The 127,357-nt window shown below is 39.7% G+C and overlaps 1 protein-coding gene across 1 annotated transcript; it reads right to left on the bottom strand.

Moving 5' to 3' along the window:
* Positions 1-46,507: 46,507 nt before the first annotated feature.
* Positions 46,508-120,402, bottom strand: LOC104688874 (tubulin polymerization promoting protein). The gene is made up of 5 exons (XM_039571524.1): positions 120,295-120,402; positions 107,214-107,444; positions 77,323-77,476; positions 64,830-65,020; positions 46,508-46,640 (listed from the first exon to the last, which is right to left on the bottom strand). The coding sequence occupies exons 2-5, from the start codon at positions 107,438-107,440 to the stop codon at positions 46,625-46,627; spliced, it is 588 nt and encodes a 195-aa protein (XP_039427458.1). The 5' UTR covers positions 107,441-107,444; positions 120,295-120,402; the 3' UTR covers positions 46,508-46,624.
* Positions 120,403-127,357: the final 6,955 nt, after the last annotated feature.

Here is a 127,357-nt window from a genome sequence, read left to right as displayed (position 1 = left end):
TATCAGCAATCATTTGTGGATGCTAAAAGCACTGATGAAAATATTAAAGAAGAAGAGCTGCTCCTCTTTTGGCCTTCTTTCAGCCTGATGCTCTCTCTGCTTTTTCAATAGTCCTTGTCCCCACAGATCCTTGCAGTCTACAAAAAATAACTTAGCACCTTGACAAGATGAACACTGAGCATGTGGTGCTCCTGCATTAAGTTGAGGTAAATATTCACATGTCCTAAGCATATTCCCTGCAAGAGTGGAAACCAGGATCATACTTGGGCATCACCAAAATTCTACTTTTCCCTATGCCTCCTGTCTCATAAATGTCTTGCTTTAATTTTTCCTTCTCTGAGTCCTAGAGCTCTTGAGTGTCTATAAAAGCAAGCATCAAGAATTATTTTAGAGATCCAGATAAATTTATAGACTTACTGTTCTTGATATTAATATGAATATTAAGACAGAGTAGGAAACAGTGCATAACTAAGCTTTTCATTTTTACTTCTGCTTATTTATATTTCACTTAACTTTTACTGTGAAAAGAGGAATCAATGAGAAGTAAAGCTAACATGTTCCTTATTGAGATTCAGTAAAATGATTTTAAAACACTTGAAACTATGATCTCAATATGCTTTACTTATTTCTCCTCTTAAACAAATATAAAATTGCCTTAATCTATTTTTACGTGTCCAGATTTACTTTCTTTTATAACTACTTGTTTGAGAGAGGCAGAGAGACAGGGAGAAGAGAGATACATTTTTATCTCACACTACTTACATTTTGGTGTCTGTGTTATTTAATTAATTTGGATTAATTATTAGTGATAAAACATAGTGCATAAGGGCACTGCATCTTTCATTACTATAGGCTGATCATCAAATCTAAAGATGAATCAAATTGCTTTAGTTATTCTGGTATATATAGTCTTTAGATAAGATTGAATACTCTGGATTATCAATGGTGGTAGTTCTACAAGAAATATTAGTAAACATCTGTGTTTCTTATTTTTCTCTTGAGCAAATGTGTTTTCTTTCTCTCACATAATGAATTATGGTAGATTAAATTTTGGTCTCTTTATAAAAAAATAGGTTTATCATAATTTAGCTTATGGTATTAATATGGGGCACTATTCCTAAAATCATATTTACTTTTCAGTTATATCAATGGAAGTATGTTTATAATGATTTGTAGGCTGTGGGAGAGAGGAAAGAGGAAGAGGCCCAAATGTATTTCAGCGGAAGTAAGTAATTGAAATTCCTTTATTATTCTCTAGCTGCAAGCTACGGAGAAAGAAGTCAATCCCAGTTAACTGCTACCAAAGCACCTTCAAAACCTGCAGGCTGCTCAAAATTGTAATAGGAAGTGGAAAACAACATTCAAACAAAACTCCAGGAATAAACACACAGTTTCCTTCCAACAAGAAGTACCAGGGGCATACTCATCCTGCTCTTGAACTCCTTACTAAGCAACAGGTACTTGCCACTGTAAGAGAACTAGGTGACTGGTTTGAATCAGGGTGACCTTTCTTATATTCTTCTGTTCATATCTCATTTAGCTGTAGCAGTGGTGCTTATCAGTAACACTTAATGTGAAGCTTCATGACCTAGAAAATAATCTAACAAAGGAAAAAGAAGCTGAACAGTGTCAGTTTCTCATTATAGGGGAGGTTTCTGAAAGGTCAGAAAGTTTCTGAAATAGAAAGCAGTGGTGTATGAGCAATACAGCTTAAAAAAATTAAAACCATCAGCAGGAGTTGAGTCTAGACAATATTTTGAATGTTGAGGTTTTATATAAGCAAGAGACATTTTTAATAAAATTAGGAGACTAGAGCATTCAGTGATTTTATTATTTACTTGAAATAATGTGACTCATGCCCACAAGAATTGACTAAGCTCTTTACCACTCCTACCTCTAATTATTAGGATTGTAGTCATGGACTGAGTGATTTTTCTCCTGTTCATGAGTTTTATTATCCTACAATTTCACAGAATATTTCCTTGTTCCTGTTATTGATAGGAAGAACAAAAGATTCCACCATCTTGTTTCTTGTGTTATTTTACCATATGCATTTAGCACACTGTTACTCACTTTTCTCTTAAACCATGTAATGTTTTGAACCTTTTCTTTAGATGTAAGAATTTTTGCCATGCTTCCCAGATTCATCAGTGTGGCTTCATTCTGAATTACTACTTCAAAATTTTGGAGTTGGATACAAGTTAATTTAACCTTACATGATATACCTCACTAAAGTTAGGACCGTACTCACTTCAGCATTCCCTAATCAATGGAAAGACACAGGCAGTCCATAGGGAAACTCAGGATATTCCAAAATAAAAATTAACTTCTTTCTGGACATGCCTCTTAATGTTAAAAATAGGGTTAAGTGGTCTATTTACAGAATTCAGCTATCTCAATGATACTCCTATCAAGTGAGAAGAATGTGGACTGAAGTTACAGTGAACAAAATATTCCAAATAAGATTGTAATTTCTTTTTTTCTTTTCCTTTTCCTATTTTTTAAGTAATTCTAATTTCCGTTATATGCTTGCCAGGGTTGTTTGATTTGTTGGTTTGGGGGGGTTTTCTTGAGTTGCCAAAAAATGACTACATACAACCTGTCCAGAAGATGGTAAGATTTACTTCCAAATTTTCTGAGTGGTTCCTCACAGTTATGTGAGTGAACCTAGTGGTTCCTGACTAGTTTCTGTAACATAATGTCACTTGGATATTTTTAAGTGTAGTAAATTGGAGGCTACTACAATTTAAGTATATTTGAACTTAAAGCATCTTTAACCAAGGAATTATTGATTTCAATAGGCTTGATTTCTACTGTTTCAAAAGTTCTTAATCAATTGCTACAAAGAAAACCATATCATCTGAACACATGTTTTCAGAAGCACTATTTGAAAGCTAAAATCCCTTTGCATTTTCATAGTTATATAAAAATGACTTGTATTTTCTTTTGAACTGATGAGAGTATGATCCTATTATAGATCAAATAAGACATCACTTTAGTTTGCAAACTGAACTGTAGTCCTCAGTAAACTCAAATTTTGGCAATGTAACAAATGCAACAACAACAAAGCCACTTCTACATGTTGTTCTTCCTTGCAGCTTTGAGTAACTTCCCATACATCAAACAAAAAGGCTAATATAATCTTGGTCATTCTTCTCCCTCTTGGGGGCCTTTGTAAATTGTATTGCTTTAGGAAATTGAATACAGTGACCACCCCACCAAAGATATCACAGACAAGTGGGGAATACACACTAAGCAAAAAGATCTGTTTACTTGTAGGACTTCTTTTTCCTCCTACATGTTACCCTTTCAAAGCTATATTGTTATCTAGCATATTTGAAATGTTTTAGCAGAAACTGAAAGATTCCATTCAAAAGAAAAAACAGAATTTACTGTTACATCTTTTCCTCGGAAAACTTGCTTTATTGCACTTAATTTTGTTCTGCATATATATGCACACACATACATTCCATCATGACCATTAAAATACTTTTTATAGAAAATACATTTGAAAGCAGATTGATAGCTCACGGCAGGAAAGCAAATGGCTATTCTGCACCTGGGACTCTGTGAAGGCAGGCAGAAGTATTTTTGCTTGTAGAACTTGGTAATCTTTTGCCTGGGATCATAAGTGTATCTAGAAACAAGGGCTCTTCTCTTGTGGCTACCTTTGAATTTCCATTAAAAAATAATTCATGTCATTTTTAACTATAAATAACAAAGATGGAAATGGTCAGCAAGTATACAGTAATCATTCTCTTGATTTGCCCTAAAAAAATTTGGAAAACAGAATTAATTGGTTTTTATTCTTTTCCTGCCATGAGTGCTAGCTTTTTGGTATCTATCTATTAATAAGGCAGATTCTGATTACAAACTTATACCTGAGTAGAACCCAGAGTCCATTTCAGTTTTCACCAGCTGTTTGTAAACATTGTGGGATAACTTGATCTGAAGCTGATTGCTCTGTACTGAGTTCGTTTTTGGCAATTAAAATTGATTAAGAATTAAAGTGTTCCAGTATTATTCCACTGGACATAGGGACATAGTAGAAAATGAACTTTTCCTGTTATTGACTGTAATACACAGGAAAAGAAATGAAATTGCACTGATCAATAGGAACGGTAATATTTGGAAAACAAATTTCTATTATACTAATTCCGAATGTTGATCTCCCAACACATATCGCATAAATCTTCCAATTTACAGTAGGTCTCTCATTAAGTACAATTTGTTATTCTGGTACAGTACTGTGTGAAGAAATAAGTGAGCTAAGATTTAGTGTAATAGAGAACGAGTTAATGTCAAAGTGTTTCTGCCCAGACTATGTCTAAAACACAGTCTATTCTGAAGCAGATGTGAAGTACAAGGAGTTGTCAAGTTCCCTGAAAAGCAGTTTGCTTACTCTTGTTTACATTTGGCTGGAAAAGGTCTGACATTCTCTTCTGTTATTTGTATGCCCAGAACCTGAAGCTGTAAGGAAAGTGCCCCAGGTGCCTTGCAGCTGCTCAAGGAATTTAAAGTTCACTAGCTATCAGTATTCTTCTAACAAATTAATAATCAGAATTGACAGGAACAACAATTTCTCTGGGAAACCTGTGTGGGCATCAAAACCTGTCCTCGGGGTAGATCCGATCTGCAGGCTGCCCAGAAGCCACAGACCCATGAAATCTACACTAATACTTCATGACCCCCAAAGTGTAGAGGGAGATTAGACTCCCAGGACTTTCAGTGCCAAAGAAGAAAAAGCCAATTGATGTTCTGCATAAAGAAGTCAGTATTTTTCGACAAATTTTTGTTTCACTTAAAGGTTTATTACTAACTGTAGTATGAAGAAGACTTGCCAGTGAGTGAGAACTGTCTATGAAACTTCCTCAAGAGATCCCAGGAAAAGAGAACACTGCATATTCCTCTCTACTTGTAGTGGTTTGGTCCAAAATACTCATTACTTGCTAACCTATGACACTACTAAGGGAAGTTGAGGTGTAAGCTTACTCTTCTTTTGCATCTCCTCACACACTGAAAAACCACAGAGCATCACCAATGAATAGTGAAATATCTCAGTGAGATACGGATGCAGAAATGATCACAGTGTCATTATTTAACAATTAAATAACTATACGGTATAGTAAGAGCTGGCAAGGCTTTGCTGGCATTTCAGGTTTTGTCAGCCTGGATATATGGGACTAACTGTGAATATAATTATTCTCACTTTCACACATCCCAGGTTTTAGGGATAGCTCTCAGCGTGAATGACTCCAGCTTTTGCTGTCAAGATGTAGCCACAGGACATTCATCTACAAAACTTCTGAGAGGAGATACAAATGAGAGAAAGTCAGAAACCTGGTTTTCAGGTATTAAGGGAAGGCACAGTAAAAGCAGTGTGAGTGGTGAAGAAAATTGGAAAAACCTGAGATGAAAAACAGGGACATGATGAACACGGGGCAAAAGAAAAGCACAGTGAAACTTTACTTGGGACAGCAAGAAAATGCCCTGAAATAGAAAGAGGTGTGTGTGGTGGCCTAGGGACCATGGTTCTGGCAGACACTTCATGTCTTGATGACTGTCCATAATTTGATCTCACTGGGAAGAAGCTTTACACCGATTTTTGTATTTGGAATGGATCTCTTGCCTCTCAGTAGGTCATGGATGGTGGATTTTGAAATGCTAGAGACTGAAGCTGAGAACAGAGGCAGGCACAACAGGAAGAAATGGTTTTTGCCATTCCCTCCGTATCACTGTAAGATTTGTGATACTGTTGTCCAGTTATTACAGTTCTGCAGCTGAAGGAGCATATAACATTATCAGACTTTGATGGGGGAGAGAAGTAACAAAAAATCTCTTTTTTTGATCGATATTTACTTTCTCATGAATGTAAATGAGGAGGTGAATATCTTGGCAGGTTTGATGAAGCATGCTATCCATGCAAACTCTCTTCAGACCCAAGAAATCATACTTTTAAAGGCACAAGCAGGATTCAGTAATACAGAACTAGTCTTCTATTAAGAAAAGTTGCATACTACTTCTGATATTCTACAGGAAGGAAAGTTTTCTTCAAAAGTCAATACATACATCTTTGATTCTTTCTTTTTTATATTAATTTAAGCTTACTGTAACTTCATTATTTTCAAGAGGGTGGATGAACATGTTGTTGTATGTTACAGGAAAATGGCTTCTTACTGAATTTCCCAGTCCTTGAGTTCTTACCAGCAATAGCTGATACCATTTCCATCCCATCTTTCTCCTCTATTTAATATCCTCCTGAATTGCTTCTGTTTGCGTTAGACAAGTAGGCTTTGCTCACTGTTTTTTCTACAGCTGTGGTTCATATCTAAGGTAGCTCAGGAGCCCATTAAGAGCAGCTATTAATTAAAGCAAGATAATTCAGCCATCCCATTCACACACTTCTTTGAATTTTGTGAACGGTCTACTTGCATTTGGGATTTCTCATCTGGTTTACTCATAGCCATGAGGACTTGTCTTTAGCAAGCATTGTTGTTCAAACTCCTTTTAGCTGCCACTCCCAAATTCAAATTGCATGCCTGAGTATCACAGCTATCCCAACAATCTGGTCTTGTTTTTCTGGACAGAAAAAAATTACATGAGTAAGCCATTTCTAGTCAAGAACAAAACAAAACGAAAACAGGACAGCATCAATTATAAAGGGATCAAGACAATGAATGGATGAATTTTATATGATTATTAAAAACTGTGAAACTGAAAATTGCAATGAGAACAAAACATTAGAAAATTAAAATTATTTTTCTTCTACTACTCACTGATCAAATAAAAAGGGGTCTTACATTATAAACAATACTAAGTACAGATATTTGCTAGTCACTGTTCACCCATCCATTTCAGTCTAATGGCTTTTCTTCTTAAAACTAGCTTAAATTTCCATAGGCAAAGCCTGCAGTATGTTTTTGCTTTTCCAGAAGCAAACTTTGTTACTCCTGAGACTCCTCCTATTCATCTGACATCTCCTATTCATCATAGTCAAGTCAGAATTTTGAAAAATAGCAGTAGATAAAGAAATTACTGCCACTGAAGGAAGAGGGATGTGTACATGGTCTGCTACAAGAGAAATGAAATAGCACGAAGAACCATTCACTTAAACCTTTTTCAGTGGTAATGATTCCCACCTGTTGCTTTAACAGATTAAGAGCTCAAATAACCACAATCTAAGTAAATCTATCTCTTAAAACAACTTTAGATGGATATTATGGACATACTCTAATCAGACTGAGATTTTGAGTGAATTACTTCAAGTCTTTTGGCTCCAAGAAGCCCAGACAAATTGAAGCACACTGATGTTGGTATTCATGTACACTCAAACCTTTACCTTAAAATAATGTGTAAAAGTGTCTTGACATATGTAGATGTGCTGGGGGAGTCTGCAACTGAGAAGGAGAAACATTTTCTCAAACTGCAGCACAGAGACACAGAAATACTGATGAGTGCTTTTACATTTGCCAAAAGAAAAAGGAAAAAATAGTTTCTTTCTGGCTTCCAAGGCCAAACAAACTGGATGAGCTAATGCTGTTCAGAACTCTCACTGTATCCCTGCACTGTGCCGCTTAACATATCTGCTTCCAGCAATGTGGGCTGCAGACAGCAGAACTGCACTCTGGCACAAGCAGAGTCTGTCTATTTGGGTCCTGTATTATATTTCATCTCTAGTGCCCATGTGTCCTACTCCCGTGAACCATTCATTAACAAACAAGTGGGAATTACTTGTACAGAACATTTATGGTTGTCTTTATACTGTGCCCAGGAGGAAAACACTTCAGTGCATTACTTCTACAGGAACAAAAGTACACATAAACCAGACAAAACACATTACTGCATTTCTTAAAGTTAGTACCCAGACCCTTGGATAAAGATGGGCACATGCAATGTGTTCCTTCAGTACTCATTAGTAACTGGTTAGTAACTCACCAGAGGACATTAAACCATAGTGTCTTTGTTGTTAAACTACATTTAGCTGTTATGAAGGCTCTTGTGGAGTGGGGCACTTCTAAAAATTACTCTCATTTTGTAGACACATACACATTCTTCCTCATGACAGGATTGTTAACAGACAATTTACAGTTTCTTTTTGTCTGGGCCTCTGCTGGTATTTTAGCAAATCCGCACAAACTGGTACAAGATAAACATATTTGTCATTCAGTCCTACCCTTTTATATTCGTGGGCAGACTTCCTATAAAGGCCATTTCCCAAATGGGGGTATTTAGTTGTTTAATAATTATTTTGACATCAAAGTGAGACAAAAGAATAGGAAATTGCCCTCCAGCTGCTGTAAAAGACCAGTGCATGGATATTCCCATTAGGAACATGTCTCTGTGCATTATCACCTACCACTGCGCAGAGTTGTTTACCACTTCATTACTTTCTATATTTCAGGACACTGGAATATTAATGTTGTCAATGAATCAGGGAGTTCTATTGGCCATAGCCTATCATTAACCAGGGAGAGCAAAGGGCCATTTTATGACCTTTGGCTCCTATCTGGGAATCTCTCTCTGAATAAACTAACTGAAGTAATACATGTGGAGGCTTAATAATGACTTTCGGGAAGTTCTGGGATGCTCATTTTCATATTGATTATATCTATTTGTGTCCTGTAAGTTCCTTTATTGATTATTTTCTTTGTGTCCTGTAAGTTCCTTAATTGCTAGTATTAGAAGACATGACATTATGTGAAATCCTCTCCAGCCTACTTCTCAAGAAAAATATTTACTATGTGCTCAAAGCTTAACAACTACGCCTGGTAGACATGTGCAAACTGAAAAAATACAGGGTAGGCAGTCCACTGCTTTCAGTGACCATCAGCTTAGGACGTCCAGCAAATTGCCAGTGATACTGCAGTTATTAAGATGTAGGACTTCCTAATGCCTGCCCTAAGCTATACAGTAGCTTTGAAATACAGAATAAGCAGGACAAAACAAGTGCTGAAGCAAGTCAGAAGCCTATATATGCTTCCTAGTTTCAGGCAGACATATATTACACAGTAAAACTCCTATAATGTAGAAATGTTCCACAGAAACCTTGCAGAAAATTATGGCAAAGAAGAAATTATTACTGAATACTCTAAGTAACAAATAGCATGGGTAGAATGCATTCACATTATTTTTCAGCTTTATTTGGCCATATAAATAATCAATCAAAAATTCCTAGAACCATTGCCCCCATATGCGATGTATTAATTAACTGCACTATATAATGGCACTAAGATATACTACAACATCCACATTGGCAGCCAAATTAAAATCTGAGAAAATATGGGAGAAGTCAAGATGCTAAATTATGTTTAGCCTCCACAACCACATACATATAGGAAGCAGAGCAGAATTGAAAGCCCATTGCCTGAATCATGAATGCTTTAATGAATATACAATCCTTTAGAAAATGCGTCTTATAAACAGAAAGTATTCTGCAGCCCAGGCTACCACCATCATTTTGCATCAGTTATATGCCTCTTCAACATTCAAAGCTCAGCCCACCTCTGGGAAAGCCAAAGCAGCCAAAAAAATATGCCGTGAAACTAAATGTCATCTGCATCTTTATGAAACTAGAGCTCCAGAAGCCACAACATTTCACCTACAACCAGGTACAATGATGCAAAATTGATTCAAGAATATCTGAATACTGGTCAGGCTTTGCTTTGCACCCTTACAGTAGAAGACAGGGCCACCACCCCATTTCTTGGCTGACTGCATACAGCTAAGAGCAGAAATAAAAGCCTGAATTTGCTTCCAAAAGATACTCTTGGGCACAGCCCTAAGCAAAGGTTGGTGTTTAACCTTCCAGTGGGAGTCACGGGAGGTAATGTGTCCCAGAGCCACACCTCAGGGGCCAAACTTAAATACGTTGTTTCCTCATTGCTTCAAGGGGGTAATAATTTACTACTCAATCAGTAGCATTTCCCATCACTTTGTGGCATGTCTGATGTGAGGCTTAGGCTGCTTTTCTTCCATGTTTTCTGCCGGTCTCCATGCTCTGAAAGGGTTGTGAATGTTACCATGGAAGGTTGCCTGCACACAGAAAGAAATGAAATTGTGCATGAGAAAGTCTTTCTTCCACAATTACTTTTGTAAGTGCCTAGTCCAGATAAGTCACCAAGGAACTGAATCTCCAATTGAATTTATGTAGACATTATCCACAAGACCTGGCACTTTCCTTATGGTACTTATTCATCTTTTCTACATAATTTAGATTTACTGCTTCTTTGTAATTCCTTATTTTACCTGATTGAGGCAAAGAAACAGAAGGCAGTATTTACATCCTGGAAAACAGTGATCAAATAAGGCTTGGAGGGAAGAAAAGCATACTTGCTCTGCTCCTGTTATTTATTTCATATAAATAACCTCAAAAGAATTTATATGCTGGACTTTATTTTATTATATGTACAAATAGTCAAAAAATAGTTTGCAAAATCTTAGGAAGAAATAATTATTGAAAAATAAAAGAGAAAGCTTATAAAAGGTTGTAGACTCCACTAGAACCCATGAAATAGTTGGAATCCTAAAAGTATTGATATAACTAAGTTTTTTCCAAACCTAGCCATATACCTTAGCATAGAAAAATTTGCCTTACTTTTTGTTTTGTTGGTTCCTTGCTTGGTTTTCACTTTGAAACTCATCAACCCATAAAAATTCTCCTGCCATGAAGAAAAATTTGCTTCTCTGTTACCAGAAAGACAGTGTAGGTGCTTCAATTCTTTTTCTATAAAATCTGAATTACTTTGTTGTTTGGGTTTTGTTTGTTTGTTTTGCTTTTGGTTTTTTGTTTGTTTGGTTGGTTTGGTTTTGGTTGTTGCGGTTTTTTTTATTATTTGCAGTAGTCCACATGCATTATCATTTTTAGGGTAAAGGATTAAACTAATTTGAAGAATGGAAAGTAAAACTATTCAATAAAGTTTTAGGGCAAAAAGTCTTACAGACATACACCAAGTTCCCATTTCCTTTAAGAAAAAGCTGACTTTAGACTCCCTTTCTATCATGTTTTACTGATGAACAAACTAAGCTAAAGAACTGGCTTCTCTGACTCGTTCCTATTAAAATAAGTTTTGTTAGAACTCAACACCTGCCACTAGTTTTAGAGTTTCTCATTATCCTGAACTGCAATTCCTTTACAGACCTGCAGAATGAGTTCCTGGGCAAAAATTGGCCCAAAGAGCAAAAATTGGCCCAAATACAACAGGATTCATTACTGGCATTGCTTCTAGTCTCTTGTGATAGCCCACTTGGAGTACTGCCTTCAGCTCTGGGGCCCTCAGAAGACAAAAGACATGGATATATTTGAGTGGGTCCAGAGGAGGGCCACAAAGATTATCACGGGGACAGAACACTTCTCCAATGAAGATGGAGAGAAAGGCTGAGAGAATTTGAGCCCTTCAGCCTTTAGAAGAGAAGGCTTCAGGAAGAGCTTGTGGCAGCCTCCCAGTGCCTCAACAGGGCCTACAAGAAATCTGGAAAGGGACTTTTTTACAAGGGGATAATTACAGGACATGGGGTGATGGCTTTGAACTGAATGAAGGTAGATTTGGACTGGATATTAGGAAGAAATTCTTTGCTGTGAGGGGTGGTAAAATACTGGAAGAGGTTGCCCAGAGAAATTGCAAATGCCTTATCCCTGGAAGTATTCAAGGCAACCTGGTTTAGTGGAAGGTGTCCCTGTCCATGGGAATTTGGAACTAGATGATTCCCAAGGTCACTTCCAACCCAAATTATTCCACAATTCTATGATTCCTTTTAAAACCCAAGTAATTTCTGAAATTTTGGAATACTGATCTTGTCCCATCTAGGTGTGGCTCCCTTCAAGATGCACTGTGTTCATTCACTCTTACAATTACATGTAAGGATTTAGGCCTTCCTTGTTCTTTCTGTTGATCCTTTTCATTCTCTTCCTTATCTTGTTCTTATCCTTTGAAATTTGAAAATAGTTGATGAGCCAAATAATGAAGACGGAATATGAAGTCTCAAGTACAATATGGCAGGATGTGTTAAAGTTTTAACTTAACAATACATGGAAAAATATATGGTCTGATATTACAATTTACCTTCCTTCTAAATCTGTAAAAGGAACAGAATTAACTGGTATGAATAAATCTGGCATAGTTTAGTCATATACATGTTCATATTTGCACCAGAACAAAATATACTTTAGACTGCTGTCCTACCCATCACACAGACTTCATGGCAACTGGATAACCAGTACAATTATGGCATTGCATAGTTATGGAAAGTTATATATGTGTAATAGTTATGAAAGTGATTTGTAACCAATAGGTGAGGACAGGCTTTATAATTAGGCAATTTAAAATACACTAATTTTTATTTCATTTTTCTGTAGACAGCTGATCTCCATCAACAACAATCAAGGAAGGACACCTTTTGTTATTTATTTTCAAGAGTTTACCAACTTAGCTGAAGTGGGAGAACCTGTAAGCCTGGGCATATCTGGAGTAGGACCATTCTTAAGAAATGCACCTTCAATTCATCCAGTTCTGAAACTTTTGAATTTCTGAAGTAAAACATGGGCATATGACCCCTTTCTGAATGCAAAATGTATACAATACATTACTATTGTAATTTGTGTGCAATATAGAATCATAGAATGGTTTGGGTTGGAAGGGACCTTAAAATCACCTTGTTCCAACCCCCCTGCCATGGGCAGGGACACCTTTCACTAGACCAGATTGCTCAGAGCCCCATCCAACCTGACCTTGAACACTGCCAGGGATGGGGCAACCAGAGTTTCTCTGGGCAACATATTCCAGTGCCTCACCATCCTCACAGGAAATAGTTTTTTTCTAATATGGGGAAAAAGTCACTCTCCAACTTTCTTGTAGCCTCCTTTACATAATGAAAGGCTGATCTAAGCTCTCTCTGGAGATTTCTCTTCTCAGGGCTGAACAACCCCATTTCTCTCAGCCTGTTTTTTAGGAGAGCTGCTCCAGGCCCCTGATCATCTTCTTGGCCCTTATCTGGACTCACTAACACTACTTTTATCATGCTCATATCAATGACCAGAAAAAAAAGTACAAAATAGTCTTTATTTTGGTGTCTAACTCACGCCAGGGATAAATCTAAGTACCAAAAGTACATCTGGATGTCCGGAATGTTCTTCCATTTATTTGTCTTTCTACAAGCACATAAATTCTTTCCCCATACCAGACTTGGTGCATGACAGGAAGTAGTATATTAAACTTTGCCTGATCTGATAGCACACAATGGACTGGTAACCTTGAAACCAAGATTCTTCCATTAGGTAAATCATCATATCCCTGTTCAAATTCCAGTAAGACAGAATTTTCTTTATTTATTTGCCATCTTGAGACGAGCAAAAGTCAAATTCCAACCATTATTGTTCTGCTTTAAAGCTTCTCTCTTATAGAGGTGTATAAGGGAAAACATATTGTCAAACTCTACCATTTTTTGGGTGGGGGGTTTTAAGTTTAAATACCTGAAGTACATAAGTTTGGATAATGATAATAATAATAATTCAACACTGAGTACTCTGAATTTACAGAATATAGTGCTTTGGGGAAGCTATAGCTACACTTACGCTATGAAAAATGACTTGAAGAGGCTAGGCCAGAGGGACAAAAAGACTGAATAAAATTATAAATATCAGCTTGTATTTTATGCTGAATGTATATATTAGGTTGTCTGCAACAATTAACGTGCTGTATTGCTGACAGTTGTCACACTGCAGGCAAGATGATGTCTCCATGAAGGACTATGCTTGAGAAGCAATGGGATGGCAAATTAAAGTGGTGATAAAGAAAAGTCTTGCTGGCAAGAGATCTTTTTCTGATCTAACATACTGAGAATCTGGGCTCACACAGAAAATGAAATCAGATTAGGATGAGGTTATTGTTTTAAAGATAAGATCACTTGAAAAAATTCTTTGCTAAATTTATATTTCTGATTTTCCAGAGATGCTGTCCCTAAAGGGATTTACCTAGAAGTACTGGAATTTGACCTGTAATTCCACTGATGGAAACAACAGTGTTCCATATATTCTTACCTGGCTATCTGCCCTACAGGGCACAATGTCACACCAGTACACAGTAGGACTTGGTCAGGCTCAAACAGATCTGTCCAGCACATTTCAACCTAAATTTCCATCCCTCTGCAACATCTGCCCGCTCCTCACTTGCTAGCAATTTTTCTAAAGTAAGGCCAAATGTCCCAGAGTTCTTAGCTCATCTGTCACTGTCTGTCTGGATCTCTCACATGTATGGGAAAATGTACTCTGTAAAACAAACCTTATGAGTTCATCATGAAAGAAAACTAATAAACATGACAAACAAGGGCTCAATCCCATTTGTGTAGAACAGTATTAACATAGGAATTCACTAATTCATTATTTAATTAATGAGGTTTCTAACTCAGATGGTCTCTAGATCATAACCTGCAACTCATGCACCTATGAACAAAGTAGTTACCTAGCTGATGGTGAGAATGTTTATCCTTCCTCCTTCCCCATGATGCAGGCACTCCCTGTATACCACCAAGAAGCATGAAAATTTTGGGAGTCCAGCTGCTCAATCAATCCACCTCAAATTTTGGGGGGCTAAGCTGATGTATTTATACCTTCCAATTTGGAAATCTGGTCTATTTCCATCCATTTTTACTGGATTCTGGGGAAACATCCAGACAACTGCTAATGCAAGGATTCTGCAGGAGATCACTAGCTGTGGGTGACAGTGACTGCACAACGACCTTTAGCCATTTCTGCCCAATCATACCCTGCCTACATGTTGCCCTCATTTTGAGCTAATGGCAGCGCTCCCAGCATGGCCTTAGCATGAGCTGTGTGACAGCCAAAATTTGAGCAAGGTTTGACTGAACAGTCACACTCTATTTAGACAGAATTTTCTGATCATTATTCTGCTGTCAGTGGTAGGGCTACTCAAAGAAAGGTCTACATATTTCTCTACTTCAGACATGAAAATATTTTGTGAAAAAAAAATTAAAAAGAAAAGTTCTGGAGATCATTTTTAGAAATGGGACTCCAGCATACATTCTTCCTTTTTTTCTGGCAAACTGTATTTACTCTTTAGTAACAGAGTTTAGCAATATGCAGCCTAATGGTATTTAATTCATGCCTATTTTCATTACCAGTTGGTGCTGGTGAGTGCAATATTTGCATTGCTATATAGATTAGATGTAGATAAAAATAAAGGATTTTAACCTTAATAACTGAACAGTTATGTGTAACTTTCCTCCAGAAGAAGAGTTGTGTTCAAGCTGGCCTCTTCTTAATAATGATTGCGCCATTCTGCAAATTTGTTTTATAAATTCTCAAGCATGCAAGTTAAAGAAATGAGAAACACACATTAGAACATGCTCTCTATTGTCTCTGTAGAATAATCACTGTGCTTGTGTTGGGGTTTTAGGAGCTCTCCTGGTTTTTTGGGGGTTTTTTTGGTCTGTTTGTTTTTTTCCTGTTAAAGGAATTTTCCCCATACATGCTGCTAGGGGGAAAAATTGCTGGGTACTTCAGAAAAACAAAAGAGCTACCCACTGAGGGTGGGGTGCATCTGGCTACTCTTTTGTTTCACCTGGGTGTGTGGACAGTCAGTCGCCGGCATTTGGACAGAGAGAGAGGCTGCTTCTTCGGCTGCTTTTTCCTTCTACCAGAGAAACCCCAGGATCCCAAGCCCGCCTTCCCTGCCCCGCTGGGAGCCGGGCCACGGCTGCCCTGCCCCCACCATTGCTTCGAGCCTTCATTACATTGTAGTCGTGCTCGCCCTGTCTGCCCAGACCTCCAGGGGGTTCCCACCACAGCTCTGCAGTTTGGATACATCTCGTCTGCCACCCAGGATTTGTGCTCGTCCCTGCCGTTCCAGCCTGCTGTTCCTGAGGATCCGGCCGGACACTGGCATCGGCTGCCCAGGGGTTTGTGAAGCCTTTGTCCCATCCCTTCCCGGGATCCCAGGCCACCGGTGCCGCGTGCTCCCCGAGCTCGCTCCGGAGCGCCCCCTGCAGCCGCGGGGGAACCATCGCACCTGCCCTGCTCACCGGGAGCCGCCAGCGCCCCTGCCGGCTGCGAGCGGAACTGCACCCGAGGGGAAAAGGGCCTGACAGCTGAGAAGGCTGGGACTGGGTTTGTGATTGTTTGCTGTTACTGCCATAGTTATTGTTGTTTGTTTGACTGGTTATATATATAATAGTAAAGAACTGTTATTCCTATTTCCCACATCTTTGCCTAAAAGCCCCTTGATTTCAAAATTATAATAACTCGGAGGGAAGGCGGGTCACATCTGCCATTCCAAGGGAGGCTCCTGCCTTCCTTAGCAGACACCTGTCTTTCAAACCAAGATAGATCTTGGCGCCCAATATGAGGCCTGAGGGCATTAAGAGAAAGGGGTGAAAAAGGAATAACAGTTCCTGGATAACTTAATTTTGTGTGCTGAATATAGGAACCTTGTTAGGCAGCACTATGTGGTCTACTTTACCCTGGTTTGGGTGGCAGGTGGTCGTGGTTATATTCTTCCCCTTTCCAGCTCCTTACCTAAACATGGGTCCTCTGACTAAGGCTACCATTGCTGCTATCCAGTTTGCACTATGGGTCGAGAAGGTGAGGAATTCATGGGCTTTTAACTTCCTCCGGAATATGGGCACGTGGATAAAGGGCTATCACACACTGAGTGCATGTTTTTGGGGCTATGTTAAAAATGGTACCTTCTGTGAGGAAATGACACCAGGGGAAGTTTTCTCCCAACACCTCAACCAGTTCTTTGGGCCCACCCCACCAATTTTCTAAGGGTTTATATTTCCTCTGGGTACTAACCAACTGGTACTGATAGGCCTACTCTATTTAGCATTCAGGAATAAGTTGAGATTGGTTTGGATAACTACCTAGACATCGGCCCCAGAGACTAGAGATCCTACCCCAGAGCCTGATCCTGCCCCAGAACCTGACACAGCCCCAGACACTAGAGATCCTATCCCAGAGACTGATCCAGCCCCATAGCCTGACACAGCCCCAGACACTAGAGACCCTGCCCCACAGAATGATACTGCCCAGCAGCCCACCTCAGAAATGGACTACCCGAACTGGGTGGGGGTACTGGTGAACAGGATGCAGGGAATATGCCAGGAGATGGGCCAGGTGCGCCAGGGGATATGTCAATTGCTAAGGGAATACACCTCCTCAGCTAGTGAAAAACCCTCTCCCTGCCCCAAAGAGGGTGAGTCCGATGGTGCAGCAGTGCAACCCACGGATGTTACAACTGTCCAGGTTTCAGCTGAACCACAAGGACAACCACAGCCAGCAGCAGTCGCCCCTGTGCAAAGGAGGAGGTATAAAACCAAATCAGTATGACCAGTTAATGATGATGGGGAACCAGGGCCCTCGCAACCAGCAGGAGAGTCAGAGCCAGAAATCATCACCGAGTCCCTGTCGTACGACAGTCTCCGTAGTATGTAAAAAAACATTGTGCGAAGGGGACGTGAGCCTTATACAAGCTGGCTGCTTCAGGTTTGGGACCTTATGGGCATAGGTGTGCAACTGGATAGTGGTGAGGAAAGGTATCTGGGATCGTTGACCCAGGACCCAGGTGTGGACCAGATATTTGTGAGGGAGCCAGGGCCCCTTTCTCTCTGGGACCCCGATAAGGTCAGGTGCACAGGACAGATGATGTGGAACCTAGCAAAGATAGGGCCACCGCAATACACCACCTTCATTGCAACGACTGAAGCCGAGAACAACTGAGAAACAGTGGGCTCTGTCGCCAACAGGCTCAGGAATTATGAGAGTATGGTCAATGGCCCGCTGAAAGCTCATGTCTCTGCTGTGGTTAAGGACCTCAAAGAGGAGATGAAGGAGATGAGGGAGATGAGGGAGGAGATGAGGAAGATCAGTGTGGCACCAGTGCAAGTCACAGGCCCCCAAGTCAGAGCCTGTCGTCCCCCTGCTAGAGAGAGAGGGTACACCCCACGAGCTGAGCTGTGGTTTTTTCTGTGCGAGCATGGGGAAGACATGAGAAGGTGGGATGGGAAACCCACTTCTGTCCTGGCAGCGCGGGTGCGTGAACTCAGGGAGGGAGGCACTAACTGAGGGGGTTCCGCTAAGGTGAAAGTATCCTCAGCCTCCCGTGACCGAGCTGCCAGGTATTACAGAAGAGAGGATGATATGTCAGATCCCCTTGAAGGGACCTCTAGTATGTACGCCCAGAGAAAGAATGATAACCAAGGCTAGAGGGGCCCTGCCTCTAGCCAGGAAGAGGCACAGGAGAACCGGGTTTTCTGGACAGTGTGGATCCGATGGCCTGGCACATCAGAGCCACAAGAATATGATGTGTTGGTTGATACTGGGGCACAGTGTACTTTAATGCCATCGGGACATGTGGGGGCAGAACCTGTCTCCATTGCTGGGGTGACAAGGGGATCACAGCAGTTGACCCTGTAGGAAGCTGAGGTGAGCCTGACTGGGAAAGAGTGGCAAAAGCATCCGATTGTGACCGGCCCAGAGGCCCCGTGTATTTTGGGCATAGACTTCCTCCGGAATGGCTATTAAAAAGACCCGGAAGGACTCAGGTGGGTGTTTGGGATTGCTGCTGTAGAGGCAGAGGGCATTAGGCAATTAACACCCTGCCTGGACTATCAGAGAATCCTTCTGCAGTTGGGCTCCTGAAAGTGGAGGAGCAACGAGTGCCAATTGCCACCTCGACAGTGCACCGCCGGCAGTATTGGACAAATCGAGATGCTGTGATCCCCATCCACAAGATGATCCGTGAGCTGGAGAGCCAAGGAGTGGTCAGTAAGACCCACTCACCCTTCAACAGCCCCATCTGGCCTGTGCACAAGTCTGATGGGGAACGGAGATTGACTATGGACTATCGTGCTTTGAATGAAGTGACACCACCACTGAGCGCTGCTGTGCCGGACACGTTGGAGCTCCAGTACAAGCTGAAGTCCAAAGCAGTGAAGTGGTACGCCACTATTGACATTGCTAATGCATTTTTCTCCATTCCTGTGGCAGCAGAGTGCAGGCCTCAGTTTGCCTTCACCTGGAGGGGCGTGCAGTACACCTGGAATCGACTGCCCCAGGGGTGGAAACACAGTCCCACCATCTGCCATGGACTGATCCAGGCTGCACTGGAAAAGGGTGAGGCCTCAGAACATCTGCAGTACATTGATGACATCATTGTGTGGGGGAACACGGCATCGGAGGTACTTGAGAAAGGAGAGAGAATCATCCAAATTCTCCTGGAAGCTGGTTTCACCATCAAGAAGAGCAAAGTCAAGGAACCTGCCCGAGAGATCCAGTTCCTGGGAGTAAAGTGGCAAGATGGATGACGTCAGATTCCCACTGAGGTCATCAATAAGATCACAGCAATGTCTCCACCAACCAACAAGAAGGAAACACAAGCTTTCCTAGGTGCCATAGGTTTCTGGAGAATGCACATTCCTGAGTACAGCCAGATCGTGAGTCCTCTCTACCTGGTTACCCACAAGAAGAACGATTTCCACCGGGGCCCAGAACAGCAGCAAGCCTTCGCCCAGATCAAGCAGGAAATCGCTCATGCTGTAGCCCTTGGCCCAGTCAGGACAGGACCAGAGGTGAAGAACGTGCTCTACTCTGCAGCCGAGAACAATGGTCTGTCCTGGAGCCTCTGGCAGAAGGTGCCTGGTGAGACTTGGGGCCGACCACTGGGATTCTGGAGCCAAAGCTATAGAGGGTCCGAAGCCAAGTACACTCCCACAGAGAAAGAAATCTTGGCAGCTTATGAAGGAGTCCAGGCTGCCTCAGAAGTAATCGGCACAGAGGCACAACTCCTCCTGGCACCCCGACTACCGGTGCTGGGGTGGATGTTCAAAGCAAAGGTTCCTTCCATGCATCACGCCACCGACGCTACTTGGAGCAAATGGATCGCCCTCATCACGCAGCGCGCCCGAATTGGAAACCCAAGTCGCCCTGGGATCTTGGAAATAATTTCGAACTGGCCAGAAGGTGAGACTTTTGGGTTATCTTCTGAAGAAGAAGAGGAGCAGGTGACACGTGCTGAAGAAGCCCCACCATATAACGAGCTACCAGAGAGTGAAAGACAATACGCCCTCTTCACTGATGGTTCCTGCTGAATTGTAGGCGCTAGCCGGAAATGGAAAGCCGCTGTATGGAGCCCCACACGACAAGTTGCACAGGCTACTGAAGGAGAAGGTGGATCGAGCCAATTTGCTGAACTCAAAGCTGTTCAATTAGCTCTGGACATAGCTGAAAGAGAGAAGTGACCAAAGCTCTACCTCTACACTGATTCATGGATGGTAGCCAATGCTCCATGGGGTTGGCTGGAAAGGTGGAAGAAGGCAAACTGGCAGCACAGAGGAAAACCAATCTGGGCTGCTGAGGAGTGGAATGGCATTGCCACTCGGGTAGAGAAGCTATCCGTGAAGGTCCGTCATGTAGATGCTCACATCCCCAAGAGCTGGGCTAATGAAGAACATCATAACAACAAACAGGTAGATCAGGCTGTGAAAATAGAGGTGTCCCAGATAGACTTGGATTGGCAACATAAAGGAAAGTTGTTCCTAGCTCGATGGGCCCATGATGCCTCAGGCCATCAGGGCAGAGATGCCACCTACAGGTGGGCACAAGATTGAGGGGTGGATCTAACCATGGACAGTATCTCCCAGGTGATCCATGATTGTGAGACATGCGCTGCGATCAAGCAGGCCAAGCGGGTGAAGCCCCTGTGGTATGGTGGGCGATGGTCCAAATACAAGTATGGGGAGGCCTGGCAGATTGATTACATCACACTGCCTCAAACCCGCCAAGGCAAGCGCTATGTGCTCACAATGGTAGAAGCCACCACTGGATGGCTGGAGACCTACCCTGTGCCTCACACTACTGCCCGGAACACCATCCTGGGCCTTGAAAAGCAAGTCCTTTGGAGGCATGGCACCCCTGAGAGAATCGAGTCTGACAATGGGACTCATTTCAAGAACAGCCTTATAAACACCTGGGCTAGAGAACATGGCATTGAGTGGGTGTACCACATCCCTTACCATGCACCAGCAGCTGGGAAGGTTGAGCAGTGTAATGGACTGCTTAAAACCACCCTGAAGGCACTGGGTGGGGGGACTTTCAAAAACTGGGAGGCGCATTTAGCAAGAGCCACCTGGTTAGTTAACACTCGAGGTTCCACCAGCCGAGCAGGCCCTGCCCAATCCAAACCTCTACAAACAACAGATGGGGATAAGGTTCCAGTGGTACACCTAAGACATATGCTTGGAAAAACTGTTTGGGTTAATTCTGCCTCGAGCAAAGACAAACCAATCCCTGGGGTTGTCTTCGCTCAGGGACCAGCTTGCACCTGGTGGGTGATGCAAAAAGATGGAGAGACCTGATGCATACCTCAAGGGGACCTTTTTTTAGGGTGAACTACCCATGGCTCTGTACTTGTATCAGTATCTGCATGTATATATGTATATAATTCGGGTGATGCATGTATTTATATGGTTAAAAGGGTTACGTTTCATGTAACATGTTAGTATGGGAAAAATTCAGGGTGGATAATGTTGGGGTTTTAGGAGCTCTCCTGGTGGGGTTTTTTTGTTTTTTGTTTTGGTTTTTCTTTTTCTGTTAAAGGAATTTTCCCCATACAGGCTGCTAGGGGGAAAAATTGCTGGGTACTTCAGAAAAACAAAAGAGCTACCCACTGAGGGTGGGGTGCATCTGGCTACTCTTTTGTTTCACCTGGGTGTGTGGACAGTCGGTCGCCGGCATTTGGACAGAGAGAGAGGCTGCTTCTTCGGCTGCTTTTTCCTTCTACCAGAGAAACCCCAGGATCCCAAGCCCGCCTTCCCTGCCCCGCTGGGAGCCGGGCTGTGGCCGCCCTGCCCCCACCATTGCTTCGAGCCTTCATTACGTTGTAGCCGTGCTCGCCCTGTCTGCCCAGACCTCCAGGGGGTTCCCACCACAGCTCTGCAGTTTGGATACATCTCGTCTGCCACCCAGGATTTGTGCTCGTCCCTGCCGTTCCAGCCTGCTGTTCCTGAGGATCCGGCCGGACACTGGCATCGGCTGCCCAGGGGTTGATGAAGCCTTTGTCCCATCCCTTCCCGGGATCCCAGGCCACCGGTGCCGCGTGCTCCCTGAGCTCGCTCCGGAGCGCCCCCTGCAGCCGCAGGGGAACCATCGCACCTGCCCTGCTCACCGGGAGCCGCCAGCGCCCCTGCCGGCTGCGACTGGAACTGCACCCGAGGGGAAAAGGGCCTGACAGCCGAGAAGGCTGGGACTGGGTTTGTGATTGTTTGCTGTTACTGCCATAGTTGTTATTGTTTGTTTGACTGGTTATACACATATAGATATATAATAGTAAAGAACTGTTATTCCTATTTCCCACATCTTTGCCTAAAAGCCCCTTGATTTCAAAATTATAATAACTCGGAGGGAAGGCGGGTCACATCTGCCATTCCAAGGGAGGCTCCTGCCTTCCTTAGCAGACACCTGTCTTTCAAACCAAGACAACTTGCAGTTTACTTGTATAGCTAAATATGGGTTTTTATTACGGGGAGCCAAATTAATATTTTTTCAGCACTCAAAAAGAGAGATCCCACTTCCTCTTTCCTCCATCTTCCTTGTCTAATCAAACACTGTTTTCACCTTCTGTTAACTCTGGCACTTGTTTGCTTGCATTGTGAACTTACTCAAGCTAAACACACAGATATTTTTGCTCGATTAGTGAATTGAGTCATCTTAGCATGTGACCAAAGAAGTAGTGCCAAAAGCTGGGAAAAGGCAACTACACAATTGAGAGTACCGAGACAGAGATCTCAGCTGCAAGGTGACACCAATTTACACACACACATATACTCACACTCTCTCCACAAAACCTTACTATTACTGAACTTTTTATTGTAGGCAAAGTTATTACTGGAGCGAGGCACTGTGTTGCTGTTGATTTTATTATCACACATTATGGCTACATAGTTTTTGTATTAAAAAAATCTTGTCTAGATTTGGATAGAATTTGTTTAGTTTTATTTTATCGCAAGTGATAACAGCATGCAAGTCAATCATTGCCGGTTTATTTTTAAATACACTTCATGTAATCCAGGACTGTATTGGTAACTTTTTCCTGAAAAATGGGAAAAAACTTGCAGTCATTTGTGCTGACTATAAAGAGCTTAGGTGAGAAAAAGCAGAGGGAAAGAGGTTTTATTGTTAATGGGAGACACTGTCAAAATAAATATTCAATACAGAGAAGCAGAGTTACACAAAACCATCAAAGCACCCATCGGCTCCCTTGGCTTATTAAATAAAATACGCACATAAAATACAACAGTTAGAAAGATATTCAGTAAGTGTGTCTCTTGAAATATTGATAAAAAATTTTCAAAAATAAGATAATGGGAAAAAATTCTTCTTTTACCTTCCCCTTAGGTGACTTCTTAAAGCTCAATTCCCTCTAAGGGCTTGAGGTCAAGGTCAACCCTTTATATCTTTTAAGTGCTATATATGTCAGAGTATAGCACAACTACAGTACTGTTTTCAGGGCAAAGAGCAGAGAACAGACCTGTGCTGAGCACTGACGAGATAGCAGGTTGCAACCTTAATAAAATTAAGCCAGGCTCCGCCCTTTCAGGATTGTGATACCTACTCCATGCTGTTTCTGGGGAAGAAGAATAATTACTTATTTATCAGCACTGAAATGAAGCAGCATGCTCCTTAAGAGACGCATTCCAGGAAATATTTGAAGTCTGAAATTACAAGCAGATTTGGATTAGTTAGGGAAGTTTTACACTTTTATCCCAAATCCTTCTATGCTCAAAAATCCAAGATGATACAATATATGAGCATTGCAGTATAAAATACCTCTCTGCAGCACAGGGCACAGACTTTCCAAGATATTTATTCTAACTGAAAACCAGCTAGCCAAGGGTCAGCATTGTGGCTACCTCAGTGCAAAGCTCTGTTGTTGTGCAGTTATTCTAACTGGGAAGCAGGGTATGCTACTGAAAGTTAAGTCTGAGCTGGTGTCAGTCAAGGTTCATATTTTCGTATGGCACTGAGCTGCCCTCTGTAGACACACCAGCTTACTCAGAACTAGCTCCAGTTTTATGTGTAAAGCTGCCCTCTGTGATGGAGACATATCCAAAGTTTCAGGCTTTGGACAGAAGGATCTGCTTTACAGTCCAAGTAAGGTTCCATTGTCCTGCACCATTATCTGGGTGAGTCTATTGCTCATGTAATGAGCCATTTATTAATCACACCATGGAAAGCACCATGTTGCAAGTTCATCACTGTTTGCTGTTTGAAGCAGTATAACCCAAGCACTTAAGAGAGTCCCAAGGGAGTCAGGGACTCTGAAGCCGTGAGAGAGGTCATGTTGCACGTATTTACTGGTAGTACCCAATTATTCAGTCAGCATTAACTTACTCATAATTGAGATAAAGCAGATAAGTGGATGGGCACAGCATTTCAAAGGAGTTCTAACAGTCCACTAGCTCAGCACATTATTTGGTTTTGGTAAAATACATGAACCATCAGTCCAGTGGAAATACGAGAGATATGGACTATAATCAAGAAACTGATAAACAGAGAAGCAAAAGGAGAAAGGTGATTTTAAAGCAGCCACGCTACCATTAAAGCTCACAGAATTGTTAAATAAAATCTTAAAAAAGGGACCCACTGCTCATTGAAAAAAACACTTGGAAGCTTTGATAGAATATCTAGCAAAGGATATTTCACTGTGTCCAACTGGAGAGAAATCTTGATAATCCGTGGTGCACAAAAGCATAATGTACAGGATACAAAACTCACAACAAGTTGAAAACAGAGATACTGTTATTACTTTTACTGCATGTTAAACGTGTATTAGCAGGAATTAGTAGGAACACTAAGAACTTTCAAAATGTATGCATAGAACAGGTAGCTAACCCCAATACCTATTTTATTTCTTTTCAGAAGGCATTATCCTATGAAGTCCTATAACGTGGACTTTCAGGTCTATGGAATTCCAGTCCATCAATATCATCATATTCAGATGTGTAAAGTGACTTGTAGGGTTTTAAACACCTGATAACAGAATACTTCCATGTGAAATCATCAAGTTAATACAGGTTTACATCTCTTCACTACTGTTTAGTATTGTTGCAAACTTTGTGATGAAGAATTGAAAAGACAACAGAAACACCAGGAAAACCACACCAGACCCAGATTTTGGGTCTATCAAGCACACTTAGGGGATGCTACACAAGAGGAAAAATAATGTGTCAGAAACAACAGACCTGATTCAAAATCAGTTAAGACGTACTCAAACCCCCATATCAAAAAGGATCAAATAAAAAAATCAGAAAGGAAATCCATCAACAAAGGAAGAATGCTTGTCAAGCACTAACACACAAGCAAAGACATAACTCAGCAGCAGCATTTACTATGCTATTGGTTTATGCAGAAGAAATAATGTATATTATGTTCAATGTATTTTAAATACCATCTCTCAGAAGGATGTTTTTCACTCATAACTGAACTGAACTACAAGCAAAAGACATGGGTCATCTTTACACATTTGCTGCCCAGCTACTTCTTTGGACTTTCCTAGAAAGTACATGAGTTACCTTCTAGTAAGAACCAATAGTTTAGAAAGTTTTTAAGATCACTTTCCATTTTCCTAGATGAATTGCACAATACTGCTCACCAACACATGAATGAACAAGAATCTGAAGTTCTGTTTCATGATTCAGGTTCTAACACTACACATATAATTACTGGCAATAAATAATTTTTTTAAATTTGAACAAATTATTTCTTGCAAGGTTATATGTATGCCATGACTTGTAAATGTTCTTGTATAAATGATAAGCTCTTCTGAATAGAAGCATTTTCCCATTCATCATCTGTACACATCACATCATCTTTTAGCCAAATTCACATTACAATCCAATTAAAAATAAAAATTTTAAAAAGTGATCAATAAAGAATCTAGGTGTCTGAGTGATATGTTTCTGTCTCTACCTATGTGTATATTTTATTTAACATAAAGTCCCTGGGATAAAAAATGTCTGTAATTGCCATGAGGAGGCTACTTAGATTCTGGGTTTTTATAAAAAGAGAAACTGAACAACATTCTTACAATAATTCTTACACAGAATTTTTTAATATGCTGTGGAAATAGGTCTAAATCATTATCATTTGCAAATCAAGATACAATGACATAAAGAAGATTGCCTAAATTCACTGGCTACATCAAAAACCGAGCTGAGAGCAGACCAGCCCTGCTCCCTGTCCCCGACATTTCTTATGAAACTACAGGTCCTAAGGAGGGATGGCTGCAATCAGGCTGTGTCTGTGGTCTTAAGCAATGTGCTACCAATGCAGAAGCATTTCCCTGTCATTTAACTTAATGCAGGACATGTGACAGGAAACCCTGTCACCAAATGCAAGTGAAACCACATCCCTCTGCCATTACTATGCACCTTAGCAAAGCAAGCCAGGGTATTTTGGTAAAGTTATATCAGCTAAAACAGGAAATTGTTTTTTACTTTTTCTATATAAATGCAGTGCTTCAGCCAGCTTTAAGAACTGGATGAATCCTTTGAAGTCTGACCTAAAGTATGGAAGCAGAGGTGCTCTGTTACAGTACACACAACTGGGAAAAGCTAAACTATCTAAGTGACCTAGTGACAGCAGAGCTGTGGGACCTCTAACAATTCCAAGAGATAAAAAGAATTTTTAAAAAGCCACCATTGTTCTCAGTTTGCATGATGTAAACACAAAAATTCCCATCTGTAAACACAGAGAAAGGATTTCCCGCAAGTTAGGTGGGGTATTCAAAGCTTGTATCTGAAACAAATTGAGCCAAAAATGCAAGAATTCTTAGGACATTTAAACTCTTATACAAGGGGATGTGCCTGTGTCTGTATGTGCACATGTGAGTAAATCCTAAGTGCTTCCTATCTCTTAATTGTTGCAGAGGTTATAACAGTGTTTGTACAACAGCAGTTTCCTTCTACTAATATTTATGTATTTTCTTTTTGAAAGTATTAAACTCTGGAGCAGGGACAATCTTGGTTTTGCTGTCTGAATCACTGAATGTGCTGTCAATTGTCTTACTAGACATCAGTAAACTGTATTTCTGATACTAGAATGTAAGAACATATTCGTTTTAATATTTTAATCAACATACACTGTGATCTCAAGAGAATATCCTGTAACAATTCATGCAGCTTGCAATGAAACCCTCAGATCGGCAGGAGCTGGTCTGTGCAGACTTGGCAATGATTAGATGCAGTTCATATGGAAGTTTAAAAATGCATTATTTTTCCAGCTAGCTAAACACATTTTAAATGGAACTGAATTATGTACTGACCAACAAATCTCCAGCACTGCGATTAATCAAATCTCATTGTGGGTGAAATGTTTCCATTAGGATCCCAAGTTTCTACAAGGAGAGATGTCTGGATCTCTTCTGCTCAGAGTACCAAATCAAGAAGATCTGATTCAAAACCAGACATCTGACACAAAGAAATGCTCATAAGGCTTTGCCTCTTGTTGAAGGATGGAAAAATATAGGTCAAAATCTCAAGTTCTCATGAAAAACTCTGATACCAGCTTTGTTCAGCATTTCTGTAATTATGATCTTGCTAAAAAAAAATATTTTGCTAAACAAAGATCTTTGGTTACACCAAACTAAAAATATTACATTTCACATCCACATAGAGATGGAGAGAGACTGTCATTAAACTCTAATGTAGTTCCAGTCAGTGTTGCACCATTGTGAACATGTCAATCTTACAATTAAAGAAAAGCCCTAGTTTATTGCTCAAGCAGAAGTCCTTGGCTGCTTTTTGATTTCACAAACTAAGTGAATTAGTCAACTAGTTGAGTTGAACACTGGTTCAATGGGTTTTTTTCCTTTTAAATAAAATAACTTTTTGCTATACTGGTGAAAAAACAAAAGCAGGAATTTTCCTTAACTCCTGAAAGGATACAAGTTAGTGACTTGTCTACATACCTGAAAAATCTATTTTTTCAAGAGTCAGCATTTGCCTGAAACTTATCTCAGTTTTTTCTTTGCTGACAAAAGACCATACCCTCACAGTTATGTTAGCTGATTAGTGAAATACATTTTTTAACTGAGGCAAATGCTCCTTTTTCCCACCTGTCATTTCATTAAGTCTGCAACTGCTGTCAGCTGAGCTGTTTTCACTTGTTTAGCACCTGCTGAATCTGCATTCAAATTGAATGGCACAGTCCCGAAAGATGATGATCTCTCAACGATCCCAAGTGAATTTTCTGTGGTCAAGAAAAAAATGTGATTAGATAGGCTCCAGATCCATTTGCAAGGACTACAGGAACAAAACAGCTACTCTGCCTTAGAAATTATCAGTTTCCTGGCCCAACCTCAAGCACCTCCAGAGTTCATGACAATGAAGGCGGAACAATACCATCTTAATTACTCTTCACGCTGGTCCCAATGTGTCTGACTGGGTTTTTAAAGAACTGTGTGACAGTAAATAGCACAATTAACACATATATGGTGTTCAATACTGAGTGCTTCCATCTACTGAGACATGCTATAGCAGGGAGCAGCAGACTACAGTGAGAATCTGGGTTCATCACAGGACCCTTGTCCTCCTCACAATCACTCACAGATCACAAATATTTGCTAGTTATGCTCCATAGCACTCTGGTATGTTCATGACCTTTCCTCATCTTAAAATACATTAAAGAAAAACGCTGTAAAGACTTTTGCTGCTAGAGCTGTTCATGTTTCCACACCTTGGGGCTAGGTGGATACACAGAATGACAGAAATAACTTAGAATCATAATGACAGAATACGCTGAGTTGGAAGGGAACCATCAGGGTCATTGAGTCCAACTCCTGGCCCATGTTGAAGACAGAGGCAAAGAACGCATTATACACTTCTGTTTCTCTCTATCCTTGTTTGTGAGATGACCATCCTCATTCTGTAATGGGCTTTAACTGTCTTTTGCCATTAACTTTTTTGAAAAAACTCTTTCTATTGCCCCTCCACAGTTCTTGCCAGCTTCACCTCTAACCAAGCCTTGGCCACACTAATTTTCTCCCTACACTGGCAAATAATATCTCTGTATTCTTCCCATGTCACCTGACCTTGCTTCCATTGGACATAACCTTCCTTTTCTGTCCTTTTTCCAAGATCCACATACAGCCAAGCTGTCCTTCTGCCTTGTCTGCCTGACTTGGGACATTTAGGAATAACCCTTCTTTTTATAGCATAAAACTACTCAGAGATGCCAAAAAATGAATTTTTTTTTGAGAGCAAAGAAAAAGAACCAGAATTAATTCTTCAAATTACTGTATAATGAAATACTTTTATGGCACTTCTGCATTTACACCATTCCTGCACTAAGGCAGAATTTTTAATTCTGATTCAAACTAAGTGATCTTTATCACACAGCCAGTCTTTGGAAAATAAGAAATTCTGTTTTCCCTGGAGCAGTACGTTTGTTCATATACTCCACATTGAGTGTAAAGCTCACAGTAAAACAAGCTCAGATGGGATCAGGATAAAAAGTATGAATGAAAAGAATAGGGAGTGTTCATGCAAACAGCTCTGTAAATAGATTTTAGAGGCTGTAAATAGCAACAGGAGCTAGCTGACCACTAGGAGCCAACTATTCCTGCTTTGGAGTAGTAACCTACTTGCTTATCTCAGCAGCTAAGTGACTTACACATAAATCATGGATTTATACACCTAGAGAAATGCTATCATCTCCAGAACAAGCAGTACATTCCAACAAAGTTTACATGTATTCTAAATACTCCTTCCAGGAAATCAAGACGTGTATGCACATGAGATAAACACTTACCTAGAGTGGGAAAGGTCAGTCTGTTGTGGCAGTGGATAACTTCTTGGTGTCTGCCAAAGTTTAAGTTTTCTTTGTGTTTCAGGAACTTGACACTACCAGTGTCAGGAAGGTCAGACAGCCAACTGTAGAATTTGTGTGAAAGAGCTAGTCTAGAAGCCAATGACCTGTCATATTTTTAGTCCAACAACAAGTTGATAGATACAGTGTTCACTAGAAATATGTCATTGACACTGCAATATTCATCCAGACTGGCCAGTTGCACAGGACCTGGTACTGATTGAGTTGTCACAGAGCAGGGTCACAGCAAATCATTTTGACATCTTGGGCAGCTTGCCAGGTCTTGCCTAGGAGAACTTTTGCTTTCTTTGTTTTGAGCAGGTGAGAGGAGAGTTTGAGGTGAGGCCAGCACAATTTTTCTACCTCCTCTCTCTCCACTCAGAGAAGCAAATCTTCAACAGTGTGCCTGAAATAGTAGGAGTGATCCATGTTTTCTGGGGATGTGAAAGATGCTTATGAGAGTGGGATAGCTGGTCACTGCTCAGGAGTCAAAGGTATCTAACTGGTCCAAGGCCAGACTTTGTCCACATGGAAATGACCTATTACAGGATGCTGCTCATCAGTGACCACCTTGCCTCTATCGTACTTACCACAGCAGATGGAGCACACTGTGTGATAGGTCTGTGACCATTGTGCTGGACTATACTCATTTTTTGTTGTCTGACTTGGTTTATACAAAGCTTGTTTATCACACAGCCAATCTCACTGCCCAGCAGGCCCAACCAACTCCTACAAATTCATTCAACCTTGAAGCTCCTCTGTCATTAGCGAAGTTTCCCTTCTATTGGTCTTATTGCCATCTTGGTTCTATTACCCTATCTCATTTTCATAGTGAAGTCAGGCAGTCAGGAGCAAATTATGATGAACACAGGTAGTTGTTGCAAACATATACAAAACTGGAGAGAAACTTGTGAATCAGGATGATCCGCAAAGGAAGGGAGTAGCTTCAGGCTCAATAAAAACCAAATCATTTTACAGAGCTGACATTCTCTAAATCAAAGAAGTCTATTGATTGTCAAAATGTTTGGGTTTTTTTTTTAACTCTATACGCCAAGGTTCATAAACAGAGAAAAATCTTCCTCTGTGGTATACCAGTGTTTAGTCTGCATATGCAAAAATTCACCTACAGTAATGAGATAGATAGCAAAAACCAAGACATAATACAGTGCCACAGCTACAAGACTGAAAGACCAAGATTCCAGAAGTGAAAAAAAAACCCAAACATGTTCCCTTTGATTGCTGCTGGATGAGTTTTGCAGAAGCTCAGGAGGGCAAGTAAGAAGGGAGTGCAAAGGGAGTAGGAGAAAAGCAAGCTTGGTAAGTCAGAAAGGAAGAACTCAGTAAAATGAGACAAAATCAAACAATGAGGAATGTTTTGTACTCACTGATACTAATTTCAGCTTTTCCTCAGTATACATTTTTTTCATAGAAGACGTTTTAGAAATGCTACATGTCTTCTTAGCTCAGTGTAGTTTATCATAGTTTAATCAGATTTGATAAGTGTTACCACATTCAGTGTTACTTTTCTGCACATTCATGCATAGTTTGCAATACAGATCTTGTAACAAAGTTGAAGTTCCCATGTTATTTCACAGTCTTTGAATATGTTACGATGATGAAATAAAAGGAGGATCAATGATCCAAAACAGTGAGAAGAAAATGTCAAGTCTTTTATTCGTGAGAAAGCAATACCAAAAAATTACCTTATCTTATAAAAATCTTGTCCTAGGCTTTCATAGCACTATGCAGATTCAAGTGACTACTTTGGTATGTATGTTAAGAAGTTGTTTGCCTTCTCATCACCATTCATTAGCCCTTCCCTCTCCCCATCCTTTCTTTTTCACGGCATTAGAGCTATAAGGCAAAAAGGAGAAAATGTTACCTTCCTCACATGCATAGCTACTCCCCAGATGGGATATGAAGCTTCGCAGTAAAAACTGGTTGCCCTGCCAACCCAGAGAAATGAACGACCACTGATAAACTGGATGTTCCTGTGAATATTGTAAAGACACATATTGACAGTGTATTAGTGAAAAGCTGAGAGTTATGTGTGCTCTTTGATCCTCTCAAAGATATCACTCACCCTTCCCTGTACATCTGTCTTCAAAACTGTCACCTGAATAACACCCTTCTCAGAGAATCAGAGTCAGCTTGGCAGAAAGGAAGAGATGATGCACCATGATCCCAGACAGAGTGGGACACTGTGCTTACAGGTGGTGTGCAGGACAGCTGAACAGAAGCCAGGATGCAGGCAAGGTAGTAGGAAAGGCAGTTAATCCACAAAACAAAAAAGGCTCGAAAAATGTGTTTGTGCCATTAAGCTATTTAAACCTCCCTACCCTCCTACACTGAAGTTGAATACCACTGTATCAATTTCTATTTACTGGATTTGGCCCTATGCATTCATTTTGTCCTCTGCTTGTGGTTCAGGTCGATTCTTCAGTGTTTTCCAGGGTCTTCTAGTTCCCCATTTCTCTTTAGGGGTTTCTGACATCCAGTGTGTCTGACATTCTTGTGTTTGTGTTACTGAGACTGCCAAAGCCCACTTAGCAAGGTATCATCAAACTTTCTGAAAAAAACACCAGATCACTGTAATTCTTATCCAAAATCTACTTAGGAGATATTTGGCAAAACCAGATTTAATCCCAGGTATTCCTTCATCTGTATAATGGTGACTGTTTATACAACTGCAGATCAGTTAAAATAACACAGGTCACTCTGGTGAAAAAAAGTCTTCTTTCCAAGCTTCTCAGAATATGACTCCATCCACCATCATATATGGCAGATGAAGCACCAAGAGCTTTGGTTTGTGAACTCCTTATGAATTAGGCACAAACACTTAAAAGTCTTCAGATCAGCATTTAAACAGCACAGTAACAATTTCTGTACCATGCCTTGAGGACAGAAAAGGCTACATGGATGGACAGAAAGCCTAGAAGCAGCAAAACAAAATAGAAAAACAGTGGTAGGTTTTGAAAGTCTTGCAACATGACATGTTTCGCAATGCAGAATAACCCATACTGATTTTGGCACATGAAAACCTGTAATATTATTTAAGTAAAATTTCAATCACAAAAGCACAATTTAATGTCAGATAATTTACAATAAAGCATTTTAATCTGAATGTAAGACATTGTAAAATTCATCAACTCAGAGTAACCCACAACAGTTTTCAGGTGTATGCATACTCGAATGACCTCAGAACTATGCATGCTTTGAGATATATTTGTCCTTAACCCTTAGTAGCGTTCTAACAGCTTTATTAGTTTTACACTATCAGATATTTCTAAGCAAACCAACAGACTCAAAAGGAAAATATTCAGAAAAGATTTCATGCTCAGTTATGTCAAAGAGGTGACACACTTGTAACAGACACAATTACAGATTGGTTGTGTATTAAGTACTTACATAGGAACATATTTGGATTTTACTGTTGTATGTTCATATAATGCACTCTGATGGTGTTATTTTATCAGCCAATAAGTGGCTACTGCCATCTACTGGAAAAATTATTAAAATACAGAAATTACATTATACTGCCAGCAAGGGACCTGGAGTACAATATCCTTTCTGGAAATAAATTCTCAATAGTTTATCAGATATAAAAACTGCTACAAGAATATTATCAGGGGCTGTTAGCTTAGATACAGATACATTGCAGATATGAAAGTATAAGTGAAAGAAATTTAGCTTAGCTCCATTTCAGAACTGCTGTTAAAAGTTTGCTTCTAAAATTCCAAGTGATTGTAACTGCTTTCATGCTCATACTCTGCACCACACAGCTCTGCTGACTGCTACTCTGTTGCCTTTCATCCCTGTTTCCACTTGACCTGTGATACTCAGAATCTAAATTCATACACTAAATGCTGCAGTATCTCAAGTATCTCATGTTACAGTATTCCCACGGAAATCAAGTTCTTAATTTACAGGTTGCATGACACTCATAAATTGGTTTCTTTTTTGGCTTTAAGTGGAAATTTTCCAGCTGTCAGTCTTACGCATAAGGATCTAACTTTTAAAATTATTTTTAAATTTTTGTTTCAAGATACACTTTCCATTCTCTGATCAGATTTTTAACCAGGACCTTGGTTTTGCTTGAGGAAAAAAACCAGCAACCAAGTGTCCTGACATGGCACTGTCTGATAACTAACTGGAACAGAAGAGCAGCATCTGCTGAGTAACCACCTCTGCTCGCTACAACATTTAAGGATGTTTGGAGATTTCCTCACAAAGGTCCAATCCTGCCTGATCTTTATTCATTATCCCAATAAACCAAAAACACCATAAGGTTAAATGCACTGGTATGAAATGATTTCATTTGCAAAACAAAAGACACTGAACTCAGCATGCCACTCAGAGTTCAGATTACAGATTTAATGCTGCACAGCTTCAGTTAAGGCAGTGCTGACAGGCAAAGTGTATTAACACTTCTGGTAATGATGTCAACACTGAGCTAAACATGGTGTTTTGTCGGCTTGGATGTGAGCACACGACTTGAGCAGATGTCAGAAAAACACCTCTCTCACATGGATGATGAGACTGTCACTACTCCCAAATCACTGTATCTGTGTTCACTGGTTGGTAGGCGCAGCAGTTCTGCAGGGTAGAATGGTGAAACTTGCATGAAGAAACAGAAATGACAAACATTTATTTGTACCTACTTTGGATTCTTGATTGTTGCACACCACAGGATACCTGTAAAACTATTACTGAGAATTAAGAAATAAAAGAACAGATGTGACTTTACTTTTCAAATGCCACAATTTTTCTAAAGAAGAATAGTGGTCATCAAGTCCAGATTCCTACATTTGCAACAGAAAATCCTTGCCACAAGGACCACATGATGCAAGCATTTTTATGGTAACTGATTCTAGGGTGACACCTGTTTCTAACCACCTATTTCGCAATTTCAGTAAGAAATACTTTTCCTTCCCATTGTATTTTGAAGCAATATGGGACAACATGTTTTATGACCTGCTTTAGTTTCTTATAAATAGCCTTAATCTGCCTACAGCTTCTGTCAAATAACTTCAAAAAGGGAGTAAAAACTGTGGTATGCTGCTCATTTGGATAACCAGCCCCTTTGAGCTTTTATCTACTAGAAATATTTAGAAAAAACATGTTAAAATACTCCAGTTATACCACTGCTTTTTGGTTATTTACACTTCACTCTTCAAAATGTATTCAGTCCTTTAATCAATTTAATCAATTCTGACTTCATATTCATCAAAGTATATAGAATTTCATTAGTTATCAAAGCAAAGTATTATCTCTGGTAGACAATTGAAATTACCAAATAATTCAAAAGAGAAAATAACAATTAAAAAATATAACAGTTTTATTGATTTATATTTATGTACATCTACACATAAAGTATATATATGTACATACTAGAACTGAAGTCAGATTTAAATGGAAATTGGTGAGTACTAATTTACTGTACAATTTCAATCATGAAATTCAGATTTTTAAGAGCTTTTTAGAGGAATTGGGCACACAAAATTTACAGAAATTAAAAAAAAAAAATTAGAAAAAGAAAGGAAAAAAAAACCCAACTTTGATTTTTGACTCATTCTTCACCACAATAGAGAATACAGATCTGAACTGAGAATTAGTCCCCAACATTCCAGATTTATTTTCTCTCTAGACACCAAACACAACACAGTAAGCTATACACTTGGCTTTGCAACTGGAAGAAGATTACAGAATTCTGAAAAAACTTCTCAAGTCTCTAAATTATTTTTGGTACTGTATCATTGACCTGCAAAACCATCCTTTTTTATTGAAATGAAGGCTTGTATCGGTTGAGTCAGGGAAATATATTGATACTTAAATGAGGAAGGACCAAGAGGGTTGGGGTTTAGTTTAGTAGAGAAGGCTCAAAGGTGATCTTGTCAAGTGTTTATGTTATCTGAATGTTGTATACAATTACAGAATCACAGAATGGTTTGGGTTGCCTGGGACCTCAAAGATCACCTGGTTCCACTCCCCCTTCCCGCCATGGGCAGGGATACCACCCACTAGATCAGGTTTCACAGGGCCCCACCCAATCTGGCCTCAAACACTTCCAGCAATGGGGCATTCACAACTTCTGTGAGCAACCTACTCTAGTGTTTTACCACTCTTTGAGTAAAGAATTTCTTCCTAACATCTAGTCTAACATCTAAACCTGCCCTCTTTCAGTCTAAAGCCATTGCCCCTTGTCCTGTTACTGCCTGCCTGTTTAGAACCACAGAACCATAAAGTGATTTGGGTTGAATGGAACCTTCAGAGATCCAACACCACCCTGCCAATGGAAGGGTCTCTCACCAGATCTGGTTGCTCAAAGTCTTGTCTTTCTCTATCTTTCTCATTAGCCCCCTTTATACATTGAAAGGCTACAATAAGGTTTCCCTGGAGCGTTTTCTTCTGCAAGCTGAGCAACTTCTTTCAGCCCTTTTTTTTTTCCACAGGAGAGGTGTTCCATCCTCACTCTGATAATTTTCATGCCCTCTTCTGGACCTGCTCAAACAGATCCATGTCTTTCCTGTATTGAGGGCTCCAGAAGTGGGTGCCGTACTCAAGTGCGGTCTTATGAGACCAGAGCAGAGGGGCAGAATCACCCCCTCAACCTGCTGGCCATGCTGCTTTTGATGCAGACAAAGATATGGTTGGCTTTCTGGCCTGCAAGTGCACATTGCTGGGTCATGTCTGATTTTTCATCTACCAGTATCTATCCTCAAATCCTTCTCCACAGACCGGCTCTCAATCCCTTCATTCTCCAGTCTGTATGGATACTGGGGAATGCCCACACCAAGTCGTAGGACTTGGCCTTGTTGAATTTCATGAGGTTCACACAGTCCCACTGCTCAAGCCTGTCAGGATACCTTTGGATGGCATCCCTTCCCTGCTGCATCAACTGCGCCACTCAGCTTGGTGCCATCTGCAAACCTGGTGAGTGAGAATCCCACTGTATAAAGATGCAGTCAGGCTCTTCTCAGTGGTATCCAGTGGATGGACAACAGGCAAAAGGCATAAACTGAAATTCAGGAAATACCATTTAAACATAAGAAGAAAAAACCATTGTTATGGTAAGGTCAAACACTGGATCTGGTTGCATAGAGAGGCTACAGAGTTTCCATCCTTGGAGATGTTCAGAAATTACCAGACAAGGTATTAAGGAACTTGCTTTAGCCAACCATGCCTTGAACTGGTGGGGGATGGGGATTGGGCACATGGCCTCAAGAGATCCCTTCCATGACATCCAAGAAACAGCCTCACACAGAGCAACAACTGGCTCCTAGTCTGGTATGGCAAACCTCAGAAATAGACACAAGAGTGAATTCTATTCACTTACACAATCCTCAAAGTTGTTACCCTTTGTAGCATGATTTTATGATTATGTAGTGTCAGATATTTTTAGGTGTCCTTAATCTTTCTGCCTTTCTTTTTGCAACCCATACTGGTAATTGTTTACTGGAACATGGAAAGTCTGATCAAAAATATTTTAATGAGTTTGAAACTGAGGTAACACATTTATAGCTGTTTTAATGCCAGTATTTTCAATCCACAGATTTTTTCAAAAACATTTTGTAGACTTTTTAACCTTACCCAATATCTTCCAATTCTCTCTTTTTCACCTGGCCAATAAATCTGGGGTTAGGATCTTCTTAATTTTCCCCCTAAATTAGACTCTTAAGAGAAATCTAGATAAAAGATAATCTTTTATCTTGAACACAATGTATCCTTCTAGCTTTACTATCACTGCATTCGGAATCGTTTTCTTGTAGGTCTTGCACAGGAAGAAATTCTCTGGGGCACATTTTTCAAAGGCAAAAACAGCAGGTAAGAAATCAATCATCAAGAAAAAATATTGTCCATTGAGTCCCACTTTCCAGCAATGCCTTTTGAAATCTCCTTGCATACACTTGAATGAGAGCTGCAAATGAATGTTAGAATAACAGACAGAGATTAATTTTTAATAGTTATGCATCATTCTTGACAGCTGAACAAAAACTTAAGCACACAGGAAATTAGCGCTTCATAAACAGCAGCTGCCCTGAGCAGAGGGAACGTGAGCACAACCAACAGCCAGTTGTTTTGGGGTGAAGATACCTGGCATTAGAATGAGATGTTCAGATGGTGAAAATTCTGGTACCTAGTACTGTGTTTGAGTCTCTTCATTGGCAATATTATGAATCTGTTCCTTTTTTTGCCTTACTTTATTTTAAGTAGATAATATGTTGACTGCAATAAAAATTTCTGAGACAAACTGTCTATACTGCTCTGAAAAATCCAGCATTTAGCACCTGGTTCAGAACTGTGTATGCTTGCAAAAACACATCTCCACTATGAAAAAATAACCTTCCCAATGCACAGAAATACTTGACAATATCTGTTTTAACATAATGAGTTCTCCTTGGCTGGTATGTATTTGTTGGAGAAATCCTACTAAAGATAATATAAACAGTTCCAGACATTATCATCTTAAAACCAGAATTAAAGAGAAACTTTTGAACACTGGCAGAACATCAAAATACTTTCTCCTCTGCTTCCTTCACAGAATAACAATAATTAATTTCTTTTAAAATCTGCATTATTTGTACAACTATGATTAATGGAAAAAATCCACTGAACAGAACATGGATTAGCCACATTAACCCTTCAGCGTATGAGCAGAATGCAATTTCTACACAAATGCAGGAGACTTATTTTTCTGAGTCAAACAAAAAAAAAAACAAACCCTGCATAAACCCACTTTCTTTTCTTGTGAATCTTGTTTTTTCTAACTGCAACTTTCAACAGCTACTCAAAATCCTCTTTTGACTGTTTTATTGCAGGGACTTCTTGGCAGCTTTATATGGAGTCGGGTTTGTTTTTAATAGGAATGTAAAGGATTTGGATGCCAAAAAGATTTGGGGACAGTAACATTTCGTTTTCCCCTGGTTAATGTCCAGTTGAAGGCACTCTGGGAACTAACTACACTATTTTAAACTTGTGAGAGTAGTTTTTGTTTCAACAAACTTGTATTGCAAAATTCTGTAATGGTAGACGTAAGTTATTATTCTCTCTATGTCTAAACAATATTAATTTTTAAAATATTAATGATCTGCAAATTTCTTAGTCTTCATATCCATTAATACGATGAACCATGGAAACATTGAACATGAAAAAAAATTATTGGATTAGCATTTCCACTGATGAAAAATAGTCCAGATGGGCTACATTACATGATCAAGCACTGCTGAAAATCAGGAGATCTGCAGAGGAAAATGGTACTGAATACCATATTCAATATACTTGGTATATTCACTTATAGTCATTACCTTATAGAACCTTTTCCTCTCATTCCTGTCAAAATTCATATGGTTAGAATAAAATGGGAACAAAATACACCTGAATTTAGGGTGAATGAGTAATGTACATAGTAAATACACTCTCTCTATTTTATCCACTTTAATACTTACAGAACTTGACTTGAGAATAGCATTAGACTAAAATCTGAACAAAACTTTGATAGATCTATGCCAAAAGCCTCCTGCCTGGCTTAGGTGGGATAGAGAGTGGTCTAAAACTGTCATCCAATCTCTGAAAGTTTTCCCTGGCCATAAGAAAAAAGAAGAAATCCTTCCCAGACTTACTAGCAAAAAAGTGTCGGATTGGTTGCTTTGAAGATGGTAACATGAAAAAAACCTGACTCTACTTTTAGAAGTTATTTTAAAGGCAATTATATTTATTTGACCCTGCTGCTTTTCAAGTTTCACTTTTGAGCTTTTGTCTTGCACCCTACTGTAAATAAAGACATTACATGTTAATCTCAAAGTAACTGATAATGGCTTTAATAGATTGATGAGTGTATTCTGTTAGCAATAAAATACTATCCAATTTCCAAAAACTGAAAAAGAATTTTAAAAAGCTTACATGGACAATCAGCCATATATTGTAATGGTGACAAAATTAGGCCCTAAACAGCTAACATAAAGAATGGCAGGTAGCCTAAAGTAGATCAAATTGAAAAGGTAAGATGTTTGAGCTAAAAAAAGTCTAATATTATAGGGAACAAGTATGTTTACTATAAAAAATTAAATTAAGGAAAAAATCTTTAAAAAACATCTCCTACTAAGCAGAAAGAACACTAGGAAACTGAGACAGGATGCGAGGAAATGGCATAAAGCTCTGTCAGTGGACACAGATCGGGTATTAGAAAAGAGATTGTCACTGCAAGAGTGGCCAAGCAGCGGCACAGGCTCCCCAGGGAAGTGGTCATGGGCCCAAGCCTGTCAGTGCTCAACAAGGGTTTGGACAGCACCCTGACATGCTGTTCAACTTTTAGGCTGCTCTGTGTGGAGTCGGGAGCTGGACTTGACGATCATTGTGGGTTCCTTCCAACTCAAGATATCCAGTGATTCTGTGGGTTTGGATTCACTATACAGGTATTTCAAGTGACATGAGTATAATCTAAATAAAGGTGCTATCTAATGTATAGGAATTAAGAGAAAAAAAGCACACAAGTCAGATGTTTAACACAATGATAGATACGAATGTCGCAACTACTTTGCCCTTTGAGTCTCTTTTCTTCCTTCTCCCTAACATCCCTTAAACCACAAACAGCCAAAGATACACTATATAACCTGCACTTCAAGTTACAGAGGAATATAGTAACAACCCATCTGCACATTAACATAACTACATACGTCCTGGCCCTCTGTCCCAATTCACAGTACCTGCACAGATTTTATACTTACCAGCTCTTAAGGCAGGAGATAATGTGAGAAGATCAGATCTTGTGAGGAGATTTGGTTTCTTTTCTCTTTAAGAAATTCACCACTACTCAGAATCAGGCTTTTTATCTGTTCTGTATCATTAATCCAGTTCCCTTGAAACCAACAAAAAGACTCCCTATTAATACTGAAAGGAAATACATCAGATTCATAGTAAACATAATGTAAATATTCTGGGAAGATCAACAGAAATAAAACCAGTTAGACAATCAGTGCTCAAGAGAGTTTGTCTTTATATCAGTTTTTTAAAAAGCTGGCAGTACAGGCAGGAAAAAAGACAAGACACTTTCAAGGCTGAAGACTAAAATGCGACATGGTAACAGTTCAAAGGACTTTAAGGACTAGTTCACTAAACCTGAGTATAAGTTTGCTGTTTTAAACTGAAACTTGGTAAAAACTGATCGGCTGCATTCACAGACCATACACATATTACAGCTCAGAATGTCCCCACAGCAGTTTAAAAAATTCAGGAAAGCCATCATGTTAAAACGTATTTTATTTTCTGTCATAATGCAATTTTACACGAGAATACGATTACTTTCTCATCACCAATGAATAAAATATTTCAAGTGAACAGTTGACGAGGGGTAGCAGTGCTGCACGTACATGTGCCGAAGGGGGCCAGGTGCAGGGATTCCGCACCGGCTGGCAGCCGGCCGCAGTTGCTGGCGGGCCCGGCAGCCCCAAGGCCGCTGCTCCCAAGGCGCAGCCCGGATCGGTGACGTTTCCCGCCCGCTCTCCCGCCCGGCCCGGCCCCGGCCCCGCACTCCCCCCGGAGCACACAGGCTTCCCCCGCCCCGCACGGAGCAGAAGCCCCGCCGCCAGCCCGGAGAGCGGTAGGAGAGGAGCCCGCTCAGCGCCGCGGCTCCCGGGGACCGCGGAGGGCGGATGCGCGCAGGGCTGGGCGGTGTCTCCGGCCGGGAGCGCCCGGGGAGTGGGCGGGACGGGGAGGCAGGGAAGGAAGGACCGGCCGCGGCTGATCGTGCCCCGCCCGTAGCCCCTCGCAGCGGGCGGAGTCAGAGACGAGTACGTGCTACCCCCAGTGCTCCCTCGGCTCTCCATCGCTGCAAACCTGAGCGATCGCAGTTACTGTAACACGGGAAAATTTAACTGGTGTCGCTTTTCCCCGACCAACAATTCATGCATTGATAAAATGACACCGCAGTGGTTCATGTCAGCAGACCATTTAACCCAGGATTGGGGTTTGGCACCACAGATAACTGTCCTCTCTGAATATTTAATCATAAGCACTGTTCTGTGTTTTGCCTACGAATGCAGCCAGTAAAAAAACCCAACCACACCATAAGAACACACTGATTTTTAGTTGCTGTGTACAAAATACACCAGAATAGCTATAGTGTTTCATTAAGTCCCTTGTCATCTTGCATTTTAGGTCGTAGTTTGCTTTCTGTGTTCAAGGGATGTAAATCTCTGCAAAATCAGAATGTGTAACTTCTTATTCAGATGTCTGTATATCACATAAAAGTACTGGAAGAGAGAAACATCCTCTTAAATTTGATTTCTTAATACAGTAATTAATAAGTAGTTGATTTTTGGGGGTGTTTTGTTTTTGTTGTCTTTCCTCACTGCTCTTCTTTCTCTTTTCCTCATTTGTAGTGCTATATCTTTCTACTTTGCACCATCTCTGGTGTTTATTATGTTGTGCAGTACAACAATTCAACTTGGTAACCCAGCAAAAAGTTCTTGCATAATTCTGGTTTTGTTATCTGTTATTCCATGAAAGTTCATTAAATTACTACCAGAGTCAATGCAGAATAAAGCATCAGGAGAACATATCTGGAAGGAAGGTCAATATGGGAGGAGTGGGACCTAAATGTTTTCCAGCTTTAGGCAGTGGGTAAAAAACCCTCATGTTGCCTTATCTTTCTTCTTAAATTTGGCAGAAGGCTTGGAATTCCTGCATAAGAATTTCTATTGTTTCCCATCCCCTTTTAATCTGTTTCCAGGTACTGGCAGCAGCTGTTATTATTGGTTTCGGCTGAGCTGACATTAGTAACCCTTTACTTCTATTAGTAGATTATGGATCACAGAATCGTCATCGTTTGGCCTCTAAAGGATGACCTTTAAAGCTCATCTAGTCCTATCCCCCCACAATGAACAATGAACATCTTCAACTTTAGCAGGTTGCTCTGAGCCCTGCCCAACCTGGCCTTGAATATTATCAGGGATGGGACATCTACCACCTTTCTGGGCAACCTATTCCAGTGTTTTGCCACCCTCATGATAAAAAATTTCTTGCTTGTATGTAGTCTGAACCTACCCTCTTTTAGTTTAAAACTGTCCCCCCTTCCCTATCACAGAAGGCCCTGCTAAAAAGTCTGTCCCCATTTTTCTTATGAGCCCCCTTTAAGTACAGAAAGGCCACAAAAAACTCTCCCCAGAGCCTTCTCTTCTCCAGTTGAACAACCCCAACTCTCAGTATTTCTTCAGAGGAGAGATGTTCCAACCCTCTAATAATTTTTATGGCCTTTCTCTGGAATCACTCCCACAGGTCCATGTCTGTTCGTTGCTGGGGACCCCAGAGCTGGATGCAGCACTTCAGGTGGGATCTCACCAGAGCAAAGCATGTGAATCACTCCCCTTTACCTGCTGGCCATGCCGCTTTTGATGCAGCCCAGGATGCAGCTGGCTTTAAGAGCTAACTTAATTTAGATGTGCCATTGACATACTTCAGTCAATTTTTAATTGTTTCTTGAACTTTGAGTAATGTGAAATACAAAGGGTTTTTCATAATTCAATGCTTGAAAACCAAAAGTTTTCGAAAATGATGTAATGCTCTAACATCCCAGGGTACTTGGAAATAGCATTCCTAGATACGGAAACAAAGCTCATTAAGGCTTATAAATCCTTCACAAAAGAATATGTTACATGTGGAGTTAAATCATGGGAGGGGTAAAGGTCATGCCCGATACACAGACTGAGAGTAGGAGTTCCCAGTTTAGAAATATATACTTTGTTTCTTGTATCCTGGCTAGATTTTACTCTGAAAGCCTCCTGCACTGCATTAATACCCTTTCTTCACAGTTGTTCCTACAGAAATACTGTCATAGAGTTCAGCAGAGATAGGCCCAAGACTACCACAAAACTCAGGGAACACACAATCCACCTTCTCTCTCATAAACTACCTCTACATTAAAAAAAAAAAGAAATTGTATTTATGACTCATATGACACATGTTCTTTGTGGACAAAACCCTCATATATTTAGAAACTGAGTTTTTATTGTTCTGTAGCTTCTTTCCTAAGGAAGATCAAGCACAGGTCTGTGTACCTGATGTGTGTTTTCCTTGTACATGAGAGTGATTTGCATAATATGCACCTGCTATAAATACTTGTTTTCAAGGAAAAGTTGGAAGCATAGAGGTTATTTTATCCTGGAGAGTGGGTATGCAGGGTATTGAGCAAGTGTTGGCTTTATATTAAGTAGCATTTGAAAGACGTAATAGCTCTTTCTAGCATCTTTTTGCAATGGTTACCATATTATTAGTATTACCAGCTCTACCATTAAAAAAACACCAAAAAGCCCCTCAAACAGCAGCAAGAAATTAAAGCCTCCTATTTTTGTTTAATACTGAAAATGTTGTCCAAATTTTTGACATTCTGTAGAATAGTTTCATCATGCATTTTGTATTAGCCCTATTAAGCATTAAAATATGTAGAAGATGTTACCTGCCTTTCTTATAAATATGCTGAGGTTATGGATGTTCCCAGTCATGCCCCCACCCTGCCTGCCCTTTTTCTCTGAAGTAGGTGATGTGCCATCCTTGCTCCTTTCTGACAGGAGAAAATTACTCCTTTTTGAAATTCTCTGAAAAAAATAGTCACCTGAAATCCCTAGATCTCTCTCATAATGCAGTGGTTATTCTGGAGGTAAGAACTTTGGTTGGTTGGTTGGTTGGTTGGTTGGTTGATTGGAGTTTTCTTAACAACTAAGGTTAAGAAAGATGTAACCAATACCCACAAAATCTTAAAAGCCTATAAAAGACAAGGTTCCAACAGTGTCAGCTGTGCAGAGCAACATTGCAACAGTTACATTTGTGAAATGAGGGACTTTCAGTGCCTAAGTCAGTTGCAACATACCACTGTAAATAAGGCGGTGATTCCTGAGACATGTATCCTAAGAAGTGGGTAGGTTGCATGCAGAGGTGGTAACTTTACTTCTGCACTTGATCATCAGCATCTAAAACATATTTTCCTGAAGCTATTCAAAAGACCCTTTAGAAAGCATGCATGGATTTAGTCTATTTCAAAGTGAGCACTCGGAACAAACCAACCTTTGGCAGTGACCTGAGTGAAGTAGACTTAGAGCTTGGAAAAGCATTTCAAACTTCTTGTCTTTCACAAAGACTACATTACACCAGTGGGTGAGTATGTAGAAGAACATATTGCCTCTGCATGTTGAACTGACAACACTTGAAGGAACTTCTCTTTAATAGCAACTGATTTCACAGGAACTCACAAACACAGCAAATCGCAGAACTCTTGGCAGCATCATGGGAATCCAAGGTGCTTCACATGGGGATCCTGAATAGTTGTTTCTGTTCCAGAGGTACTTTAGCTACTTACAGTTTTTTATTGAAAAATGGCATCAGTATATTATTACTTTTGAAGTTTTTCTGACTCAGGTGGGATAGCAATTAAGTCTATATGTGAACTGAAGCTGAGCAGTAGTGTTGCTGAAACAAATGTATATCTGCTGCTTCCTATCACAAACACTAAGACGTTTTGTATGGCCGAATGTCGAAATAAATCTAAAAAAACTTATATATATATTTGAACACTAAAAAATACCCCAGTTGGTAATCTTTCAGCTGGATCAGCTTCCCAGTTTGGTTAACTGTAGAGATTTAACACCTGTTATATTCAAAAGATACAATGTAGAAAATGGTGTGAGAACTTGAAAAAGTGACTGTAAGTGGCAAAGGAGAAATAGCGCTTAGGTTTCACATGCTGCTTTAAAAGCTGGTTGTCATGCATTACACTAAGATTTTTTTGGGGGGGGTAATTAAAATGAAATTTGTGAGTTTTACTTTTTGTAACTTTTTGCGATGGTAATACAAAAATAAAATCACTATTTTTCCAGGTTTGTAACCAAGAGAGTATTTTCATGAAAAAAAAATTTGAGTGAATGAATGCCTTGCTGATGCAGCAAGGCTTTTGTTCCTGTATCCTTCCTTGTCATGGCAGAGATCCTAACTCACTCCTTGGTCCATGGCTCCTGGCCACTTAGTCCTGCACATTCCTTTGCTTTCCCTCTGGCACTCATCAGACAACTCTTCAAGTTCATTAATCTAGCAAAGAAGAGAGTCTTCTTTTTCCTGAAAGACTTGTTTTTTGGCAAGTTGACATATGAGCTCACAGAGGAATCCAGAGAACACAAGAGTTTGTGCACGGTAAAAAGTATGTGCATTGGCAACTCCTGATAGGAAGCATGGAGAATGAAAAAAACGGGAAAAGGACTGTCATCTCCCTCTCTTTCAGGGTACGTGAGCTTTTACATCAGGTCATCTTGACATGTAACAATCCCAGGTTGATGAATGCCAAGATTAAAGAGCAGAATTTGTAATTCAGTCTTGTTTATTTTCTAACTTTATGCTCATCTAAATTAAAAGGTTCTTTTGGACTACTCTGGCTTCTGTAAAATATCAAATTTCTATCAGTCTGGAAATATAAAATTATTTCCGACTAAGGTTGTTTTGAAGTAGGGATCAAAGTAAAACCCAGGAAATACAAAACAGTACTGTATTTTGTATTTAAGCTTTTATATTACTGTCCTATCAGGATATGACATGATTCATTTTCAGATATTCACAGGTATTCACAAACCCCACTTAGAAATTGACGATACACACAAATGTTTTTGCCAAGATAGCTTTATTTCCTTTTCCTTGGAAATGTTGTCTTATCTTGTGCTCACAGTAGCATCAGGGAAGAAAACTAGATTCTGTTTCCCCTGGGAAGCTGTGCTGTTTCTAATTGCCTTTGGAGCTGCAAAACAAATCGCCATATTATTGCTTTGTAAACTTCCATCTGTCATGCATATTGTAGTTTATTGCTTTACCACTGATACAAAGGCCACAGTGAAGATAGCTACTTCTATTAATAGTTACTAGTGTAACTAACACTATTAACTGATTAGTTAACACTGTTAACTAACTAGCAAGAGGTATACTGGGAGTGGAAGTTAACTGTGAGACCTTCCTATGTTTTCTGTGACTTTTGTAGAGTTATTTCTGTACTATTTTTTGCAAGTAAAGTTATTTTTTCAATTTTCCCTGCTACCAAATTTCAAAGCAGACAGTTTGCATGCTTACCTTTGTGTGATTGAAATCACATAGTTTCATGTGTAAGACTAAGTTAAAGAATAGTCATCATATTCAAACAAAGTATTCGGAAGCTTTCCTAGTTGTACATGAAGTCCCAATGCTACTGACATCAGTCATCAACTTCGGCCCCAGAACCTATTGCCAAAAATTCTCATTGTTCAATACCAACCTGAATTTTCTACATGTCTTGCTCTTGCATGTTGCTGCTCTATATTTGTCATGCTTTCTTTATATTTCTAGATATTCTAAAAGTATCATCAAAATAAAGTCAGCAAGTTTGCTCCTAATGCTTCCTTTATAGCTCTAACATATGCTGTCAATGGGAGATGAATTTCAGCAACTTACATAATAAAATAGATTTTTCAAAATGACCATCACAAAGCAATCTTTTCCTGACATATGAGTTTAAAAAAATTAAAATATTCTTTTCTCTGAAAAATGGCTAAATTTACATGACTTATCAAGGTTTTGTGTACAGTTACTATGTCGGCATCAATGTCGTGTCCTACAATGCTATCTTGAGTGCACTTACTTTTATCAACAACATTTTTTACCCACCTCAGTATAGATTCATGACATTACTGAAATAAAAGTTCATCAATCAAATCTGAAAGATTTCGTGGCATTGCTCAAACTTCCTGACTTAAACACTTGTACAAGTTCTAATTAAATCAATTCCTTTTGTAGATGATTGTCCAGTGAGTGATAAGTGAGTGAAATGCACCTCTGGTGCAATTTAGTACAGATAATGCATTAAAATTAGGTCTTCCTCAGCAACAGAATTGAACAATCAAAGGAACAAATGCATTAATTGAATTGTGATATTGCAATGCTGTCACACAAGTTTGAGCTTCATTCGAAAGTGAATAGTACAGTTAGATGAGATCAGGAAAAAAATGTAGGGAAACACGTAAAAAAACCTACAAGACTTCACTCACCATTTAAATTTTGCCTAAGTATTAGGAAGGATAATTACACATATAGTACTGCAGCCTCGCAGTGTGGTGAACTGGTTACATACAGCTTCATGGTTCAGCGCCTGGAATGTTTCTGGTACATCACATGTCTCATTTAAAAATAGCTGTCTTGCAGCACACTCAGCAGCACAGATGCAGCAGAGACATCTAACAAGTCTTGTCAGTTTCTTGTGCATTAATTCACTTTTGAAGGCACCTTTTCAGTTGGCATCCCATGTAATCAATTAGTCTCTTGACATTCATACATCGTTTGTGGACTCATTAAGACATTAATTTTCAACACTAGCATCCTATGTTCCTGCTAGCTTGTTTCTAAATCTGGAATGGGTTTGCAAGCATTTTGGGAACTGAGTATCACTAGTTAGCATAGGGGAAAAAGAATTTCTGATGTGCTCAGAATGGGTTTGCTGTTTTGAAATACCTGGTTTGTGTGTGGTTTGGCTGCATTTAAATTTCCATTCTGTTGGTTCTTTGTGTTTATATAACTGCATATTGTGCCTTTAAGTACCCCTCTGGCAATAAAAAACAAATTTATGTTTTGAATGCTAGCTTTGGCTCTATTATTTTGTTATGCCCAGATATAGTATTAGAATATAGTAATTACAATTAATTTTAGTATTCTGTTTTTAATATATTTCTGTGAATTTTTTTTATAACTTTCTATTTTTTTATATGTATGCTCACATAAATAGAGGCACAATATAATTTTTAGCTTGCCCAGTGTTTTCCAGTTCAGCAGTACTCCATTGTCTCCTCCTTACCTAGAAGATTGCGGCCTTCTGAGCTGCTCTCAGGCAAACCACCCTGCCATTAACTGGTCTAAATTAGCAGACTTATTTTAGCCATCTGATTTTAATTGTGGAGATTGTTAACTCATCAGGCTTTTAGTCCTACATTTTAAAAGCTCTCACAATGATTTACTTGTAAATAAAATAAAGGCTTTACATCATTTTTACCAGACCTATCACTGTCTGGAACACTTTTATAAGTCTCCTTTCTGTAAAGCTATGGGTAGCATGTAGAAGGTTAAGCAATATAAACTTCTAACAAGAAGTTGTGTTGTCTAGTTTCTATTCAGCTGAAATGACTCTGCAGCATGTGTTGTCTGTAGAACTTGCTCACATGGAGAATCCATACACTCTAGTATCTCTATTCTTGCTCCTCTTAACTTGTTTTATTTACATAACTTCCTTGGCATGCTCAAACTTAGGTGTCTAAGGTGGACCCATCAACTTATATTCAGGGCCGTCACCTTCAGTTATAACTGCTTTTTTTATATGAGCATGTGATTCTATAGGTATCTTTAAAAAGGTGAGTCAATAGAGCAAGTTATTCTGAATAAATGTATTCTGGGTAAACTTACATTACTTTTCCTATTCCCACCCAAAAGCAACAAGATAATTTCTAAATTACATTAAGTTTCATGTTTACAAATGTATAGCAAAGAGCAAACTAGACTTGGTTTACTGTTAAGAAGGAACTTAACCAAGCTTGAGAAGTTGGCAGACATAACTGAGTTCTGCAAAGACAAATGCAATGTGTGGTACCTTGGGTAGAACAAACCCCTGCATCAGGTACAGGATCTGGCAGGTTATGTACCAGCTCTGCAGAAAATTTGGGTTTTTTCCAGGTACTGAGCTGAACGTGACTGCAATGCAAGTTGGGCTTTATTAATGAGAGCAGATTAAGAGAATAAATTATTTCTGTCTACTCAACACTTATGAGGCAGTGCTGTATCCCACTTTGGGGTTCCCCACGTAAAAAAGAGGTTATAAAACATAAGAGTCCAGAGAAAATGGTATAGGCTGGAACATACACTAGGAACAGGCTGAGAGATACAGTTTTGTTTACCCTGGAGGAAAATTGGGGAAAAGGGAGCAGGACGAGAATCTTAAATGCTATCTTCCACATGGGGGCATATGGAGAAGATTAAGCCAGATTTTCACAAATACACACAGTAAAATGACAAGAGGCAGCTAACATTTCCATGGCAACAAAGACAATTCCAGCTGGATGTAAAAGGATTTTTTCCACTGGTCAAGCACCTAGGATGACTTTTGAAATAAGACTCAACAGAACACCATGCAGCAGCTTTGTTGACATTGAAGTTAGAGAGCTCAGTTAAGCAAAAGTTGGACAATTGAGAACATGGAGAGGTCCCTTACAGCCTGAGTGATTTTATGATTCTAATTAAGATACAAGTAAGTTACATACAACATAGCATTTTAGATTTGATTTCTTCTCTAAAGATGGTGCTGGAAAATTTTCAAATTCATAACTGTCTTTCACTGAAACCCTGTTCTGAAGCTGTAATGTGAATTAGTGGAGTCACATGCAGAAATGTGGTGAAAAATTACACAGACAGTAAGTCAGAAAAAATTATGATTGACATCTCCATTTTATAAAATGGAAGTTGGAACACAGAGGAGATGACCAACACAAGAAAAGTCATAGAAATTTCTGATAGTGTCTTTACTGAAGAAAAGGCTGCAGTCTTTAGTCATTTGTGTATACCTGTGGTGGGTGGCTGGCTGAGTTTTGTGTACTCTGGCCAAAAATTGCCTCTTGCTTATTAGCAGGCAGTGTGTGTGAGAGTGCTTCAGGGGCACAGGGAGGTAACGGCTTAGGTAAACATAAGGGAATTCGGCTAACAACTGGAGGTAGTGCTGTGGAGGAAGACATGCACATGGGCTGTACTGAAGAGTTTCTTGAGCTAACACTGGACATAATGGACACATATCCTGCAGTGGAAATGACAGGGGACTGATCCACAAGCCCTTGTGCTTCCATCCTCCTGCGTGATAGGAGAAATGGATGTGACCTTTGGGTTTCAGATCAAGGTCATGCACTAGGTATGGTTCACAGTCGCCCTGCTCTACTCTAGCAATATCATATTGTGCAGGCTTTGGGACAAAAGGTTTTGTCTTTTTAGCAGTAAGATCTGGTTTTTTTCCAGATGTAGTCATTGAATCTGCATAGAAGTGCAAGGAGACTTTCATTGGCAAAGTTAAATTTGCTTGTATCCTGGACTTCTCATTGAGGTGTTTCATCAATGATTTTCAACTTTGATTTTTAAGTTACTTTTAATTCTTTGTGATGACTTCTTTTTTTAATTGAAAACAGTTTCCAGGTGGCAGTTAGATCTCCTGAGCACTGCCCGTCTCCCCTAAGCCTTGTGCACCACCTACTGGATTCTTTTTAATATCCTGCCGAAGATTTAGCCTTTCACAGGTCCATGAAATACAGGATTTACTTGTTTCCAAAAGGAAAGTCACAACCCCATTACTTTGGTGAAAAAATATGTCTTAATTCATCACAAATATGGCTTAATTCATGCCTTCTGCTCAACATCCAGTTGTATTTAGCAACATCATAAAGTGTTCTTACTTTAACATTTGGCATCAATAATCATAATTAATGGCATTCTGTTTGGCGCAAAATATCTGAGGGAAACAGCCACTTATTTAATAATTAAAATGGGACTTGTTATATGGTCTGCCTTCTGAGAGAAGTAAAACTTTAGGTTAAAATGAAATTTTAAAGACAATCTCATAGTACTTCTAAAAAGAATTAGAAACGCCACTTGGTCCAAAATTATCTCAGGCAATGTTCAAATGAGATCAAGCTATAGCCCAAGAGTATGTAGAAGCCCAGACAGTAAGGGGCTAATGTGTACGTCTCAAACACGAATAACCAGACAGCCATGGAGCCAGCCAAGGGGGTTTGTCCAAGAACAAGATTTGATTGGAGAAGAGGATCATGTGGAGGTAGAGCAGGGACAAACATCATTGTTCTAGTCCCTGGAGGCACAATAAACAAAAGACAGCATCAGTGAAGAAACAGGCACGAACTGTGAACCAAGGGCCAATCCAGCAGGAGGATATGAGACCACCCAAGACCCCTGTGACCCTCCAACCCATGTCCAGACAGGTCTGGAAAAACGGACTGCAAATGGTAACTAATTTGCATAGAAAGCAAGAAACCTGTCCTCAGGGCAGGCAAAACTGATCTGTAAAAAGGTACTCCCATCAAGCCCAGGCATGCACTCCCAGGACTCTGCACATCCCATCGGCCAGACAGATGATGTCTCTCTTTCTCTTCCCCTCTTTAATTCATCTCTTCCTTTCTTCTCTTCCTTCTGATCCTACCCCTTTACCCAAAAGCCACTGCTGGCTTACAGCGTAGGTCAGGGACTAACATACCAATTTCCATGCTAAGTGTGTAATTTACTAATAGAACTTTGTGGGGCCTCTAACTTTTGTCATTCCTTTCGACCACGAGCCATTTACAAATCTTGGGTGCTTCCTTCCCCATAGGGTGGGACAGACAAGAAACTGAGAAGAGCAGAACGAGACACAGCTCAGCATGAAAGCCATTGTCAAGTGCTGTTTATGAGGATAATGAGAATGAGAAGGCGGTAACAAGCAAAGATTGCACATAGGACAAAATGATGTCATGCTGCTTTAAGGCAGGCAAGATTTACTTAAGTAAAAGAAGATTACATCCTTCAGGATGTCTGTGTCACGGCAATTAGCTAAAGCAGGATCCCAAAATCAACATACAATATCACTTCACACTGGTGACAGTGCCTAGGAACAGAGATGGAATTTCAAATAATGGGAAACATTTTATACCAATTATATATATATATATAGGTATGTTTTACATATAAAGATACAAGAAATTTTAATCTTATTGACACTGAACCATGCCATAAATCAAATCCCTCCTGATGGGAGAGAATTTTCTAGAAGTCCTTGCAAGGAGTTTCAAAGATAAACCGAGACTTTTCCTTGAGTTTCAATGCTTCCAGATAGTTGTTTATTAAGTCTTATCAGAGGAACAGAGCCACTAGCGTGACCCAGGTACAGCATAGAGCACAGAAAGCAGGACTGAAGTCTCCAATTAACACGATTTACACAGCCTTTTAAACATAATGTAACAATGGTTACTAAAAACGTACATTATTTTCACTTTCCTACCAATTATTCAGTAACACAGGCAGGAACTGCAGAATTCTCTATCCAATCATTCCAAACTACTTTTACTGCAGAACATGGAGTAGTAGAAGAAGGAGAAGAAGGTTTAGAGAACAACAACAATCCTCCATTTTTATATTTTTTACTCTTATCTATTTACTACAAAGAGAAGCCCAAAACCTCTAAATTTTTCACCCTGTGACAATCTTACATAGTAATCTATCACCTAATTCACACCACTGTATTTTCTAGTTCCTGTCTGATCGTTGGTAATTTTTTCCAAGGTTGGAGGTCAAAACTGTTGTTCAGGGGGGTAAGAACCCTTAAAAACAGGCAGAGAAATATTCTCAGCACTCTGGGTTTCTACACTTATATTTAAAAAACTGTATTTATACTTTTCATATTTTATACTCCATCTGGTCCAGTGACGTCAACACATGAAACCTACTCTCACTGAATAAATGTCAGTGTATAACTACAAGAATTTTTTCCATTAAGAAACTTATAAGAAATGTTCCTTTAAAGAGTTTGCTTTGCAGTACAAGTTCAAATTAGTAGTACTAAAATAGAATAAACCCACCAAAATACTACTGAAAGGAAACATTTAAAAAATAATTTAAATTAGCTGGGGAAATGAACAAAATTGGTTGCCTGAATTGTTTAATGTAAAGAACTTTAATTTCTATCAAGAATTAGCAGACATGCACATGCCTTGAGACTCATTTCGAGCAGTTTAACGGGAGCTATTATCAGTTAAGAAACACAACAAATCAACGTTTTTGTAACAATACAGACAACAACAGATGTTAGTACCATTGCAAAGAAGGCAAAGTTGTTTCATGATGGTAGTGTTGGTGGACACAGCGAGAAATCTTCCAAATCTAAAAAAACAAAGCCAGCACCACCAACAAAACCAAAATCAGTTCCAACAACCTGTCTATGGCTGACCAGGATGAAGGGCTGCTATTAGGAAACATGCATATATTTAATGTGATACCCTGCAAGACAGCCTATCCAATGTCCAGTGCCTGGATCCCTATTTTCCCCTGCTGCTGGAATCTGGACATGCAAGTCTGTGAAGATCACAGCTATACTTCATCTGCTGGGACAGTCCCATGTCATCATTCCCTTCCCACCCAATGCAGACCAACACATACTGGATCCCTTGACTAACTGGGATGAGATGTGCAGCCAGCTGAGTAACTATCCTGCAGATTCTATCATCTCCTGCGTAGAGAGACACACCATCAGACCTTGTAGCCTCCCCAGCAGCTGTTACAGACTGCCTGGTCCCTTTGGTATGTGCTTCCAGCTGTCTCAGAGACATACATGTATCTGGCCCAGTCTTATGAATGCTTTGCTAACTGATGCTAAAGCCCCTGCTTGCAGTCTAGGTTCAGCTCAGTATCTGCTGGCAGCCAAATGGTGCTAGACAAGCCCTCATCTGGCCCAGCTGCTGGCACCACAAGCACATGGGTTCCTGTCACCCACAGCCTCCACTCTAGTTACTGGCACCACAGGTAACACTGGCTATTGTGACCCACGGTATGACTCCAGCTGGTAGCAATTAGACTTCCATAAGCACATACGTACACAGAACAGATAATCCCCTCACCCAAGAAAACAGTTAGAAATTAAATGTAATAAGACAGGGCAGCTGGCACTGAGGAGGCCCAGGGCATCACCAAATAACTGCATGGACCAGGGACTACCCCCTTATCCCTCTATTTTCCTGTGCTTGTTCCTCCCCAGACCACCTACATCCCTGCCTTTGGTTCCTTCCATATATATTCACTATTGCTGTGGAGAAGAGATCACTGAGAGGGGATCTAATGAATAATTATCAATAAGTACGTGAACTTTCAATTTGCTTGTGTTAGTTTACATTATTAGTAAATCAGTGCAGTGAGTTAAATAGAAAGCTGAGTAAATTAAAAAAAACGCTAACTAGAAGACCAGGTTAAGTCCCCTGAAGACTCAGATTTGGCAGAGGTAGCCTTTGCCTCCACACTTTCCTCTGTGCAGTCCTGGTTGTGGTAGAACAGCTGACAGAAGCAGGAAAGATCAGCTTGCACAGCACATACGGACAGGAGAGCAGGAGTGCATAGTTATTGCAACAGTAGCTACACAGACTGAAAACTAGCCCAAATAATTGTATTCCTGGAGTAAAGAGAACACATCCTTGCAGAGGGGGGTTATTTTTCATTTTAAAGTCATGACGTGTAAGTGGTGTGTAGGGGTGAATGGGCATTTCTAGAGGCCCGACAGGAAAATAATAAAAAATCCCTAACTCTTTTGAAAATACAGATCTTCATGTCTTACATTCTCATAGGGCAGAAGAGTACTATCTTCCCCTATCTTAAAGGCTTTTTGAATGGTAAAGAAAAATACTGATTTTTCTACAGGGTCTGCTTCACTATGTTTTTTACAGTTTTTCAGTAACCATACCTACTAAGAGTTAAAAGGAGTACAGGAGGGGGCAGTCCACGGTCTCGATGCAGGAAGAAAAGCTATATCAGGACACAGCTGTATTAGATTTCACTTAAAAGGCAGTTCTAAAGAAGGTTGTCTAGTGTGTGAGAACAAGGAATACCATTTCCAGTTTGAGAACAACTGGAGAAGAGACAGGGTAGCTGTAAACTGTTTAGTTATGTTTCCTTGCAGTTGCTCATCACTGGATTAGCAACTGACTGCTCATTTTGTTGATTAACAATTGATAAATTGTCAATTGACTGCTGCATTTCTAGAGCAGCACTGTGACTTGGTTTTTTATTGTCACATTATTAATTATGCTGTTACAATGTTCTGAATTAAATTAAATACTTCAGTCTTCCGCTTCTTGAATAAAATCATGGTATTTTTGCTACTGGAAAGCTGAGTAATATTGTTATTTATAAACAAAAGGTCCACATTTCCTTTTGGATGTAACATCATTAAAACAATGCTCTATGTAGTAAATTACTTTCCTTACAAGTAAAGTGTTTTCAACACCACTTAAAGAAGGTGAGAGCAGTAACTCAGGCTTTTGCACTGAGGATCAAGCTATCTTAGGTAGCTAGTCAAGAACAAATGGCTTAATCCCTGTCAGATCTCATTTGGTGGATCACCATTATCATGGCTATTCAAGCATCATATTAGAATTCTCAAAATATTAATGGTCAGCTTTAGTCATTATTCAAACTGTGAAAATAAATGGTAAAGAAGAAATAGATTCTGCTCAGAACCAGACAGCTGGATGTTCAGAGAGTATTTTGATGTAATTTATAAATTCATCAGCAATTAAATTAACATATAAACTGTAAAATAACTGTTGCTTACAAAGTTTATCAGCAAATACGATTTACTTCAATAAATCCCAGAACTGACATAGTAATACATTTATTGATCACTTTACCAACTAAAAATACAATTTTATACAGTCAGTCACAACAGCAGTAACGTACTTTATGAGAAGCTATGCTTTAAAGAAATGGTGTTTAAAATATGGATTTCACTATAACTTTTCAAGCCAAGCTTTTACAGTGCTAATCAAAACAACTGCTGCACTTGAACTTTTCCCCTAAAACATCAACAATAATGTTGCAGACAAAGTAGCTTTTCCATTGTTAATGTGGGTTTAGAATTTAACAAGACAACTTCAAAAGGCTTAAAACATCCATAACATTGTCTTTACTTTAACATTCACACAGATAAAGTGATACATTTAATACTTTCTAGCATTAATAAACAGTGTAAAAATATATTGCATATATATATATATATATATAAATTTGTTTCCTTTTCCTGAAAAAACCTAGTACAAACTAGTAGTATATGATTCCCCCCTTCAAGTTTCTTTTACTTGTTTTAAAGATTGAAGAGTAGTAGTTTTAAATTAACAGAAACAAAAGACATGGAAATAGAGAATCACTGTTGTGCTCCCCCACAACCTCTTGTCATGGTTACTAAGCCTATTAACCCCTTGGTAATGGTGGTTCTATTTTTGCTAACACCAGGTAGAATTTTGGAACTGGCTGCAGTGGGGATAAGATTTTGCCCAGCGTGCTTTGCACTGAACGGTGCCTGGCCCCCTTCATCAAGTGGTTAAAAATCTTTGCTTAGGACATGTTTATCTACTATAGTTAAGATTAAGAAATGCTACGCTCAAGTTGTTCATTTGCAATAATGAAGATTCAGTGTTAAATTGATGAGAAAAAGTAAACTTGTAAGGTTAAATGATCATGAAAAATTTTTACCATGTTGAAAATTTCACAGTGAACACAGTAGGCTAATACAGCTGCATGTTAATATTTGCAAAGCCTGCAATTAGAAATATTGCAGGTAATTATTAGCACACAGCACCTTCCTGGTTGATGAGAGACAAGTGAAAATAAGAACAAGAACTAGTAAGCTTCACTGGAAGTTTTTATCATGGTGTACAGTGCTCCAAGGAAGACTATGTCAAGACCTATCTCCATATCCCAGCTGCTTAACGATTAAATTTTAACTAGTGCTCTAGGTAATCATAGACAAAACAGTTTTGCCTCCACCCTTTATGATCAGGTCCTGACAGCATGCACATCCAGATTTGTGCAAAGAATCAAAACATCTAATTGAATTAGAAATGGATGTTGGAACAGCATGGACTGATAAACAACCTAGCAAAGGAATAAAGCATAATGTGGATAAATAAATTGTTCATGACTGAAGAAAATCAATCTCATTCAAAAATTATACTTCTGTATAAATATATATTTCCCCTCTAATATTTAAATCTGTGAAACATAACACCTTGCTAAGAATAAACTTCAATATACTTATCCAACATTGACCATTTCTCTGCTTTACAGAATGTAAAGACATATTACTTTGTATTATAAGCATTATACAAAAAAATTTCCCTGCTGCAAGAATTTGCCAAAGCCGATATATTCTGAAGCCAGTACAAAGATTAAAAACAAACACACTTTTTTGCACCCTACAACTTGTTTTTGTCTATGATCTTACCTTTTCATACACTACAGTGCTAACAAAAGTAGTTTGCCAACACGATTTTACACAGGACATCAGTTTGTAGGTTAACTGACTTTACACAAAGCCTTTGTAAAGATCTATTACATATTTAGCATGAATATTACAGACATACACAGCATTTCAGTTGCATTAACAGAACCCTATTTAACAGAGCCCAGGCTGTATTATTTCACATTATTTAATTACTTTGTTTAAAAATAGCATTTGAGCAAATGTAAGCATACAGAAACTCATCTGATGTAAACTGGAACTTAAAATAATTTACCACTGTAGGGATTCAGACTGCCATCTTTTTTTATTTTGTTGCTGATCTATAATGTAGCTCCTGATCAAAATGCAAAGATGGATGAACTGAGTGTACTTTTAGGGCCACATTTTTAATTTACTTGACTGTAACTTTATTCATGTTTCTGATCTTTTCTGAAAAATATGCAAAGTAGTAGAAAAATTTTGCATGAAGATAACTGGAGGTAAGGGCAAATTATCATGAGCATTAAGACCTTTACAAATGATGACATCAAAACTCACTTTGTACAGTGCCATAAGCTTTACAGTAACTCACAAAAAAGAGATGCTGTATAACTGTATTTGAAAATTAATTCATTGGCTATTTAGCTGCAATGGAATATGATAGTAGCTTAGCATTTTTTCCAAATCAGGTTAGTCAGTTCGGCATTTCAATGTCAATTTCTAAATGCAAGGTTTAAAGAGAAAAAAAAAAAAGCCTCTTCTGTAGTTTTGCCTTCATGTATATCTGTGCATGAATACAAAAGATAACTTCTTTTTTAAAAAATTGTTTCAGACTACCAGAACTGCAAATATCTGGAAGAATGCTCAGCAAAGAGGCTGGATTTTTCCCCTTTTTATTTATGATCAGGCTTACTCTTGCCAAAGTCTACCTTGAGTGGATGATCAATTAGTTTGAATGAAATAAGCCAATTCAAATATTTTCTGACAACAAAGCCAAGAGCTGTATCTTAAACTTGTGTTGAAATCCACCTTCTCCATAGGGTTTTTGAAGCAATATACCAAGGTTAATATACTGAAAAACATGAAAAAATACTGAATATATTAATAGATTTTTCTCCCTGCAAAAATAAATTACATGGACAACTAAGACGTGGAGGTTCTATCTGCAATATTCTTTTACTTCCAGAAGCATTACTCTTAGCTGGGACATCCTTCAAAGCATTGGTTTTGAGTTTAATGAGCAAGCACAAATGCAACTACAGGTTTCTTAGTAGTTCTAGGATTCTGAAGACTTAAAAAGAACAACCCTGACCATCACTTCCAGCTCATATTAAGTAAGCCAAATGGGCACTTTGGGGTTGCACAAAATGAGCAACTGACTGTTTAAATGATATTTTATGGGCGAACACTCCAAATACAGGAGGTACACATATCAATTTGAGGTACTCCAGACTTTAAGAATTTCACACAAGTTTAAGAGCTGTCATTATGCTTCTGGTATTTAATTTTATAAAGGTCCAAGCAAGACTTGACTCCATAAGCAACGTATGACACTCCTGTTTCCTGTTCCCAACTCATTATACCACAGCTTTATACTTACTAATGGATGATGAACAACTGTTTACACTGTTTACACAGTCAGTGTCAGCTTGCTTCACAAAGCTGGGGCAAAGGAAAATATAGGGCCCATGGAGAGTATAGTTTTAAATGGTTTCTTGAGAGCACTCAGAGGAAAGCTTGCTTTCACCCTAACTCTCTCTCTCCTACTTCCTTACCATGGAGAAACTTCCCTTGTCACACCAAGTCTATGTTAGAATTGCTGAAGTGATTTCTCTCAGAACAGGGTAGACAGGTAAAACTGTAAAGGCCTCCTTAGATCGTTACCTTTGTGCTATGAAGGGAGAATGACAGTGTCCCCAACTGGCCAAGCTGAACAGCACTGGCTGCAGAACTAGAGCTTGGCCTTCGTAAGATTTAAGGTTTTCATCAATATTTATACAGTTTAATCACTTAAGCTGGATCCAAAGAGTATGTGTACACACACACAAACCTACACAAGTCTTGTGCATTACATTACTTAATACCAACTAAGTGACAAGCCAAGAACATAATATTCACACTACAAACAACGTACACAAAGGTGTCGTTATTTTGGCACACACGCAAGGCTGACAGTCAGTTAAGAGGACACATACCAGTGCAACATGTTACATTTGCTCTATCATGAAGGTAAAAGGTTTGCTCTTGGCCAGTGCAAACAAGAGAATTCTTATTCACAGATGACAGGCATGTGCCCCCAGAATACATGCATCACTGAAGGCAAGGTTATGTTTTGACTGTCATACATGCAGGCACAAAGAATTGAAATTCATTTTATAACTATGAAAAGCCTTACAGAAAAAACCTATCAATTACAACTTTAAAGTTTTGGTTTTGGAGGAATATACATGAGGATTTTCTCTACAGATGGTTACAGATGGCTGGGATACCTATCACTTGCAAGCCAACCCATAGTAGTCATTTGCCTTTTTGTTCTGCCTAATTCCAGCTACCATAAATAATATTAATCGAGATAACAGAAGTGAAGATACGGATGTCTGAAATGGTAATGTGTGAAGAAAGCTTTTTGTAATGCTCAAAAATTGTCAGACAAAATTTTAATTTAGGTAAGGTCAGTAACACACATACTTCAAAGTATCTTTGAAAGACAATCTCTGTGCTGATGAAACACACAAGCTGTGACATGTGAGTAGTTTGGAAATCTCCCTTTCCCTCCCCTAAATGAAAAGGAGGTAAGAAGTATTATAGGTTTAAAAAAAAGGGGGCTAAATTCTGGCTACAGCCTAATATTCAACATTTCCCTTGGGATTCCAAATATTCGATTACAATTAATGACAACTGTTCATATAGGACTCATGAAACTATGTGTGTGTTGAATGTCTGCTTCTCAGTAATACTGTTGTGATAGCTTTGATAACCACGAAGAGCAGGACAACCATTTTTGGTTTTAATATTTCCATAATGATGGTTGCAAAACTTTCAACTAAAGCTCATGGAGTGACTAAAGGGAATTAGTAAGCAAGCACTTGTAAGAAAATCCCTTTTGACTGCTGCGTATTTTACTTAAAAACTAAGTTATTTTTAGAAAATTATTTGTAAGGACTATTTATTTGCCTCAGTAAGGATTTTTATTTCTTGTTCTTGTAAAGGTTTTGTTGGTCAGGTTAAGCTTCTGTAGACATACTGGTAAGGATTGTGTACTGCCACAGCATTTAAATAAAATTTGAGTTTGTTCTTTAAGGCGGTTATTTCTAAAAGCCATCTGAACTTTCTGAGCACATTTCTTTTGGTAACATCTTCTGTAATAATGAAAGCAAAGAGAATTAGGAACAACAGGGTTTTATAGAAGATGTCACATAACACAGTGCTATGTAGTGTAAGATGCTGAAAATCAGGCTGGAAATTTAGATAGAATGAATTGAGATGCCCCTGCAAAAAGAGAGGACGGTAAACCTTATTAGGTTCCCATGTCCTTACTTCAGGCATGAATTTAGTTACAGTCTGCAGCATGGTGCATCGGAAGAGAATATGCTCTACAACACTCTAAGGGCTGAAAATGGGGCACCTCCTGCACCTCCTCAGCTATCCCTTCCTGTCATCTTTGAGGTATAAGCTGTACTTACTGTCCTGAGAGTTAAGGGAATAGCAGAATAAGAAAATGTACTTTGCCTCATTCCCAAGCAGGCCTGGAACTTAAGAGCTAATAATCAAGCAAGTATTTAGACTTTTAATTTCCTACCAATATTAGTGGAATAGTAAGAGTTAAGTAGGTAGTGAACCCCTAATACACAGCTGCATAAGATGCTTTTATTCATAGCCATTATTTTTCACACCAAGCATAGTAAAAGAGAAAAACCTTTACTAAGTACTATCTTCCCAACCACAACTTTCCTTTGTAACTGTCATATCAGAATGACTTCTTTTCATGCACCACTGAGGTTTAAAACTATCAGACTGTAGAAACAAAGAAGAAACAAAGGAGTGTGTTCCTCAAAATACTGCCATCTGAACCATCTTCTCAGGTTCCGATCCCAAGCTTAACCATGCCATTGAAAGAATTTCAAAGTTTGCATCAAGTCCATATAAAGTGCTTTTGGTTCATGGCAGGGATTTTATACTGCACAAGCAGTGCAAAGTAAACTCTGGCAGAACCTCAGCTCATTCCATCGGCCTCTTATAACAGAATAGAGTAGCTCAATTTCTAGCCAGTGCCAGCTTGGATCTGTCCACACTCTCAATTCCCTTGCATGCCTCCTGTCTTGTGAGTGTGCTGATCTCTCTCACTTTGAACAACTTCAAACCTAATTATACCTTAAAATCTTCCTAACCAATCACTCCTCCTGTATGGAAACATTCTGGCATTACTGACACTCTGTATTTGGGTACCTGAGAAAGCCTGTCCGTTGTGCACCTAAGACCTGATGTGCCAGACAAGGCAGACAGCTAGCAATAAACAGCCAGGTCAAAAGTGTGCCAGCAGGACTCTGCAGTAGACTGGACTTCACCTTTTAGTGAGGCTTGTCCATTACCAGTGAGTTATTAGTCAAGTCTTAAAGTCAAAAGGAAAAACAGGGACACTGATTTTGCCTGTAACTTACTGAATGATTCATCAAGGTTGGAGGCTCAGCTTTTTTATTCATAAAAAACCAGGACTATCCTGGAGCCATCTTCAGGTGCACAGGCACCAGTAATGAAGAAGATTCTTTAGATTTAGACAGTTTACTCCCATGCCAGAATAATTTAGCTGCTGTTGGTGTCAAGTATCCTATTTTCTGCTTTGGAGTGTGACAGGTCCCCATTGGCTGCACAGGAGTGGATAACCCTTCATTCTTCAAGAACACTCGGTAACTCTTGGAAAGGGTTCACAAAGCTGAACACTTTGCATCCTGAGCATCTTTACACACATCTAAAATCTACCCAGGTAACCAAAGCCATCCGTGCGAAAAGCCATTTAAATCTTTACGACAGTGTGTGCTGAGTTTTGTCAAACTTCCCTCCCCCTTAAAAACAAACACCAAAATAAACTATAAACAAACAAAAGGATGTCCAAGTCCACAAGGAAGCCCTTGACTTTCGTTTGGCATTGTTTTGGTTTTAGGCTGATGTATGGGCTCAAAGGGTCACTGAGGGCAAAGTTACAAGACAGGATACCACACAATGTCAGTAGAACAAAACATGAACAGTTTAAGGGCTGAAAAAACAGTGCTCCCTTTTCCATACATTGGCCAAATTGAGACTATTCACCTGCATGGCACATAACAGCACACACTGCTCACCTACATTTTATGTACTCTGAGTGGAATGCTGATAGGGGTGGGGGGAGAGCAATACATCTATTAAGCTTTATTCAGAGTTGAATGTGAAAATCAGTGCACAAGCTCTTTTTGAAAGAAAGCAAGGAAGAACTGCAAAGAGCCGGTTTTGAATACTGAACATCCTATCTTTCCTAACTTTAGAGAATCACAGTAATACATCAGGGTACTTGTTCAGCTCTTGCAGAAAATTAGAATGGCCTTTTCTCTCCTTTTCAACCCATACTTTAAAAAAAGTTATTTTTATTCCAATTAATTTCTTTTGGCATTCTGGACCCCAGCTAGGTCACACTCAGCTGTCTGTACCTTAAACCTGTGGGACTGGTTCTCCTGGTAACAGTGGAAAGACATTCCCAGAAATACTATTACTCCCAAGTCTGGCAGCAAGAGTGAACAGAGAATCAAAGCCCTTGGCTTCAAATGAATCTAACATAAAATGTAGCCCAGTTATAATGGTTTAAGGGTTTTTTGTGGGTAAATGCACCTAATTACATAGATATTAATTGTAAATGTCCTTACTCCAAGAGGCCATAAGCTTTCCTTACGTATGTTAGAGCTTAAAGGGACTACGTGCCAACACATGTGCAAAGTAACGTTCATTTAATAGCAATCTGATTGGCAGTGTTCAGTCATAAACAATATTTTAAAGCATTATTAGCTTAATGCTCCCTTCACTTCCAATGCGAGGCAGTGCAAACTTGAAAACAGACTGTGAAAATCCTTTACTAAACTTTCTTAGTAATGTCTTGTTCTTTACCTCTCAGGTTAGTACAATAGCTCCATCCAAATCCAGCCAGTCAGAACCGTGCTACAGTACACACAATAACAAGCACAAAGTATAGACAGGAGGGAAGTTAAGGGCTGGTATTTTCCAACTCTTTCTGTTGACATAAAATACTTTAGGAGCCTATACTGTCCTAGAAATAGCTTTTTTTTCAGTTTTTCCATGAGTGGTATATGACAATCACAGGCTAGCACCTAGTATATTACTACCATTTACTTCCCAATAGTATATTGTTGAATGGTTTAAGAAAAGTGCTAGATCCCATATAAGACATTTAAAGAAAAACCCCAAAACAGTAGTCAAATAAAACTGCATTAAGTAATGGGATATTCTTCAGAAAGACTGCTACAAAAGATCCTCTTTTCAAGAGGTTCTCTTTGACATAATCAGGGCAACTGAACATCAGGAATGTTTGAGATATTTTGCTTGAATTGACAAAGTGTGGTATAACTGCTCTTGACTTTGGCTTTGCTGTTTTTTCGTTTGGGTTTTTTCTTCTAAAGCTCAACAAAATGATATATTTTTTTTATACCTACATATTTATTTATTTTTGCCAATATATGCATGAGGAATGTAATGAAGTGGCATTGTGCTGCATGTAGCTCAGCAGATGTTGAAATCAGTTCCAGTTCCTGAAGACAACTTCTTGACAACATAGTCTCAACATTCACAAAAACCGAAACATGTGGGATTCATAACGTCATCCTTACAAATATATACTCTATCCCCCTCTGTGTTGTAAACCCTCAGCCTTACTTGTTTCCTTGTACTTTATGATCGTATGTGCCTGCATGCTTATAACCAGATACATATCCTGAGTTATCCACCAGATCTTCTCGGCCAGCTCTGCCTTTTCCTTTCCCACTGGCATCAAACCTCTCTTTGTGAGAACCTGTGAATTTTGAAGTGTCTGTAAGGCGTGAAACAGTTGGAGATGCAACGGTTTTCTATTGGAAGAAAGAAAAGAAACAAAACAAAAAGACACATCAGAAATCAGTTACTCTTAATACAGATACTTTTACATGCTACCAAGATTTAAATCTTTGCTAATGACAAAGACTATGCAAATACCTACTCATTTCCAGGATAAAAAAGATGTGTGTTTCTTGCCATTACATACAGTGACAATAATAATATAGCAGAAAAGGAAATAGCGCAAATTACATCAAAACCTTTTGGAAGAGACCTTCAGCATGAGATACTTCTGATTAATAATCAAGTTCTAAGTACCAAAGATACAAAGAAGTCATATCCTGATTCCACATTTTGAACCATGTTCAAAATCCATTATGTCACCATCAAAGCATAAAAGCCTGGCTCCACCAATAGAGAAAAAGTATTCCAATACAACTAGAATTCATTTCTTTGAAAGACAATTTTATTCTAAACTCTAGGATTCATGAGTGAAGTAACCAACTGCAAGGACTGAAAGTGACTTCTAATGTCAGCAAATTAGCAGTCTATGAAATGGCATTGAGCAAAGACTTTCCTTCCACTGAGTTATATCAAGCTCCTCAAAAATCAGTTTTGTTGTCATCAAGACAAAGAAAATTTGACTACACAAACAGAAAAAAAATGTATTTCACAACAACATAGAAGCATGCTAACTTGTGTGCTTGGACTAGGAGCAGCCTCTTTGATCCTTAAATCTGTATTTTAAAATCAGGGGAAGAAAAAACACACAAGACTTTTGAGCTAAAATGAATAAAGACTGCTAAAATCTGGGCATCTTTTTTATGTGCACCACCTGTCACTGTCTGAAAGAAAATGACCCCTGGAGCATTCTTTCCTCAAAACAGCATTGCTAAACGCTCTTTAGGGACTTCTGCCTTGTAGACTTAAGAATACAATTTGCAGAAGTGGTTATTTTTCTATACTGAACAAATAGATATCAAGACAATGCTTAGGAAGAAGTATTGGTCTAATATATACAGTTTACTTGTTCAAAATGACCTGGTAGCACCTTATAACCAGGAAAATTCCAAATGCAAGACAAGGGCAGTATTCAATATGGAATTAATTAAACTTAAAACATACTTACTTTCCTTGCACTTAAAAACCACTACCTTACAGAAAAACAGTTTTATCTAGATGTGCATACACTCTCTACTGTCACATCCACAGAGAACTCTCAGAAACTCTAGCTGACTGCCTTTTCCTTTACCAAATTCATTCTCAGGACGCGCTTCTATTCTGAGAATTTGTAATGGTAAACTTAATCACTATTTGAAAAAGAAAGACTAAAGGTTCTGCTCCTCTGTTTCGAAGGTGTGGCATGAAATATATGAAATTTTCCTCAATACATAAACTACAATAAAAATACATGAGAATTTTTGTACAGTAACATATTTAGTAACATACATACTAAAACTTGTGTGAGTGGATGGAAATGCACGCATGTTAACATGAAAGAAGAAACAGTAAAATGAGGATTAATAGAATGGCTCATGTCAATAATGAAGGATATTCCCAGAAAACTATTCCCAGCAGTAAACTTGAGAAATCTGGTGTTTATATCAAGACACCTGCATTCTGGTAAGACCACAACACAGATGACTTATCAGAAAATCAAGTTGGATCTTTACAACAAGATGATAGCAGCATGCCACACAAGCCCTTCCTTTTCCTACTAGTCTGTAGGGAAAACAGCAACATGTTTCAAACCAACAAGAAAACTGAGGATGGGCAACAGCTTGGTAGGTTAAAAAATATGACCTTTTTATCCCAAAAAAACAAACAAAACCTAAAACCCCAGCACAACGAACATACAAAACCAGAGCAAGAACAGTGATCCCACATCCTGTGGTCTTTCAGCCTGAGATGGATCAGGCGGCTTCCTGCATCACATGAGTCACGATATGTGAAATGAACACTAAGGCAGTAGCTGCAAGGCGAATATTTTTTCTCCAAATTGCTTTCTACTGAGTAAGAACTGCAGCCGTTTCCTAAGTTGCATGTAAAGTCACTGGTGTGCCCCTTCCAACACGTGACAGACTATTACAACTGAAGTCCTGTTGATTTGCTGTTGGCAAAATTTCTATGAAATGGGAGGCTCACTTTGTATCCAACAAAATTCAAGCAATGTTAATTCCTTGTACATTATGCTCTCACTCCCTGAAATGATATATTTATATAAAAGATCAGAGATGAGATGCCACCTCATTTCTCCTTTTTTTCTTCTTTTCCATCATTCTTACGATGAATGCGTACACATTAAAAAGAAAATACTCCTTTCTTTTTAAGGTTGTGTAAACATTTTTAAGGCTGTGCTAAGACGCTTTCATTCAAAAAAGCCTTTGTAAATACAGAGTAAAATATACAACAACTTCATATCCACCTTGGGCTCCTCAACCAGAAGCAGCTAGTGGTACTATATATCACAGAATCATAGAAAAGTCCTCTGACTGAGCACTACTGAAAAAAGCCTTGCTCCACCATCTTTGCACCCTCCCTTCAGGTATTTATTTACATGGATGGGATTCACCCTTGAGCCTTCTCTTCCCCAGGTTAAACAGTCCCAGCTCCCTCAGCCTTTCCTCATAGGAGAGACAGTCCAGTCCCTCCATCATCTTTATGGTCCATTGCTGGACTTCTTCCAGCAGCTCCATATCATTCTTCTCCTGGGAAGCCTAGAGCTGAATGCAGCACTCCAGATGAGACTTCACCAGGGCTGAGCAGAGGGGAAGGAACACCCTGTTTGCAGCCAAGATACCAGCAGCATTCCATACAGCAAGAACACCACTCAGGTTCATGTTCAACTTGGTGTCCACATTAACTCCCAGGTCCATTTCAACCAATCTCCTTTCTATCTGCATAGCCCCCTGCATGTACTGGTGTGTGGGGCTCTGTAGGCACCTCATTCAAGAGATGGGACCATCACGATTATCACAATTTATTACTTGAAAAATCAACAAGGCATTAGTCTCAGAGTCCATAGATTTAGTAACAAGTCGCCATAACTGAAGACAGTCACGAGTTTCAAAGTTACATGGCAATTCATAACTTTCTGGTCCAATAAGCAATTAACACAAAGCTTCATTTTGACTTTGTAACCTATCACCTTTGGTATTTTTTACTGCATTGCGTCTGTTTCTCAACCAATAACTTGCCAGCTCACGTACACACATGTACTTCTATTATAACATCTAAATTCTTAACTTAAACTATAAAATCACATTACTATACTTAAAAACCCTTCACCATATCACCCAGTACATATTCTTACTTATAACTATAGAAACACAGATTTATAATTCTTCTGCTTAAAGTCTGTGTAGCTTTGCCACTACACCAACCCAAGCTCTTTCCAGGGGTGTAAATCAAACTCATTAGTCCCTGTGGAAGTTTCTGCTCTTCTGTTTCCCACAGGGCTCTTCCTCACCAATTGCAGGACTTTACACTGCTTGCTGAGCTGGCAGAAGTTCCTGTCAGCCTGTATCTCCCACATGTCCCTCTGGATGGCAACCATCCCATCTGGATGACCTATTAGCCACTCCTCCCAGTTCTATGTCATCAGCAAACTCACTGAGAGTATACCACACCCTGTCATGAAGATGATTAATGGACTCAGTGGACCCCTGGGGTACACCACTGTTTTCCAGCCTCCAACTGGACTTTGCACTGTTCACCACCACCCTCAGGGCCCAACTATTCACCCTGTTTTCAGTCCACCTCAGTGTCTCCCCATCCAGCCCCTACAGCAACAGCTTGAGGGGCTGTGAGGCTCTTGTAAGAGACCACATCAAAGGCCTTACTGAAGCCCAGGTAGACACTATACCACTCTCTTCTTCCCCTATCTCCTGGGGCAGTAATTTAATTGTAGAAATTTACAGGTCAGTCAAGCATGACTCTCCTTTGGTGATCAGCCATGCTGATTACTCCTGATGACTTTCTTGTCCTTCATGTGCCTGGATGTGATTTCTAGGATTAGCTGTACCATTACTTTCAGTGTCTTAACGTGAAAGGTTTATCCATAAAGATTCCTCTATGAGCTGATGACTTATTTTTAGTGAACGGCCTTCATGAACTGAATGTGCAACCAACTGGTTTTATCAAAATGTTTTTTTCTGTTTCTGAACAACAAAACCAACTATGCAGATTAAAGTGGATATTGAGCAAAAGGCAAAAACAATTGAAAGGGTAGCTGTGAGCTCATTCTTCTCTACAACCCATCTGCTCATTTTTAATTCTACAAGGGTATTGGGAGACAAATAAAAAAGGTGGGGGGTGGGGGGAGAAAGCTGACCATCCTTCTTAAGTGAAGAAAAATGTAGGAAGAAATCTAGTGAAGAGCACAAAGGGCTGGATGAGGACAGTTTCCACATTAGTGAGTTACTACTCCCCTTTCTTTTTCACAATGAATCACATACAAATGATTCTGTCCTTTATAAAGCAATTCTGCTTGAAGTGTTTACTATCTAGAGTAAGTTATATAATGTCTCTAGTTACATTATTCTAAAGGCAATAAACCCTTGGAGCCAACCTCCTCCCTTTTCTTTCTGTGAGACCATAGAAGCCTTCCTTTTCCAGCTCTTACTTGAACATACGATTAACCATAAAGTTGGCATATCACAGAAGGTGCCCATGGACTTTAATTTTTTATTTAAAAAAAACTTTCTCATAGGGAGAAAGTTTTACTTAGCACAACAGAATCAATCACTTAGTGTTCCAAATTGAGTTTATTCATTTTTTTGTGCATTTTTTGTTAGCAATTCAGTATATTTCCTCGCTTTGTGCTAGTGTTGACTGAGAAGTGCTGCTAAGAGAGCAAGGGGCTTGGAGCATGTGACATACATAGAAAAGATGACGGGAATGTGTTTATCAAGACTCAGAACAAAAAAAAAGGAGAGACAAATCTTATTCCCGTCCTCAACAGAGTGATTATATTAGAAACAGAGACAGTTCAGGAGTAAACAATAACAGACATGATTTGAAGATACGAAATTCCAACTAGACACATAAGAATTTTTCACCACTGTGGTTGGTCAAGCCTGGAAAGAGTGGGGGATTCTCGGTCCTTGAGGAGTATCAGAACTTAAAATTACCAAGTCACAGAACAATTTAGGTTGGGAAGAACCTTTGAATATGAGTCTATATCTAGATAAAGCCCTGCTTACAGCAAGGCTCAAACAGGCTTACACAGAAACTTCTCCAGTCGAGTCCTGAAACCCTCCGAAGTTCCACAGCCTCCATGGGCAACTTATTCCAGTGTTTGACCACACTGCAGGTAAGTAAACAAAACAAAACAATCCAACATCTCATCCAAATTACACATTACCAATATTCCAACTTCTGTCTCTCGGAAACAGCCCTCATACCAAAGACAGGAAGTGAAAGCTGTAGTCTTTGAACCCTGGAAACCTTAACAAATACCACATTCCTCCCTTGCCCTTTCTTGAGAAAGACAACTCTGTAAACTTACACAGATTTTGTCTTCTACTTGAAGATAACTAATGAATCAAGAAGCAGTTTACAGAGCAAGCAACACAACCCATTTCATCAATTTGAGAATTTGAACTAGTTTCAGAAATGTATTATCAGTCCTTAGGAAACTGAAATGAACTACAGTAAAGAGGAAATGAGAGCACAGAAGTCAAGAACATGTATTTTATCTACAGTAGTACAGAAGTATATAGCAGTTTGCTGAAGGAAAATATATCCACTGAAAGTTCTGCAGCTGCACTGGATTGGCTTGTTTGGAGCAGGAAAACTGCATGAATTTTATGGACTCAAAAGACCCCATAAAATCAACTTTTGTATTAAAAGGCTAGAAGCATCATATGAATCTAGTGCCACAGTCAAGAAAATAGGGTAACAGTGTGAGACTGAAAGATTTCCCGCACTTTCAGGACTTTTCCTTCCAGAACAAAGTTGAGGCAAAGAAGAAGAAAGACGATTCAGTGCTGCCAAGGTAGCGTTCCTCATTTTCTGTCAGCACACAGTACCATCCCTTCTAAAAAGCTCACAGTTCTCATCCCAAGCAAATGCCACAAAAGCTTTGCACCTGGCACAGTGCAGTGGGCTCCACGAGCAGGGCACTGCAGTGCAGCACCACGCACTTGCAGCTGCACGGGGCTCACTTCTGCAGCACCACACCCCTGGCAAGCTCGCGGGAACTCTGTGCCAGGCGGCTCTGCACACAGCATGGCACCATTCCCAAAAAGCTCTCCACAACCAATTCCTGGGAAGGAAAAGCACCGAGAAAACCTACTGGACTTCAGGAATATCACATATTCAAAACAGACACCGAGTGCCCTCGCTTTCACAACGAAACTCTTGGCTCCACTGAAACAACTTTGCCTGAAGATGTTTTCCACCGCTTGCCACCACTGACAAAGATGCAGGTTTGATTTAAAGCTGTTCCACAGCTTAGGCAGAAACTTAATGATGCAACACCCTGCAGCAGGGTTTTCTGGTTGGTTTTCTTTCCTGAATTACAAATGTCCAGATAGTACAGAAACAGTCCCTGCCTGCCTGAGGGACTGACTGTGCCTTTTCAGCAATCAGTGCTGGGGACTGCGTGCACTACCAAGAAGGATGGTGACAGGCAGTAGGTGAGCTGCTCATTACTCCTCACCACAACATCTTAGCCACAGCACTTCTGGCTACACTGTCACCTGCAGTCAGCTTTCCTCACTGAAACTGAGTGCTTTCCTACATCTGCTCCTTCAACCATAACAATTCAGTATCTAACACCACATCTTCCTAGAAAAAGTTGCCATGGAGATTTCTTTATGGAATTAAAATGTTCTGGGAGCCTGCAGAATCAGCACCAACATTCACAGTCTCAGCAAGGCTTAGAAAATTATTGGTCTGCTGGTAATATCCACAACCTTCGTAAAAATGAGAAACAAAAAATGACTGTAACATGGAAAAAAATTTCAAAGGGAAAGTTTGCCCTTTTTTGGGGGGGAAATTGTACCAGAACTCCCTACCAAAATTGTATTTACTTGGTTTTTACATTCATGGGAATACATGCACATTCATTAAAAGTCTGCACAAAGTCAGAAACCGAGATCAAGCTTCAAATAAAATTTGCATTTTGTTCGTGTTCCTTCAGTTTAGTGTGTGCACAGACACACTCACACAAAAAAACCCAATAAGCAACTCCAATAATGCCAGAAAGTGACACCATTTTAACTAATCCTGGTGAGGACTTTCAATTGAGTGGTTCCCAGTAACGCCACTCAGGTGATATAATATTCCAAGTCCAAACTCTATATACTGTACATAAACCTTCTTACCAACTAGGAGTCCAGCCAGAGCTAGAGCAAAAGACATCAAAAAGGTGCCTTACATAGGCACTTCTATGTAAGACTCACTTCTAGCAATAAATTCACATTAATCTCTCAAATCTGCCTGACTCAGGTGTAGCTCCAAGAGAAGACCATGTAATGTCCAGCCGTAAGGGCAGATCAGGTGTTGCCCATTTGGCACCTACAAGAGACCCTTTCCTTTCCTCCTCTGTAAGATTAGCCCCTTAACTCCAGTTCTCCAGCATTTCAACAGTGCAAGTCATTACATGGTCTCAACTCGTGGGATCTAGCAGCCTGATTAACATGACCTTCCACAAAGCTAAAAACAGCGTGCCAACACTTCCCTGAGGAGGAGTTTTTCATTCATATTGATGCTGAAGACAAAACAGAAAGGGAAGTATATTATTACAGAGTTACTTTTTTATTTTAAGTGAGGGTGTTGCTGAATCCTTCTTACAACCAGTCTTTAATGAGACTTGTTCCAAAGCTAGATGCTGTCAAAATAAGCCTTTCATAGACTACAATCCTTCTTCCTCATTTTTTTTCATGTATTTCCTGAAGAGCCTCTATTCATCCAGTGCAGCCCTCCAGTCAGAAGAGCTGTGTTAACACACCTGCACAATCCCAATGAATCACATCTCTGTGACTAATTTGCCCTGCTTTCCCCATACTATATGCTTTTGTGTGCAGGCGTAAGATATGGACCATGTCCTGCTGCATTTACAGAAGGGCAAGAGCCTCCCTTGTCAGGCTTGTCACCCAGACATATCTGCTCTGCCCCTTATGATCTTTCATCTTCAGGTTATGGTAACCTTCCATACCCAGTCTAACAGTCTCCTCAGCAGATCAGTAAGCCTAGTTTGTAAAGTTACTCTTGTTCCACTTTGTTAAATTTATTCCATCCCTGCTGAGTAGCCCTCATTTCTCTGGTCCCAGAAGCCAAAGCCCCATCTTCAACAGAAGCCATACAGTCCATGTCTGCCCAATCTTTCCTCCTCCCTGGATTGGGAAGACAAAATCTGAGCTCCATACCCATCAGCCTCACTTCTAGACCTCTGTAGTTCCTCTTTATATGTTCCAGAGCAGTACTCTTGGTACCCACAAGGAAGAGGAAGAAGAGGTCCATGTTAGGAGGCTGGACAAATATTGTCCAAGCATCTGCAACAATCCCAGATCCCGGCACCTACCAAGCAGTAAAACTCCTGAGACATCGGGTGAGATCAGAAAATACATGCCTTAATCATCCATGAGAAGAATCTTCAGTGATCTGTGATTGGTACCCATTACTCCTGACTCCAGGTACAGCACTGTTGCTAGAGTATAGTGTCACCCATTTCAGAACAGGGAAGTGTAATAACACATGAGATATTGGGGATGGCAAAATCTTCTGTGACTGTTCACTCAACTCGTTTCCAGATTTTCACTAACACACAGCTCATGCTAAGGCCTGATGTAACCACAAATCTGTGGCCAGCTCTCATTCAACCAAGGATCCTTAAAAGAACCTGTCTGTCCCCACAGCGTGAGACCATGCTGGTCACCACTACCACTCATTTTCCCTCTTTTGTGTGAGCACTAAATTCAGGCTCAGCTGACTCTGATCGGTCTTGTTGATCCTCACCAGTGCTCAGGATACTGTATGTATTCTGAAACTGAAGAACTGCAGGTGGAGCATATCTATGACTTTTTGCTGCCAGACGCCACAAGCTTTCAGCCTTCTCTATCTCAATAGTCTCTGTCCACTTGGTCTCCAGCTGTCACTCCCTCCTGACCTTGTGTAGCTTGGGTTTTCCACAAATACCACATCAGTCTCCTCTTCATCTTCTCCTGCCATCTGGAATCTCAGGACCTTGACCACAGCACGTCTCCCACAAGAGTGGCCACCACTGCCCTGACCTCCATGAAGACAGAGGAGCTCTTTGAAGCATGCAACATGGATATAGGACTTCTTCCTAACGGAGCCAAGGACTCTGATGTGCTAACAGCAGTCCTGCAGACTTCTTCTACAGCTTAATGGATGTCCATGTGCTGGACAGTATATCCTGCAGCTTTTTCAGAATACTACTGTATAGTCCTCAAGCAGATCCACATAGTCTTAAGTGGAATTTCTAGGCCTCTTTGCACTTCTGCTGCAACAACTCTTTTGTCTCATTTACCACACTCTGTGGGCTGCACTCTGGCTTCCTTGCTCTTGCCCTAACAGGTACATTTTGGTGAGAATGTGATCTTGCCCACATCAACATCTCCCTGAGCATCCATCACCCAGCTTTTAAAGTGCTGCTGCTGCTGTACTGCCCTGCCACCCATACTCCTCTCACGGTGAATCTGACTGGACTGAGCCCTAAACAACCTGATCTGGCTTTAAGTAAGCCCTCTTATGAACAGAAGGTTTGAATGAGATCATTCCAGATCCCTTGCACTTGAAATTGTTCTGCATTTCTATGTCAAGGACCCTGATGAATATACACTGAAGTTCAACTGGTTTTATTTTAACAGCAAGCAATGAACAAAGCAAGGATCTGTTACCCTGGAGATGTAGAAATGCATTCAGCATTGTTATGGCACACAGCTTTTGGAACAGGAAAAGAAAGAACCTCAGTTTTGCTCTTTGCAACCTTTGTGTAGGAATGAGGCCAATTAAAAGGCCCTAGACATCATTTACATGACTGTTTACAAGATGTCCAAGTTACATGGCCTGCACTGTATATTCTATTGACAGATCACTACCAAGGGAGCTAATAAAGCCACTGGCTTCATTAAACCTTATCACTTTTCTGTTGTTTTTCTTCCTGTGTGACAAAGTCAATCATACATGTTCTGTTGCAAGATTAGAAAGTGGCCTAAAATTCACTCAGTTTCAATGTCTGGCTGCTGAGCCTTCTCAACCACATCAACCACAAGCAGGGATTTTTGTAATTCTACAACATTCTGTAGGAGAAGAAAAAATAAACAGAAAAAGATAAAAAATCTTCTATCACTTCTAACACAACAACATGCACTAAAATCCTGACTGTCCAATGTGAAGGTAAACTTTCCAACTGTCCTTTTGCAGGAGTGCTTTCTCCAGGCTGACATTTAGTCCAGACATACTGCCCCTGCCGCCTGCCTCCCCAAAATACCCAACACAGAACATAAGGAGCTAAGACTCAAAAATCCCCACATGCTGCTGAAGTATTCTTATTCACAAGCTTCACTTAATCACACTTCCAGCTCGTTCCCTAATATGTTTAGAGTAATGTGTCAGTAATCACATGAAGTTTTCTGTCTGAAACCTGAACCAAATCTACATGACCTATAGCAGAGTTTTACAGAGCAGGGCACACACTACATGGCATGACTGAACTACCCTAGAACTTTTACGAAAAGCTTAATGTAACTTTGTCTAACCATACAGAAAGCAGCACAAACTAAAATTTCCACAATATCGACTTCCCAAAGTAAACAAAGCATTAGAAAGCTTGTACAGAGATTTCACATATGCACTCCTGGGTTGCAGAAGGAGAGTGGCCATCTATTCATTTACTTACTTTAATGTCTTTAATTGCCAAGTTTGTGGGTCACTTTTACCATCCAGGAACTAAATTAGCATGACAAAACAAACATGAAGCTTGGTTTTACATACACACACACACATGCTCCCAGCCTGCAATCTCCCTCCTTTTTAAACTCTGCCTCCTGCCCCTTACTTTTCCAGATAGCAGAAGATATTCTGATCCCCCTTTCTTCACTTTAACTCTCCCCAGAACTGCACATATTGAACAGTCAAGCTTCACATTGCTGGCTCATATTCCCCCTTCACTCTTTTCCGCCTGCTGCTTGCACATACTTATACCTCTGCAGAGCCTATATGACACTACTCTGCATCTGCAAAGCTCTCTCATCCATGTCCCCCACACAGAAAGAGGCTGTTCCCTTAGTGGTAGACACAAACCATTTCAATGTCTGCCTGCTGAAATACCAAAAATGGAATCAGGAGTGAGGCCTAGAATAATGTACACAATTCAAACCAAGAATCCCTGAACAGATGAAGCTGTTATTCAAATTTACTAGAGTAAGTGAAGAAAAAAAAAGAAGGTTCAATATTTTAAGTCTGTATCAAAATTACCACTTGTTTTAAATGAGAGTACAAGAGTAATAAAATAAAATCTTGTAAAAAGCTGACTATTTTACAACTCAAAAGAGATCTTTCCACTTGATACTTACACTGATCATTTGCAGAGAACCAGTTTCTGAAAAGATTGTATTTTTGTTCACAGCTTTACAGGCAAAATTCAGAAGCATCACAAATTTTAAGCAGATGAACTAAACCAACAGAACTATTCAAGTATAGTACTGAGTATCTCCTAAAATACTGGAAAAAAGCTTGCCTAGCCTGGTCACCTAAAAGGACAACCAAGCTTATGTACAGTATGCTTTATAGCTTCCTTTTCACATACAAAGCTTAATACCAATATTTTAAAATTAAAAAGAAAGAACATTATAGCTCTGACAGACTTGGAACAAACAAGAAACAAAGACCAGACCACAAGATAATTATTCCCAGATTTCCAGTGTTCTGAGATTCACATGGTGTAATTAAACGCATTTTAAGATGCCTTTGCTTTAGTCTTTTTGGTATGTCACAAAACATCTTAGAACTTTTTTATCAAGGCTCTAAACTTAATGTCCTTCTACACTTTTTGATTTGGATACACCACTCTTCATTAATGTTTCATTGTTCTAAGCATACACAAGAGCTCAGGATATTCCTGAGGTGCTACTAGGTGGTAGTACAATTCCTAGAAGGAGCAATGACAGTGCCACACAAGAATACACAGTAGTGCAATACTCAGCTGTTGCATAGTCTTTGCTCCCATTCTGCTTAGCAGTTGCTGCCTTCGGGCTAACGGAGAAATTGGATTTGTGGATTGTAAAGGGAAGCAGGTGAACATAAAAACACTGCAGTAGAACAAAGGACAGGTAGAAACAATCTGTCCATTAGACCAGTAACATACCGTTACTCCAGTTAAACCTGGGCCTTTTCCTTCAATTAGTTTATATATTTCTTGAAGTGCTTCCTCATCACTTTTGCCTTTAAATCGCTTCTTGGAGAGTTCTTGAAGAGCTTCCTTAAACTGTTCAAAAGTAATAGTTCTTACAGACTTTCCCCTGTTGAAACACACAGCAATTGAAAGAAATTACAAGACAGTACAAAAAGCATTCCAAGAACAGCAGAATGGTTTCAGTTTACCACAGTGAACAACAGAAAACTGCAACAGAACAGGAAGACCCATGCAGCCAATTTATGGTGTCAAATAGAACATATCCCAGGAATATCACTTTTTTTATATGTACATCAGTAGACAGCACTTCATAGACTTCCCTTGATGAATGTTCAGAAATAAAAAGGAAATAAAGGAACTGGGTCTACTGTCAAAATGCCTGCAGCTCATCAAATTAAATACAGTCTCATTTGGTTGATCACTTATAAAGCCTGCATGTATAAGACAAGAACTGAAGCATCTTAGGTAAGTCTTTTTATTTACTACTTTTTTATTCCACTTTGAATAACTTGTTATCATATTATTTACAAGTCACCATGTATTCATAAGTAAATTAATTCTACTATTGCATAAAGCAAACAATTGAAAAGCATTTAAAAACTTGAAATTCCTCCTCAATTGAAGACTGACAAATTTTCAACTGACACATTTGAATTCAATACCTGTTTTCCTTCGTAGACCATCACCTTCAAAAAACATTCACAGATACACAGAAAATACAATACAGTAGACCAGTAAACTCATGAATCTCCCAGAAATCTGGAGCTGAATACTTGCTGTAGTTTTCACTAATAGGAAGACCATATTTTCACATTAGTAAATTACTTACCTATATTTACTTTTAACTGAGAGGATTCTGCTGTACAAGTGTGTGGTGCAAAATCTGACTAATGGGAAATTCACACTTTACGAACACCAATTTATACCATCATTCCTGCAGATCTTTTTTGGTCCATCACACCAAAGGGTTCAGTTGATAGAACTCTTACAAAGCATTCACTACAGAGATGTGTTTAACCAAAAGGAGGTTAATGCATGTTTTTTTTCTAGCATTTTAAAATATTTAGTTCAGGCAGGAGATAACGTTGTGGAGTATACACTGTTCTACTCAATTCCCTAATATTAAACAAGTTTTAGTGTTCCTCATTTTAAAATCCATTTTAAAATTTTAAACTCACAGCATTAGTGAGTTTACTCACCATTTAAAAAAACCCAACTATTTTAGTTTTTATGAATTACAGCAGACACAAACCACACCTTTCCCTGTATTAGTAAATTACAGATTCTCTGATCTTTTGAACAAGAATTTACACCCCAAAATTTAGCAGATCAAAACAGAACCATTTTGAAAAAGATGTTTTGATACTTATGTTGATATAATCTTAAATAGTACCATCTTCAAAAGCAGAAAATGTTTACAACATTACAAAACTCTCAAAGTTAAAGTAATATTTGAGAGTCCACGTTGCTGGGAAACATGCTACTACACAAGCTTTGTTTGCTGCTTGAGCATTTCTTTTTATGCCAATTTAGAGAACATTTCAAGCAAATCAGGGGAAAAAAATAACCAAGCACCACCACACAACCCAGACCAGTCCTTTCAACAGAGACAGCTGTTTATATAGGAATAAACAGTAGATGCTAGGATAGTGTGTGCTTTCAACAGAAATCTCAGGCTAGAAAAGCAGTATATAGAAATCTAATTTAAAGAGATTGCATTTTAAATCTCATTTAAAGAGATTTAAAAAGACCATTATGAAGGGAATTTCAGTGATATGTCATGGATTTATCTTTGATCTTCTCTTACACACCTTCAGTGGTCAAATCCCTCTCAGCTGGAGGATGCCTCCACTAATGAGAAGGGGAAGGGAGATTTCTGGTTTAGCAACCAACAACTATAAAGGGATTCCAACTCAATTAACTAAACAAAAAATGAAATTTTATCCCAGGCTTTTAAAACAAGGAGAAAATGGCTATTCAAAACAAAATTCTAAAGGGAAACACTTTACATAATTGCAAACACTAAGGGAACCCTTTATATAATTGTTCATTACTAATAATTCTTTATTTTCAATGCAGCCCAACATACGTAGCAAACATCAGCAACCCCCACAAAATAAACTTGATGTGTTTTTTGACCAAACATTGCTGTTTGCAACTACTTGTCTGCTTTAGGTAATGCATGTGCTGGAGTATCTCACAGGATTAGCTAGTAAAAGAACATCATGACACTAGAAATGAAGAATATAATCCAGCATTTCATTAATCAGAAAGACACATGGAATAAACTGCAATTAGCTACCTGGAATTTCTCCAGGATTCTCATTAATAGGATTAACATCCCTCTTCTGATTAAACATGTCCAAGAACTTTTAAGTAGCTCAAGAGGTCAAGACTTCATTTTGTTTTGCCTCTCATATAAAAAAAGAAAGCATTGGCAATCGCTGCAAAGCTTCAGCACAACAACACCCTAAGGCCCTAAATTCTCTACAGACTCACAGCCAAGTCTAGCCACACAGGCCTTGCAAAGGCAGTTTTCTGCAGCACATAGGTTTAGTTTGGATCATCAGTCAGGATCATCGCAATGGGAAAGAGAACGAACACTTTTCAGCAAAACCAGCAGAAATTCGTGTTGACTTGTTTATTTTTCACAGAATATTCTGAGCTGGAAGGGACCCACAAGGATCATCGAGTGCAATTCTTATGTGATCAAACTCATGACCTTGTCACTATTAGCACCATGCTCTAACCAAATCAACTGATCTCAGGGTTTTAGTAACACATGAAGATTTTTTTGGTTCACATGCATTAAATAGAACAGCATAACTTTTTGTGTGTGTGAATTAAAAGGAAAAATACATAAATATGGCTGTCAAAGGGAACAAAGAACACTTGGTCTAAGATACAGGTATACCTACTGCTCACATTTGGTCTTTTCCCTCTCACTTACACGGGGCAAGGAAATGAGTGGATTTTTCCCCTTCAGCTTAAGGTATAAGGCCAAACCGGACACATATAGACAAATGTAGTATTGCAGCTAAAAGAGAAACAAATGGGCATTGTAGCTGATATTCTCTACCAGGAACAACATTAATTGGAGTGATGTTAAAAATAGGATTGAGAGTAAAGGACTTTTACAACTGTATCCCCAGTTTTTTAAATAAAACAGCTTTAATTTTGAAATGTGTTATCTTTTTCTACACTCCAAAAATACCCCCTCTCACTCCCCCATCTATTACAATATTATCAAATCCACTTGTATAGTATCGTAATTAACTCCAAAACTGTACAGTTGCAACATATGTCAAGTCTTGTGGAAAACCCCAAGAACACAACGTGCTCTGGCACTTTTGGTATGTGAGGTATGGTACATGTATGCCATGTACCAGCATCTAAATTACCTAGCAGCAATCCTACACCCCTCCTGTCTCTAGAGACAGTCTTGAAGAGCTCTGAGCAGTTGCTGTCATCATGACTACTAACTACTACAGCATGCTCCCCCCTCGCTTCTGTTTGTACAGTCATGGGTTGAATGTATAGGAGACTACTGATGGAGTAGGTAGAAATGACAGAGGAAAAGTCTTTCAACCAACCTTGATTTACACTCTCTCCAATCCAGGTCCACAAAAACACCCTAGGGATAATTACTTGGGAGTACTATTGGATGGAAAATTGGACATGAGACAGCAACATGCACTCACATCCCAGAAAGCCAACAACCATGTCCTGGGCTGCATCAAAAGCAGCATGGGCAGCAGGGCGAGGGAGGGGATTCTGCTCCTCTACTCTGTTCTGGTGAGAACACTGGAACACTGCATCCAGCTCTGGGGTCCCCAGCACAGGAAGAACATTGACCTGTTGGAGCAAGTCCAGAGGAGGGCCACAGAGTTGACCAGATAGAAGGAACACCTCTGCCATGAAAAAAAGTTGGGAGAATTGAGGTTCTTCAATGTGGTGGAGACATGGATCCAGGAGACCTTACTGCGGCTTTTAGGGGGCTTACAAGAAAGGATGGGGGCAGGCTTTTTAGCAGAGCTGTTGTGATATGACAAGGTAATGGCTGTAAACTAAAATAGGGTAGAGTCACACTAGATATAAAGAAGACATTTTCAGGAGGGTGGTGAAACACTGGAAGAGGTTGTCCAGAGAAATGGTAGATGGCCCATCCCTGGTCAGGTTGGATGGGGGTACGAGCAACCTGATCTCATGCAATATGTCCCTGCTCACTGGGGGAAGGGCGAGGTGGTGGTGTTCACCTAGACGATCTGTAAAAGGCTCCCTCCAACTCAAACTACTGTATGAAAAATTATAATCCTATGAACACTGCATAACACACAAGGCTGTCCCCAGTTAATTTTCACCTGTTCACATTTGGGATACCCCTTCCTTATACCAGCTTTTTGGACCTCATGAACTAAAGAAAAAAACCCCAACCCATAACCCCCCAAATAAACTAATTCCTTTCTATTAAGCAACTGCTACAAAGAATCAGCTTCTTTGTCTATATTTGTAACTTTTTTTAGAAGCTCATTATAAATACCTCGTTTCCATGGGAATAGCAAAACAAATATATTCAGTTCCATTTTCCAAGTGTTACAAGTTCAAACAACTTGTCGACAATTAAGTATGCCAAGGGTGATCACTCAGCTCTTAACACTCATCTCTTAGGTTTAGCATTCCAGAGAGTTAGTATAGAAACAAGAGAAAAAACTGTACATTAAAAAAAAAAAAAAAAAACCCTAAAAAATCAGACATCGGAACGAAAATTAAAACTGACCAGAAAATAAAACAAAATGGAAAATAGCAACAAACAAGGGAAGGAAGGAGGGAAAAAAGGTTTTTACAAATCTAGGTGTCATAAGGTTGGCCACATCAATGAAAAGAACAAAATATATGATGGACATTAATACTAAAATATTTTAAAGCCCTATACTTCATTATGACACAAAGAAACCTTTATGTTTAGAAAGGATACATTCTTACATACCATTCTATTTTAAGCTCTGCTTCTTACAACAAACAGAATTACTCTAATGCATCATCCTTCAGTGGTGGAAACTGTGTTCATGGCACACTAATGACAACCTCCTGTATCTATGCCTACACGTGGGAAGAGAATGAACATACTCAGAAGAATTTTAGGAAGCTTCCCATCACTTCCCCTTCCTTGGTAAGTCTCTCCACATGTGGCCACTACATATTGGGAGATACTGAAGTTTGAAATCCTCAGTTTGCTCTTGGGAGCCCAAGCTCACCTATACAAAAGCATCAGTCCTGTGTCTAGACATTAGCAGAGTAAACAAAGTGCGAAGTATCAAACATTGACCCAAAGCAGATTGGAACAGCAAGTGATGCAGCTTTCATTTGCAAATATTACTACTAACAGTGCCTTGAGTTCTTAAGTGTGAAAGTGTACTGCTGCAAATGGATACTTGAATACTACTTGGATTAACAGTTGGCCACAACTTCAGCTGAAAAGCTACACAATTACACTCCACACACCCAATACACAAAATTCTTGGCTAGTATTAGAGACCTTCATCTCCAAAGCACTAAAACAGCTCAGTACTAATACAACAGTCTACAACTTAATAGGTCCTGATGTAATCTCCAAGCTACCCAAAGTCATCCTAAACTCCCATCACAATAGGACGTTTTTCTATTTTCTTACGTTGAAGATAGGAAGGAAGATGTAGAATTACTGAGAGAAGCTTCTATTTTTGTTAGCATGCCAGGGAGGATTACGGCAGGATACAATAATCAGGACTGTTCTGCTGTGGAAATTGTCATCCACTCACAAAGGTCTAAGGAGTATAGTAGGTCTGACAAGGCTCTAAAAACACCATAACTAGAGGTGGGAGCCCAACAAATGTTTTTCCATAAACTCTAACAGAAGGAGTTTTGTTTGTAAGGTTTATTTATTCTAAATTCACCAGGGACTTGGGTGTCTTGATCAACTGAGCAGTCAAGTAAAACTCAACAGCATCTTTTCTTGTAAAGCAGAACAGGACTTTGAGTACTTCCTGTATTTATTCTCTTACCAAGGCAGTCTCATTCATTCAGAAAACAGAATGAAGGACCAGGCTGGCAAGAGAATGCATGAGCAGCTTATTTATCACAGTTTCTGACTTACTGGCACAATAAGACTGATCAGGCTATTTCTGATTTGCCACTATTGCTCCCACATCTACATAGGCAACTGCTAACCAATATTAAACATTTCTAAATTATCAGAAGTAATCATTGAAAATTATTCAAATTAATGATATAAAGGCATCATCACTGAGAACAAGACCATTAGTCAGGCGTTTCATCCTAAGGGGGTAACCAAAGGCGTATTTCATAATGATACTCTCAGCCCTGACTTCAAACTTCAGCTGTTTCTCTTTTACCTTAACAAGCCATACTAAAAAACTCACGACAGCTGAAACTTACTGATTTTCACACAAAGACTTTTCTTATTTACCACTTTACAGCAGCAACTTTATTATTATTACTGTTACAGCCCAGAGCATTCACCCCTCTTTGTTTAGTAGAACAGATATTTTCTCTTACTTGCTACTTGTAAAAACACCAAATCTTCATGATATGGTCTATAAACATAATGTATGTCAATAACAATTGCTAGTGGTATTTGTACTGTACACTTTGACAATCATAAGGTACCACAGACAAATTCAAATTCCTTGAAGCAAAATAGGTTTGTACTGGTCTCTGCAAAATACAACACTCATCTAACAGACGTATTTTTTTCCAAAAATGCCTGCTGTAACACTATAATCACAAAGTTCAAGGCTGTTTAACCAAGAAGCAGATTATGCTGCAGTGCTGGTGGTTTATTTTTTTCTGTTTGTGGTTTACAATTTTCATTTTCTCCTCTCTTATACAGCTCTGAATTTTTGCTGGCTATTAGCATGATAATTCATAGCCAAGAAGCCCTGAACTAAAGGTAGGTCCCTAAGTAGCTAACCAGCCTGGTAGAACCTTGCAATCTAATGGAGTATTTAAGATATCCTGTGAAGGTCTGGTTTTTGCTACGTATCAGTCAAGAATAAAATAAAAAACCTGCTAGATATATAGTGCAAAAAAAACCTTAAAAATGAAAAAGAGAACATTTTCTTGGATTAAACTGAAAAATGTATGATTAACCCAAAGCACAGGCTTGTGTATAAATTTTACAAATACAGCTGAAGACAGATGAGCAAACGAAGAAAGCTACTTTAATACTGTCAGGGTATTTGCACTGCACTAACAGCTCTAAAGAGACGTGGCTAATAAAACAAAATTAAGGTAACAAAACTTCAGATATCACCTCACATCAGACTTCTGCCCCAATTAATGGGTAGAACTGGGATACTGAAATTAGACATCTGTGTGTTGGTTCAAGCAGGAGTAATTTGGCAAATTGTGAGGAAAGAGGCATAGAAGATACCTTCAAAAAAATCATCCTAGGAAGAAGCTACAACAGATCTTCAGCTGAAATAGTGGTCACTTTTGAATGCAGGGCTATTTAACACTAGCGGATTCTTCTGAGGGGAAGAGTACAACTGACAACAAAGACATCCAGATGACCTTCACAATTAGTCTCTCTAAGGTAGACAGCATCTCAGCCAAGTCACACTACAGGATTTGGACTAGACGGCTTCATTTACCATGACCACAGGGGAATGCCATTATCAGTTTTTCAAGAAAGAAAAACAAGGCAAGCACAATGCAGTACAGAACTCTCTCACTGTATCACTGCAAATAGTCATGACTTACAGAAACCTCTCTGGGAGTGGGCTACAAGGGCAGAACACCTCAGATCATTCACTCAGAAACTGAACCTGGAATGGCCAGTTTTTCCTCCAGGTGCTTTTGTCTCATTAATGAGCAAGGGTAAAGCAGCATATGCCCAGTTTATTCTAAGTATCCAAAACTGGGACAGCTGCTACACTATGAAAATCTGAAGCAAGAGGATGTCAATGGCTCACTAAACCAGCAGTTGATACCTTTATTAGACTTCATTGCAACTTAAATATTTTAGGCTTCTCTTATTGTAGATTACTGACGGGGACGGACGGAGATGGAGAGATCTCTATAGGCAGGTCTTGGGACACAGTCGGTTTATTGTAAAAGGCGTGGGTATAGGGGCACTGCTCAGAGCTGCCAGACTCAGCTCGGAGCAGGCCCAAGAGAGCAAGAAAGTAAACGGGTGAGGGTGAGAGAGAGAGAGAGAGTAAGAGCAAGAGTGGAGTGGAATGGAAGTAAGGAAAGGAATGTCTGAAGTCCTGGTTACAATACAATAAATCATCTTCTGTACTGAATATTCTAATTGTCACTAACCAATCTAATACAAGATACAAATCCTATAGCATTTACATACAGCCTATAAGAGTTCTTATATTACCATAGAGCGTTACATCTTAACTTCTAAAAACTACTCTTTGGACCCCTTCTGCTGAGCTAGTAGGGTCTGCTCTGACCCTTGGACCTGCTTGCAAGCAGAGGGTATTGTTCAATCAAGAGGGGATTACCTTCAGTCGGCCATACCATTGTTTTCCAGTTGTTCAGTAACTAAGACTTGGTATTTCAAAAGTGGCTTTCATTTCGATATCGCCTGTAGTTTTCATATTCCCAAAATCTTTTGTCAGGCAATCATATTTATAAGGCTTTCCTGTTTCATCTTCCCCAACATCTTATGAAAACAATTTCCTGAGACTTAAGCCAACACTTCTCTCCTCTTGACTTTTTTTTCTATCCTATGTGCTTCCTATGTGCTTCACTCACGGTGAAAATTCATTTCCTTTAAAATAAAACCTGAAATTTAAGAAAAGACAAGCCCAACAGCTATGACCCTATCAGATAAAATAGTACTGGGAAGGGAACGAAGGGGGACTGGAGAAAGAATATGATTTGGCAAAAACATTAATAAGTAAAAGCTTCCAAAAGAAAGCAAATCCCAAAATGAGTTAAAGGGGTTGAAGAGATTTAGGGGGATTTGCAGAGGATGAGGAAAAGAGAAAGTCCAAGCAGACAGCAGGTCTGATAGTTATATACGGCTTAGATTAAAAGATTAAATTAGATTAAAGAGAGTAGCAGAATCCAATTATTTCACATTTGTTTGAGGTTTTTTTCAGTTTAAGAGAACAAAAATAATGTTACATTTGAATATTTAATAATGAAGATTCATTTAATGGTTAGCTACTGATAAAAAGCAGTATTAGGAAAACTCTGTGAAGCCTGAAGAAAGCACATACCCCAACTTACATCAAAGGAGTTTGCAAGTGTATCTGGCATGACAGGCATGGACCAGAGTTTGGAAAGAGAAATGTGCTACCAAGTAGCCTGAGAGTACTTCAGCTTTTCCTTGTTACAGAAGAGAGATCATCCATCTTCTGGTTGTCAATCCTGTGGACCCTACACAAAGCATGTAAAAACTGTATACACACAACAGATAAAAGACAATAATCTTATCACTCCTTAGAATGCTGTCTACTCCTGTAAAAGAATCCAATAAATGACATAAAACTTGCAGGTAATGTTGTTCAGTAACATAGAAATCCATCCCTTGGGTGTATGAAGGACTGATACCATTTGACAGCACAATTTGGGTGGAAGTTAAGACAGTAAAGGACATGGCAGGGGTGAGTGAAACTAGCACGAATATTAGCCAAAGTACAGAAAGATGTAGGAAATTAGGAGCAATTTAAAAAAGAAGGCAGCAGATAGGTCTTCGACATTTGGTAGGGGACAAACTAGTGCTGAAGCAGAAAGACAATGCCTCAAAATCAGGCTTCCAGCATATATGCTGGTTTCTTCTCTAGAAGGCTCAATTTATTTGCTGTTCTCTTTGGTTCTTGTCATCTTAAGGATATGCACTAGGCTAGGCATACACACAGACCATAGGGAAAGGAAGCAGAAACTAAGCACAGTGTAATAACCCAATACAGTGCACAGCTGCCAGAGACACTGCTGAGCACATCCAAAATACAAAAATCCAAGAGGATGATCTCATAGTGCTCATTAAGTCAGCCTCAAACAAAATAAATTAATGCAGTTAAGAACAGTTGAAGATTTACTAATCAGTCTTAACAGCCAATCACTTCGTCTGTCAGTCTTCCCCAGGCTCATCTTACCACACAAGCTAGTGGTAAGAAGCTATTTTCATATAATAATACTTACCATTTTATCTTCAGAGAGCTGAAAAAGCTGATAGAACCACTGCAGTTTCAAAAGCTCTTTCTGCTGTTGAAGTGCAGGGGCTTAGGGCAAAGGCATAACAGCTGAGAGGACAGGGCGAAGAACCAACATCACCTGTACTTTCTCCACCAGTTAAAGAAGTGCACATAAACACACTGCCTGATAACCCAGGGAAAGAAAAGTAGGATACACAGATAAGGCATCCTCCTACAGGTCGGCAGCAATCCCATGTGAGCTGACATGTCTCATTCATGTCCCAGAACAAAAAAAAAAAAAACCAAAAACAAAAACAAACAAACAAACAAAAAAAAAAAAAAAAAATAAACAGCACAAAAACCCCAGCATTTGGGTTTATTTTGATTTTCTCTCTTGATTTCACACTTAGTGTTAAAATATTTGGTTAAAAATGAGACCAATCAAAGTATAATGAAACAACATCCAACACAAACACTGTTGAAAGAAAACTAGAACATTGTGACAAGCCATGACCAAGAGTAAGGTCAATGCTGCATGGGCAAACATCCTCTAAGCACAAAGCGCATGCATTTGATCCCAAGCAGTTAATCCACAGAAACTATACAAAATTGTTTATAAGTATGACTAGAAAAAGATTTGCAAGGACAGCTTTCAGATTACTAGCTATTTTTCAGGACTTCATTTATATATATACTGAATTTATATAAATACATGACACTCAGAGATAGGAAAAGAGACACAACCTAATGAACTTCCATGTTAGCACCCTCAGGCTTATTGGTAACCTTACTGCTTTCTCTCTACATACAGCATCAATATTTTGACTGAGCTGACATTCAGGGAAGACATTACCTTTTTTCATGAGATCAGTTAACCAAGGACAGGATATGACATTTGACAGGGGAATAAAAAGTAGAACTTTTACAATAGAAAACAGAGTTGCATAAGACAGTGCTGGTTTTATTAATGAGACCCAGAACAGTAAAGCTTCATATCTAAGAACTAGATATTGAATGGTTATATGGTATGACATCCTACTCAATTTAAAGAAAATTCAAAGTCAAGGGGATAAAGAACAATGGCATTATTAAATAGGACTGGACATAGTAACACCTTAACTCTTAAGTCTCAAGATACTAGAGCTTAAATTATGCTTTCATTAAGAACTGAATTGGACTTTGAAAGTAAACCATTGCACAAGGGACAGAATAATAACTGAAGCCAACTCTTTATCATGGAACAAGTAACCATCCAAGCTTCTTTCTAGCAACATACTACCCAAAATTTTTTCTCCTCTCAGTTTTTCCTTAAAATTACATTAAAACAAAAACCCTAATTTTATGTGCTACTAACTTTCCTGGAATTTCTTTCTTATTTTCCTCCCCAGATTTTGTGATGCTTCAGTAAAAAGCCTAGCTGTGTATCCTTACAATGTCTAATATTATGAGGGATTTTAAATTTCCAGACAGGAATTTAATAACTACCAAAATTTTGAGCCATTTTTCCTACACTGAACCAACCCACATCAGAGCAGCATGCAAAGTACAATGCAAAATGGTGGCAAGGCAAAGGGTGAGTATTGCGAGGACAAGTTTTTAAATCACTATGAAGCTCAAGTAAAACCACAAGTACAATTTGAACATTTTATGGCTTGTTCTTATGGAGAAAGATGTCTGGATCACTGTTTCAGTGAGGCCTCTAACAAAACTCCTATCCTAATTCAGAAATTACACTGGTCAATATAAAGAAAAGAGGTCCCTGGCTGATGACAAGAGAAATGAAGGAAAAGGGATGAATAACACAACCTTGAATTCATATAGAGCATATTCACTCTACTGTTCAGGCATGGCAGCTGTTTGTTAACCACCATACTGTGCCAGCATACAGCAAGGTTACTTTTGTTTCTTGGCCAAGAAATTCACAAAGCGGAGTCTGATAGCTGAGGTACCCAGCTCCAAGACATTCCTCCCTACCTTCCAAGTAAATATTTCCAGTTGCAGACTGGTTTTCAGTGAGTTTTTTGTGAGAAAAGTACAATACCATTTAATACTATGCATAAGAAATACTATACATATTTTTCAAAAATAGCTTTGCATAGTTATTTCTGAAACATAATTTAAACATTAAGCAACACAGCTTGATCTATTTGGGAACTGCAGCCAGCTCAGCAGACAAGCTCAGCAGTAAGCAACTCATTGCTTACTAAAATGCTACTATGGAAGCCAGAGCAGCAGTTCAAGGTGGAATTTTCCTTTAGAGTTTAATACACAGAATTTAAAACCAAAAGTTTTATCAGATTGTCTCAATAAGAAAATATCATTGTCAGATGGTTTTACAACAGCAACATTCCAGTTTTTCAAAGGATTTTACAGAGCTGGATTGTTTTCCACATCAAATCACATCTAACCACAAAGGCAATTTCTGAATCCAGTGACAGCTCACTGATAGTGAACTCTCTAAGTGAAAAAGTGTGTGTTTGTGGGAGAGGTTGTTCCAGTGATTCTGACGACAGGGAGAAAACACAGATGTGTATCTGCTAACATTTTTTGCTGGCAATATGAGAAGGTGACAGCATTAAAAATAGACAGCTGGCGTTAACTGATGCCAGCATGATCTCAGTCTGTAAGAGTCATGGACCATGGTTGGAGATAGAAAGGTGTGAAACCAAGAATGATACACCAAGTGAAAAAAGAGAAACTAACTACAGTGTTAGTCCATATCCATAGGTCACATGCAGAGAAAGCCACAAAACTGTTTGCCATAACCAAAAGCCAAGGACCAAATCACGACCTTCAAGAAAGAAGAATCCAGACTGCAGATATGCAGAGAGAGATTTTCCCTTTCAAAGAAAACAAGAAATATAATAGAAATAATGAAGAAACTGCATATTTCTCCCCTACTGGAAGATTGCCTTCCCATATGAAAGGGAAAATTGGATTGTCACAGCAAAGCTCTAAATATACAGTCCCCAATCTTGGAGAATTTCCCATTCTATGTCTGTTTCTTGCAAAGGAGATTTCACTCTTTGTTAAACCTACAACATCCACAATTATGTCCTGCTCCCCATGTCCTTCTTATCTTCATGTCTTCTGAAACAGCAGTTAGAGATGTAATTGTCTGCTCTGGCAGCATTCTCATTTTACAAAACAAAAAGCAAGACAGAAGAATAGGTAGACTGTGGCCAAAACAGTCTCCCAATCAGTTTACAAACGAGAGTAGGAGAGTATTTGAAGAGGTATCCTCTTGAAGAGAACAATATTATCTTTAAAAAGTGCAGATGGGCAATATTAAGGCTAAATTATAGAGCAACAAAACCCATGTAACACTTGCACATGAGAGCACCTCGTTTCTTCTACAGATCCACAAGTCTAAAGCCAATTACATATGTCTACCATCTACCATTGCCAATGCAGAGAATATTCTTTAGTAAGTTCCTCTGCTATGCCTTTATCATTTCTCCTTACCAGATCTTGTGGAGACAGACATCTACCCTTGCACAGCTTAGGGAAAAAATAGCTAATGCATCTGACCACTTATCTTGTATACCTCAAGAGCCATCTCTAGGCATTTTCCATCTCAACACAAGGTTGCTGCAATTGACAATGCAACCCTCAATCTGAATGAAGATCCCCCTACTAATCAAAACCAAGAACAACTGTAGGAAGCCCAAACATACCTCACAAGTAATGAAGGCACGCCTGTGAGCTCAGAGACCTAAATAATTCAACATAGGCAAAGCACTGATTGAAGAGAAAAAAATACAGATTTTGCAAAGCACAGAGTTTTATCCATCTCCTGACAAAAAAAAACCCAACTCCAGAGAAAGAGAAAGCCTGCCAAACAAGTAGTTACAATAAAGCTACATTCAGCTTCAGAAAGAAGCCATTTTGATTCCTTGGATGAGAGAGACTGATCCTCCCTCTCTGTGTCCAAAGCGGGGAACACATTTTCCAGATGGAACACTCAGTTGTGCCACAGAATCTGTAGAACAGTCCATGCCAATAATGCCTTGGCACTTTGTGAAAGCTATAAACAGAGAGTGACCAAATTCTCTATGGGGATCTATCACCTCCCCTGGATTAAAGATCTATATATCGGTCTTTACAGTGCTGACTCATGTGCATTTGAAACCAATCCAAAAGAAAGGCAGAAAATTATGACGGTTGATACCAATACAGATATTCTCTCATTTACATCACACTTCTCTATTCAAAACATGCAAAAGTTCACAATAAATGGAGGTTTACCCACATAGTTGCAGACATCATCATCACAAACCAAAATGATAGGAAACGATTGGGAAAACTCCAGGACGTTGGAATTAATTGTGGAAGCAGAGAGGAGACTATAAAAGAGCAAGCTTTTGGAAAACTGTGACTTATTTAGACCAACAGCTACTGAAGGAAGGTATCAAGCCAGAGCTGGGTAAGATGTGCTGCCCTCTTGATTTTTGCTCTGTACAAAAGGGTACTTTCTGTTCATCTTACAAACATCAGTACATTCTTACACCAGCAATCTCCAGCAGCTCTCAGTTACTTACATTCAGAAAATGCGGCTTCACATCCATTTTTCTTGGATTACTATATCAATTCTGAAACTAGTATTATTCTGAAACTAGTATTTTCTTCAAAGCCTCTGATTTCACCAGCAGAAGCAACAAAGTATTACTCCAAACTGTCATCCACTGGCATGTTGGTGGAAGAATATTTAATGTATCTATTCGCACAATGTTTTGTATAGAAGGGCAAGTTTTCTAAATAGTGGGCATTTAATGGTGCAACTAGTATTAGACTTCTGTGCTCTTATTCCAATGAATGTCAGAAAACTGTCTTACTTTCCAGGTATATACTAACTTATCTGTGGTACAAAATCTTCTGAATGAGGACCAGTGATGAATTTCCAGGGGATCTAACTCAACATATGGGGTCTCACTCTCCACCAGCAGTGCCAATAGGGTAGATGCTGTTCATAAGCAAATCAAGTATATCCTCACAACCTATAAAGCACAACTGCAAACTGGTTCTTGCGAGAAAATAGGATGGTACGAAACCAACAGATTAACACAATGCCATGTATATATACACAGTTCAGCTCTATGTTTTGTGTTGCATATACCAGCCTGTGCAGGTCTACTCTGAGACCTCCCAAAACACACAAGTGACAAACATCTTTGCAGGGTTACATATTGGTCATTTTTATTACAGAACTTCTACATTAAGAATGTTTATACAAGTAGTCAATTTAAACTACCTTAAGTACTTGATGAATGTATTTATGGTTATTTAATATCTCATAGTAAGGACAGCAAAGCCAGTAGGAATTCAACAGCAAATGTTTCAGGCTAATGGTCTCCTTCAATTACTTAGCAAAGTTTGACAGGGCAGAACACAACCAAAGCAAGCTTTATTCACTCCTGAACATCTTATCCTACACCTACAGAGTACCCTATACCTACACGCCAACAAAGCCCTGAGATCGCAGCTACAAAAACTACTATATGTCTTTATATCTTTCTAATCCACAGCACTTACAGGATGTCCACCCCTTTAGAGGCATTAGAAGCCAAATCCTCTCACACTTCAAAGCTCAAAAAACCCCCCAGGTTTTCAAATGGAGCTCAAAAAAGATGACAAGCAGAAATTCTAGCCAGAAATCTTATGAGTACATGCAAATCAGGTACACTCTATGCTTCATTTTCTTAAACAACAGCATATGACAATTAATAATGCTGTTGAGAGGTTAGTCAATAATATAACTCCTTTAAAAACCACTATATATGTTGCAGAAGCTGTGCTCTTCAGCAAATGACTTCCTCTAAGATTAAGAGATCACACCTGGGGCAAGCACATATAGGAATCTAATCAACACTTGGCCTAAGTTATTTGGGTAACTGGTCAGAAAGTATGTCTTGTCACCTTCTTTATCTCAAAGCTTTGACAAATGGAGTTGAACAACCTCCAAAAAGAGCAAATGTCGTGTTAGATAACATCAAGTCAGTGCCCCTAACATTAAAGAAGTCCAGTTCTCTAAGGGTAGTCCTTAAGTCTGACTGCTCTTTTACACCTCTCATGTTTACCACAGGTTACCATCACTTCACTGTCCACCTGGACTATGGCTTTCACAGATTAGTACTCAAAGACAATGACTGGGTGACACAGTATAGCATCTAAAAGGGAAATAAAAGGAACCATCTTCCAAGCATGGATGAGATACTGTATTGTTGGGCAAAGAACACAAAACTGTATCAGGAAAGGAATTATCAAAATTGTCCAAAATGGCCAATGTTGACTGAAGCTGCAGGCAGCTGGATTTGCAGGTCAAACTCAAAACCAGAATGTTTAATCAGCACACAGAGGTCATCCTATTCAGTACAGAAATAGGAAAACCAAGCAGCTTACTTAACTAGTACCCTCTCTATAGCTTTCTCCGTCTGGTTAGAGGAGTCCCAATAGGCCACAGTCTTTTGTCTTGGGGGGGGGAAAAAAAAAATCAAGCTAGTTCTGTGCATTTTAGATCAAGAGATTTCCCAGCCATGACATTCACTTCAGCATAATGTAAAGCTCTCCCATTACTCTCATCTGAGGAAGTGATGAAAAAAAAGCAACCTGTCTGGAAGAAGACAGCACAGTTCCATCTTTTCTGTAAAGGTAAGGAAATTATTTCTATTTGATTTCACAACAAAGTCTTGGAAAAAAAAGTCATGCTATTTATGTATTTTTAATAAAGGATGAACTGCTGAAACACATGGCAAATGCACTGGCTCTCTCAAGGATCTACTAAACTGACTACTCTTCATTGTTCTTTTTAAACTAGTACCAGGACTTACTGGGAACAAGAAACATTCAATCAGATTATAGTCATTAATTTTAGATTTGCATTCACACCATTCATTAATTCTAATTATTAGCATTAAAAATATCCTGAACTCAAATCTCAGAAATTCAGTTCACTACCATTTTCATCTGACATCTAAAATGAAAATTCTTTATTTCTGCATATACATAGGACAATCACCTAATAGAGTGGCTATCAGTTACCATATGAGGTATATATTTTCTTTTACTGCAACTACCTTTCAGTACCTTCTCATATTGTTCTGTTAGATTTGAAACCTATGTCTCAACCTACAAATCTCTTTAGACTAAAAAAAGGCAGAACCTATAAATGCCAAATTATTCCCTTTTTCTTATTTTTCCTATTTATAGGCTCTTTTAAGAATGCCAGCTCACCTGTTAAATTTTTTTGCTGAAAACAAAAAGGTGCCAAAAAAACCCAAATAAAACATCCTCCCTAGAAACGCTCTTGTAGAGCTGAAAACACTTATCAATGCATACTGCTTAGAAACCTACAAAACCTTCCATTGACACCATGCTAAATGAGAACAGTCTGACACATGCTCATCTCCACTTGGATTACAAATGCCCCAGGCATCTTTTTTCTTACAGCATCCATGACAGGAAGAAAATGTAAACAGCCTAAATTTGGAAGAAAGGTTGCTTACTACCTGTTTCAAATTGCAACACAGGAAGAGAGCCTACAAGGAGTATCAAAATAGGGCTCCTTGTATTCCCCTAGTGACACGAATTCTCTTGGTGTGCAGCAGCAGTAGCTGCTGTGCACAGGAAGTCACGGGAGAGCTGATGGTAAATACTGCAGTCATCACTTTTAAGGCAGCCCATACCACAGAGGCTTGTTCTAGCAGAAGCAAACACACAACACCTTTTTGTGAAATACAGACTGCATATGATGATGAGTAAGAACTGCCCACCCTCTACTCCATGATCCGCTCATCAGTAGCTTCTCATATTACTCCCACACCGGTCTGGGTCACATAAACCCTCCATTCTCAGCACGATCAGTTCCATTCAGAAGTTTAACAAACACCACCCCACAATGAGTAACAAACACCTCAAATATCACAAAGCAGCTAAATCCATGGTTAATTGGTACTGCACTGGGAATTGTAATGAGTATATCTGGAGATCCTGTATAACTGAGATAGATTCCAGACGATAAGTACAGACCCATTTTGTTTTCTCATACTGCTGTAATGAACTACAGTATCACTGTATTATCTGTTGTTAACTGAAAGAAAAACAACTTACCTTGTACACAATTATAATGATATAAAAGCTATCAGCTGCATCTTTTAATACCATTAAAAATGTCATATTGAGAGTACAGTAACTACTTGTTAGCTTATTTTCACTTTTAAACAATATTTGCAACTGAAGAGCATATACTAAAGATCCAAGACATCTGGGCAATGAAGCAAGTGCTGTCATGAGTCATGAGAGTCACAGCCTGGTGCCAAAGATCACCAGTGTTCTGCAGCTGCCGATGCCCATGACCACAAATGGCACTAAGCGGTACAATGCTCTGCTGTACCAGCAGAGACAAACAGATGAACTAGCTCCTGCTCACCAGATGATGGTGGTGGCTTATTCTTTTCTTTAGAGTCTTCTATGTTTCTGCCTAGAAGACGAGCACTCTAGAAATCTTTTTGCTTTTCTGAGCGTCCTAGTGCCACAATCTGAAAGATCTCCCACACTTTCAGGACTTTTCCTTCCAGAACAAAGTTGAGGCAAAGAAGAAGAAAGACGATTCAGTGCTGCCAAGGTAGCGTTCCTCATTTTCTGTCAGCACACAGTACCATCCCTTCTAAAAAGCTCACAGTTCTCATCCCAAGCAAATGCCACAAAAGCTTTGCACCTGGCACAGTGCAGTGGGCTCCACGAGCAGGGCACTGCAGTGCAGCACCACGCACTTGCAGCTGCACGGGGCTCACTTCTGCAGCACCACACCCCTGGCAAGCTCGCGGGAACTCTGTGCCAGGCGGCTCTGCACACAGCATGGCACCATTCCCAAAAAGCTCTCCACAACCAATTCCTGGGAAGGAAAAGCACCGAGAAAACCTACTGGACTTCAGGAATATCACATATTCAAAACAGACACCGAGTGCCCTCGCTTTCACAACGAACTCTTGGCTCCACTGAAACAACTTTGCCTGAAGATGTTTTCCACCGCTTGCCACCACTGACAAAGATGCAGGTTTGATTTAAAGCTGTTCCACAGCTTAGGCAGAAACTTAATGATGCAACACCCTGCAGCAGGGTTTTCTGGTTGGTTTTCTTTCCTGAATTACAAATGTCCAGATAGTACAGAAACAGTCCCTGCCTGCCTGAGGGACTGACTGTGCCTTTTCAGCAATCAGTGCTGGGACTGCGTGCACTGCCAAGAAGGATGGTGACAGGCAGTAGGTGAGCTGCTCATTACTCCTCACCACAACATCTTAGCCACAGCACTTCTGGCTACACTGTCACCTGCAGTCAGCTTTCCTCACTGAAACTGAGTGCTTTCCTACATCTGCTCCTTCAACCATAACAATTCAGTATCTAACACCACATCTTCCTAGAAAAAGTTGCCATGGAGATTTCTTTATGGAATTAAAATGTTCTGGGAGCCTGCAGAATCAGCACCAACATTCACAGTCTCAGCAAGGCTTAGAAAATTATTGGTCTGCTGGTAATATCCACAACCTTCGTAAAAATGAGAAACAAAAAATGACTGTAACATGGAAAAAAAATTTCAAAGGGAAAGTTTGCCCTTTTTTGGGGGGGAAATTGTACCAGAACTCCCTACCAAAATTGTATTTACTTGGTTTTTACATTCATGGGAATACATGCACATTCATTAAAAGTCTGCACAAAGTCAGAAACCGAGATCAAGCTTCAAATAAAATTTGCATTTTGTTCGTGTTCCTTCAGTTTAGTGTGTGCACAGACACACTCACACAAAAAAACCCAATAAGCAACTCCACTTCAATAATGCCAGAAAGTGATACCATTTTAACTAATCCTGGTGAGGATTTAATGTCCAGTCTTTAATGAGACTTGTTCCAATTCAGTTGTAAAAAGGTCCTCCTCAACTTCTAGATAATGGGAAGGACACATCAAGTAGGCTCTCCCAAGTCAACCCATTGTTGTTTTTTTAAGGAAAGACAAACAAAAAGATTGAAGAAAGATAAAAACCACATCAGATGGAGCACACTTCCATTCATAAACATCACATCTCAAGCAGACCACATCTAAATTTTTGATAGTTTTATGCACACAGGCAGATTAAATATATCTAATTGCAACATATATAGTATATTAATTATGAGATGAGGGATTTCAAGGTCATGTTGACATTTTAGGAGTAAACAACATACATACACACACACTTTTTCCCTATAAAATTTCCACTCTAATTTCAGAACAAGAAGTTGATTTCTACTGCCTATACAGGAGCACAAAGAAATTTATTTTTATCCCACAGGTCACCATGTACCACAATCAGCCCTGTGACCATCCTGGTGGCCCTGCACCAGGCCTGTTCCAGCGTATCAATCTCTTTCCTACACAGGGGAGCCCCAGACTGGGCACTGAGACACAGTCTCAGGAGCCCAAGCTGAAGGGAAGGATCACCTCCCCAGACCTGCTGACCACACACTGACTCACGCAGCCCAGGATGTCGCTACCCTTCCTTGCTGCCACAACTCACTCTCACTGCAAGGACTGCTGTCACCTCACCTTCAGAAGTTTCCCATCTGTGCTAGTTTTGGCTGGAGTAGAGTTAATTTCCTTCACAGTGACTAGTATGAAGTGGTAGTTTGGATTTGTGGAAAACAGTGTTGATAACATAGAGATGTTTTTGTTATTGCTGAGCAGCACTTACACAGTTTCAAGGCTTCTGCTTCTCCTACTGCTCCTCCAGCGAAGAGGTTGGGGGTGTGCAAGGAGCTGGGAAGGGACACAGGCAGGACAGCTGACCCGAACTGACCTATGGTATATTCCATACCATACGGCATCATGCTCAGCATAGAAGCTTCAGGAAGGAGGAAGTGGGGGATATTCAGAGTGATGGTCTTTTACTACTCTGCATGATGGAGCCCTGCTTTTTTGGGGACGGCTGAACACCTGCCTGCCCATGGGAAGGGATGAATGACTTCCTTGGTGTGCTTTGCTTGTGTGAGCAGTTTTTGCTTTTCCTATTGAACTGTCTTTACTCAACTCATGAGTTTTCTCACTCCTCTGATTCTCTTCCCCATCCCACTGGTGGGGGAAACAGAGTGGCTGCATGGGGCTTATTTTCCAGCTCAGGTTAAACCACAACACTGACACCACCACCACCTCCAGAGCTGCCTCCTAGACTGCTGGCCCACTCTCCAGCCCATACCTCAACAATTTGGTGATGATGTGACTGGGGTCAAGTCCTTGCCATAATCAATGGATACTAACCACACCCCTTTACCCACAGTGTCAGTCATTTCATGGGAGGTGAATGATTAACCTCAAGCAATGAGGTCAATCAGGCACAACTTGTCCTTGGCAAATCCATGCTGGTTGCTCCAAATCACCTTCTTGTCCTTTGTGTGTAGAGAAAGGACTTCCAGAAGGATTTACTTCACAACCTCCCTGGGGACTGAGGTTATGCAGACCGGCCTGAACTTTAACTTTCCTCTCTCTGTTTCTTCAAGCATGGGCTGTATTTTTCCCACAAACCTTCTCCCTGCTTCCGTCTCTTGTGTACCTCCTCCTCATGGTCCAGCCCAGTCACAAGCTCCATGTATACTCTTGCTAGCCTGCTGCCACGCTTGCCCGACTTCCTGCACATGAGAATGAAACGTTCTCGTGCTCTGATGAAGCTGCCTTGAAGATCAACCAGCTCTCCTGGGCACTTCTACTCTCCAGGGCAGTTTCCAGAGAGAAGATGAAGAGGCCAAGACCTGCCCTTCTGAAGTTCAGGCTTGTAATTCTGTTGTTAATCTTGACCATTCCTTTCAGGATCTTAAACTTTACAACCACCTGGTTGCTGCAGACAATGCTGCAGTTGTCCTCTACATCTTAATCATCTTCCACTTCAATCCATGAAATCAAAGTCTACATTGGTATTTAACAGTATGGAAAATACTTGCTTGTTACTTAGTTTATTTAGTCAGTAAAACTAAGGCAGATTTCACATAGCTGCTTTTATAAATGAAAAATAGGTAGTTTTAAATGATGGCACAATAGGCTGACCTGCCAAAAAAAAAAACAAACCAAAAACAACAACCGACTGCTACTCTAAGCCAGTAGAAGTTCCTGTAGCACACAAGTGGAATATGCCACAAAGTGTGGCAAATACCAAGTAAGCTGCTATATATAGTACCATGTATGACATCGTGCAGCATTCCGTATCAGCTGGGAAATGAATCACTCACCACTGTACCTATAGGTTTTCATGTGATGTCTGCTCACGCAAAATGGTGTTTTTAAAATCCTCATCAGCAAACATCAATATGGGTATAAAATTTAGCCATTATACATGCATAAAACAAGCCTGTGTTACAGCAAGTGAATTTAAAACCATCTTCCTTCTCATATGCAATCACTGTTTTACTTTTAGAATTTATGCCTCTTGGCAGAAGAGGGAAAAGAGCTGTTTTGTCTTTTTAAATAAAAAGCTTTTGAAGTATAAAGTGCAAATGGCAACATTACATTTGGCTCTTTAGGCAAGAAAGGCAGACCTTAATTTCAATTAAAATATAGATGTGGCAAAAAAGAACACTTTCTGTTGAAACTTACCTTCACTTCTACCTAAAAACACACAACTTCACAATTTGTCTGAGAATTACCAGAACAGATTTTGCCCTGCATATTGTTCTATATCTACTTAAAATGTATTTCCTGATGCAGACAAAGTACAAAAGTTAACTGTTATGCCTACTTCATGCATAAAGTAGGATTACAAAAATCCTTTTCTATGTCATTATCAGAAGAATGTCTCCAGCAGGGATGTAAAACATAGCTTGCAACTACCGTGTGCTTCATTTATATATAAAGACCACTTCATACCTATTTACGTACTTCAAAAATTTAAGAGAGGCTTCAGTAAAAATCTCTGTTGAAGACTATTTGCTTCAGAGAAACCTCGTGGATAGGTATTTGTTTTGAATGAGCTCAGATGTCAAAGTACTAGTCCTTTCAAAACAATAAGAAAGCAAGAAGCATCATACTTGTTCAATACAAAGAAAAGACAACAATTATATTACAGTTGACAAATGAGGAAAGCATGTACTCATTCTTGCCAAGAGTTTTCTTGTCAGCTTCTCAGAGCAAACATTACCCATTTCAAGTCTTGCAGCCATGGTGAAGTACTGCTGCATTAAGGCCCAGCTGTTCTCAGGTGGAAGCACTCCTGCAGAGACCTGACTGATCCAGGCTGTGGGAATTAGGCTAAACAGCCAAGCATGCAAGACAGCAAGGACAGAGCACGGGTGGGTCTGCTCAAAAGTCAGGGAACAATAAAGTGTGTTGTGAATATTCTCCATGGGAACAAAACCTTCCTTTCTCAAAAAGATGGAGGAGAGTTTTCTGGCCTTTATAATACATGGCTTCCTCAGCAACAAGAAAACATGTCAAAGCAACATCAAGAACTACTAATGGAATTTCAGAAGACAATTATTCTGTCACTTGATCTTTTACCAAGAATATTTTAGAGGGTGGGGAGTAAGGTATATTTACAAAGCTTCTGTAGCTTAACTCATCTTCAGTAACAAACCAGTATAGAACTGCAAAAATTTGTTTAAAATTTAACACATAGTAACATCAAAACAAACAAATGTTTCCATGGAGATGACTACCTAAATAAATGCTTACAACAGATCCAAGGGCTGACGTCACCCAGGCCTGCCTGCAACCATAGTAACATGCCAGTGTAAACAGAAATATTTTTATTTTTCTATCTAATAGTATCATAGAATTAGCAGTTTTATGGCAGTGCTTAAAACATATTCTTGCAGTGCTCAGTGGTAACACTTCTAAAATAAGAGCAGAGGTATTTATATCAGGGCTATTACTATTACCATGTTAACTACATACAACAAGTGAAGTATGTGTATGGCATAGCTAACATATCAAATTTCCCAGAGCAGTTGTTGACCCCCAATAAACAAAGAAATTTAGAGTTCCTAAGGCAACATGCTGGAATGCTGGTCAGAGCTCAGTAGCATCTATTATTCTTGGGTGTTCTGCTTTCCTTAATACAAAAATCCTGAAGTTCTTAGACTGTTGTGCCTCACCATCTTGCTGGAATAAGAATGCAGCCACACGTTACTTTTCATACCAAGTGCAGAACCTTTCAGTGCCCTTCTCTTCTGTCACCAATGACCTTGCTTTCTCCAAGGCAACAAGATTCACTAAATCCATACTTGCACTCTGCAAGCACAATACAAGACACACAGCTGACAAACTTTTGGAACTCCAGAAGAGTACCAGAAAAGAAACAGTTAATGAAGAAATTTTCCAAGAAAGCAGGCAAGTGTTTCAGCTACTGAAAAGATACCCATGGAATTCCCACTGTCATGAAGAACATCCATCTTCAAATGCTATTGCATGTCTGCATATTGTATGTCTCTAAATTCAGTAGGCCCGGCATTGCATTATCACTTTTCATGAAAAAAATATAAAAGAAAGATATCTATATAAGGTTCAGATAGTATGTGAAAAAATTAATGCTTTGAATGATCTAGTATTACTAAGATATTTATATTAAACCCCTATATTTTTGCAGAAACCTGAGCTACAGGGAAATATCATAACAAAAAAAGTTGGAGTACTAGTTTTGGTCCTGTCACAAATACTTCAGATAAAGTAATTAAGAAGCCTTCCATTCCCATAGAACATGACTGTGACTTTTCTTTGTCTTCAAGTATGGCAGAGAATTTATGGACCAGTTAAAAAAATTACTTCCCATGAAGTATTTTCAGGCTTGTTTTTAACAATCATATGAGCCATTTTTTCTGAGAAGAGGTTGCTCCATTTTCGCCATTTACAGAGGAAAAGTTTTCCTGGTACCAGTTAGCAGAAGGGATTTTTATATAACTTTAAGCTAGCTTTGAAATTAAAATTTACCCTACAACCAGTGTTACTGTTTTATGTAGTCCAAAAAGCATACAAAGAAAGGAGTACAACATCTCAGGTGTTGACCATGAAACTACAAAAAAGAAAGCTTACTGCATAATACCTTTACAGTTATGTACACTTCTGTTGGCTTTGCTGCATTTTTTAACAGATGTCATCCCATAAGATATGGTAGAACTTTGTAATTCACTCTTCACAATTTCTTCTGCTCTTCCAGGTGCAGGATGTATGGAAAGTTAATGACATTTTAAGAGACGGCTTTATTGCATGCCTGATAACCTAAAAATAAGGAAAGTTTACTCTTCTACTTATTATAGAAACTGCAGTCTATTCCAGCTGCATTAGAACAATCCAAATATTTGGCAAAAATGCAGGTGTTTTTACTTTGTTCTCTAGGGATGCAAATCATAAATATTCATACATGCAGCTACTCTCATAAGCAGGCTTTAGCTTTTCATTTCAAGTAATTCCATTGTGAAATTCTTTGCTGCCTCATTTCTTGTATTTTCTGAGCTGACAATTTTAAAAAACATAAACTTATATTACAGTCCACCAAATTGGAAGAACTTGTGGGACCCTATAAATTACTGTTAAACAGGAATATTGGGGGGGGAAGATCACCCAATTTACATATTTTCTTACCAAAGAACACAATTATAGCAATAATTCTTTCATGTCTACTACTGCAGATTCTTCGCATTAGACTATTCCTTCTTCTTATCCTCAAGCACATATAAATGCTGTGCTCACAAGAAGGCCTTCAGTAGAACTTTTATGCAAGATAAACAGACAAATTACGTTTATGTCTGACCTGACATCCTCACGCATTCTGCACTTTTTTTCTTATTTGTAACAAAGGCTCAATGGAATTTCTTCAACCTTTGTAACAACATTAAACTTAACTTTAAATGAACTAATGAACTGAAAGACAGAACTAACTCTGAGAGAGAGACACATGGGTCCCAGCTTTGAAGAAGTATCACAGACTATTTAAAACTTTCAGATGGTTTGGCAGAGGTGGAGAGGGGATGTTAAGTCCACAAAAATGTTCATTACTTCAGAGATAAAATCTCTCCTGGAGCAGAGAAAGTTGCCAATCGGCGAATAGAACATTATCTTTCAGTAGCTCTTAGGTAAACATATCTCTTACTAATTTTCCTTGTTACTTTACCCTATCAGCAACATTTAGTTCCTACTTATTTTGCCAGTATCTGTAGCAGAATAATAAATGAAGCCTGGGAAAGTTAGCAAGACAACAAATGTGGGCTTTATACATAGTAACTCATAAATCCAAAGAGCATTTCTACTAGATTAATTATTTTCTAGTGTCTGAACAACATGTGCCATTGTCATAAACTCTAAGTATAGCTTGCTGGAAAACAACCCTGCTAAGTACAGTGGCTTCCCAGTAACAGAATCAACAGAAAATACGTTTGGAAATTCTAACACAATGCTAGATGGCAATTGGAGTTGAGAATGACAAACACTTTTTCTTATGTTTGTTGTTCCCTGGCTAGCCTACAACTGCTAAAATCCACCAGCCCCATCCCATTGAACCATCACTGCAGCTCACCATCAGAATCCCAGGCTGAGGGTAATCCTTTGAGACACACTTTAGCTTAAGAGCCCAAAACCAAGAGTGAAGCACAGAGCCTCCTGGTAACCATAAGCAGAATTCTTTTTGAGGCATGGAAACTGCACTTTGCACTTTTGGGGGGAGTTGGAGATTCTTTTATAGTGTTTAAGGTTTTACATTTAACACAGAGGGGGAAAAACCTGGTCTCTCAAAAAATCGTAAAGCTCTGCTTGGAAAAAGCTGCTTGTGTAATAAAAATGAGTTTATTATGTGAGCATGCCTGCTTTGATGCACTACCAAATCTATCATTATCCTTGAGCTTAGGGTTAAATATGAAGTAAAAGAGAAAGCAAGGAAAAACAGCTGTCTGAACATGCTTGAGAACGCCTGTATATTCAGCTTATGCTTAACCCTCCTAAGTTAAAGCATATTACTAACACAAGTTCCTACAGCCATTAGATCTTTCCTTTTTAAAACCTAAAATACTGTATGTGAAATGAATGTGATCTAGACTAAAAAGAATTGCTGACACATGCACTCAAGAATAAAAATGTAAAAAAACCACAAAACCCCAACAGTTAAGAAAATGTGGAAGTATACCTACTGAAAGCATACACTTGAAAAATACAGATCCTCCTAATAAAGATAGCAGATCTCAGCTATTGTAGGTTGTCCCATATGCCATTTAAGCAATACAATTTAAAAATAAAATCATTTTAAAAGGGAAGAATATATAAAATACATGTTATATGTACATGTAGAGGTAGGAAATGAACAAAAAGTTAATAAACAATTAAAACTAAGATACTTTTGCATTTGATGCAGTTACTACTAAGCTATTAAACACTATTGTGCTGGTTTTGGCTGGGGTAGAGTTCATTATCTTCACAGTGGCTGGTATGGGGCTGTTTTGGATTTCTGGTGAGCACAAGGTTGATAATTAAGAGATGTTTTTGTTATTGCTGAGCAGGACTTGCACTGAGCCAAGGCCTTTTCTGCTTTCCATACTGCCATGCTGACAAGGAATGTGGGGGGTGCTTGGAAGGCTGGGAGGAGACACAGCCAGGACAGGTGAGCCCAGCTGACCTGAGGGATATTCCAGACCACAGGACATCATGCTCAGGGTATAAAGTGTGGGGAAGAAGGAGGAAGGGGGGAACATTTGGAGTGATCGTGTTCGTGTTCCCAACTTGTTACCATGTGATGGGGCCCTACTCTCCTGGGGATGGCTGAACACCTACCTGCCCATGGAAAGAAGTGAATTAATTCATTGTTTTGCTTTGCTTGTGTGCATGGCTTTTGCTTTTCCTATTAAACTGTCTTCATCTCAACCCATGAGGTTTCCAGCTTTTACCCTTCCAAGTCTCTCCCCAGTGCTGCTGATGGGGGAGTGAATGAGTGGCTGCGTGGGGCTTGGCTGCTGGCTGGGGTTAAACCAGGACAACTGGATAGAGGAAAAGATGGCATGCCTCTTCCGAGAAAAATGACAACACTTAACAGAGGTCACGGGAGCAAGGTCTGAGGAACTGCTGAGCTAGCCCTCCCCCACCAGAGACAAAGACAAGAACCGCCAAGCTGGGAGTGCTCAACAGCAGCAAGGGGATATGCTGACATTCCCCGGGAGCCTCAGGTACCCGCCACCTCACAATTCACTCCTGCGGAACAGGACTGGATTCCTTCTGCCCCAACAGTCACCAAACGTGATACTTCTTTATATCTGCTAACAATGCATATCTGTTTATGTCATATCATGGGATTGTCCTATCACTAAAGAGCCCAGAAACTGATATGAAAAAGTAGCACTAAGATTGTATTTATCTACAGGAAATAATAAAACAAAATTTTAAGCTGATGAAAGTCAAAGAAAATTTGAAAATATAACAGATCAAGAAAGAAACAAAACCCCACAGCCTAAACATTCATTTCAAATAAGCCAGTTCTCTGATGGTATATCTAACTCCATCAACACAACTTTCAAGAAAACACAAGTAGGGACTGATACAAGGACAAGAGGGTGGGAGTGTGCATATGTAGTGTTTTCATTTATCTAGATAAGATCCCCAAGGAGCAAAAAAACAAAGAAATCAATCAAGTAAGGTCATTCTAACTATGTATGTCACACTGGACAGGTTTCAAGATTAAAGGTCTTTACTTCTCTGCCTTTCTCCACTTTGATGTAGTCTAAAGGGTCAGTGCTTGCAGCAAGATTTTCCAATTACCTTGTAAGAAATGCAGCTTGCATCTTCTCCCAGCATAACACCACAACAGTTGACTGCACAAGCCAAATAAGTGTTCCTACAAGCTACAAGTACAACTAAGGGACTCCTTTAAAAATAATGTTTCTCAACACAATGAGGTGGGAAACAATTTAAACAGTTACAGTGGTAATAAAAAGCAGAAAAAAACAAGATTATCATATCAGATGCCAGGGGAATAGGAAAGGTGAAAATAATCCAATTCTACACATAAAGCAAAATAAAAAAAAATTATTTGGGGCTTCATACAAAATATGCCATAACAGATTAATTCCTTGTTAACATCTTTCCTTTAATATCTTCTCTTAGATTTGACGAGTTTCTAAGCCTGCCTATGTTTTCAACTGTGGAGGAAGTTTCACTAAAGCTCCAGTCTGGTCACAAAAATAAGATCAGACCACCAAGACAATCCTAATTCATCACAGCCATGGGTCACCATGCCATATTCACCAGCAGTCTGGCATGGCCCTACACTTCGAACCTGAGCTGGTGTTGTGATGAATATCATGACTGTTGTTAGAATATTGACTTTTAGTACGTATCCCACCTTAGCCTCAGTCCTCTGAGGCCAAACTTTGGCAAGATCTTCCTGACTTCATTCAGATATCTTTCAGGAAACTGTGACAGCACTTACTGCAGTTTATTGGAATAGCCTGCATTTGTCCTGATCACACTATACCTCTTTTTACAGTATAACACCTGTGAAACCGAAGTCAATTTAAGATAGCAGGTCAGAAGCTGAAAGCTGTATCTTCAGACCAAGGAACAAAATTTTGTAAAGGAACAAGAAAGAGATTGATTTTGACAAAGAGTGTCACACAACATCTGTAAGCAACAGAAGGTAAATTTATATAGTGTCTACAAAACATGGTGGGGGGAACAATGAAATTATGGCTAAAATGAACTTACTTGATTTTACTGAAGACAATGTCAACATCTGTGGTTGTCACATTCTTCCCATCTATGATATGACAGTCCTTACACAGCTTTGACCAGTTCTTCCCATGCATTTCTTTTCCTGTGGCTCTTGTATCACCATGGACGGCAAATTTTCTAAAGGCCTCTTCCAGTGCACTTATTTCTCCTGCCGCAGCTCCCTCATGGGAGTTTGTTGGTTTGGCCGATTTGTCAGCCATTGTGCTACAAAGAAAAGGAGGGCAAACTTATTACATTAATTTGCACTAGATTACTTTCTGTCCATCTACATGCTACAGTCCATGTCACAACTTATGAAGAACAAATGGTCTATAAAGTCAGTGAGAACTCACTGGCCTCCACCATCAAACATCAGTCTAAACACAGAACTATGTAACTCTGCCCATCTAGGAAAAAATTCTAGTACATTAAAAAAAAAAAAGAAAAAGGTAGGCCAAGAAACTAGGGACACAACGACACAAAACTATTTTCACCATCATACATCAGCCATCAAAAGAACACTTAGTATTTGCTTCCTTTCTTTTTTTCTTAAATGCAATCACCACAGTCACTCTGTTGATTTGAATAGAATTAAGTCCTTTACACTGTAGGCATTACTATGTACTTGTATTTCTGAAGAAAAAATAAACATTCCTTTATTTTCTGGACTTTGGCTTTTTAATTATTTTTTTTTTTTACTGAAAAGCTAAGTATTTTTGAAATGCAGCAAAAATATTAATGTTAGGGCTAGCAAGTACAAGACAAGTCTCATATCAAGACCATTTATTTCTCAAGTTTATGTGCAAAGAATTGTAGCTGTGGAATTCATTTGGAATGAACACATCCATGATGCAGGAATACTGAGAAGGGATGTCATTACTGCAGACAAGAACTTTCAGACTACTCCAAGTACATATAGTATACGTTCGCCTTTCAAATGAAACCTTAAACTGAGCAACAGAATACTATTTTCAGGTGTCTTCATAAAAAAAAAAACAAAAAAACCCCTAAAGTGCCAGAAGATGTCACAGAAACCTTTGCCTTCTGCCCACACACTCCTGGCATGGCAGAAGCAAGAGGCACTAGAAAGCCTAGGCACAGGGTACGCTGTCTGCCTGCCCCAACATCTGCATAAAGACTGTTGCCACAGTCACATCAGTGGTGCTACTACAGATTTTAACCCATAAAGAGATGCTTCAGGTATCAGAAATCTGGCAAGTGCTAGATAAGTGCTGGAAAGCCCGTCATACTTACCTGGCCTTTCTTCTAAAGTCCCAGCTGTACGTGGGATGTGATTAACATATGCAGAGATTGGTAGGTATTTCTAGTTAAGGTTTTATTTCCTCATCAGATAGGAAGTTCTTTGGCCTTATATACTGTACATCAGTACAAACACCTCAGGAAGGGAATGGGTTCTAAAATTCTACCTCTTCCTATATTGCTTAAATGCTGTCACTCAACCAACCATGACATACCATTTCCTGCATACTGTAACAGAAATAACCTATAGCTACTTGCCATGCAGCAGTTATTGTTAAGCTTTTTGATTAGAAAGAATATTTTAATTAAAAACATACTGAAAGGACTTTTGTCCTTCACACTTGAGCAAACACAGCATGGCCAAAGCACTTCTGCCTATTCTAGAAACATTTAAGTAAATGCTTAAATCCCTTGTTATATCTTAAGCCTGGGGGTCCTTCCGTTTTGTTTACACAGTCAGCAGAAGTTTTGGCCAACAAACCAAAATGCTAAATTAAAATTAATATGACAGAAATGTACTAACTGTAGCCTGAGAACTGTATGTGCCCCTATGAAATAAAAAGAGAAGCAGAGAGGGGAAAAAAAGAGTTTGAAAATGTCAAGTTCATAAATAAGTTTAAAAAGTAACCAATTCCCATTTTTATTTCCTTTGCATCCTGCCTACTATCTAAAGAAGAGGAATTTTACCTCAAAAAACTTATCTGAAAGCATCCCAACACTGAAACTCCAAAACAAAAAGCATGCACAGTAAATTGTAAGCTACTACACACATTAAAGATGCATACATTTTTACCAAAGTATATCTAGATCAAATCTTCTGTTTCATCAGGCTACATTCTTTTGCTACCAAAACAGTAGTAAAAGAACATAAGAAAAAAACAAAAAATACTATAGACAAAACATATATAAAAGACTATTTCATTAAAAGTCAGATCATGAAGATCTATGATGTACCTCTATATTCAAGGAAGCTTGACTTCCAAAACCAGAAGTCTCTTCCAAGCTTGTTCCATTTCAAATCAACTGAAGCTGGAATACAGATCCAAAAATTTTCCAAGCTAATACTAACTGGCTAGAGAAAGAGCACAGATCAGCGAAAAACAAAGTCTGTGTAGGATATTAAAAACCGAAGTTACCTTCATATACATGCAACAGGACAGAAAAGCATGGAAATTTGCCATGGTAAGGTATGTACGGTTTGCGTCATTTTGTAATTTTATCTTGCGGCAAATAAACTTTCCAAGAAATTTTCAGGGATAGCTCCTTCTTGCTCTTAGCAATTCTCTTAAGAAGCTATACTCAGGGTGAATATCTTTAAAAGATACAACAATAGCACGGTTTACAAGCTATAAACAAGAAAACATCTGTGCCACTCTGTCTCATCTGAAATTGGAAAATATAACCACGTGCCTACATTTTTAAGTATCTCCTGAACAAAACCTTCCTTAGCCAGTGTCAGTGCCTTGCTGGCCAATTTTGCTTAATGCTTTGTTGCCTATAACCATAACCCAACTTTGCACAGCACAGCAGAATAGTGTTTTACTGTCTTGTAGAGTCTTTAGTATGATAGCTGTATCAATTGAAAGTATTTTTAACTTACTTTCAGTAGCTAATAAATTAAAACTTTATAAACTTTCTATAAGAAAAATGCTCAAAGGAACATATTTGGCCTTCAGAAAGATAGTTCCAGACTTATTTCTCTCACTCATTAATAAATGAACTTTGTATTGGGATGTTTTGAGTACTTCTGGATCAGGCAGAACAGACACTACAGAAAAGGATTTAGTTTTGAATGGTGAAATCTGGTACGCAAAACAGACTTATTTCAAATAAATCCTCGCCATCTAAAGCAGAAAGTCAAGGAGAGATTAAAACCAGGGCTCTGTGGTGGTTGCCAAATATTATCATGGACACTCCTTGTTGAATCATAATTACAGTTCACCTGTTAAAATCCTATGTAATAGCATGAAATGTATTAAAAAGAAGCTACCTGGATTTATGAAAAAATTACCTAGTCTCAATTTAAACTTTTCTTTCTTAACACTACAAACAACACAGTGTGAAGAGAACTATATTAACGTACTATAATTAGAAGGTAAAGAACTGCACCACACAGGATATGAAATTAAGACTTTTAACAGGGTCACCTCCTTTAACTTTTTTTAGTGATTAGAGATAAGGAAGCAGATCATGTCATGTGGAAGAAATGACCTCTCAAACAGAAATGAAGAACAACGTGTTTGACAAAAATTCAAGATCAAATGCTGTTTTGAGTCTTCCTTACCCTTTTTCCCTGGACAAAGAGATCAAAAGGTGCTTGGTAGATTCTCCTAGAAGTAAAGATTAGCAGTAATTTGGGGCATAGCAAGATGATAGATGAAAGAGACAAAAGAAAGCGATTACTCTAGAATACCAAATCTAAAACTCAGTAAAACAAAATTAAGCTGCTGTTTAAAAGCACGAGCTGTGTAGATGCTGACTACCGCAATTACAGCTAACCAAAGAAATGCCTTTCATCACCATCCAAGAAGTTTAATGTGTACACAATCAGATAATACCAATTTCCAGAACCAGCAGAAAGAAGTAAGGTGGGACTAGACACCAATACCACCCTCTCCAAATACTGCATGCTCCAACCAAGCAGGTTCACATCACCAAAAGCAGCCAGATAAGAAAGAGGTATAAGCAGATGCTAGAGTATAGGAGGTTTGTGAAGGAACAACTGTCCCCCCACAAAAGATGAAGTTTCAGAAACCCACAGAATACTTGTTAGGTGTTGTGTTACGAACTGCTACAGTCTGTGTCCTTTAGCAACACAAAAAAAACCAGTTCTTGTCCCTCCCCTCACTCTGCAGTAGGTAAATAATACAGCACATTATATAGAGATTAAGCCCGGGATCAAACTAACTCACGTTAACTGATGTTAATCACTGACATCACAACTATCTTATGCTAAATAGACTGAAAGTGCAGATCTGTGTTCTCAGCACATGACAAACCCATGAGAAAAAGTTTTCTAGTATCATCAAACTTCCTTTTAGCCAGACTAGAATATATACTCATCTGCAGACAGACAGCTGGGTGACCTCCACTAGATAAAGCCATTTATTAACCTGGATTCTTCCATAAAAGATGGGACAAGAAGTTACTGTTTCTGTGAATTTCACTTGTCAATTTTCTAAAGCTGTGTGAATACCCAAAGCCTCAGTACTGACCAACTGCCAACTCTACTGAATATTTACATTAATTTACACTCTTTAACTTATCAACACCCTCTCCAGGTGTCAACAAATTGCAGGAATTCTGGTACAGCTTTGATTTAGATTTGTGGGAATTGCTCCTAGAAGTAATCCATCTCTCAGCAGCTAGGAAGACTTATTAAAATCCAGAGTATTTTTTCCAACAATTTCAGAAGCTTATGCAACTCTTTGAATATGCATGTATCCTACCAGGTCAGAATTCATCGTAGTACCTTGCCTGCCCTGTCCCTGACAACTAATTCATGGCTTATTTGCTCAGCAGAAAGCTTAGTATTTCTAACACAGTTACCATTGCTGCCATGCCACAGATAGAGAAACCAAAGGAGAGGGATGAGGAAACATGTCTGCTCTGCTGCCAGTATTCATAACATCATGAGGACCCTGGGACCCATATTCTACACCACTTTAATTATTAAGGTCACATAAAACAGATACATGAGTGTAATGACTACTCTAAGAACCAGCATTCCTCGATAAAGGAAACATATTCTCACCAGCTACAAATCTATTTAAGCCACTTTAGGATCTCCACACCAAAAAAGTGTTTTCTGGGGAAAAAAAAAAAAAATCTGTATCTATATCTGTATATATATCAGCAGGATACAAAAATCTGAATGCCTATTTTTTGGGGCTATACCACATACTTTTTCATCTGCTTTGTATAACCTCTAATTGCTTTCATTTGCAGCAAGTTTTAAACAATGTTAAAAAACAGTTTTAATGGAAGTCACCTCACAACATTAACTGCCGTGGATGAATATGAGTGCAACTGTCTAAGACAGAACAACAGACTAGAACACTACAGCATTATTACAGCCTCAGATACATCCATGTTAATGGAAAAGACAGTGTATTTTAAAACTCTTCATTCTTTAGAATACTTATCAACCAAGAATTCACTAAAATGAGGTCAAAAGTCTAGTGTGAACCAAGGGAAACTTCCAATTCACATTTTAACAGCAGAATCATTCAAGGATCAAGCGGACCTCTGACTGCTAAGATTGATGAATTTGCAGAAAAGATTCAACAGCACAATGGCACAGTTGCGATGCAATAACGGTACCACTAGTGTCTCCTCTTTCCTGTAACACTCACCTTTGCACAGGCCAGCCTTATTTCTCAGGTGTAATACCTTCCTCCCATGCAACCCCCAACACAACAACAGAAGACCCCAAAGTTATGTTTACACGGAGCATCAAGGCTACCATCTAGCTAACAACCAAAGTCTGCAGTGTAAATTCCTCTGGCTCCTACAACCTAAAATGCACTATCTGCTCAGGCTCTCAATCTCAGCCCTGATACCTCCCTAATTTCTTAATCCTTTCTACCATATGCCCCAGATGACTAGTTTTATATGTTAAGTGTTACCTGTTTTTACCTTCCATTCTGCTCATTTTTCCTGCCCATCAAGTGTTGGTAAGCATGCAGGTGCTTAGGATGCAACTTCTATCAGAATCTGTTTCTGCACTGTTGGTAAAACTTATTCAGTGCACCACAAATAGCTGTCATCCAAAATTTCTTAAGACCTTCTAGCCAATCCAAGCAAAAAAGAAAGCAACTTTTCAATGAGCACAGGAGGTGTTATTTTTATGAGTTAATTTAATTCATAATGAATTATGAAGCAGTGCAAGGCATTTGAATTTCTCTGACTGCCTCTGGTTTGTTTTAGCACTTGATCCATCTTCCCCTTGTTATAAAAACTTCACAAAATTGCAATGAAAGGGAAGTCTCATTTATTTTGTCTGTAATCATTTATGCCAAATAAAAACAGGAGAGACAAAGTACAGCAGATGGAATCTTTTTCCCACATTTTTGCATAAATATTCAAGCTTAGGGAAGGATAAACAGATGGAGAAATGCAACACCTTCCTAATAAAAAGCAATGCCTTAGACTGCTCTTAAAGCTTCCCTCAAGCTTCCTTCACAGCTACGTGTAGGAACAAGAGTTAAAGCATTTCTCTTCAGAGATCTGCTCTGGTTATATTTCTCCATATGTGATGCGGAAGTGAATGACAGCCATCCATTTTCCCTAGCAGAGAAGACAAATGAGCAGAGACCACTGCAAAACAAGCAAAGCTAACAACTTTATCTACAGTTAAACCCATCTTTACCTAAAGAAAATTAAATCCTTTTGCAGGCTTTATGAGGAACTGCATGGCTGAACCTCAAGTTCTCTTAACAATATATGTGAATTTAGCACTATGGACAAGGGCAAGGCTGGCCAGATCATGCAGATACATTCAGACTTTCAGCAGGACACACACAGAGTAACAGAAAAGGTGCCTACTTAAACTGTTCAATGTTTCTTCTCAGCAAAACAGTATTTCAGACTGTGAACATATGCCATCACATATGCCATTAAAGGATCTAACTTAGAAAACACATTATCAAGCACAGAGATTACTTTGACTCCTGACAAATTATTGTTACTGTTGTATTTCTAAAAACTATTGCTATTCAGCTAGTTACTTCTACAGTATCACTTACACACAAAACTAAGTCTAGTTCTTAGTAAATTACATTCCTCCATTTTAAAGAACCACTTCATAAATATCACCTCTTTATATAAACAAAGCACTTGTACACAGACACACAAACTTTTATCAGTAACGGTTTTATTACAACTTATTTCTTTTAAAAAACATGTTCTCCTGACTTAAAAGTATACAAAAATTCTCTATCTACCTAACTCTTAACTAGCTCTACAATATCCTGTAATACCACCATGTCACTTACACAAGGTTTTAACTATGAAGGTAAAAGCATAAATAAGACATCCACAACATATACATGTACTGGTGAACTCTTATTATGTTGGGTTTTCTTCATTATGCCACTACTCCACTGGGGAGTTCCACTTTCTAAGTACGTATCCTAAAGCTCTGCCGGGCTGCTGTCAGTGGTAGATGAATAATCTGGACACAAACATTCTGCAATTTCACACACAGGCAAGGGTACAAGCCAGTGTCTAGAACCGCCTTCACAGGAGAAAGAGAATATGACACCAACTAAGGGACAACAAAAGAGGAGACTCAACTGTTTAGATGAGGTATTTTTTCATGGTGTATCAAAAAAAGACTTGGGAATCACAGATCCTAAAAGAGTGGAAGACAACAGCTGCTCTTCACAGTAGTTAGTCATACAATTAATTTACAGCTCCAAATAACATGCTGGGCCTGTCATCACTTTAGGATTAGTTGACTACAGGTTCCACTACAACTGTAGAGCTTGCTTAGCCTCATTTCTTCACACACTGTACATTGTATCCTCCCACCACCTCCACCCAGCCCAGACTCTACCCTGAACTTCACAGAATCCTTTAAAAATATTTCCGGAAAGCCATAAGTAATGAAGATCCACTCCATGAAACAGGATCAGAGACTGTACAGAAAGATCACTTCAAACTCCAGTAAGATGGGGGACTTTGAGTACCACCCATAAGTAAAAGTATCTAGAGAGCCATACTGATGTTATTGACAGAGACAGAATTAGATCTAAGAAAAACTGAGCTAACAGAGACTTGAAAGCACTGTAAGATTTAGTAGCCACAAAGCACCACCTCTGATCAAAGAAATGAAGATGATATAAGAGATGCAAAATCATGAGACAAGAAGTTTTATCATAAGACACGTTACAAAGTACATTGGCGGAATTCTTGAGAGATCCAAATAGCTCTGTAGAGAAACTGAATCACCTACTAAATGGCTCTTTACTGTCAAAGATATCAAAAAACTCAACAGTTGAAAATTCAGGCTACGCCAGTGCAATTCAGAAACATGACTTTCTTATGAAGAGACAATCAACCATGCCAGGTACTAAAGGTAACTTCCAAGAATAGCTGAAAATTCTTTACTTCCTCATGTCTGCATATTAGGCTGCCTTTAATACAGAAGATAAATTTAGTCAAGTATCTCTGAAACACAGACTTTTACCAAACATAGCTTACTGCTCTTGGGTACCTAACTCAATATAACTAATACATGAATCAGATTAGGTGGTCTAAAGATCCCTTCTGTTCTTAAAATCTGCTACTTCACTTTTATCTGAATCCACGAAAATAAACCAACCTTTAAGTACAGATTTTTGGCAACCACCCACAGCCTGGTACAAAATAAGAAGGGAAATACATCGTTTGCTAAATCAGTAAGTTCTTTCACATCTATAAGCTCCTCTAAGATGAAATATTTGGGTACGAGTCCTTTCAAGACTCAAATCAGAAGAGACAGGCCAAAACAGGTCTGTTTTTAAAATAAAAATAAACAGTGTCATCAACAATGAAAAAATAATTTTGTGAGCAAGAACTCTTAGCACTTTCACTACTACTGCAAGAATTTTCTTAGCATTGATCCAATAAAACTCCATTTAAGAATCTGAACTAGGACTGCAACCCTCAGAGATTCAAGCAAAAACTGTTATATCGTTGATTTTTTTTTATTTCAAGTTTCTCTGTGCTCATTTTGTCAAATGCTCCCAATACATGAACATTGACACAGAAGCGTATTCCTGAGATTACCCAAACTGAGCAAGAATTAACTTCATATGATTATTTAAAACAGTTACACTGCAGATTCTTTATTATCTTTTCATCAGCCACATAATGCATTGAACCTTTGATCTGTACATTCTTGGTTCCCAGCTCTTGGGTTTCTATCCAGGACAAGGTAAACTCATACCACAAACTCAGGACACTGAGGCAGGAGAAGGGTGAGGAGGAAAAGAGGGAACCTTAAGACAACTAGCAAAAGTAAGAGTCTAAGCTTCTCTACAGCTGCCTCAGAGTCCTGACAGAGTTAAGAATCCCTCTTAGCAGCAGCAAAGTGAATTGGCCACCCACCACACATAACTAACAATAAAGAAAAACTTCCCATCTGTTTTGATGGGACATACCACTGCAAGCCAAGAAAACTGAGAGTAGCACAGAATCCGTCTGTTCTGCTCTGTCAGCACTTGAGATAAACACCCACTCAGGAAGAGTGTCCTGAAACCTGAGCAGGATATGCATACTTGTCCTGTAACACATGTACAGTCCCTGGGTACTTAAAGACCATATTTATATAGGGGTATTTTACCAGTAACATCCTTTCAATGCACAGTTCTCTTCAGCACTATTCCAAAGTATCCCAATAACCAGGTTACAATGAAATGGGAAGTTCTTGCAGTACTCCTATGTATGGGCAATTTGGGATGAGCAGAGCGATGCATTCATTCAGAAATCTCTCTCAGCTGAAGGTGTAGTTGTTATTATGTATTTCAGGGGGGTCTAGGCACATGAGTGGGATGAGATGAAGAAAGAACTAGAACAGCTTATAGAAAACACTGAGGAAAAGGAAAAACATTATGATTTTTTCCTGTACAACCGGAATCTGAAATGAAACTCCATTTCAAAATTCTAAATAACCTTAAATTTAAAAAACTGTAAAAATTAGGTAGCCTGAACAGAAAAGTTTTCATATTGGGTTGATGTCGATTTTTTTTACCTTAATTTTCAGCATTTAGTCAAGTTAGATACATTTCAAAATCCCCCAAACCCAAGCCATCCATATGTCCCAAGGATATTCCTCAGAGAAAAGTGGGAGTCTTACATAAAGTTCTACAATCCCCTTTGCTCTTACACATGAGAACAAGAAAGTACACAGCGGGATAATGCACACACATACCAATGCATCCTTCTTAACATCAGCTTGATTCCCCTTTTGCACCACTCTTCTCCACCACTTACAGTTCCTTATTTTGGATCATAATATTTAGGGGGTCATGCCCAAGTTTTTGTTCCATTATATTGGACACAATACATTAGTAAAGGTCCCTGACCACAGCTCCCAGACACTACGGCAATACAAGTAGTAAGCAAATACTTCCTTTCAACTAACTGGCAGAGGCTTCTAAAAGCTATAATGCCCACAGTAGTCATGCCAGTACAACAGAGAAACAGGAGGTGTGGAAATTATACCCCTGCACTTAATTTCAGTTACACACTGCATAAAAATGGTTTCAGGGGGAGGCAAAAACAAACCTTGTTGCTTGCTGAAGAGACTCCATTCCATTTATGCAAGCCTGCAAGCAGTATCCATGTACAAATAAAAAGGACATGAGATCACTGAGTGACTGACTATGCCACAGAATGACTGTTCTTGTTGTAATATATGAAATATATATATAATAATATATAAATATAGAGAGATAGAGGCTTGTGAGTATGGTCATATCCTCACACTGGAGACTTACATAATTTAAGTATGCAAAGCAAGAAAATTATCTGATATTGTCTTCATTTGTATCTTAGTTTATCATCCGAGAGCAAGTTACCAAGGTTAAATACTGTATGGCTTATTCTCTGAAGCCCTATGAGATATATTGAGTACAATTAATTGTTTCTATCTATAATGAGAATACCCTTAACATAAATTGACATAACTGACTGCCTCACTCCTTCAAACAGCCTTATTTTATTTTTTCAAATTATGCTCAATATACAAGAAGTAAAAATAGCTTCTACCACACAGATGCCTCCAGAAAGTAACTGGAATGAATACATCTACCATAAAAATTAAATTAAAAGACATTACTTCTCACCACAGTCAAACCACAGATTACAAATGACACAGAAACGACTACTTGGTGGATGTATATTTCCATTTATAAATATCTTTTCTTAGATTTACAAGGGTCAACTGCAAGCACTGCAGGAGATTCCTATGTGAACTTTATCTGCAATTTGATCCTTGCATGGCATGCTCTCTAAGCATTACACTGTACTATAATTTAATACTGGACATACACTTCAGCAGTTACAAATGACAGACTATTTAAACGCATGTAACTGTGACACGGATGTAAAAAGGTATTCAAAACAGCATTTTAGTTTGGACTGGGGAGATGAAAGGTTGAGTTGGGAAAGGGTCTCTAAAAACATAAAGAAGTGGCTCATCACTAAAGGATTAGAAAAATGGTTATTGCCATTTTAAAAATAAATTGTCGAGGTTTGATAAACAGTGATGCTACTTTAAGCCTAGGACTATGAAAGTATATAGGCATCTCTTTGGTTTTCCTCAAAATTTTCACAGCACTAGAAGAAATAAAAACCAAACCTTAATGTTTTATTATCATGCTAACCCTTTCCAGCCGTCTAAAGCATGCTATTTGATGATGCTAGCTGAAAAAACAGTGGGAAGGCTCAATAAAAGATAGCCTCACATCATGTGTTTCATTTCAGGCTAGGGCTTGGGTTTGCTCCTCCTCTTCTTTTCAAATAAACATGAGCAGTTATGCAACCCTCTGTAAAATCCGAAAAAATTTGTCCCCTCCCAAACCTGCCCATGTAGAGCCTGCAAAACATAAACAGGGAATCTGGTTGTCAGCAGCATCTCCTACATGATTCGAAGCTGTCAGCGTTTAAGATGCTATTCACATGTGTATTCAGCACCTTGTACTCAACTTCCCCTTGGAAAAATTTCACCAGCGTACAACAGCTTTTACCCAGGACCGCAGAAATATTTGCAACCGCTGGTAATCTGACGAAGGAGGGACGGGGAAGGCGCGCAGGCAGGGGATGTATTTATTTTCAAACGAGCTTGCCGGGGTCACAAATTAATTCACATGATTTGTCTCGTCCTTGTTTTCCACCCCGGAGTACTTGGCTGTTTACCTACGGGTATTACCCTGCAGGCGCTAAATAGTCTCCCACACCTGATGCTGGTTTAGTGGAGGACGCTATACAGGAGCGGCTCTCGAAGACGAAGCCCCTCCAGCTACCACTCCGGGATTTAAAGGGGAAAAAAAAAAAAAAAAAAGGAAACGGCAAATCGCCTCTCCCCATCGGTCTACATAAAAGGGGACAGCTGCCTCTATGTGAGCGCATAAAGCAGCAGTAGCTGGGGCGGCCGAGGCTTTGTTATTGAGTGCGGAGCAGTTGGTGTGTGCGCGCAAGGTGGCTCCTTCCCGGCGCCTCCGGGAGACGCCCGCGGAGGCAGCGCGGGGCTCACCAGCCGCTCGTAGCCAGCCTCCAGCATCGCCCAGCCACGGACCTGATGCCACCGGGAGCCGGGAAGCCGCCCCGGGTCCCACGCTGGCTGCGGCCGCGCGTTCCCCCTCGATGGCGACCAGAGGATGCGGCTTCGGAGCCCATCCCCATGGCAGGCAAAGGTGCGCAGTTCCGCACTGAGCCCCGCTCCCCGCCGGCCCCTTGCCCCCGGTTCCCGGAGGGACGCAGGAGAAGCGCAAAACATCGGGAGGACAGCACGGAGGTGAACCCCAAGGAGGGATGCGGAGCCGCCGCCCGCAGCGCCCCGCAGGAGTTACATAACGACGACGGCGACCGCGCCGGGCTGGGCTCGGGCGTCCCTCCGGTGGGGGCGGGCACCGGGAGGTGGCACCGGGGCCGCCAGACCCCCGGCAGCGCCGCCAGCGTCCCCTCCTCTCGCGCCTTCGATAACCGACCGGCGATCGATTAGCGGCGCGACGGGAAGGAGGTAGCAGGCACGGCACACGACATGCACCCCACCCACCCCCGGCGGAGCGGTGCTAGCCCGGCCCGGGAGCGGCGTCCGCGCACTCACCGCCGGCTGTGGAGGGCGGCAGGTCTGGCTGCGCTGGCCGGGCTCCGTCCGGCGCGCTCGGGAGCAGCCGCGGGTGTCCGCAGCCGGCGCGGCCGTTGCAGCGGCACCGCCCCCCCCGCCCGGCCATTGGCGGGCTCGCGGCACCGCCCGCCCGCCGCGAGCGCCCATAGGCGGCGCGCGCCGTCCTTCCGGGGCCGCGCCCGCCCCCCGCGCGCTGGCTGAGGGGCGGCGGGGCGGCCGCCGCTGCCTTACATGGGCCGCTGGTGCGGCGCGCTCCCGCCGGCGCCGTTTCCCCCGTTATTCCCGTTATCCCCGTTTGCCCCGGCGCGCAGCGGCAGGTGCGCGGCGGCAGGTAGAGCCTCGCCCGGCTCGCGCATCCTGTGCCTCCCCTTTCCGATACACCCAGGGGTACCAATGTCCTCTGTGTCCTGCCGCGCTCCGGCAGGTTTGGGTCTGGATGGCCGCTCGGCTGTGCTTGAAGCTGGGGTTGTCGACGCAGATGAAAACCGTGTGAAAGACTGGGCTGTGTGGTGCAGCGGGCATTCCGTCAAAGCCTCACCTTCCCTCAGCTTGCCTCTCGCCTGGAAGCAGCCTGAGGCCGGCACAGCGGAGAGGGGCAGCCACCAACCTAGTCTAGAGCAATCCCATCCAAAATCCTAGAGCACAGACACAGTCCAGGAGTCAGCAGGAATCTAGTGAGCCGTTGTGCACCCTCATTTGTGAATTTACAGCCCGAGTCCAATGACCCCGCAGAGCTTGGTGGACTGTAACTTGATTACTGCTGTGGTGGAATGAAGTTAAAACGATCTGCCTGCAGTCGTGAGGGAGGAGAGCAAAATGCTAATGTGCAATGGATTCTAAATTTTTCAAATACAGGAGATATATGGCTAATTTTTTAATTGGTCATATACCTATACTTGCCTCAGGATGCAAAGTAGTTTACAAACTATTATACAATTATCTTATAATCTCTGATTTCAGTAACTTAAGGCAATTATTGAAATGACCCAGAATGTCATTTAAAGGGCTTTAAAGGACCCTTCATGTTAGGATTGAGTTTGGCTGTACTACGAATGAAGGTTTTGTGGTACTGTAAGGCAAATGCAGTTGTAATGTCTCATAAGAGCACAAATCAAAGTCATCCACAAACACCTCCAAGTCCTTTTCCACAGGGCTCCTCCAAATCCCTCCATCCCCCAGCCTGTACGGGTACTCAGTAGTGAAACTAAACATGTGTTCTTGGTAGGCACAGACATACAAACTCATTTCTGCAGTACATATGTGCGTATACACACATGGGCAGCTACACAGATCAATACAGCCAGAAACACTCAGCACTCACACAAGCACAAACAACACCAATGGCTTCAGCTTGTGGCCCTTTGGCTAATCAGGATGAAAGTCCATTGTTAGGAAATGTATCCATATGTATAATGTGGATTCCTTCAGTTGCTGACCATAAATACTCAGTCTATCCCTGGATCCACAATGTAACCCACTGCTCTACCCTGGACATATGAGCTCCTAAGACTTGCAATCCCACAGTAGTTGCTTTTCACTTGTCACCCACAGACACACACCATGGATCTGCTGCTACCTGGATCCCCAATCTTCTCATCTGCTGTATGCTCACAAATGAACCCCTCTCCAAGGGCTGGTAGATACCTCCTCACTCACATGCAGCAGGGTTCTCTCAGTAGCTGGGCTTAGACACGCAGTCTATCCAGTAACCAGCTGTGGATCCCAGGTCTCCCCAGTTGCTGGCATCTGGACACTATTCCCCAAATGCCACAGTCCCACTCCAGCTGCTGGTACAGATTTCCTTGCACACAGCAGCACATAAACATGCACACTGTGGATTTCTCCTGGGCAAGCACCACCCAGTATCTTACACAGGCCCTCCTTCCAGCCCGGATCACTGTTGTCCCCAGCTTCTTCCCACACAAATACACACACACATGCAGTCTCTCCGCTGACCCTCAGATTTTACATCCTTTCCATCAGCTGGCAGAAACTTCTTGGTCCTTTTGGAAGTCACCTTCTCCAATTGCCTTACTCCCAGAGACATACTTCCTTCCCAAGCCTCTTAATCTCTTCTCCACATAGTTTGGTTTGGTATTTGCACTCTCACTTGGTCCAGTTGCTTGCACCACAGACACATACAACCCTTGATCCACAGCGCAGTTGTTGGTACTTGTTTTTACTTACTCCAGTCTCTTCAGTTGACGACTTTGCTGATTTGCAAGCCCTATAATCCCTTGTCTGATTTCAGTTTCTGACAGACATCCATACAATCACATCCACACAGAACACAGTCCACTCATTCACGAAAATAGTTAGAAATGTAATTTAGGAAGAAGGAAGGACAGCAGGTGATGATCGGGTGTGGGTCATGGCCAGACAAACATTCTGCCCAGCAACCTGTTTACACATGGGCAACTGCTTTTGTCCCCTTAGCCTTCTATGACCCATTTTCTCCAAGCCATGATGAGCCCTCCCTTCCTCTGCCTTTGGTTTTGTCCCCTACACCAGTCAAAAGATGTTGTGTGCAATCCTAAGATTCCCTGAATGTCAGTGGAGGTTCAGACTTGATACCTGGAAACATTTCTTTACCAAGAGGATGGTCATACCCTGGAACAGGTCTTCTGTAGAGGTTGCTGATGCCCCATGCCTGTCAGTGTGTGAGGCATTTGGACAATGTCCTTAAAAACAAGGTTTAACTTTGGATCAGCCCTGTAGGAATCAGGCAGTTGGACTTGATGAACATTCTATTCTATTCTATTCTATTCTATTCTATTCTATTCTATTCTATTCTATTCTATTCCCCTGCATCCCAGAGTGTGTGTTACACCCTCTGGACAGTAGCCCTGACTTCAACCCTTAAGTTTGTCTGGAGAGCCTTTCCAGACTCATGTGGTGTGTTTCAGACCTGGATGATGATTGTCAGTTCTCTTTTGTGACATTCCTGAGACTGGGGCAGGGAATCTTTTTTTCTGAGTTCCCCATAAGGATGAAGGCTCCCCTGCCTGATAGTGTTGTCCTGTGGCAAACTTAGAGTGTGGAGACAAGCTTTTTATCAAAGAACCTAACAACACATTATTTCTGGTCACACTTTGAAGACCCTATGTTCTCAGATGGAGAGAGTTTTAGAGGTTTAATTTAGCAATTTAATTTAACTGAATTTAGTAATTTAGTTCCTAGTCCCAAAGTCATACTAATGAAAATGTGGCATCATGAAGGTTTGGCAAAGACAAATAAGTCACGAAAATAAATCAGTGATACCTCAGGGCATATATGGGCTGCCAACCTAATCCACATCAGCCTCATTTCCACTCTTCAGTTCACAGTCTACCAGGTACCTTCCTCTCCAGTGGCCATGATAGAGATGAGATAAAATGTTGGTTCCTTTATTTTAGTAAAGGTTCCTATTCTTTCAACTGTTGCTTGTTGTTCAAGATGCTTGTCTTTTACACCTCCCAAAGTAATTTTTAGAAAATTCTAGTATAAAATCACAAAAGCCCATTTTTGGATTATCTGTATTTCGGTTACATGACAAGGTTTTGGTAGCAAGCAGGCTACAGGGGTGTTTGCCGTGAGAAGACACCAGAAGCTGCCCCCGCGTTAGAAAGAATCAGCTCCAGCTGGCTGACGGACCCGCTGCTGGCCAAAGCTGAGCCTGGTGGCAGCACGCAGTGATAGCGTATTTAACTAGGGGGAAAAAATGCTGCACAACAGCAGCAGATGGGCAAGAGAATGGTACAGACAACTATTCAGACCCCAAGGTCTGGCGGGGAAAAAGAAGCAGGAGGTGCTCCAGGCACCAGAGGAGAGATTTCCCTGCAGCCTGTGGTGCAGCCCATGGTGAGGCAGCTGTGCCCCTGCGGCCCATGGAGCAGACATCCACCCCGCAGCCTGTGGAGGACCCTGTGTTCAAGCAGGTGGATACTCCCTGAAGGAACCTGTGAACTGAAGAAGAAAAAGCCCACGCTGGATCTGGCCTGTGTGACCCCATGGAGAGGAGTCCATGATAAAGCATGTTTTCTGGCAGGACCTGTGACCCCATCTGGGGGTCATCTGGGGACACATACTGGAGCAGTCTGTTCCTGAAGGACTACACCCTGTAGAAAAGACCCACACTGGAGCAGGATATGAAGAACTGCAGCCCATGGGAAGGACATGTGTTGTATAATTTTGTGAAAGACTGTCTCCCATGGGAGGTGCCCCATGCTGGGGGAAGAGTTTGAGGAGGAAGGAGTGTCAGAGACAAAGCATTATGAACTGACCTGAACCCCTGTTCCCCATCCCCCTGCACTGTTCAGGAGGAGGAGATAAAGAAGTCAAGAGTGAAGCTGAGCCTCAGAAGGAAGGACCAGTGGGAGGAATGTGTTTTAAGATTTGTTTTTATTTCATATTATTGTACTTTTGATTGGCAATAAATTAAACTGATTTCCCCACACTGAGTCTCTTTTGCCCATGACGGTTATTACTGTGTCATATCCTTGTCCGTGTCTTGACCATGAGCCTTTTGTCACATCTCCTGTTGAGGCAGGGAAGTGATAGTGGGATTGGTGGGCACCTTGCAGGCTAGCCAAGGTCAACCCAACATATTATCACGTTATCTTAATAAAAGTAATGTAACTTCGGGTTCATTGTAATCCTGTGTGGAAATTAACTTCTTCTATATTTTAAAGCAAATTTGGCAGTTCTTTGCATTTATTTTCATTTTTAGCTCAATAATACTGTCATTGGGTGCTATGTGTGCCTTGGACATTTTTTCAAAAAATGAAATAATGTGAATGCCAACATGTATGTTGTGGATTTCTACAGTACACTTGTGTTACATAATACAATTATACTGTTATGATTAATTCCTGAGAGTTCCCAGAAGCCCTCTCTCATCCTTGCACAAAGAGTGATTTTTCTCAGTCCAGAAAAGAATCTATTCATTTGTACACTGATGAGACAGTAGCGCTCTGCCACAGAACAAGGCCTTGCAGAAAATCCCAAGAGTAGTCCAACCCTTGATTATCTTGGTCTCCTCAGGAAGCCTATTCTCTCACAAGAGAAAAGACCCTTGACCACAACCTGGAGATCTCACTATCTTATCCTAAGATTAGCTGCATTTCCCCAGGAGGTTAGTACAGCTGTGTTTGTAGGCTGTTGCTGTGGATGAAGGATACCATCTTTTCTTCTAGGCACAGGCTGATTGTGTGGGTTCCCATGAGACCTGACCTGATGATTTTTCAGTGTGACCTAGCATTTTAAATTCTCTTTTGCTCTCCTAAACAGACTAAATGATTGATCAAATGTCATTGTCTCAGACACACTCTTGTTAAACACTCCCAAGCTACTGCAGCAGGAGTACGTATCCTTAGAACCCAGGAATGGAGCAGAGTGCAGGCACTGCCTATACCCTGGGTCTCACTGGGACTTTCAGAATGCAAAATTCCTACAAGCTGCAGTTTAAGGATGAACTTTCTTGCCTCTAGTCTGATGGCAACAGATGTCTTTCTACAGAGAGTAGAAAACTTGCTCTACATTTTCCCTTTCCAGAGTTACACAGTAAGAAAAGCACAACCAGACTTCATGTTGAATTCAAGAATATTACTGATTTTAATTAAGACTACAAGAAATACACAAATCTATTCAAAATAAAACTGTACATATTTCCCACTTCATTCTCTCCATCAACTAACATGCCACTTCTTCTGCTTCAAGACAAAGTTTTGTGGGAGGAATGCAGATCTCTTTCCTGCATTTGACACAGCTTCTTTTCAAGCTTCTATACTTAGTGCCATTTCTGTTATTTCTATATCTATCCTCATATGAATTCTGTTCAAAGGTTTTTTTATTTTAAATTTTTTTTTTTGCTATTTCGTCCTTCCTTCCCTGGTTCTCCGTAAGACAGAGAATTCTTTCCTGCTTAGACAGCTCCTTTGCTAACATTAAGCCAGTTCCACCAGAGTTGGGAAACTTTGTGGCCAACATTTGGTCCCAGATTGAGAGGCATGAGATGTAATGCTGACAAAATGGTAGATTACATAAATGTTATGTTACTCAATGAATCAGAAGACACATCCTGTCTTCAGCCAGAACTAGTGAAGAGTAAATAAAAGGATTTCTTGAGCCATCAGGCCTGGGCAGGGAAATGTATCACCAAGATCACATAATTATTATGAAAGGTCACTTTAGTTCACTTGTAAATTTCAGATATGGTAAGTCTGAATCAGAAATTTGTGTGAATCAAAGAGCATTAATTTGGTTGAAACTTCCATCAAAACTATGGAATAATTCTTAAATGCCTAGTAGTCACTTCATTTAGGAAAATAGGGGTTGTTTGGTTTTTTCCTTGTTTTAACCACTTCTTGGAATAATTACAAAAACTAAAAATCAATCAAGCCTACTCCATCTTGTGAAAATTAAGTACAGCTTTCCAAGTTATACCAACAGTCATAAATATTGTCATTTGTATATCTAAGTGCAACATACATATTGTCAATATGTCATACTATGTTACACACAGTCAATCTATGTACAGCTACGTGTATAGTCGTAGTCACTTACAGGAGTGCAAAACTAGCTACCTGCCAGATACCCACTGGCAGTACAAATGTATTTCTAAATATACAAAATTGCAAGGAATATTTAATTACATGAACAGTGTGGCAGAAGTTCAAATCGGTAGCCAAGCATAAAGGGCCATTCTCATGCACAGAAAGTTTGACTTAGGACATTCTGTATTTTGCCATATGCAGTCCTGTAACTTTGTATAGAAGCTAATCTGATTATAGTTAAGGAATTAGGTCTGCTCATCAATTTTACTGAAATATAAATTATTGACAAAATCATGCCAATATGGAAGCCAGACTGCAGGAGATGTGCAGATGTATTAATGAAATAACTTGGTCACTCTATCAGTACAGAGTATAGTCCTGCAAATGACTGACCATGATAAAATTTTCATTGCCAAACCTTCCATCAAAAATTGTAATGAAAAGTTAAGCTTCAATCAGAGCTTCAGAAGCTGTAAAGTTTAAAACACCCTTTCTCACTCAGTCTTCTC

This window comes from Corvus cornix, chromosome 2, assembly GCF_000738735.6.
Source record: "Corvus cornix cornix isolate S_Up_H32 chromosome 2, ASM73873v5, whole genome shotgun sequence".
In the NCBI taxonomy this organism is placed as follows: Eukaryota; Metazoa; Chordata; class Aves; order Passeriformes; family Corvidae; genus Corvus; species Corvus cornix.
Note: the sequence above shows the minus strand (reverse complement) of the source record. Positions and strands in the feature narration are given on the sequence as shown.

Coding starts and splice junctions, on each gene's coding strand:
- LOC104688874 (XM_039571524.1), bottom strand. CDS start 107,440: ATGGCTGACAAATCGGCCAAACCAACAAACTCCCATGAGGGAGCTGCG. Junction 77,477..107,213: donor ATTGTCTTCAGTAAAATCAA/GTAAGTTCATTT, acceptor GTGTTTCAACAG/GGGAAAGTCTGTAAGAACTA. Junction 65,021..77,322: donor CAGGTTTAACTGGAGTAACG/GTATGTTACTGG, acceptor TTCTTCCAATAG/AAAACCGTTGCATCTCCAAC.